The sequence below is a fragment of the Scyliorhinus canicula genome, chromosome 4 (assembly GCF_902713615.1).
Source record: "Scyliorhinus canicula chromosome 4, sScyCan1.1, whole genome shotgun sequence".
Taxonomy (NCBI): Eukaryota; Metazoa; Chordata; class Chondrichthyes; order Carcharhiniformes; family Scyliorhinidae; genus Scyliorhinus; species Scyliorhinus canicula.
Window position 1 is genome coordinate 80,643,417 of NC_052149.1, and position 115,799 is coordinate 80,759,215.

The 115,799-nt window shown below is 47.7% G+C and overlaps 2 protein-coding genes across 6 annotated transcripts; one reads left to right on the forward strand and one right to left on the reverse strand.

Moving 5' to 3' along the window:
• Positions 1 to 21,537: 21,537 nt before the first annotated feature.
• LOC119964714 (nmrA-like family domain-containing protein 1) lies at positions 21,538 to 50,011 on the reverse strand. Of its 5 annotated transcripts, none has more exons than XM_038794602.1 (6): positions 49,157 to 49,465; positions 38,254 to 38,520; positions 32,286 to 32,541; positions 30,372 to 30,565; positions 27,279 to 27,507; positions 21,538 to 21,724 (listed from the first exon to the last, which is right to left on the reverse strand). In XM_038794602.1, exons 1-5 carry the CDS (start codon positions 49,283 to 49,285, stop codon positions 27,313 to 27,315), a joined length of 1,041 nt encoding a protein of 346 aa, XP_038650530.1. In that variant the 5' UTR covers positions 49,286 to 49,465; the 3' UTR covers positions 21,538 to 21,724; positions 27,279 to 27,312. The 5 variants fall into 5 exon arrangements, with proteins under 5 accessions (XP_038650530.1, XP_038650531.1, XP_038650528.1 ...); XM_038794603.1 differs by lacking the exons at positions 21,538 to 21,724; positions 49,157 to 49,465 and adding exons at positions 24,460 to 24,970; positions 49,882 to 50,011 and having other exon boundaries at positions 27,276 to 27,507; XM_038794600.1 differs by lacking the exon at positions 21,538 to 21,724 and adding an exon at positions 24,460 to 24,795.
• A 373-nt stretch (positions 50,012 to 50,384) lies between these two features.
• On the forward strand, positions 50,385 to 114,968 carry ncf2 (neutrophil cytosolic factor 2). The gene is made up of 15 exons (XM_038794604.1): positions 50,385 to 50,670; positions 55,287 to 55,369; positions 55,861 to 55,969; positions 57,603 to 57,737; positions 58,768 to 58,872; positions 81,811 to 81,870; positions 86,096 to 86,139; positions 88,692 to 88,833; positions 90,874 to 90,921; positions 91,372 to 91,447; positions 93,479 to 93,537; positions 104,561 to 104,712; positions 111,302 to 111,416; positions 111,538 to 111,622; positions 114,381 to 114,968. Exons 1-15 carry the CDS (start codon positions 50,497 to 50,499, stop codon positions 114,485 to 114,487), a joined length of 1,494 nt encoding a protein of 497 aa, XP_038650532.1. The 5' UTR covers positions 50,385 to 50,496; the 3' UTR covers positions 114,488 to 114,968.
• The last annotated feature ends 831 nt before the right edge of the window (positions 114,969 to 115,799 follow it).

Consider the following 115,799-nt stretch of genomic DNA (forward strand, 5'->3'; position numbering starts at 1 on the left):
GAAAAGTGGCCCCAGTATAGAGCCCTGAGGTGCACCACTAGTCACCGGCTGCCAGACTGAAAAAGACCCCCTTTCTTCCCACTCTCTGCCTTCTGCCAGTGAGCCAATCCTCTGTCCATGCCAGGATCTTACCCTTAATACCATTGGCTCTTAACTTATTTAACAGTCTCCTATGCGGCACCTTGTCCGAGGCCTTCGGGAAATCTAAATAAATCACATCCACTGGTTCTTTGTCTAACTTCCTTGTTACCTCCTCAAAGAACACAGTGTTCTGAGCAGTACTGAGAGGGGATAGATCCGAGGCTTCACCCACTGAATCTAATGGGTAGAACTAAAAAATAAGAAAGGAGAGATCACTTTGATAGGGTTGTACTACAGGCCCCCAAACAGTGGGAAATTGAGGAGCAGATATGTAAGGAGAATTATCATATAGAATTTACAGTGCAGAAGGAGGCCACTCGGCCCATCGCGTATGCACCGGCTCTTGGAAAGAGCACCCTACCCAAGGTCAACACCTCCACCTTATCCCCATAACCCAGTAACCCCACCCAACACTAAGGGCAATGTTGGACACTACAGGCAATTTATCATGGCCAAACCACCTAACCTGCAGATCTTTGGACTGTGGGAGGAAACCGGAGCACCTGGAGGAAACCCACGCACACACGGGGAGAACATGCCGACTCCGCACAGACAGTGACCCAAGCCGGAATCGAACCTGGGACCCTGGGGCTGTGAAGCAATCGTCTTATCCACACTGCTACTGTGCTGAGAATACAGATGGCTGCAAGAAAAATGGGGATGGGACGTTTCGGCGTGGCCAATTCGCCATGGCCCATTCGGTGTGGCCACGGAGGAATTTTTCGGCGGAGGAATTTTTCGGCGGCGGGGGCGGGACAGGCTTCAGAAAGACAGGTTAGTGCAATGAGCAGACATTTAATATCGGTCTGGGTGAAACATACCAGACAGTAGAAGGAACATTTTTTACAACTTGCTCTTAGTCTGGGTGAAAAATACAAGACAGTAGAAGGAACATTTTTTACAACTTGCTCTTAGTTCTAGGATGTGCAGCATTTCTCTCCTGCTTTAGAGGCTGTCCCTGGTTTGCACATGAGCAGTGGGTGACTCCGGAAGGAGCCGGCGAGGTGGAGCGGACAGGCGGCCCAGTTCAGGGGGACAGCAGCCGGCGAGGTGAAGCGGACAGGCGGCCCAGTTCAGGGGGACAGCAGCCGGCGAGGTGAAGCGGACAGGCGACCTAGTTCAGGGGGACAGCAGCCGGCGAGGTGAAGCGGACAGGCGGCCCAGTTCAGGGGGACAGCAGCCGGCGAGGTGAAGCGGACAGGCGACCTGGTTCAGGGGGACAGCAGCCAGCGAGGTGAAGCGGACAGGCGGCCTGGTTCAGGGGGACAGCAGCCCCCCACCCCCAGGGTTTAAAAGGTTTATTCAAAACCTTGGAACCATTTCACCTTTGCTCCTGAGAGGGGAATGGGACATTTCGGCGTGGCCAATTCGGCGTTTTAATGAAGGTTTTTTAACTAGGTTTTTAAAATATTTTTAAAAGTGACGCCGAAATGTCCTGACGCCTAAACGGCCACGCCGAATCAGCCAATTATTTCCCTGATGCCGAATCGGCCACGCCGAATGGGCTACGCCGAAACGTACCAAACCCAAAATACGGTGGTAATACTTAGGGACTTTAACTGGGATAGCCGTAACATTAGGGGCTTGGATGGACAGAAATATGTTGAGGTATTCAGGATGAATTTCTCATTCAATATGTGGATGGCATGACTAGAGATGGGGCAAAACTTGACCTCCTCTTGGGAAATAAGGGCAGATGACAGAAGTGTTGATGGGGGATCACTTTGTGACCGTGACCATAATACCATTAGTTTTAAGATAGCTATGGAGAATGATAGATCTGGCCCAAAAGTTAAAATTCTAAATTGGGGCAAGACCAATGATGATATTAGACAGGAATTTTCAAAAGTTGATTTGGGGAGTCTGTTGGTCGGCAAAGGGACAGCTGGTCAGTGGGAAGCTTTCAAAAGTGTGTTAACCAGGGTTCAGTGTAAGCACATTCATTTCAGAGTGGAGGGCCAAGCTGGTAGAGGTAGTGAACTCTGCATGACTCGGGATATTGAGGCCCAAGTCAAAAAGAAGAAGGATGCACATGACATGCATCGGCAGCTGGGATCAAGTGGATCCCTTGAAGAGTATAGAGGTTGTCGGAGTGGAGTTAAAATCACGAGGGCAAAAAGGGGATATGTGATTGCTTTGGCAGATAGGGCAAAGGAGAATCCAAAAGAACTTCTACAAATCCATAAAGGGCAAAAGAGTAACGAGGGAGAGAGTAGGGCCTACAAGGTCATCTATGTGCAGACCCACAAGTGATGGGTGAGATCCTAAATAAATATTTCTCATCGGTATTTACTGTTGAGAAAGGCATGGATGTTAGGGAACTTGGGGAAATAAATAGTGATGTCTTGAGGAGTGTACATATTACACAGAAGGAGGCACTAGAAGTCTTAAAGCGCATCAAGGTAGATAAATCCCCAGGACCTGATCAAATGTATCCCAAGGCATTGTGGGAGGCGACGGAGGGAATTGTGGGTCCCCTAGCAGAGATATTTGAATCATCGACAGCCACATGTGAGATGCCTGAAGATTGGAGGAAAGCAAATGTTGTGCCTTTGTTTAAGAATGGCCACAGGTAAAAGCCTGGGAACTACAGACTGGTGAGCCTAACGTCTGTGGTGGGTAAGTTGTTATCCTGAGAGACATGATCTGCAGGCATTTAGAGAGGGAAGAACTGATTAGGGACAGTTAGCATAGCTTTGTGAGTAGAAAATCATGTCTCACAAATTTGAGTGAGTTTTTTGAAGGGGTAACTAAGAAGGTAGAGTGTGTGGAATGAGATGCCAGAGGCAGTAATCGAGGCGAGTACAATTTTGCCTTTTAAAAAGCATTTAGATAGATATATGGGAAGCTGGGTACAGAGGGTATAGGCCAAATGTGGCCAATTGGGACTAGCTTAGTGGGCGGCATGGACATGTTGGGCCAAAGGGCCTGTTTTCATGCTGTAAATTTCTATGACTCTATGACATCATAAAAAGTGCTACATTTACATGATTCTTTGTCACACAAAATCTCACTTTTCATCCCTTCTTCCCCCTTTACCCTCCTCCGTACCCAGCCTCTCAAATCTGGTACCTCACCAGCCCTGCCAGCCTAGACCCGGTGATAAACCAGACTTCTAAATCCGGGCTCCTCTTCATTGGGACTGCCAGTAGTCCCAGCTGCAGCCACTAATCCTTCCTGGCGCTGCTGGGACTACAGAGCTGCTAATCATTTGATTGGTTGGCAGCTATCTAGGCGAGTCTTCCTCCTGAGATAGGGGCAGAGGTCTCACTTGAAAGCAATTCGCTCGGCTTCCAGCATTAAATTGCTGAGGGCAACGGTCACTTGATTTCTTAGCCAGGTGGTCTGGGACCATCACACCCAGTAAAACGCAGTCCTCAGAGTGAATATTAAAACTACATTCCAACTTTCGTGGTATGGGAAGATAGGAACAAGAGTGGGCCTGCTCTGGGATTTATTTCTTTCATGACTGAACTGGTTGGTACTTCAACAATCCAATTCATTGTGTTATGCTAAATGAGTATGTCGTACTGAGGTTAAACTAATTTCACCACAAAGCACAATTAGTGTGCTTAAAATGTTTTGAAACTTGGGTTGCAAATACACTTAAAGACTTAAATCTCATTATTCTTGGGGCGCAAACATAAACAAAGCATATTAGGCAACGTTGCTTCTTTAGTTTTGGTGCATATTGTGAAATGGAGTGGGTTTTTTTTAAGCGTGACCGTGTCGTGGACGAAGGTGCCGGAGACGATTGTATCGCTGGATGTGGAGAAGATCTTTGATCGGGTAGAGTGTAATACTTGTTTGAGATTCTTGACCGGTTTGTGTTTGGGTCGACGTTCGGTGCATGGGTACGGTTACTATATGCATCCCCCACAGCAAGTGCGAGGACGAATGGGATGAATTTGGGGTATTTTAAGTTGCACAGTTGTGTCTGTTGCTGTTTGACCATTGAGCCTTTGGCGATCGCACTGCAGGCTTCGAATGATTGATTCACAGGGGATTGTGAGGGGAGAAGAGAGTGGGTGTCATTGTCCCTGAAGATCTATTGTATCGTGCAAATCCATTGATTAGTATGGAGAGAAGTATGAACCTGTTGGGGAAATTCAGGACATTTTCGGGGTATAAATTGAATTTGGGGAAGTGAGATTTTCCCAGTGAATGCCCAGGGGAGACATGTGGACCTTGCTGCCTTGCCGTTCAAGATGGCCAAAGTAAAGTTTCAGTATTTGGAGATTCAGGTGAATCACAACTGAGCAACTATGCATAAGCGGAATCTAACTGGTCTGGTAGAGGGGGGTCAAAGGGGATCCGAAGAGGTGGGTCGCCACACCACTATTGCTGCACGGAGGGTACAGACCATGAAAATGAATGTGCTGCCACAATTTTTATTTATTGTTTAGTCTCCCAATATTTCTTCGCAAGGCGTTTTTCCGGAGGGTGGATAAATTGTTTGGGATGGCAAGAAGTCGAGGATTAGTAAGGGCCTTTTTGTGGAGGGGAAGGTGTGTGTGTGTGGGGGGGGGGGGGGGGGGGGGGGGGGTTGGCACTCGCAAACCTGTTCCATTACAATTGGCCAGTAAATGCTGAGGGAGTGAAATGATGATGCGGAGAGGGGGGTCAGAATGGGTGCAGGTGGAGGAAGCCTCTTGCATGGGGATGGATTTGAGGGCCTTGGCGACTGCTCTGCTCCCGTTTTCTCCAGGGAAGTATTCTAGTAAGCTGGTGGTGGTGTCATCCATCAAAGTTTGGAACCAGTTAAGGGGGTTTTTTGGTTTTTTTAAAATAATTTTTATTGAAATTTTTTTACAAAATATATAACAACAAACATTAATAAACAACAATAAAACAACATAATAAGCATAACACCCCCAAGACCGTACCAACGCATATATCGAGCCCCCCCCCCCCCCCCACCCAACCTCCCCAAACCCGGTAAACAACAAATGAACTTGAAAATAAATTAAATTAAAGGTGGGACATGATGCCGCTATCGCTGGCGGGTAGAGTGCAGTCCGTCAAAATGACGGTTCTCCCAGGTTCTTGTTCCTTTTTCAGTGCCTGCCCATCCTTATCCCTAGGGCCTTTTTTAGGAGGGTGACTAGCAGCATCATGAGCTTTTTTGGGGCGCATGGGACCCCGAGGGTGAAGAGGGTCTTCTTGGAGCAGGGCAGAGATGGTGGGGGGCTGGCGTTAAGGGGGTATTTTAAGTGAGGGCACATATCAGTACTGGCCCCTATATGTGGGAATCATAGGTTCATACCTGGGGGGGGGGGGGGGGGGGGGGGGGATGGGGAAGCGATAGAGGCGGGTGAGGGACCTGTTCGCCAAGGGTAAGTCTGTACGGTTGGAGTAATTGCAAGAGAAGTTTGATTTGCTGAGGCGGGAGTAAGTTTAGGTATTAGCAGGTGTGGGACTTTGCACAAAAGGAGTTACCCTCATTTCCTCAGTTACTAGAGTATCCGCTTTTAGAAAAATTGTTCCAGATGAGTGGGGGCAAGGGAGGATCGGTGATATCTATGGGTGGTTGGGAGGGTGGACGTCGAAGATGTTAATGGAAGGGATTAAGCTGAAATGGGAAGAAGAGCTGGGGATTTGGGTGGGGTGGGGGTCTGGAGCGAGATAATGCATTGGATCAATTCGACCTCCCTTGTGCGAGGATGAGCCTTATACAATTCATGATGGTACACAGGGTTCATATGAGATGGAGTCGGATGAGTGGATTTTTCCCATGAGTGGAGGATGTGTGAGAGATGTGGGAGGTGGCCGGTGAACCACACTCATCTGTTTTGAGGGTGTGCAAAGCTGGAGGATTTCTGGGAGGCTGTGTTTGTCGAGGATCGTGGGGATCGTGGCATATGCCCTTTGGTGACGATTTTTGGGGTATCGGACTGATCAGAGTTGATGGAGGGGTAGGTGGCCGATGTCATGGCCCTTGCTTCTCTGCCCGGCAATGGATTCTATTAAGCTGGAGGTCGGCAGTGCCGCCGGGGTCGCAGAGTGGTTGGGGGATTCGTACAAATTTTTGAGTTTGGAAAAAAAATCAGGTTTGCCCTTCGGGGTTGGAAGAGGGGATCTACACGCTGTGGAGGCTGTCATGTTCGAGGGCTTTTTTGTCAGCAGTGGGGAGGGAGATTTACAGGTGAAAAATGGGGGGAGATTTACGAACTGTGTATAACATGTTTATTTTGCTGTTTGCATTTGACTGTGTTTGGAATAAAATCTATTTCTAAAAACAATGGATGTGGTTTTCAGGCCAAGATACAGCAGCTGGAGGATAATCAGTATAGTTAAGGTGCGGTTATTCTTTAACACCTTTAACACACTTGATGGTGTGTACGCAGAAGAGAGCAGAGAATCTAGCAGAAGCTAAAAAGTCGTAAACCAGCCAGCTCAAAATCACGTTGCAATTCTCCCAATTCTGGGTTAATGGGAGATCAGTCCTCCTGCTGGCTCGTGGCGTGAATGTCATTTAATGACATCTCAGGAATGCTATTTAAAATGGCTGCCCGCCGCATCCCGTCAGGCCTTCAATCTTGTGTCACACCGGCGTGAAATTACGTTGGACTGAAACCCGCTAAAGGGTGGCGTGCACAAGGTGCTCCTCAGTTCTCTAGAGACTTTGAGTTGAGGACTGTGGTGAATCACAATCTAATAATTCATACTGTGTTATATTGTATGTGTTGTGTTATTGTAAGCTTGGTAAAAGAGCAGTTGTGCAGCTCTGCCCATAGGGGGAGATGAGGAGTTTGTACTGGGCTCCACCCTTGGCTCCGCCCATGGTTCCGCCCATGGCTCCTCCCACTAACCGGAAGTATAAAGCTTTGCAGTCGTGAGCCTGCCTGCCAGTTCATCTCGTCGCAGGCAGGCTCTGTTGTAAGACTATTAAAACCACTGTTCACTTCCAACCACGTGCCTTGTGAATTGATGGTCACATCAAGGACAACAAAAGCTTTCTGTCATAGTGCTGCACTGCTCCTGATACACTGAACAGCATTCTACTGGGACAGACCGGTTCCTGCCCCTCATCTCCAGTCTGAGCTGGTCTTTATGGACAGCACCGTGTTGCTGGACCCTCATGTGTCAATGAGTTGGATCAGTACAGCACCTGGGGTGAAGAATACAGGGGTCTCCTACCCCCTCCCCACCCATGGTGCCACACACCAGTGTTTATTGGACAACACTGTGCTGCGGGACTCCCGCAGCCACCACAAAAGAGGTTGAAAGTTCGAGATGGAGATGGAGTGTGAGGTGAGGCCGGGTGCGGGAGGGGGGCTGGTGAGCTGACAAAGACAAGGGGGAGCACGTGGAAGGAGGGGATGGGGAAGGGAAAGCACTATGGGGTCAGTGTGGAACTGGGGGAAGGGTGAGGGCTCATGATGGCAGGCAGAGGTGTAAGAAGGTTGACGATGGGAATGAAAAATGGGAGGAAGAGGGAAGACAGAGAGGAGGGAGACTGGATCCCGTCAAGGCTGCAAGAAATGCAGACAAACAAGAGGCCCAAGGGATAGGACATGTATTACTGGAAGGGGATGCACACAGACTGGAGAGAGTGCCTATTTGTGTGGCACCTTAGGGATGGTTTACACAAATACTAAACAGGTTGGGTATTTTGTGAAGGTTATTGTTGTCCATTGTTCTCTATAGAAATAAGAACTATGTCAAGGCACCCGTTTAAATTGCAGGGCTGGTGGGAGTCAGAATGCAGACATTTCTGCTGTGCAATGGAAAGGAGGCACAGATGATGGGTAATCCAGCACTATGTGGATCTCACGGTCTGTAGTCAGAGATAGGAATCAGTGCAAATGAACAGCGGGTATGCAACTAAAGCAAGACCTGGAAGGTGTACCTCAGCTGCAAGGGCTGTGTGTCCCAAAGCTTGGTGCGCATTGCTGTTTTACAGTCAATGTCTCCGGGTTGATGGTCCCGTTGAGTTTTATAAGAGGTTTGCGCACCAGTGTCCCAGGAGCTACTTCACTAAAGTGCCCAACCGAGGTGAGTGTCTCTGGGAAGGTGGAGGGTGTTGGAGACGGCTCTGTGGGTGGGGGGGGTGATGGTATCGGCATGAGGGGGTGAGGGTGGTGGGGGTGATGTTGTGGGGGTGGGGGGGGGGGGGTTGACAAACGTGTAACATGGAACCGAAACTCGGCGTGGTCTCACTTCCTCGCCCACGGCTGAGCTCCACCTCGGCGAACTCCCGTTCCTCCGGACAGCTGGCCACGTCCAGAGATCTCTGCTCAGCCACGGCGAGGAGCCGCAGGTCTGGCAGTCCTCCTCCTGTCTCCTCCAGCTCCTGCCGTTCATGCGGCCTTCTCTGGTGGGGGGAATAACAGAAGGCGACAGTGTTAGACAGTCTGATACATGCCGCCCAAGGGGTGGGTAGCTGGTAGCCTTAGTGGCCAGGATGGCCGATTTGGGTACTGGCCTGTAGTACAGTGCGGGGGTTCAGCTGCCCTTCCGGTGTTGGGGTGAGGGGGGGTAGGATTACGGGTGTGTGGGATGCGGGTTACTGCTGAGTCCCAATGCTGCCTACTCACTCTGGGCGCTCTGCGGAGGTTGTGCAGTTTTTTGCGGTACTGCTGGCAGGTCCGGATGGTGTTTACCACGGCGCTCATAGTCTCTGCCACCTCCACCCAGGCACGGTGTAGGCCGGCAGCTGACAGCCTCCTTCCCAGGCCAGGGTCATCCACCGCTCCCTGGATAGCACAATTGCTTCACAGCTCCAGGGTCCCAGGTTCGAGTCCCGGCTTGGGTCACTGTCTGTGCGGAGTCTGCACATCCTCCCCGAGTATGCGTGGGTTTCCTCCGGGTGCTCCGGTTTCCTCCCACAGTCCAAAGATGTGCAGGTTAGGTGGATTGGCCATGCTAAATTACCCTTAGTGTCCAAAATTGCCCTTAGTGTTGGGTGGGGTTGCTGGGTTATGGGGATAGGGTGGGGGTGTGGACCTTGGGTAGGGTGCTCTTTCCAAGAGCCGGTGCAGACTTGATGGGCCGAATGGCCTCCTTCTGCACTGTAAATTCTATGATACATCTATGATACTGCGTCCAAGACGGTCTCCAGTTCAGCATCTGTAAACCTTAGGGCTGCTCTCCTTGCTGCCTTCTTGTTGGCTGGGGTGGTGTATGTGGTGAGTGCAGTGTGTATATGTGGCTGTAGCTTGTCAGCCTCCTGAGTGTCAACCACGTAACTGGTGAATGGCACTGTTTTTCATTGGAATTGATTGTGCCGGTGCTTGCCCCTTAGCAGTAGCGGAATCGGTCCAGGTATGGCACCAGTTTTCTGTCGTGAAAGTCGACGAATTCTGCCCCATGTCCCTGCAAATGTGGTCCATTTGTGACCTCCAGATAAAGCGGAAGATGGCTTGGACGATCGCCATAGCGCAGGAGTGTGGAATGTGCCAGATCTATGCCACGTACAGAAACACTGGGAGATGCCTCAAACCTTTTTAAAAAAAACTTAGATTACCCAATTATTTTTTCCAATTAAGGGGCAATTTAGCATGGCCAATCCATCTACTCTGCACATTTTTTTGGGTTGTGGGGGCGAAACCCACGCAGACACAGGGAGTATGTGCAAACTCCACACAGACAGTGACCCAGAGCCGGGATTCGAACCTGGGACCTCAGCGCCGTGAGGCAGCTGTGCTAACCACTAGGCCACCGTGCTGCCCCTGGAGTGCCTCATACCTGATGGCCAGGTTCTTACCCGCAATGGAGAAGGAGCATCACTCCCACTTGCCCACTTTATGTCTGACCATAACTACTCACTCTTTCCACTTTCTAGTTCATGCACCGCTCCCTTTGAACCACATCCTCAGCACGTTCAGGCAATCTGACTTGACGGTGAAGGAGAATGTGGTGAATGTGATTCACACCAGATTATAATCTGATATACATGTGTCTATATTGTAAGTGCAGTTGCACTACCTGACCACCAGGGGGAGTAGCTCTGGGAATACTCGAGTTGTACTGGGCTTCTCCCTTGACTCTGCCCAGGACTCCTCCCCCGGAAGCTGCTGTATAAAGATCAGTGCCACATGGTCAGCCGGCCAGTTCATTGAAAGTTCAATGGCTAATAGGCTGGCTCTGTCGTGAGTGTATTAAAACCACTATTCTAATCCTACAAGCACGTGTCCGTAGAATTGTTGGTTCCAACAATTTAATATACTCAGGAAACAGTCGAAGAAATCATGGAAGCAGCCCTCAAGCCCGGACGCCTAGAACTCGACCCACAGGATGCAGAGGCTAAGGAAATTTTTTCCCACTGGCTGAGATGTTTTAAAGCTGGGGTTGGCAAACTACGGCCCGCGGGCCGCATGCGGCCCGCCTAAGGTCTTTATGCCGCCCACCAAGTCATTTTAAAAAAAAAAAATTTTTTAAATTTGTTTCTTTTTTTTAAATTATTTTTTTAAGGTTAATGGGGGGGCTGTTGGGTTACTTACTGGTATAGGGTGGATACATTGACTTTAGTAGGGTGATCATTGCTCGGCACAACATCGAGGGCCGAAGGGCCTGTTCTGTGCTGTACTGTTCTATGTTCTACGTTCTATATGAGGCGCCCAGAATCATAACCGGGTGAAGTAATTATTTTACTTAATATACTATGCGGCCCTTTAAAATTGTGAATTTCTGAATGTGGCCCTTGCACGGAAAAGTTTGCCCACCCCTGTTTTAAAGCCTACCTGGCAGAAGCCAGCACCGCCGGAACAACGGAGGAAAAAAAAACTCAGCCTACTGCACGCGAGGGTAAGCCACAGAATCTCCGCACAGCTGAATCCGGCCGGTTCTTACACCGCAGCGCTGGCAATACTGGACAAAATGTACGTTAGGGCCATTAACGAGGTTTATGCCCGCCACGTGTTTAAGACTCGCTGTCAGCGGCCTACAGAAACACTAGCCGAGTTTGTAAGGGAATTGAACAATCTTTCTAATGACTGTAATTATCAAGCCGTTACCGCGGCTGAACATAGGGAGCTTGCTGTGCGGGACGTTTTCGTGGCGGGCCTTAGGTCTAACAATGTGCGCCAAAGACTGCTAGAAAAGGGGGGCCCAGGACTTAGACACTACTGTGGAGGCTGCTACCACTATGGACGTTTCCTTCCGCAGCCTCACCTTGTTCCCCGAGGACCCCGCGACCTCATCGCGGACCCCCGACCAACAGTCCCCCCAAGCCTGTGCCGCACGGGCCCCCCAGCTACCGCACTGCCAAAGCCAGTTACTCTGCTGCCCCACTCAGTCCAAATCCAAGGACGCACCGTTACTACGCTCACAATTCGAGGCGCTAGTTATTCTAAATTTAAACTTTATGTCCTGCCCGACCTCTGCGCGCCACTCTTATTAGGCCTGGACAGTGGAACCTCAAGAGCCTCACCCTCAGCTTCAGCGAGACCCCTGCCCCCACTCACTATCTGCAGCCTAACCACACTGCACATCTCCCCCCCCCCCCCCCCCCCCCCCCCCCCGCTCTTCGACAATCTCACTCCAGATTGCAAGCCAGTAGCTACTCGCAGCAGGCGATACAGCCTACAGGATAGGGTCTTTATCCGATCGGAGGTCCGACGGCTGCTCAGTGAGGGGATCATAGAGGCCAGTAATAGTCCCTGGAGAGCTCAGGTGGTGGTCGTCAAGACCGGGGAAAATTTTGCATGGTTGTCGACTATAGCCAGACCATAAATCGTTTTACGCCCCTAGACGCGTATCCCCGCCCCAGAATTGCAGACATGGTTAATCAGATCGCCCAATATCGGCTACTTTCCATGGTGGATCTGAAGTCTGCATACCACCAGCTCCCAATCCATCCGGAGGAACGCCACTACTCGGCATTCGAGGCCGATGGCTGCCTCTTCCATTTCCTCTGGGTCCCTTTCGGCGTCACTAACGGGGTTTCGGTGTTCCAACGAGCAATGGACCGAATGGTAGACCAGTACGGGCTGCGGGCCACGTTTCCGAATCTGGACAATGTTACCATCTGCGGCTATGACCAGCAGGACTACGACGCTAACCTCCACCGTTTTCTCCAAACGGCACAGAAATTAAATCTCACTTATAACAAGGAGAAATGCGTTTTCCGCACAAACAGACTGGCCATCCTCGGCTATGTCGTGGAGAACGGAGTCCTGGGCCCAGGCCCGGACCTCATGCCTCTTAGAACTCCCCCTCCCTCATTGCCCCAAGGCCCTCAAACGGTGCTTGGGGTTCTTCTCATACTACACCCAGTGGGTCCCTCAATATGCGGACAAAGCCCGCCCACTCTTTAAGGCCACACGATTTCCCCTGTCAGCTGAGGCGCGCCAGGCCTTCAGCTGCATCAAGGAGGACATCGCCAAGGTGGCCATGCGGGCGGTGGATGAATCCACTCCCTTTCAGGTTGAGAGCGACGCCTCAGAGGTAGCTCTAGCAGCCACTTTAAATCAGGCAGGGAGGCCCGTTGCATTTTTCTCCCGTACCCTATCCGCTTCAGAACTCCGAAACTCCTCAGTCGAGAAGGAAGCACAAGCCATCGTGGAGGCTGTTCGTCACTGGAGGCACTACCTCGCAGGTAGGAGGTTCACCCTCATCACCGACCAACGATCGGTTGCCTTTATGTTTGACAACTCGCAAAGGGGGAAAATAAAAAATGATAAAATCCTTCGGTGGAGGATCGAACTCTCCACCTATAGTTACGATATTAAATATCGACCGGGGAAGCTCAACGAGCCCTCGGATGCCCTATCCCGCGGGACATGCGCCAGCACGCGGATCAGCCGTCTGAAAGCCATCCACGTTGACCTCTGCCATCCAGGGGTCACCCGGCTCGCCCACTACATCAGAGCCCGAAACCTGCCTTTCTCCAACAAGGAGGTAAAAGCGGTCACCAGGGACTGCCCGATCTGTGACGAGTGAAAACTGCACTTCTATAGACCAGACAGGGCCCATCTGGTCAAGGCTTCTAGGCCCTTTGAACGCCTTGCGATCGATTTCAAAGGGCCACTCCCCTCCACTAACATTTATTTCCTCAACATCATCGACAAGTTCTCCCGATTCGCTTTTGCCATTCCATGCCCTGATATGACCTCCCACACAGTCATTAGGGCCCTGCATAGTGTCTTCACCCTGTTAGGTTTCCCCAGCTACGTGCACAGCGACCGGGGTTCGTCCTTTATGAGCGACGAGCTGTGTCAGTACCTGCTCGACAAGGGCATCGCCTCGGGCAGGACTACCAGCTACAACCCCAGGGGGAACGGACAGGTGGAGAGGGAGAACACGACAGTCTGATAGACCTTCCTACTGACCCTTCGGTCTAGAAAACTCCAAGTCTCCCAATGGCAAGAAGTCCTCCCAGACGCGCTGCACGCAATCAGATCCCTCCTCTGTACAGCTACAAATCAAACCCCTCACGAGCGACTCTTCATTTTCTCTAGGGGCACTACCACGGGAGTCTCACTTCCGGCGTGGCTGAGGACACCAGGCCTGGTTCTCCTGAGAAAGCACGTCAGGGGGCACAAAACTGACCCCCTTGTTGAAAAGGAGCGCCTCCTCCATTCCAACCCCCAGTACGCATTCGTGAAGTTCCCGGACGGTCGCCAGGACACAGTATCCCTTCGGGACCTAGCACCCGCTGGATCCAGCCCTCCCCCCTACCCCCGCTGAGGAACCCCTTACCCCGTTCCCTATGCTGCTGCCCCCTCGCGCCCCCGATTCCGCAAGCTCACCCAACCGGTTCCACGCGCCAGAACCAGCCCGCCCCCAGCGCCCCCAGTCTCCGGTCGAGCCAGAGGTGTATAAAGTTAGGTCGAGACCCGCCCCGGAGTCTGCCATCGTACCCCAGCTCTCAACACCCACCCAGCCACCGCAAGAGGCTGCAACCCCGGTACTCCGCAGATCGATAAGAACAATTCATCCACCGGACAGACTAACTCTGTGAGCAACCACCCCCGCTGGACTCTATTTTTTTCACAGGGGGTGAATGTGGTGAATGTGATTCACACCGGATTATAATCTGTATATACATGTGTCTATATTGTAAGTGCAGTTGCACTACCTGACCACCAGGGGGAGTAGCTCTGGGAATGCTCGAGTTGTACTGGGCTTCTCCCTTGGCTCTGCCCAGGACTCCTTCCCCGGGAGCTGCTGTATAAAGATCAGTGCCACATGGTCAGCCGTCCAGTTCACCGAAAGTTCAATGGCTAATAGGCTGGCTCTGGTGTGAGTATATTAAAATTGCTATTCTAATCCTACAAACTTGTGTCCGTAGAATTGTTGGTTCCAACACACATCCTCACCACGTTCAGGCAATCTGACTTGACGGTGAAGGAGACAAGGGATCGGACAGCCCAGTTTCTAAAGAACGGGCCCCTGACGCTAGTCTGAACTGGTTGCAGAGGTTCATCAGTCTGCTCACCAACAGCAGATTTGAGCTGAAGACAGCAACCCACCCACCATCCATGTACAGGGCCGCTTTGACCTGAGTGCATCCATTGCCTGGGATCATTACTCCTCTTTTCCATGCTCCCAGTTTTCTCTGTGACTAACCTCTAACGAGGCTGCTGAATGTGATAACACTCAGTCCTTCTACACGATAAATCTTTAAGTAAAGATTTTAGCAAACCAGTCTAATTTTAGGATGTAGTAAGACTCTGATAGTATGTAGTAAAGAAAATGCTCACTCATACCTTGACTGTTTGGTCACATCTACAATATTTGTGAAAATTACCTGAGGAAAAGATCTTACTAAGCATATTTCAAAAGTGGTTTGCTAATGACCATATATAGCTGCACACTTTAGTGTTATCTGCCTTATAGAGGGGAAGATCCACTTATAATAATGCTGTGTATTATTAGAAACCTAACTGCATTCATCACTGTCAGACCATTTATGTGAATATTTATTAAGTAACAGGCTGAATTTCCGCAGAGCTGAGCAAAAGCAGGATGTGGTCAAAGCAACTTGGCAGAAACTGAATAAACTTCAAACCATTTTCAAAGGCCTGTGTCGCCACTGTAATAAAGCTACTCAAAGTGCCCTCTGTGTCTGTGATGCTGCCGTCAGTATAACCAAAAAGGTTTTGGTTATATAAATGTGGAGAGTGAGGTCCATTATTTTGTATTTTAGTGGACTGTGTTATAGTAACAGAAACCAGAGCATGAGCCAGTTCCAGTGTGAAAATCATGATGGAGTTCTCAGACAACAACATTCTGCAACTGAAGCAGTGTCAGTGCATGTATAAAATCCATGTTTAAACCTGCATTGGAAAAAAAAAGTGGCTCCACTAAACTTGGCATTCATCCAGGTGTACACCACTTGTGATTGATAACTATAAAATAATCCTCAACCTTTCACTTTATTAAGCAGCACTCCATTTCAGAGACTAAGTGTTGACACCAGGGAATTCAATTATATAACACATTCCAGTTTGTCTCGGAGGACGACAGGAAAAGCTACGATAAAAAAATTGTGCGCTTCGATAACTACTTCCATCCAAAGAAAAATGTAACGTTTGAGCGATATGTCTTTCAGATGCGGTTACAAAAAGCGGCAGAAGCATTCGACTCTTTTGTATCAGATTTGCGTCTTAAAGCGCAATCCTGCAATTTTGCAGACCTGCAGGATTCATTAATCACAGACCAAAATTGTTTATGGACTTAAAAGCGACACGTTACGCTAACGATTGCTGCGGGAGTGTGATTTGACTTTATCCGTTGCGATATGGATATGCAAGGCCAGCGAAGTTGCTTTCAAACAAACCACTGAAATTCATGCACAGGGAAGTGGCGCGAAACGAGAAAGCGAGACCGACGCCACCTTCGCTGTGTCGCAGCAAAACTACCAACGTGGTCAGCATGGGGCCGGCCATTTTAGAAGACCATCGGACATGCTCATCTTGCCCACTCCGGATGGCATTTTGCAATGTAGGAGAGTATTTCTCATTTCATTTACGTAGTTGATGCTCCTCGATGTGTTCGCTCCAAGGACTGACATTGCTGGGCAAAATGGTTGCACTTTGAGCATCTGGCACACGTTTTGCCATATGCAGGGCACTTACGCGCTTTGCTGTTTGCCGCACCTCGGACACAAAGAGAATCAAACTAAGTCGGGTACTAAGCCGACGACCCATGAGCATCTCAGTGGGAGCCACCCAAGTTATTGCATGTGGAGCAGTCCTGTACGAAAATAAGAAATGTGCCAGCCTGGTGTCCATTGAGCTGGAAGTCTGCTATAGTCCCCTGTATAACCACAGACATTGGAGCAAAGGTGTGTCATAACCAAGGGTTGGAAGGGTGTTGCCCAGTTTAACATTGTCCTCTCCAACGCTTCACACCTGACGTCATGGTGTTCATTCATAACTTCACCGACAGTGCTAGCAGGCTCTCTGGGAGTGGCATCCGTCAAATAGGATCAGTTTCTTACCAAGTTTGGGTCCAGGGGCAACTGATGAGATTGCACTTGGGTCACATGGAGGTTGCCCCCTCATGAGGTTCCTCAGAAGAAACCTGTCCTGGGTCCTCCGACTCCATTGCTGAGCCAGCCTGCTGTGACACCTCCAGCCTATGTCGATGCCGACATGCTTAATGTTGTACCTTCAGATTCAGACATGGAGAAGCAAACGTCTGAGATCTCAGATGTAGATTCAATGGTCTGGCCGCCTCCTGCCAATCGTCCAGCACAGCATTCCTGCCGCAGACAACATTCCCTTGCGAGGTATACGGTGACTGATCCACCGCATCAGGTGCCCGATGATGTACCAAAGCCAAAGAGAGTCCGACCCCGCCGCCTGCTCCTGCTCCTCATCAGCCTTCGAGGGGGTCTTCGGACTTTGCGGGAGGGAGGAATGTAATATCCCGCATGGGACTTACGGAGTGGGAATGATTATCTCCCCTGATGTTCTTGCGGTATACGAGCTCTCTCGCTGAGGGGAGCTGGAATTCCATTCAGCTATGTATGAAAGGTCATCCCGCCAGGCACTGACCAAGGATCCCGGTAGTGATCTACCAGGGGTTCTATATAACGTAACTCAATAAACCAAAGTTCTTTATTTTACACGGTGCGGACTCTCTGTGTCCTTATTAAAATCTCTTTCCTCCCAAAGTTCTTTTTAAAATTTAGAGTACCCAATTAATTTTTTTGCAATTAAGGGGCAAATTAGCGTGGCCAATCGACCTATTCTGCACATCTTTGGGTTGTGGGAGTGAAACCCATGCAAACATGGGGAGAATGTGCAAACTCCCACACGGACAGTGACCCAGGGCCGGGATCGAACCTTGGACCTTGGTGCCGTGAGGCAGCAGTGCTAACCACTATGCCACCGTGCTGCCCTTTTTCCTCCCAAAGTTAGCCACTCCACCTCACTACCAAGGACAAACTGATCGACAGAGCTTTGCTGCAGCTTTGAGAAATTATATGTGTAACCATTTTGGTGGGTGGTCGGATGGTACAATGGGCCAGAAGCTGTGGATTCAAGTCCCACTTCAGGACTTGATGGCCATGGAAGCTCTGTTCATAACGTGGTCAGCCAGATTGATTATCAGCCTGTAAATCCTTTCAATATGGCAGATTACCAGGTGGTAAGATTGAGATTTGGTCAGAAATGCTGCCAATGGCAATAACAAACCACAGCAAGCAAATTGATGGACCAATCTAATGGAAGTCCATGGTCATTAATGGCCTCTTGGAGCCTGGTATCTGAAGGAGGAACAGTTTTGATATTTGGACAGATTCTAGTGTCTTTTTGACATAACCATACCAGATCACTACTGTATCTAGAAATTTCAGTTAGCCCTCAGCCAAATATGTATAATCCATCAGTTCGAATAGTTCATATCAAGTAGAGTTGATGCTGAGCCCCTCGAGGCACCTCTACCATTCAGGATGCTCGTGGCTGATCTTATCATAGCCTCAACTCTACTTTGCTGCCTGCCTGCTATTATCATAAATTCCTTTGAAGTTTAAAAATCTGTCTAACTCAGCCTTGAATATAATCAATAACCCAAACTCTACTGCTCTGTGTAGCAGAGATTAGCGAACCTCTGAGAGGGGAAATATTGCTTGGGGTCTGATGACTGAGGATTTTACATCCCATTTTCATTGGGTGGGAATAGAAGAGGAAGCGGAGAATTCAGCGGGAGTACAAAATGGTGTTTACGCAGGTGGGATGTCCCCACTGAATTGTCCCCGCCCCTTGCCAATTACTTCTGTTTAAGTATGCAGATCGGGTGTTTATGCCTGATGGTCACCCCGACGTTGAATTGTCCATTCATGGCAGCCCTCACGCTGACATGAATTACGACAGGTCCCCCTCAAAGTGTATCTGGTGCGTAGAACCTGACAGGGGTGCACAGGTGAGTACAACCCCCCGGGGGAGAGAGGGTCATGTATCCTGACAGTGCACAGACATTGCCCCCTGGTACTGGCCCTTGGCACTGCCAGGTGGCAGAAGCAGGGGCAGTGCCTGGTGTTTAGGGTTGGCGTCTTGGGGGGGGGGGGGGTGGGGCTGTGGTGTGTGGCAGCGTTGGATTCCATGATGGGGGGGGGGGGTATTTTGTGGTGTTGTGGCGTGGTGGGAGGGGTTTCCTTTATTTTGCCTTGATCTCTCAGGAGCCATAGTTGGTGGTAGGGTGTGATAATCATAGCCCACCCCATCAGCGTAACATTGTGGAGCCTGCCTCTTTCATTTCTTTTGATTAAGCATCAAAATATATGGCGGGGAAAGGCGTCAGTGCAGCTGGTGGGCTACATCCTGCTTTTCCTGCCTGAGTTGACACTTAGTCAACAGATTCCACCCTACCGTTTGTAAGGCCCCAAGTGATTAAGCTGTGTGTGTGTATGTTATAATGATATGTATAATCTAAGGAGAGTAAAGGGCTAACAAGCTGATGTTCATGTCTATCAACACTAGATGGCATCATTGAGTAGTCTTGTAAAAGGCTGCGTCTCTAAGCATTCTGGGAGAAACTGATGAAGAAGCTGTTGGAGAAGAAGGATAGTGTGAGGTTAGAGTGTTGGTTGTATTAGAGAGAGATGATTAATTACTGTAACATAGATTCAATACTATTATTTTGTTAGCTGTTACTCAGTCGAGTGTGCGAACCATATTAAGTAGTGTAAAATAAACTAGCTTTGGTTTAAGCACATAGCTTTATGTTCTTTGTAAACACTACGACTTTGGTTATCTTGGAGAACAATACAAGGAACATAACATGGTACCAGGTTATTACTGAAGTAATTTAGCTAAAATTAGATAGAAGCTAAGAAGAAAGAAAACCAGCACGTGCTGAGACTTCAATGGCAAGACTGCTTCCAGACCTGTTACATCGACACACATAGACAAGTCCAAACCTCATGGAGAAACTGCAAACCCTGAAACAGTTCCGGACTTCTGGTAAAATTGATGTAAATTGGAAAATAATAAAGCAGCAATTTCAACTATACCTCTCTGCCTCAGATTTAGATAATGCTAGTGATAACAGAAAACTTGTTATTTTTAACAATGGCTGGACCACAGGTTATTGAACTATATAACTCTTTTCAATTCTCCATGGAAGATGATAAAAATAAATTTGATATAGTCATTGAAAAATTAGATCTGATCTCCAGACTGCAAATTAATGAAATGTAAACGAGAGTGCAGAAAGATGGAGAATCCATAGATTGCTTCATTGCAGATTTAAGATTAAAGTCACAAATCTGTAATTTCTCGATTTTGTCAGACTCAATGATCAGAGATCAAATTGTTTTTGGCATCAAAGATGAGAAACTCAGAGAACGTTTATTAAGGCAAAAAGAATTAAAATTGGAAGATGCAATTGAAATGTATAGAGCGAATGAAATGTCCAAAAATCAGTATTCAGAAATACTGATTCAGAGAAAGGGCGCGAAAACGCACCTCGGGGCCAACTGCATTGGATCTGTGGCTCAGTTGAGAAAAAAACGCGTTTCAGATGGCAACCGTATTGCCCATGCGCATAGTCGATCTGCACATGTGCACTTCAACAAACTACGCGATTTGGACGAAACCATTCTGTGCATGCACGCAACCAATTTGTGCATGACGAAAGCAACGTCATGGCGTGTGGACATTGTGGACACGCCCACCCACATACAAAATGCCCAGCAAATGGAAACATTTGCTCCAAATGTGGCAAACAGAATCACTTTGCTGTCCAGTGCAGATCTGCATTAAAAGGGACACTTTAGAACTTCAAATTTAATGAACAAACATATGAATGTTCAGATTGTTAATCCAAGTGCAGAAACCTCCACAATGGATAACCCCAATGTTAATATAGATGCTTATTGGCTTGAAGATTGTATATTTGTGGGAATTGTAGAGAAGTTTCAGACAACTGTAAAGAACACTTTCTATCCACAGATACTGCATCCCATACAATCGATTAACACGGAATCTGAATGGAACACACCATTACAAGTTAATGGTTCTGAGATTGTGTTCAAACTGGACACTGGAGCATCTGCAAAGTTAATCAATACTCTTGATTTATCGCAGTCATAAGATTCAAAAACTGTCTGCCAATTACGTGACTACAATGGTAACACAATTGTTTCTTTATGCTATCTCTTAGTGACAAACAACGACACTGATATCCTTGCGGTTCGAGATTGTTGTAGTCAAACGATCTTCGCTATTAGATGCACAAACCTGTCAGGATTTACACCTTGTGAAAAGAATCTACAGCACCAGCAAAGCTCTTCCACCTGTGCAGGAAGATATTTAAAGAATCCTCACTAGATTTCCTCAGGTATTTGAAGGTATGGGTACTCTTCCTTTTTAATACAAAATTCAACTGAAAGCGAATGCTAAACCAGTAGTTAACACTCCAAGAAGAGTTCCTGCCCCTTTACATGACCGTCTCAAACAAGAACTGGAACGCATGCAGCACCTTGGAATCATTTCCAAGTTCACAGAACCGACAGATTGGGTCAGCTCGATGGTGTGCGTTAAGAAACCAAATGGTAACCTCAGGATTTGTATTGATCTGAAGGATCTGAATATGAACATCAGATGTGAACACTATCCAATCCCGAAAGGTGAAGAATTAACGAGTGAGATGGCTAATGCCAAGATAGTTTCTAAATCAGATGCTTCCAAAGGTTTTTGGCAAATGCAACTGGATGACACAAGCAAAAAATTGTGTACATCCAACACACCGTTTGGTCATTGCTGTTTTAACAGAATGCTGTTAACAGCATCTGAGATATTCCATCGTGCCATGGAACAAATGTCAGAAGGCACAGGTGGAGTTTGGGTGTATGTTGATGACATTATAATATGGTCAGCTACTCGTGATTAACACAATGCAAGTGTTGCAGAGAATACACAAATACGGATTGAAGCTCAATCCGGCTAAGTGCAACTTTGGCATCTCAGTGTGAAAATTTCTGGGTGACCAAATTTCGGAACAAGGTGTGCAAGCAGATACAATGATAAGATTGCTGCTATCCAGAAGATGTCAATCCCAGAAGACCAAAAAACAGTTCTGAGATTCCTTGGTGCAGTGAATTTCTTCGGAAAATTCATCCCCGGTCTTGCTTCACAAACAACTGCCGAGCGTAACCTCGTTAAGAACAACACATTCTTCTCGTGGACTGCAGAGCACAAAAAGGAATGGTTAGATTTCAAGTCAGCTTTGACTACCGCAACTGTCCTTTCCTTCTTCGACCCTGGGCGAGAAACAAAGATTTCCACAGATGCGAATCAGAATGAGATTGGGGCAGTCCTCCTTCAAAAGAACGATGATGCTTTTTGGAGATACATTGCATATGCATCCAGATCTATGACAACCACAGAGCAACGGTACGCTCAGATCGAGAACAAGTGTTTAGGTTTGCTTACAGAAATACAGAGATTCCATGATTATGTATATAGACGTCCGATGTCCACGGTTGAAACAGATCACCGAGCATTAGTTCATATCATCACGAAAGATTTGAATGATATGACTTCAAGACTGAAAGAATAATCATGAAACTAAGAAGGTATGACTTTCAACTGGTCTACACTCCAGGTAAAGAACTTATCATTGCCGACACATTATCTCGTGCTACAGAAACAGATGAACAGCAACCAGAGATCGTTCAACTAATAGAAACTCAAGCGGAACTTCCAGCTGAAACTCTTCCTGTCTCTGATGAAAAACTCAAGCTCATCAGAGCAGGGACTGAAAAAGATGCAATGTTACGAGTAATCAGCCATATGAAAACGGTTGACTGAAAGGACACTGTTCGAATTTCAGAAACATTCAATCTGATCTCTCTGTTGTAGATGGATTTCTACTTCGTCTCTATCGTCTTGTTATTCCTACGACTCGAAGGCACCTGATCCTCCAGAAGGTTCATGAAGACCATTTAGGAACAGAAAAGTGTAAACGCCGGAGCATCGGTTTGGACCCCGATTTATAATAATCACCGGTTTGTACCGGGTAGGCTAGATGGTGGGTTCCGGAGATGGCAAAGGGCAGGAATTAGGAGGATGGGGAATCTATTTATAGATGGGAGCTTTCCCCAGCTTGAAAGCCTTGGAGGATGAATTTGAATTGCCAGCAGGGAATGGGTTTCGGTATTTGCAGGTGCAAGACTTTTTGAGAAAGCAGGTTCCGGCCTTCCCGCTACTGCCGCCACGGGGGATACAGGACAGAGTAGTCTCCAGTACCTGGGTGGGAGAGGGGAAGGTATCAGATATTTATCAGGAACTTTTGGATGCAGAGGAAACTCTGGTGGAAGAGATTAAGGGCAATGGGAAGACGAGCTAGGAGGGGAGACAGAGGCGGGTCTATGGGCGGATGCCCTAAGCAGGGTTAATACCTCCTCATCATGTGCCAGGCTTAGCCTGATACAATTCAAAGTAGTCCATCGGGCACACATGACTGTGACCCAGATCAGCAAGTGCGACGTGTGCGGGAAGCCAAGCAAATCACGACAACAGGGGCAGCACGGTAGCATTGTGGATAGTACAATTGATTCACAGCTCCAGGGTCCCAGGTTCGATTCCGGCTTGGGTCACTGTCTGTGCGGAGTCTGCACAACCTCCCCGTGTGTGCGTGGGTTTCCTCCAGGTGCTCCAGTTTCCTCCCACAGTCCAAAGATGTGCAGGTTAGGTGGATTGGTCATGATAAATTGCCCTTCGTGTCCAAAATTGCCCCTAGTGTCCAAAATTGCCCTTAGTGTTGGGTGGGGTTACTGGGTTAAGGGGATAGGGTGGAGGTGTTGACCTTGGGTAGGGTGCGCTTTCCAAGAGCCGGTGCAGACTCGATAGGCTGAATGGCCTCCTTCTGCACTGTAAATTCTAAATTCTATGACTTGTTTTGGGCATGCCCGAAGCTTAGAGGGTTCTGGCAGGGTTTCGCTAAGGCATGGTCCACTCAAAACATGGGTGGTGCCGAGTCCGGAGGGGGTGCCCTTCGGAGTGCCGGAAGAGCCGGGATTGCAGGGGGCGAAAGAGGCCGACGTCTTGGCATTTACCTCCCTGGTAGCCCGGAGACGGATCTTATTAATGTGGAGGGATTTGAAGCCACCGAGTGTAGAGACCTGGCTTAGTGACATGGCTGGGTTTCTCGGTCACGAGAAAATAAGGTTCGCCTTAAGAGGGTCAATGGTAGGGTTCACCCGGAGGTGGCAGCTGTTCGTCGACTTTCTCGGGGAAAATTAAAATGTCAGCAGAAGCAGAATTCCAAAGGGGGGAGGGGGAAGAGGGCCGGACTGTTGTTTTATGGTTGGGGTGTGTGAAGATTGTGATGGGGTGGAAATGTTTATTGTGCCATGTTTATGTCGCTGTTATTGTTATTATTATAAAAACTTGCAAATACCCTAATAAAAATATTTTAAAAAAAAGAAAAGTGTAAACGCTGAGCGAGACAGGCAGTCTATTGGCCTGGAATAAATACTGACACAGCCAATTTTGTGGTAGAATGTGAGACATGCCAGCGAAATCAATCGACACAGAGTAAAGGGAAACTCACAACTCACAATCTCGAGAAGACTCCGTGGTCGAAAGTCGGTATTGATTTTTTAATTTTCATGGTCGTGATTGTGCCTTGATCATTGACTATTTATCAATCTACCCGAATGTGATGAAATTGTCTGATTCTACTTCGAAATCCGTGATCAAAGCGACTATAATAAATTTGCTCGTCATGGTATACCTTACAGAGTCAGGGCAAACAATGGACCTTGCTTTGATAGTAATGATTGGACAGAAATTGATCGTAACTGTAATTTTACTCATATCACGTCTAGTCCTCTTTATTCCAATCTAATGACAAGGTTGAAAAAGGCGTTTACATTGTGAAACAACTTTTCAAGAAAAGATTTGACTCTGACTCAGATATGTTCTTAGCTTTATTGAATTACAGAGTTACTCCTCTCTCAACTGGTTTATCTCCTGCTCAGTTGTTAATGAACAGAACGTTGCGTGCAGCTCTTCCATGTTTACAACTAGCTGATCTTCGGCAAGCCACAAATAAAATGCAGCATCAAAAGCATCTTCAAGAGAAATACTACAATGAACATGCAAAGTCATTGGAACCACTTAATTCAGATGATCCGGTGAGAATTCAGATTCCCCCTGGAGGATGGTCTGGTCTAGCTAAGGTCATACGCCAAGCTCGTATATTGTTAAAGCGACTGATGGTTCTGCTCTTAGAAGAAATCGACGTGCTCTTCTGAAAATCAAATCTTCTCGAATGTTATTTCCATGTCTTCAGTTTGATGATAATTTATTACATACTACAACATCATCTGATAAGCACAGGTGACTTCCAGAAACCGTTGGACAAATCTAGCACTCAATTGACTGGATTGAGGAGATCACCCAGAATCAGAAAGTAACCTGACAGACTGAATTTGTAAAGAAACACAAATGAACTGTTTAACAAACTTTGACTCACTTGTTAACTTTTGGCATACACATCAATGTATCATGTAATAATGTTACTTATATTTTCCTGTTTAAGGGGGATTTCATTTTTCATGTAATGATATGTATAATCTAAGGAGAGTAAAGGGTTAACAAGATGATGGTCATTTATATCAATACTAGATGGCATCACTGAATAGTCTTATAAAAGGCTGCGTCTCTAAGCATTCTGTGAGAAGCTGGTGGAGAGGTTGTCAGAGAAGAAGGATAATGTGAGGTTGAGTTAGAGTGTAGGTTGTATTAGAGAGAGGTAATTAATTACTGTAACATAGATTCAATACTATTATTTTGTTAGCTGTTACTCAGTAGAGTGTGCAAACCATTTTAAGTGGTGTAAAATAAACTAACTTTGGTTTAAGCATATAGCTTTATGTTCTTTGTAAACACTACAACTTTGGCTATATTGGAGAACAATACAAGGAACATAACATATGTGTGTGCTGATGGTTGAGAGAGGGGATCACTCAACCTTTGCTGTCTTAGATTAATCCTGTAGTTCTCATATAATAACCCACTCATACTAGTCATCTTGCACTTGAGGCCTGCAGCAGGCTAGATGAGCCACCTGCCCTGAACTCCCTTTAAAATCCTTCCCAACTTTGGAATACAGACAGTTATAAAATGTTACCTATCTTATCTATCCCAGCATCCATGGAGCAAGTGAGGGCTCTATCGAAACTATTCCTCCTATAATGTTCTTCACCCCATTTATCGGAAGTCCTTGGTTTCCATTTGGCAATCATTTACACTGACAGTGCTGAAATTAGTAGCAGGATACAAGGGGAGTTCTGATTACAGCCTGCATTTAATGGTTTAGCAAGTTAGTCCGTTCAGGAGCTGAAGATACTACCCAACAAAAATGAGCATGTAATACTAATTAAGAACCGATGGAGTCAACAGCAGGCTTCATACACACTCTCAAGCATTGAGGATTCTACATCTTAAAAATATCAGACCATAAGAAATTGCAGCAGGAGTAGGCCACTCGGCCCATCCAGCCTGCTCCACCATTCAATAAAATCAGTTCCACTTTCCTTCCTACCTCCTATAAACTTTGACTCCCTTAATTATAGATCAAAAATCTGTCTTCCTCAGCCTTGAATATATGCAACGATCCAGCCCCCATTGCTCTGTAATATAGAGATTAACAATCCTCTTGAGAGGGAAAATCCTCATCTCCACCTTGAATGAGATGGTGCCTCTTAGTTCTAGATCTTCTGTCGAATAGAGCTTGTAAAATTAATTCCAATTGTACCAACACAATGATTTTTTTCAGAATTGTTGCAATTCTGAGACAAGTACACAACACTAAGAATACCAACCAATTCATATGAAGTACTCTTTTATACAGAATTGAAAACTTCATCCTGTAGGGTAGTAATGAGGGATGGGTTTTTAAATCATTGAGGAAAGAGTGATTTCCGTTCAAGTATGGGATAGTGGCAGTGTTAGCTGGAGTTTCTAGGCTGTAACCAGGAGCAAGTAGGTTAAAGGGTTAAACTTGGGGAAAAGAAAATGTCGTCTTGACTTGTTCTCAAATCAACTTTGTCAAATCAAAGCTTTGACAAAGGGTCATTTGGACTTGAAACGTTAGCTCTTTCCTCTCCTTACTGATGCTGTCAGGCCTGCTGAGATTTTCCAGCATTTTCTCTTTCGCTCTTAAGTTCTCTTGTTTTACTGTTGCAGATGGCCAACATTATTACTGTAAACTAACTTTATTAATAAAAAACATGAACACACATTTGCAAGACATCTGAAGCCTTGTTACAATCTCCCTTTAACTGTGCTATCTGACCTTCAACTCCCAGATCAGGTGACCTCATGAAGTACAGATTGTACTGTATTTTATCTAATACTGGAGTCCACTACCATAATCACCCTATTATCATGACACAATTGGCACACAGTGTGGGTGAACTTACAAACATTGAATTGAAATGTTAATTCGGAAACCTTGAAATGGGAGAAGATTTTAGAGGAGTGCCACTTCTGGGCTATTCGCTTCTTCAGAATGACACTGCAGAGGCCTGCAAGCAAATTGCCATGTAAGCTTCAGGTAGAGTTTGCCTCAGTGGGTGAAATGTTATCCACATAAACCCAAAAGTATAAATATTACTCCCGAGGACCAACTTTAACTAAACATGGTCAATGGTGTAGTCTCCAGTGACCTCCCCTGTCCAGTCGCTTTACCTCCCTGTAAAAGATTTTAAAATGGGTATTACTCACCACCTATATGTCCTCAGATACCTATCAGTGCTGTCTGTTAATTATCCAGAGCAGTTCTGAGTATGGTGCTGTTCGCTGAAACCCACTCTTGGAATTGTTGTAACTCTGGATACAGTTCCAGAGTCAAAGCACAGTTCATTTTCTGTCCACCTCGCTTCCAAAATTCAAACATATTCCCAAGGTCCTGAGCTCCCGGTCCTCCAAAACACTCCACAAACTCGCGGAGTGAAACCTGTCACAAAGAAAAATAAATGGGAAAGTGTCATTCAGATTATTGCGGCAACTGTATAAAATATCTCGAGGATCAGAGTGGGGTGTTCTTTCACAAGTTATTGTTTGTGATAGATTTGGTTTGGAATATGTAACCGCTGCAGAGGGTCTGTGTAGGGTTACGAGCAGGAAGAGTTGTCTGTGCGCTTTCTTTCCAGCTGCATGTTACACAGTATTCCGAGGATTGAAGAAGAACAGGTGATGAGCTAATTAAAGAGATTATCCTGGTGATACCAAGTCTAGGCTTCAAAAGGATGAAGGAAATCTGGAAGGAAATGAGATGTTTAACAACATTGAGCCCTTGAAGTGATGTGATGAGTTTTGTTTTAAACAGAGGGTGCAGAGGAATAACTCGAGCTCAGAAAGATTAAGGGAGGATATTTTCAAAGCACAATGACCACTGTATAAATAATAAGAAAAAAAGACGAGAATAGGGACCTTAACAAGAAAACATTGAGGGAAGAATCACACATCAGACAATAAATTTTTCTTATTCAGTGTAGGAGTACAAAACAGATGCTAGAAGTATTTTCCAGATATGGGAACAGTGATCAAGCCTTGGAGAGAATGGCAATATCTGCTTTATGCAGACATTTTACAATTGCACTCTCAATCTTTTGCCCAGAGCTGCAAGGACAGCTTTCTCGGGTCAGGGAGTTTGTTCTACGTACAGACTTTAGAAAGTCCCACTTGGTGCCCGTGGCTCACAAAAAAGCATTTTAGAAGCTTTTTTTTTGTGCTTGTTCAGTGCCTCACTCTTGGAGAAAGGAGTCTTTCTTCAACCCCTATCATCAGCAGCATTTTCAGAAACGGTTAAACTGTGCAGAATTAAACTCTGGGTCAACCCCAGAGGTGCATCCCTGCTGCACCCTGTGTGATGTTTCCAGTTTCCCCACCAGTCCTCCTTGTGATCTGAATGATGCTCCTTATTTAGGGGCTTCTCTTTGCCAAAGATTTACATCCATAATAGATTGGTTGTAAAAATCCAAAGTGAAATGCATTTAGACATTGTGGAGGACACATTCATCCATGTTGTCTACCTTTCTTTTTTTAAATAAATTTAGAGTACCCAATTATTTTTTCCAATTAAGGGGCAATTTAGTGTGGCCAATCCACCTATCCTGCACATCTTTGGGTTGTGGGGGTGAAACCCACGCAGACACGGGGAGAATGTGCAAACTCCACACGGACAGTGACCCAGGGCCGGGATTCGAACCCGGGTCCTCAGCGCCGTAGGCAGCAATGCTAACCACTGCGCCACCGTGCTGCCCGTTGTCTACCTTTCTAACCTAAGTCCCTGAAGTGAAAAGACAGTGGCCAGGATTCTCCCTTGCCCGGCGGGGCGGGGGGCCCCGACGGGACAGAGTGGCGTGAACCACTATGGCGTCGGGCCTCCCCAAAGGTTCAGAATTCTCCGCACCTTTAGGGGCTAGGCCCGCGCCGGAGTGGTTTCCGCTCCACCGGCCGGCGAGAACGGCCTTTGGCGCCCCACCAGACGGGACGAAAGGCCTTCACCGGCCGGCGAAAGTCCGCGCATGTGCCAGAGCGTGAGCGGGTGCTGACGTCATACCGGCGCATGCGCAGGGGAGGGGGTCTCTTCCGCCCCCGCCATGGTGAAGGCCGTGGCGGGGGTGGAAGAATAAGAGTGCCCCCACGGCACAGGCCCGCCCGCCGATCGGTGGGCCCCGATTGCGGGCCAGGCCACCGTGGGGGCACCCCCCCGGGGTCAGATCGCCATGCGCCCCCCCCAGGACCCTGGAGCCCGCCCGCGCCGCCAATCCTGCCGGTATCAGAGGTGGTTTAAACCACGCTGGCGGGAAAGGCCTGTCAGCGGCAGGACTTCGGCCCATCGCGGGCCAGAGAATCGCCGTGAGTGGCCCGCCGAACGGCGCGAATCCCATGCCCGCCGAATCTCAGGGGGCTGAGAATTCTGGACACGGCAGGGGCGGGATTGACGCGGGCCCTGGGCGATTCTCCGACACCCTGGGGGGTCGGATTGGGCGGAATTCTGACCTCCCCCGGGAGGTCGGAGAATCGCCCGGGGCCGGCGTAAATCCCGCCCCCGCCGTTTCCCGAATTCTCCACCCCCCGAGATTTGGCGGGGGCGGGAATCATGCCGCGCCGGTCGGCGGGCCACTCACAGCGATTCTCCGGCCCGCGATGGGCTGAAGTCCCGCCGCTGACAGACCTTTCCCGCCGGCGGGATTGGCGGCGCAGGTGGGCTCCGGGGTCTTGGGGTGGGGGGGGCGCGGGGCGGTCTGACCCTGGGGGGTGCCCCCACTGTGGCCTGGACCGCGGTCCGGATCGTGGGCCAGGCCACCGTGGGGGCACCCCCCCGGCGTCAGATCGCCCCGCTCTCCCCCGCCCCCAGGACCCCGGAGCCCGCCCGTGCCATGGGGCACTCTTTTTCTTCCGCCCCCACGGCGACCTTCACCATGGCGGGGGCGGAAGAGACCCGCTCCCCTGCGCATGTGCCGGTATGACGTCAGCAGCCGCTGACGCTCCGGCGCATGCGCGGACTTCCGCCGGCTGGCGAAGGCCTTTCGGCCCCGGCTGGCGGGGCGCCAAAGGCCGTTCACGCCGACCGGCGGAGTGGAAACCACTCCGGCGTGATCCTAGCCCCTAAAGGTGCAGAGAATACCGCACTTTGGGGTAGGCCCGACACCGGAGTGGTTCACGCCACTCCGTCCCGCCGGGACCCCCCACCCCACCGGGTAGGGGAGAAATCCGGCCTGTGTGCTCAACAGCAACTGTTTTGTTTTCACCCACACAACGCTTGTGTGAATGATCTAATTTAATAGCAGTGCTTTCTTAAGATAGTCATACCCGGGAATCTTTAAACTGTTTGGGATACAGTTGATTTGTGAGGATTTGAGCATATTCCCGGATCCTTAGACTGCCTGCTGATAGAAAGCAGCTCTTTCCTATCCAGCGCCGTGGGTTTTTAAACAAGGTTGTTACAATCGGACCGATCTGTTTGATACTTATTCCGTCCATGGCCGCTTCTCCCATTGGAATGGCTGAAAAAAACAACACAAAAGTTCTAAAAAGTAAACCAACAGCATCTGGAATTGTTCCATCCGCTAAAAATATTGAACACTCATTATACAGTTCATGAAACTTTTATACACTTTACATGGAGCCCGTTTAGACTTTAACAATTCCTTTTCTTTAATCATGTGCCAAGAAAAGGAAGGAACAGTGTGTATTTATATGCCATATTTCACATCATAAAACATGCCAAAGCACTTCACAGTCAAGAAATTATTTTTGAAGCATAATCACTGTTGGTATGTAGGCAAACACAGCAGTCAATTTGCTCATGGCAAGAACCCACAATCTACAAAGGACCAGTTAATCTTGTTTTGTTAGTTGAGGGATAAATGTTGGCCAGGACACTGGCAGAACTTCACCCTTCTTCATCAGATCCTGTACCTCCTGAAGAGCGGTCTAATTCTAAAGTGTCATCCAAAAGATGGCACTGCCAATAATGCAAAACTACCTTGGTGCTACACTTAATGGTCACCTTCAGATTGTTGAATGAAGTTCTGGAGGGGAACTTGTCCTCTCTATCTTTTGTCATTTTGATCAACAGTATGTGTCAGAGCTGCCGTCCAACTGAATCACAGGATTGTTAAAGCACAGGAGGAGGCCATTCAGTCTACCATGTCTGCACACAGTTCTCCAAATGAGCAATTCACCTGGTGCCATTCTCCTGACTTCGCCCTGGAATCCTGCACATTCTTTCTTTTTAATAACAGTCTAATTCCTTATTGAATGCTTCAAATGCATCTACATCCACCACACTCTCAGGCTGTGTACTCTTGACTATAACCGCAAATTGCATGAAAAGGGTTTTCCTCATCACTCTTGCTTCTTTTAGCAACTACTTAAAATCTGCGCCCTCTCATTCTCGATCCTTTCATTCCTTATCTGCTCTGTCCAAATCCCTCATAATTTTGAACATCTCTACAAATCTCCTCTCAGCGTTCTCGTCTCCCAAGGAAAACAGTCCTAACTCCTCCAATCTATTTTCAGAACTGAAGTTCCTCATCCCTCGAACCATTCTCATGAATCTTTTCAAAGTGGGACCACAGTGTGATGATAGATAGACTATCATCTGTATATAATATGAGTAGATCATCATCATCTGTATTTGTATTATAAATTATATGTTTTACTGTTGTAGTTCTAGTACCCAACCAGCAGGTGGTGTGAGTATGCAGCCATGTGCTCCAGAAGAAGGTGTTAGTAAGAAGTTGATAGCAGTCGCATATTAGATTTGCTCTATTGTAACTTAGTGTAAGTTAACGTTAGACCATTATTTCCAACTGTATTAATCTTAGACATTACAGTAATCCTTTAGAGTAGTGTTAGTAATAAATAGTTGAGTTGTAAAACAAAGTCTAATGTTATTTTTTAACACTACCACATCAAGATTCAACATCAGCATAATCAAAGAACATTACACACAGGATATGCAAATGTGAGGCTAGTGACTCCTCTCTGCCTTCACCCTTTCCAATGGGAAATGCAAGAATTCTTAGTATAGCTGATGTGTGAGCAATTGTCTAAGCACAATGCTACGTCCAGCCATTCAGTGGGGCTTCAACTCACTGAGCCACTGTTATTAATAATCTTTGGGGGATACATTGTGGATTCTTTGGAACATTCCCCCTTCAGATGATAGGATGTAGAAGGTATATTTGTAATTCACCAAAACTGAAATGCTAACCTTACCGATCTTGTAAGTATTATTTCCAGCTGGGCTTGGTTTGAATGTTGTCAGAAAACTTTCAAAGTAAAATGGAACTATAATTTCAGTCTTGGGCAAAGAAATTTCATTCATATAATCGTTAATGCAGGCCTTTGCATCCATGTGCCTCGCTGGGAGGCTATATTTCCTGTGAACATGATGAGCTCCACTAAGCACAACTTGTTTGATATTGTGCTGTTTACATAAGTCTGCTATTTTGTAACCCTGCTGAATTTCAGTCTGTAAAAGATGCAAAGGTTTTTGATCAGAAAAGGCAACTGTTTCTAAGTGATAAAGCCTCATGCAATCTTCATATTTCTTTCAATGACTGGGTGTTTCATTCCATCAACTGCATTGGGCCAGCAGTTATACTCCTAATACAGCCTGGGTAGATGTGGCTGCTGAACAGCTGCTGGTAGACATGATGGTAACCTCATTGCATTCATAGACTTTCACGATACTTGGCTACAGTAAACTGTCCACTATTTTCTAAGCCATTGAACACACTCTATTCAGACTGAATTGGATGGCAAATGTTTCTCTAGTCACTAATTGGCCAATTTTTAAAAATTCAGTGCCGGGTGACTGCATCCGACATAGTGCAGGAGCCCCACCTGACTTCACATTAGGATCCCAACCCAAAACACAACTCCTCCCCAGGGGCTAGCGGCAGTTCTGTTCTCTGCACTGTGAGTTGGTGATGTATGCCTCAATCAACTTTTGCCAAACAGCTCCCCCATTGATTTGATTTTGATTTGATTTATTGTCCCATGTACCGAAGTACAGTGAAAAATATTTTTCTGCGGCCGAGGAAAGTACACAGTACGTACATAGTAGACAAAAAGAATAATCAACAGAGTACATTGATAAATGGTACATTGACAAACAGTGATTGGTTACAGTGCGGAACAAGGGGCCAAACAAAGCAAGTACATGAGCAAGAGCAGCATAGGGCGTTGTGAATAGTGTTCTTACAGGGAATAGATCAGTCCGAGAGGGAGTCATTGAGGAGTCTTGTAGCTGTGGGGAAGAAGCTGTTCCTATGTCTGGATGTGCGGGTCTTCAGACTTCTGTACCTTCTGCCTGATGTAAGGGTCTGAAAGAAGGCAATGCCTGGGTGGGAGGGGTCTCTGATAATGCTGTCTGCCTTCCTGAGCCAGCAGGAGGTGTATACAGAATCAATGTGTGGGTGGCAAGCTTGTGTGATGCGTTGGGCTGAGTTCACCACACTCTGCAGTTTCTTGCAATCTTGGACTGAGCAGTTACCATACCAAGCTGTGATGCAGCCGGATAGGATGCTCTCTATTGCACATCTGTAGAAGTTTGTGAGAGTCGATGCAGACAGGCCAAATTTCTTTAGCCAAATTTCATTACCAGTTGAAGTACTAATCCATTATTTCCTTTTGCGGTGCGGTAACAATGTTGGGGCTGTACTACAGACCTCCCAACAGCGAGCGTGAGTTAGAGGTACAAATATGTAAACAGATTATGGAAAGATGTAGGAGCAACAGGGTGGTGGTGATAGGAGATTTTAATTTTCCCAACATTGACTGGGATACACTTAGTGTCAGAGGTCTAGATGGAGCAGAATTTGTAAGGAGCATCCAGGAGGGTTTTCTAGAGCTGTATGTAAATAGTACAACTCGGGAAGGGGCCATACTGGACCTGATGTTGGGGAATGAGCCCGGCCAGGTGGTTGAAGTTTCAGTCAGGGATTACTTTGGGAATAGCGATCACAATTCCGTAAGTTTTAGAATACTCATGGACAAAGACGAGAGTGGTCCTAAAGGAAGAGTGCAAAATTGGGGGAAGGCCAACTATACCAAAATTCAGCAGGAGCTGGAGAATGTGGATTGGGAGCAGCTGTTTGAAGGTAAATCCACATTTGATATGTGGGAGGCTTTTAAAGAGAGGTTGATTAGAGTGCTGGACAGACATGTCCCTGTGAAAATGAGGGATAGAAATGGCATGATTAGGGAACCATGGATGACAGGTGAAATTGTGAGACTAGCTAAGAGGAAAAAGGAAGCATACATAAGTTCTAGGCGACTAAAGACAGACGAAGCTTTGGAAGGATAGTGGGAATGTAGGACCAATCTGAAAGGGGTCATGAAATATCTTTAGCAAACAGGGTTAAGGAAAATCCCAAAGCCTTTCATTCATATATAAGGAGCAAGAGGGTAACTAGAGAAAGGGTTGGCCCACTCAAGGACAAAGGAGGAAAGTTATGCGTGGAGTCAGAGAAAATGGGTGAGATTCTTAACAAGTACTTTGCATCAGTATTCACCGAGGAGAGGGATATGATGGATGCTGAGGTTAGGGATAGATGTTTGATTACTCTAGGTGAAGTCAGCATAAGGAGGGAGGATTGTTGGGTATTCTAAAAGGCATTAAGGTGGACAAGTCCCCAGGTCCGGATGGGATCTATCCCAGGTTACTGAGGGAAGTGAGAGAGGAAATAGCTGGGGCCTTAACAGATATTTTTGCAGCATCCTTGAACACGGGTGAGGTCCCGGAGGACTGGCAAATTGCTAATGTTGTCACCTTGTTTAAGAAAGGAAGCAGGGATAATCCAGGTAATTATAGACCGGTGAGCCTGACATCAGTGGTAGGGAAGCTGCTGGAGAAGATACTGAGGGATAGGATCTATTCCCATTTGGAAGAAAATGGGGTTTACAGTCATAGGCAACATGGTTTTGTGCAGGGAAGGTCATGTCTTACCAATTTAATAGAATTCTTTGAGGAAGTGACAAAGTTGATTGATGAGGGAAGGGCTGTAGATGTCATATACATGGACTTCAGTAAGGCATTCGACAAGGTTCCCCATGGTAGGCTGATGGAGAAGGTGAAGTCTCATGTGGTCCAGGGTGTACTAGCTAGATGGATAAGCAACTGGCTGGACAACAGGAGATAGAGAGTAGTAGTGGAAGGGAGTTTCTCAAAATGGAGAACTGTAACCAGTGGTGTTCCACAGGGATCCGTGCTCGGACCACTGTTGTTTGTGATATACATAAATGATATGGAGGAAGGTATAGGTGGTCTGATTAGCAAGTTTGCAGATGACACTAAGATTGGGGCCTCACGGTAGCATGGTGGTTAGCATCAATGCTTCACAGCTCCAGTGGTCCCAGGTTCGATTCCCGGCTGGGTCACTGTCTGTGTGGAGTCTGCACGTCCTCCCCGTTTGTGCGTGGGTTTCCTCCGGGTGCTCCGGTTTCCTCCCACAGTCCAAAGATGTGCGGGTTAGGTGGATTGGCCATGATAAATTGCCCGTAGTGTAAGGTTAATGGGGGGATTGTTGGGTTACCGGGTATACGGGTTACGTGGGTTTAAGTAGGGTGATCATTGCTCGGCACAACATCGAGGGCCGAAGGGCCTGTTCTGTGCTGTACTATGTTCTATGTTCTATTGGTGGAGTAGCAGATAGTGAAGGGGACTGTCAGAGAATGCAGCAGAATATAGATAGATTGAAGAGTTGGGAGGACAAATGGCAGATGGAGTTCAATCCGGGCAAATGCGAGGTGATGTATTTTGGAAGATCCAATTCAAGAGCGAACTACACGGTTAATGAAAAAGCCCTGGGGAAAATTGATGTACAGAGAGATCTGGGTGTTCAGGCCCATTGTACCCTGAAGATGGCTGTGCAGGTCGATAGAGTGGTCAAAAAGGCATACGGCATGCTTTCCTTCATCGGACGGGGTATTGAGTACAAGAGTTGGCAGGTCATGTTACAGTTGTACAGGACTTTGGTTCGGCCACATTTGGAATACTGCGTACAGTTCTGCTCGCCACATTACCAAAAGGATGTGGATGCTTTGGAGAAGGTGCAGAGGAGGTTCACCAGGATGTTGCCTGATATGGAGGGCACTAGCTATGAAGAGAGGTTGAGTAGATTAGGATTACTTTCATTAGAAAGACGGAGGTTGAGGGAGGACCTCACTGAGGTCCACAAAATCATGAGAGGTATAGACAGGGTGGATAGCAAGAAGCTTTTCCCCAAGAGTGGGGGACTCAATTACTAGGGGTCACGAGTTCAAGGTGAGAGGGGAAAAGTTTAAGGGAGATATGCGTGGAAGGTTCTTTACACAGAGGGTGGTGGGTGCCTGGAACACATTGCCGGCGGAGGTGGTAGAGGCGGGCACGATAGCATCATTTAAGATGTATCTAGGCAGATACATGAATGGGCAGGAAGCAGAGGGATACAGATCCTTAGAAAATAGGTGACAGTTTTAGATAGAGGATCTGGATCGCACAGGCTTGTAGGGCCGAAGGGCCTGTTCCTGTGCTGTAATTTTTCTTTGTTCTTTTTCAATACGTTTACTTAATGGGCAGGATTCTCTATTCAAGAGACACAGTGCTCCTACTAGTGGAGAATTGGGACTGTGACCCGCTGGTACCAAGAGTGTCGCGGAGGTGGAATTCTCAGACGTTTGCTAAACAAATGAATGCACAGCAACATACCGGTTTCCCAGCACTTCCTGGGGTCGGACCGCCATTTCAAATGGCCGCTCCAATCCCAGCATTCAGATACAGACCCCCCACAGTGCAAATATTGACCTCACTGCTGACAAGGGGAGCACCCCCAATGCCTCATCAAGGAGAGGCATCCTCTCTTTCCTGTCCCCCCCCCCCCCCCCCGCCACTACAGGAATAATGGGTCACCCCCCCTCCTCACCCCCACACCACGCATGCATTAGAGTGACCCACAATTGTTAGAATCCATTATTATGAAGGTAATAGCAGGACATTTAGAAAGTCAAAACGCACTCCATCAGAGTCAGCATGGTTTTATGAAGAGTAAATTGTGTTTGATTAATTGCTCGAGTTCTTCGAAGATGTAACAAATCAAATAGATAATGGACATTCTGTAGATGTAGTATATCTGGACTTCCAGGAGACATTTGAAAAGGTGCCACATAACAGGTTAACACACACAGAGCCGGCCCAAGGTACCGGCAACTCGGGCAGTCGCCCGGGGCGCCATGTGCTAGGGGGCGCCAGAGACTCGGGTCCCGCACATGCGCAGTTGGGCCGGTGCCAACCCTTCTGCCCCCCCCCCTCCGACCCCCCCCGACTCCCCTCCTCCGTCCGCCGCCCCTCCGTCCGCCGCCCCCCCCGTCGCCCCCCCCCCCTCCGTCCCCCTCCGTCCGCCCCGTCCGCCCCCGGCCCCCCCTCAGCCCCGCCCTCCCCTCGGCCTCGGCCCCCCCTCGCCCCCCCTCGGCCCCGCCCCCCCTCGGCCCTGCCCCCGGCCCAAAGGGCGCCGAAGTTCAGCTTGCCCGGGGCGCCAGCAACCCTAGGGCCGGCGCTGAACACACAAGGTAAGATCACACAGAATTCGGGGTAATTTATCGACTTGGATAGAAGACTGGCTAACCAAGAGAAGGCACAGAATAGAAATGAGTCTTTTTCTGGTTGGCAAGATGTAACTAGTGGGGTGTCACAGGGTTCAGTTAATGACTTGGATGCAGGAATAGAGGTATCGGAGCCAAATTTGTGGATAACACTAAAATAGGTGGGGTAGTAAGTTGCCATGAGGAAATAAAAAAATTACAAATGGATATAGATAGGTTAGGTGAGTGGGCCAAAATTTGGCAGATGGAGTTGAATGTGGATAAGTGCGAGGTTATCATCTTTGGTCGGAAAAATGGAACAGCAACTTATTATCTAAAAGGAGGGAAACTTCAGAGTGCTTCAGTGCAGAGCGATCCGGATGTCCTCGTGCATGAATCTCAGAAAACTAGTATGCCGGTACAGCAGGCAATAAAGAAGGCAAATGGAATTTTGGCCTACTGTAGACCCTGGGATTCTCCACCCAATTGGGATTCCAGATCTTAGTAGTGGGGGACGGATAATCCCGCCCAATAGCTTCAGTAAATAGCCTCAGTAAACACCATCTAAAACAAAAGCGTCTCCTACATTTAGAGTTTGATTGTAAATTGTGATGTTACTAACCCTCAGAGGATCGTTGTGGTTGAAATCTGTGTGAGTGATGACAAAACACTTGTGTGCCCCACACAAAGCCGAGCCGATACTCGCAGGGTTGTTATAGTCTGCCAGGAAGCTGTGTGCCCCACTTGTCTGTAACTGCTGAGTGCTCAGAGAGGTTAACTCTTGCACTACAGCACGCACTGTGAAATGACCATCCTGGAGCAAGGCTGTGGCCACTGCATTCCCTTGACACTGGTCAGCACCAAAAACAGTCACAGTCTCGGACATTTTCTGGAAAGAAAGGAAAATTGAGGATTAACCGGGAAGATTGGGAATCAAGTTCTTCCTCATAATTGATAAGAAAAAATAGAAAAGCTCTTCTGAAATTACATAAAATTTGTTCACTGAAACTAGGTAAATGTAAAGTTACCATAGTCTGCTTTGAGGGGGAGAGCTGACTGGTGGTGATTTTACCCGAGGGTCACCACACCTCAGGAGAAAGGTTGAGAAAGCAGGCCTTCCTGAATAACCTCAGCCACTACGGGAATTGAACCCACACAGCTGGCCTTGCTCTGCATCACAAACCAGTTGTCTAGCCAACCGAGCTAAACCGACCCACAAGACCCTACCCTTATGATGGACTTCCTCCCCATCAGCATATTAGTCAGGTGATGACAAATTGAGTTCATGCCAGTTATAATGAGCAAGAAAGCTACTAGTTGAGGTTTGGTTGCTTTAGATGTAAGCAAGCTTTTTCACTTGTTGGTGACAGAACTGAAGGACATGGGGTACAATTAACAAATCTGATTACGACTGAAGATCAGGAGAAAAGGCTCTTTCATCAGAGCAAACAGTAATATCCAGTCAAATCTCAGACGCTCAATCTTGTCAGGAACTGAATAAATCTTTGGGATTAGAGCTGAGAGGAATAGAAGTCTGAGATGCACTCCCATGGTACATGCATTGTGGGTTGAGGATTGTAAATCAGCAATGAAAAATGAAGATTGCAGTATAGTTTGGTGTCTCGGTTTTTAATTGTATTTAAGAATTAGCATTAATTTCAAATGGATGAACAGCACAGATGATGCTATCTGCATTAAAACTAATAGTTAAATCGTCTGTCTTCCATGTTTCTATGTATTAAACCAAAATGTAAAGTACTTAAACAGAGGATAAGACAACAGTGGTCAGGAAGCAGAGATTGAGATCGGGGACTACAGTGTAACCAGGGCGGAGAGATTGAGACCAGCGACTAGTGTAACCAGGGAGGAGAGATTGAGACCAGGGTCTACAATGTAACCAGGGAGGAGAGATTGAGACCAGGGTCTACAATGTAACCAGGGAGACGGGATTGAAACCAGGGACTACAGTGTAACCAGGGAGGAATGATTTAGATCAGGGACTACAGTGTAACCAGGGAGGAATGATTGAGATCAGGGACTACAGTGTAACCAGGGAGGAATGATTTAGATCAGGGACTACAGTGTAACCAGGGAGGAATGATTGAGATCTGGGACAGCCGTGTAACTAGGGAGGAATGATTGAGATCAGGGACTACAGTGTAACCAGGGAGGAGTGCTTGAGATCAGGGACTACAGTGTAACCAGGGAGGAATGATTGAGATCGGGGACTACAGTGTAACCAGGGAGGAGTGATTTAAATCAGGGTCTACAATGTAACCAGGGAGGAGTGATTGAGACCAGGGACATCAGTGTAACCAGGAAGGAGAGATTGAGACCAGGGACTACAGTGTAACCAGGGAGGAGTCATTGAGACCAGGGACTACAGTGTAACCGGGAAGGAGAGATTGAGACCAGGGACTACAGTGTAATATGGAAAGAGAGATTGAGACCAGGGTCTCCAATGTAACCAGGGAGATGGGATTGAAACCAGGGACTACAGTGTAACCAGGAAGGAGGGATTGAGACCAGGGTCTACAGTGAAACCGGGGAGGAGAAATTGAAACCAGCGACTACAGTGTAACGATGGAGGAGGGATTGAGACCAGGGACTATAGTGTAACCAGGGCGGAGGGATTGAGACCAGTGGCTGCGATGTAACTGGGAATGAGAGATTGAGACCAGGGTCTACAGTGGAATAAGGAAGGAGAGATTGAAACCATGGTCGATAGTGTAACCAGGAAGTAGAGATTGAGACAAGTGACTACAGTTAACCAGGAAGGAGAGATTGGGACCAGGGTCAACACTAACCAGGGAGGAGAGATTGAGACCAGAGACTACAGTGTAACCAGGAAGTAGAGATTGAGACCAGTGACTACAGTTAACCAGGAAGGAGAGTTTGGGGCCAGGGTCTACACTAACCAGGGAGGAGAGATTGAGACCAGAGACTACAGTGTAACCAGGGAGGAATGATTGAGATCAGGGACTACAGTTTAACCAGGGAGGAGTCATTGAGACCAGGTACAACAGTGTCACCAGGGAGGAATGATTGAGACCATGGACTACAGTTTAACCAGGGAGGAGAGATTGAAACCTGGGACTGCAGTGTAACCAGGGACGAGTGATTGAGACCAGGGACTACAGTGTAACCAGGGACGAGTGATTGAGACCAGGGACTACAGTGTAACCAGGAAGGAGAGATTGAGACCAGGGACTACAGTTTAACCAGGGAGGAATGATTGAGACCAGGGACTATAGTGTAACCAGGGAGGAGGGACCGCAACCAGAGACTACAGTGTATCCAGGGAGTAGTGATTGACACAAGGGACTACAGTGAAACCAGGGAAGAGTCGTTGAGACCAGGGTCCAAATTGTAGCCAAGGAGGTGAAATTGAGATCAGGAACTACAGTTTAACCATGGAGGAATGATTGAGATCAGGGACTACAGTGTAACCAGGGAGGAGAGATTGAGACAAGGGACCACAGTGTAACCAGGGAGGAGGGATCTTGGCCAGGGACTACAGTGTAACCAGGGAGGAGAGATTGAGACAAGGGACCACAGTGTAACGAGGGAGTGGAGATTGACACCAGGGACAACAGCGTAACCAGGGAGAAGAGATTGAGACCAGGGTCTACAGTGTAACCAGGGAGAAGAGATTGAGACCAGGGTCTACAGTGTAACCAGGGAGGAATGATTGAGATCGGGGACTACAGTGTAACCAGGGAGGAGGGATTGAGACCAGAAACTACAGTGTAACCAGGGAGGAGGGATTGTGACCAGGAACTACAGTGTAACCAGGAAGGAGAGATTGAGACCAGGGTCTACAGTGTAACCTGGGAGGAGGGATTGAGACCAGGGACTACAGTGTAACCTGGGAGGAGGGATTGAGACCAGCGACTACAGTGTAACCAGGGAGGAGGGATTGAGACCAGGGACTACAGTGTAACCAGGGAGGAGGGATTGAGACCAGGGACTATAACGTTACCAGGGAGGAGAGATTGCGACCAGGGATTACAGTGTAACCAGTGAGTTCTGATTGACACAAGGGGTACAATGTAACCAGGGAGAGGCGATTGAAACCAGGGTCTACAGTGTAACCAGGAAGGAAATGAAAATGAAATGAAAATTGCTTATTGTCACGAGTAGGCTTCAAATGAAGTTACTATGAAAAGCCCCAGTCGCCACATTCCGGCGCCTGTTCGGGGAGGCTGATACGGGAATTGAACCGTGCTGCTGGCCTGCTTGGTGTGATTTCAAAGCCAGCAAAGATTGAGGCCAGGGACTACAGTGTAACCAGGGAGAAAGGATCTAGACCAGGGCCTACAGTGTATCGAGTGAGTTCTGATTGACACAAGGGGCTACAGTGTACCAAGGGAGGAGAGATTGAGACCAGGGACTACAGTGTACCAAGGGAGGAGAGATTGAGACCAGGGACTACAGTGTAACCAGGGAGGAGGGACCGCGACCAGGGACTACAGTGTGACCAGAGAGAAGAGATTGATACCAGGATCTACACTGTAATCAGTGAAGAGAGATTGAGACCAGTGACTGCAGTGTAACCAGGGAGCAGGAATCCAGACCAGGGACTACAGTGTAACCAGGGAGGAGGAATCCAGACCAGGGACTACAGTGTGACCAGAGAGGAGTGTTTGACACCTGGGACTACAGTGTAACCAGGGAGGAGGGATTGAGACCAGCGACTACAGTGTAACCAGACAGGAGAGATTGAGACCAGGGTCTACAGTGTAACCAGGGAGGAGGGACCTCGACCAGAGACTACAGTGTATCCAGGGAGTAGTGATTGACACAAGGGACTACAGTGAAACCAGGGTAGAGTGTTTGAGACCAGGGTCCAGAGTGTGGCCAAGGAGGAGAGATTGAGAGCAGTGACTACAGTGTAACCAGGGAGGGGAGATTAAGACCAGGGTCTACAATGAAATCACAGAGGACAGATTGAGACCAGGGTCGACAGTGGTCAGAGTGGACGGATTGAGACCAGGGAATACATGCAATTGTTCCCAGAGAGTAGAGATTGAGACCAGGGTCTACAGTGCAACCAGCGAGAAGATATTGAGACCAGGGACTACACTGTAACCGGGAAGGAGAGATTAAGATCAGTGACTACAGTGTAATATTGAAAAAGAGACTTAGACCAGGGTCTACAATGTAACCGGGGAGACGGGATTGAAACCAGGGACTACAGTGTAACCAGGGACAAGGGATAGAGACCAGGGACAGCCGTGTAACCAGGGAGGAGAGATTGAGACCAGGGACTACAGTGTAACCAGGGAGGAGAGATTGAGACCAGGGACTACAGTGTAATCAGGGAGGAGGGACCGCGACCAGAGACTACAATGTATCCAGGGAGTAGTGATTGACACAAGGGACTACAGTGTAACCAGGGACGAGGGATTGAGACCAGGGACTGCCGTGTAACTAGGGAGGAGAGATTGAGACCAGGGACTACAGTGTAACCAGGGAGGAGAGATTGAGACAAGAGACCACAGTGTAACCACGGAGGTGGGACCTCAGCCAGGGACTACAATGTATTCAGGGAGGAGAGATTGAGACAAGGGACCACAGTGTAATGAGGAAGTGGAGATTGAGACCAGGGACTACAGTGTAACCAGGGAGGAGGGACCGCGACCAGAGACTACAGTGTATCCAGGGAGTAGTGATTGACACAAGGGACTACAGTGAAACCAGGGAAGAGTGGTTAAGACAAGGGACCACAGTGTAACCAGGGAGTAGGGATCTCAGCCAGGGACTACAGTGTAACCAGGGAGGAGAGATTGACACAAGGGACCACAGTGTAACCAGGGGAGGAGGGATCTCGGCCAGGGACTACAGTGTAACCAGGGAGGAGAGATTGAGACAAGGGACCACAGTGTAACGAGGGAGTGGAGATTGAGACCAGGGTCTACAGTGTGACCAGGGAAGAGGGATTGAGACCAGGAACTACAGTGTAACCAGGGAGGAGGGATTGAGACCAGGGACTATAATGTTACCAGGGAGGAGAGATTGAGACCAGGGTCTACAGTGTAACCAGGAAGGAGAGATTGAGACCAGGGTCTACAGTGTAACCAGGGAGGAGGGATTGAGACCAGGGACTACAGTGTAACCAGGAAGGAGAGATTGAGACCAGCGACTACAGTGTAACCAGGGAGGAGGGATTGAGACCAGGGTCTACAGTGTAACCAGGAAGGAGAGATTGAGACCAGGGTCTACAGTGTAACCAGGGAGGAGGGATTGAGACCAGAGACTACAGTGTAACCAGACAGGAGGGATTGAGACCAGGGTCTACAGTGTAACCAGGAAGGAGAGATTGAGACCAGGGTCTACAGTGTAACCAGGGAGGAGGGACCTCGACCAGAGACTACAGTGTATCCAGGGAGTAGTGATTGACACAAGGGACTACAGTGTAACCAGGGTAGAGTGTTTGAGACCAGGGTCCAGAGTGTGGCCAAGGAGGAGAGATTGAGAGCAGTGACTACAGTGTAACCAGGGAGGGGAGATTAAGACCAGGGTCTACAATGAAATCACAGAGGACAGATTGAGACCAGGGTCGACAGTGGTCAGAGTGGACGGATTGAGACCAGGGAATACATGCAATTGTTCCCAGAGAGTAGAGATTGAGACCAGGGTCTACAGTGCAACCAGCGAGAAGATATTGAGACCAGGGACTACACTGTAACCGGGAAGGAGAGATTAAGATCAGTGACTACAGTGTAATATTGAAAAAGAGACTTAGACCAGGGTCTACAATGTAACCGGGGAGACGGGATTGAAACCAGGGACTACAGTGTAACCAGGGACAAGGGATAGAGACCAGGGACAGCCGTGTAACCAGGGAGGAGAGATTGAGACCAGGGACAGCCGTGTAACCAGTGAGGAGAGATTGAGACAAGGGACCACAGTGTAACGAGGGAGTGGAGATTGAGACCAGGGACTACAGTGTAACCAGGGAGGAGAGATTGAGACCAGGGACTACAGTGTAACCAGGGAGGAGAGATTGAGACCAGGGACTACAGTGTAATCAGGGAGGAGGGACCGCGACCAGAGACTACAGTGTATCCAGGGAGTAGTGATTGACACAAGGGACTACAGTGTAACCAGGGACGAGGGATTGAGACCAGGGACAGCCGTGTAACCAGGGAGGAGAGATTGAGACCAGGGACTACAGTGTAACCAGGGAGGAGAGATTGAGACAAGAGACCACAGTGTAACCACGGAGGTGGGACCTCAGCCAGGGACTACAATGTATTCAGGAAGGAGAGATTGAGACAAGGGACCACAGTGTAATGAGGAAGTGGAGATTGAGACCAGGGACTACAGTGTAACCAGGGAGGAGGGACCGCGACCAGAGACTACAGTGTATCCAGGGAGTAGTGATTGACACAAGGGACTACAGTGAAATCAGGGAAGAGTGGTTGAGACAAGGGACCACAGTGTAACCAGGGAGTAGGGATCTCAGCCAGGGACTACAGTGTAACCAGGGAGGAGAGATTGACACAAGGGACCACAGTGTAACCAGGGGAGGAGGGATCTCGGCCAGGGACTACAGTGTAACCAGGGAGGAGAGATTGAGACAAGGGACCACAGTGTAACCAGGGGAGGAGGGATCTCGGCCAGGGACTACAGTGTAACCAGGGAGGAGAGATTGAGACAAGGGACCACAGTGTAACGAGGGAGTGGAGATTGACACCAGAGACAACAGTGTAACCAGGGAGAAGAGATTGAGACCAGGGTCTACAGTGTGACCAGGGAAGAGGGATTGAGACCAGGAACTACAGTGTAACCAGGGAGGAATGATTGAGACCAGGGACTACAGTGTAACCAGGGAGGAGGGATTGAGACCAGGGTCTACAGTGTAACCAGGGAGGAGGGATTGAGACCAGGGACTACAGTGTAACCAGGAAGGAGAGATTGAGACCAGCGACTACAGTGTAACCAGGAAGGAGAGATTGAGACCAGGGTCTACAGTGTAACCAGGGAGGAGGGATTGAGACCAGGGACTACAGTGTAACCAGGGAGGAGGGATTGAGACCAGGGACTATAACGTTACCAGGGAGGAGAGATTGCGACCAAGGATTACAGTGTAACCAGTGAGTTCTGATTGACACAAGGGGTACAATGTAACCAGGGAGAGGAGATTGAAACCAGGGTCTACAGTGTAACCAGGAAGGAAATGAAAATGAAATGAAAATTGCTTATTGTCACGAGTAGGCTTCAAATGAAGTTACTATGAAAAGCCCCTAGTCGCCACATTCCGGCGCCTGTTCGGGGAGGCTGATACGGGAATCGAACCGTGCTGCTGGCCTGCTTGGTGTGATTTCAAAGCCAGCAAAGATTGAGGCCAGGGACTACAGTGTAACCAGGGAGGAGGAATCCAGACCAGGGACTACAGTGTGACCAGAGAGGAGTGTTTGACACCTGGGACTACAGTGTAACCAGGAAGGAGAGATTGAGACCAGCGACTACAGTGTAACCGGGAAGGAGAGATTGAGACCAGCGACTACAGTGTAACCAGGAAGGAGAGATTGAGACCATGGACTACAGTGTAACCAGAGAGGAAAGATTGATACCAGGATCTACACTGTAATCAGTGAAGAGAGATTGAAACCAGTGACTGAAGTGTAACCAGGGAGCAGGAATCCAGACCAGGGACTACAGTGTAACCAGGGAGGGGAGATTGAGACCAGAGACTACAGTGTAACCAGACAGGAGGGATTGAGACCAGGGTCTACAGTGTAACCAGGGAGGAGGGACCTCGACCAGAGACTACAGTGTATCCAGGGAGTAGTGATTGACACAAGGGACTACAGTGAAACCAGGGTAGAGTGTTTGAGACCAGGGTCCAGAGTGTGGCCAAGGAGGAGAGATTGAGAGCAGTGACTACAGTGTAACCAGGGAGGGGAGATTAAGACCAGGGTCTACAATGAAATCACAGAGGACAGATTGAGACCAGGGTCGACAGTGGTCAGAGTGGACGGATTGAGACCAGGGAATACATGCAATTGTTCCCAGAGAGTAGAGATTGAGACCAGGGTCTACAGTGCAACCAGCGAGAAGATATTGAGACCAGGGACTACACTGTAACCGGGAAGGAGAGATTAAGATCAGTGACTACAGTGTAATATTGAAAAAGAGACTTAGACCAGGGTCTACAATGTAACCGGGGAGACGGGATTGAAACCAGGGACTACAGTGTAACCAGGGACAAGGGATAGAGACCAGGGACAGCCGTGTAACCAGGGAGGAGGGATTGAGACCAGGGACTACAGTGTAACCAGGGAGGAGGGATTGAGACCAGGGACTACAGTGTAACCTGGGAGGAGGGATTGAGACCAGGGACTACAGTGTAACCAGGGAGGAGGGATTGAGACCAGGGACTATAACGTTACCAGGGAGGAGATATTGCGACCAGGGATTACAGTGTAACCAGTGAGTTCTGATTGACACAAGGGGTACAATGTAACCAGGGAGAGGCGATTGAAACCAGGGTCTACAGTGTAACCAGGAAGGAAATGAAAATGAAATGAAAATTGCTTATTGTCACGAGTAGGCTTCAAATGAAGTTACTATGAAAAGCCCCAGTCGCCACATTCCGGCGCCTGTTCGGGGAGGCTGATACGGGAATTGAACCGTGCTGCTGGCCTGCTTGGTGTGATTTCAAAGCCAGCAAAGATTGAGGCCAGGGACTACAGTGTAACCAGGGAGAAAGGATCTAGACCAGGGCCTACAGTGTATCGAGTGAGTTCTGATTGACACAAGGGGCTACAGTGTACCAAGGGAGGAGAGATTGAGACCAGGGACTACAGTGTAACCAGGGAGGAGGGACCGCGACCAGGGACTACAGTGTGACCAGAGAGAAGAGATTGATACCAGGATCTACACTGTAATCAGTGAAGAGAGATTGAGACCAGTGACTGCAGTGTAACCAGGGAGCAGGAATCCAGACCAGGGACTACAGTGTAACCAGGGAGGAGGAATCCAGACCAGGGACTACAGTGTGACCAGAGAGGAGTGTTTGACACCTGGGACTACAGTGTAACCAGGGAGGGGAGATTGAGACCAGCGACTACAGTGTAACCAGACAGGAGGGATTGAGACCAGGGTCTACAGTGTAACCAGGGAGGAGGGACCTCGACCAGAGACTACAGTGTATCCAGGGAGTAGTGATTGACACAAGGGACTACAGTGAAACCAGGGTAGAGTGTTTGAGACCAGGGTCCAGAGTGTAGCCAAGGAGGAGAGATTGAGAGCAGTGACTACAGTGTAACCAGGGAGGGGAGATTAAGACCAGGGTCTACAATGAAATCACAGAGGACAGATTGAGACCAGGGTCGACAGTGGTCAGAGTGGACGGATTGAGACCAGGGAATACATGCAATTGTTCCCAGAGAGTAGAGATTGAGACCAGGGTCTACAGTGCAACCAGCGAGAAGATATTGAGACCAGGGACTACACTGTAACCGGGAAGGAGAGATTAAGATCAGTGACTACAGTGTAATATTGAAAAAGAGACTTAGACCAGGGTCTACAATGTAACCGGGGAGACGGGATTGAAACCAGGGACTACAGTGTAACCAGGGACAAGGGATAGAGACCAGGGACAGCCGTGTAACCAGGGACAAGGGATAGAGACCAGGGACTACAGTGTAACCAGGGAGGAGAGATTGAGACAAGAGACCACAGTGTAACCACGGAGGTGGGACCTCAGCCAGGGACTACAATGTATTCAGGGAGGAGAGATTGAGACAAGGGACCACAGTGTAACGAGGGAGTGGAGATTGACACTAGGGACTACAGTGTAACCAGGGAGGAGAGATTGAGACCAGGGACTACAGTGTAACGAGGGAGGAGAGATTGAGACCAGCGACTACAGTGTAACCAGGGTGGAGAGATTGAGACAAGAGACCACAGTGTAACCACGGAGGTGGGACCTCAGCCAGGGACTACAATGTATTCAGGGAGGAGAGATTGAGACAAGGGACCACAGTGTAACGAGGAAGTGGAGATTGAGACGAGGGACTACAGTGTAACCAGGGAGGAGAGATTGAGACCAGGGACTACAGTGTAACCAGGGAGGAGAGATTGAGACCAGGGACTACAGTGTAACCAGGGAGGAGGGACCGCGACCAGAGACTACAGTGTATCCAGGGAGTAGTGATTGACACCAGGGACTACAGTGTAACCAGGGAGGAGGGACCGCGACCAGAGACTACAGTGTATCCAGGGAGTAGTGATTGACATAAGGGACTACAGTGAAACCAGGGTAGAGTGTTTGAGACCAGGGTCCAGAGTGTAGCTAAAGAGGAGAGATTGAGACCAGGGATTACAGTGAAACCAGGGAGGAGTGATTGAGACCAGGGACTACAGTGAAATCAGGGACGAGAGATTGAGACCAGAGTCTGCAGTGAAGCCAGGGCTAACTGAGAACACCACACTGCCTGCATTCTCAGCACACTCCTCCATAATGGTGGGCGATATAATCTAGGTAGGAGAAATGTCTGAAGCGTTCCTACCTTCACCGATTCAGATGGATTGCCAGCACCTCTTGGCAGGACGAGGTCGTCAACCCTGAAGGGGGCTAATTCCATCAACATACACCCATTCTTAACCAGTGACGACTTCACTGGCTTGGTCACGTTCATCAGATGAAAGATGTCGATGTACCCAAAGAGCTGCTGTATGGTGACATGGCCTCATAGTCATGGCCTCCTGAGCATCCATATCTCGACTACAAGGGCAGCTTTTAGCGAGATATGAAGACAGCAGACATTGACACTGTCACCCTGGAGACAGTCACTGATAGCCCATGTTCTCTAGCTGGAGGCTGACTGTCCGGAAGGATATAGGAAGAGTGAGGAGAAACGGAAAGCACGGAAAGAGGCTGAGAAGGAGGTCCAGAGAGAACAGGGGCAGTCTATTGTGTCACCTGCTGCAACTGTGGCAGAGACTGCCTTGTCAGACAAGAGCTCCCGAGCCACACCAGGCAGAGTTAAGCAACACAGCGCAAACTACCACCTCGTGAGATGGAGGCTGCCAAAGATTATTGAGGGATAAAGTAGAGAATAATACAAACAAAAATGTAATTCTTAACTGTTGTGGAAAAGAACAATATCCTGTCTTCCACAATAGCTGCTACCAGAGTGGCAATGAAGTGGAACACCTTCATTCAATTGAATCATTCAGCTGGTAATAAACATAATTCATAATACAGTGAAGTAAAATCCACCAAATTACTCACCAAGTTTTAATGGGGTTTTAAAAAATTTCTTTATTGGAAAAGATAGCTATTCAGCAGTTAGTTGGTCTCCGTGAGGTGGATGGCTGAACTGTTTGTTGATCATTCCCTTGTTGCCAAAGAAACAGCAAGGCGGAGCAGTTTCAGCAAGACAGCAATTGGCCTCTAGACTGCCCACAGTGCCCAGAGCTGGATTCTTTATTACATTTAGTGAATTAATTCCAGTATTGGATGTACTGGATTTGTAAGTTTAAACAGAAAACTTAAAGAAAAAAAAATACAAAGGAGTTTGTTAATGGGATGGGGTTCGGTAAATAAAATACTTTTCTAATCCTTCTTAACAGCTTCAGTATAAGGATCGGATTTTTCAGTCTATTTACATTTCTACACGATTCCCAGCAAGTGAATCAAATGGCACTGTCACTGCATTAACTTCCTGTGAAACGGGTCCAGTCAGAGCTGGAGTTAGTCACTTGGTCACATTTCTTGAAGTATTTTTGTAGCCTACAGTCCCTACTCGGTTAGTGAAGGAAGCAGATGGTAAGTGTCTGGAACTAGTTCATTAGTTGGACCAGTGCACATAACACACAGCCCACATACCAAACGGCAGGACGCAGCATGTCTTTGACAGATACGATTAGACAGTGGGATGAAGGAATAAGTGCAGCAGACCGGCAAGAATGGGTAACGGCGCTGGACTGGTTTACTGCTATTTTAGAGCCCACCTCCAAAATCTGGTACAACATTGGCTGCCTGCGCCTCTTACTGGGAGAATTAAACCAGGCTGAAAAGGTAAGTAAGTGACTGGTAATATGATTTCACCCTTTGAAGGAGCAAACAGATACTTCTGTGTCCATTCTAGGACGTATTGAAAGAGCAAACAAAAGGATTTATAATTAACAGATTAACATTGTATATCCTTGATACATCTTTGAGCAGGTTAAAAAAATAATAGATATATTTCATTGGAGAAAGTTCAGTTCATTAAGAATTGTAGGCACATTTTTTGTAGTTTAGGGAAGGGAAACATGAATTTATTGTTCTATGGATGTATGCAATTTAATTTTAGAAAGTGGAAATGAAACTGCTCATGACACAAGAAATAAATCCGTTTCAAAATACGCCGGATATTCGTCTAACTGCTGAGAACTACATTGGGGAAGTTGTGGAGTTTAGTTGTAATAGCAATTAAATAAAAACAAAGGTTACCACAAACTTTTTTGGACATTACAAATAGCAACTTTGGGCTAATAAGCAACAGATATCAACGATTGTCAGCACCAAAAAGCTTCAGCGCCTCCCCCTAATTCTCAACATCAACACAATAGAGGCTACTATTAAACCATCACCTCCAAGTCACACTCTAACTTGACTTCTAGCATTGACACTGGTTCAATATCCTACAATTTCCTAACCAACTCCACCATAGCAGCACCATCATCTCAGCTATTTTTACCCCATTATAAGGCTCAGCTAAGAGATCAGACATCTATTAGACCGCTGAAACTCCTGTGTGCAAAGAAAACATTGCTTGATTGTCAGCTTTTTCTGCTCTCCCAAGATCCTCTTTTGTCAACATTGAAGTGAAGTACTTGTTATCTATCTCCATTAATTTCTGCTTATCCTCTACTAACTCTCTGTCTTCTCTCAAGATCCACCTCACATTTAACAATTACCTCCTGAGATTTGTACAATACTTTGATGTTCTTTATATAAACAAAAATTGAGATTCCCTTCTCATACTTCCTCCTTACTCGCCTTATCCCTCTTATAACCTTGTCTCTCTTATTTTTGGAATATATATTCCATGATCAATATAGGCCTCATCTGCCCTCCTCTTTAATTTGAGTTTATTTCTAATCTCTTTATTCATTCACAGATTCCACGAACTTGAGGTAGTTTTGATTTTTAATGGTATGCATTTATCCTGCAACTATTTGTATAAATAATCATGGAACCTAATCAGACAAAATGATTGGGCCAGGAGCAGAGCACCATTGCAATCTGACTTTGAGTCTGATTTGAATAAGTGTGAAGAAAGATCATGGGCTAGATTCACCGTTTTTGAGCCTAAGTACGGAGGATCTGTGGTGTTTTACGTCAAAATGGTTGTCGATGCCCCCTCATCAATCCTGCGACCGGTGAAGAGCTAGCAGCTGTGCTGCGTAAAACTCCTGGCTTCCACAATAAAAACGGCTAGAAAATGGCCAGGTCTGTGGCCGCGCATGTGCACAGGCGAAGATCTGCAGCGGTCATGCCACAAAACATGGCGCCAGCCATGCACAGACCCAATGTACCAGATAGTGTCCCCCTGGCAACCCCCAGGCCAACCCTTGGCCACCCCCACCAGTCACTCCAGCCCTCCCGGAAGCCCCCCCCCCTCCCAGTTGACTGTGGCAGGGCTGAACACAGTCTGCAGCTGCCACATCGGGTTCCTGACCGCTGACACCACAAGTCATCCGTGCGGTCGTGAACTCGGCCCATCAGGGGCAGAGCATCGGAGGAGGGCCTTCAGGTGACATGCTACGACCATCCCAATGGCATGTGTTCGGTAATAGGGCATGTTGACAAAGTGTTTAATGAGGCATACTGGATCCTGGGATTTGGAAATAGAAGCATACAGTAAAAAGGCAATGATGATGGCGAACCTTCAAAACATTGCTCAGCCTGAACTGAAGCATTGAGCTTAATTCTGGGTATGGCACTTCAGGAAGAATGTGAAGATTATTATTGAGGATGCAGAAAAGATTTATGAGAATGATTCCAAGCACGCGCAACTTCAGTTCCATGAATAGTTTGGAAAAAGTGGGGGCTGTTCTCCTTTGATTAGAGAAGGTTGAGAGGAGATTTGATAAAGGTGTTCAGAATCTGCTGATCTGTTGAGCTGCTTGCAGAAAAATACTTTTCACTGTACCTCGGTACACGTGACAATAAACAAATCCAATCCAATCCAGAATCTTGAGGAGTTTGGAAAGAGTAGATAGTCAGAAACTGTTCCCAGGAGGGTTGAGGGCACCAATTTATGGTGAGTGACAAAGAACCAAAGGCACCCTTTTTCTTTCATGTTTTTATGGCAGTAAGTGTTTAGGATCTGGAATGTGTGTCTGAGAGTGTACTGAATACAGATTCAGTTGTGGTTTTGAAAAGGGAATTGGAGAATTACTTGGGGAAAAAATATTTCTAGGACCATGGAGAAAGGGTGAGGAAGCAGGCCTGGGGGAGTAACTCTTGCTGAGATGACATGGACACATTGACCAGATGGAAGTCCCTGCTGTAACAATTCCATGAATATATTCAACATTTTTCCAATCCAATTTTTAAAAACAAAAAAATCAACTTATTGATCGAAAGGGTTTGTCACTTACTCTTACTACCTCACTACACTTTTTTGAAAGTATGTTCTATTTCAATCTGGTCACCTTTGTTTTTGTATTAACTCTTCCCCCTTCGATGGATGTAATGGAGCTGCTCACCTATGTTCAATTCAACTACTTGATCAACTTTGTTACACATAACTAGAACTAACAATGCCTTACCCCATGTAAAGACCAAAACATATTGCTGAAGAAGGAACTACTCCTTAGGAATTCCATTTCCATTTCTCTGTGAACATCACTCACACCCCGAGCCCCAATTAATGTGTGTGTGTTTTTAAATCTCCCAGAACAATCATTTTGTTATTCCCTAACCATTTTGCTGATCTGTCTACATGTGACTTGCAGACACATTTCTCTAATTTCTATAATTACAAGCTCTTTGGTACAATACTGCTAATTTAACAATCCCTCATTGTGCAATTGTAGATATTGTACACACACTAAATGCTTACAGAAATGTGTAATAGCTGACTAATATAACAATTTTCTTTATCCAATTCTGGCAATTACTTTCTACAAGTCAGCTTTTTCTCATCTGCAAAATGATCGCTCATGTTCCACAGAAATTTAAACCAGCTCTGACTACAATCTCCAATCCTGGTCTAAACGGTTCCCTCCAAACTTTAAAACAAGGTAATTAAAATGAAAATTACTCATGGTGAGATTCTAGTCTTCACATCAACTATTGTGAGTAAGGGGATTTCTTTTATCTCTGGTTTAGTTTGAAGTTTATTAATTTTGAATCCATAGCCTCTAATTGGTGGCACGATAGCACAGTGGTTAGCACTGTTGTTCCACAGCTCCAGGGTCCCAGGTTCGATTCCTGGCTTGGGTCGCTGTCTGTGCAGATCTGCCCGTTCTTCCTGTGTCTGTGTTGGATTCCTCCGGGTGCTCTGGTTTCCTCCCACAAGCCCTGAAAGACGTGCTGTTAGGTGAATTGGACATTCTGAATTCTCCCTCTGTGTACCCGAACAGGTGCCGGAATGGGGTGACTAATGGCGTTTCACAGTAACATCATTGCAGTGTTAATGTAAGCCTACTTGTGACAATAAAGATTATCATTAATTCTTTTTAATGGAGTCTCTGCATCAAATAAAAGCACATTCGCATTTAGCGCTTACGAATTTTAGATTATAGGTGACCAAGTTTCCTACAAGAGCCCTCTGCATTAACATTGTACATTCGGGGTCTCCAATTCTGCTTTCACATTAATTTCTGCTTTAGGGAGCTGTGTTTAGCAGCATAACAATGAGAAGACCAGCACAAGGGTGCAAGGATCCAAATTCCACAAGTTGTAACTGGACAAACCTGTGTGAAGAGGAAGAATTTATAATCGAACAGCACCTTTCACCTCCTGCGAATGTTCCAAACTGGTTCACAGCTAATGAAATATAGTCACACTCCTAATGGAACCAAATCCAACAACTCATATGCTCACAAGACCCCACAAATGGTGTAAGATAAATGAAAACTCTTTTAGAATTTAGAGATAATTGTTAGCTGGGCACCAGGAGAACCCTCCTTTTCATCAAATAGAGTCTGAAAATGGCAGGTTTAATATCTCACCTGAAAAATTACCTCAAAAATTGCAGCACTCCACTGGAGTCTCAACTTTCTGAGGTGAATATGTTACAATGGAGCCAAGACAGACCCTGATGGGACTTCTCAAACCAAACTACACCAGTTCCAGTCAGAGCATTTGGCAGCTTTTGCTTCTGGGTAAGATTCTCTTTTTAATTATGAGCAGGAGAATGGTCAGCATTTCTGCTCTAATTTTTTTAACAACGCTTTCAGCATCATTTTATTTTGTTCCCACAATTTGGCCTGTAAGTTGAACACAGGCATATTCTTGTTTTGTGGTGAGAGATGAACATCGCCCCACAGAACCGCTATTATCCAGGTATCCTCATCCAGGTAAGTGGAGGGTATTTCATCACACTCCTGACTTGTCTTGTAGATGGTGGACAGGCTTTGGGGAATCAAGGGAGTTTGATTGAGAAGAAAGATTAATATGTACACTTTGTTCTCTAGGCATTTGATAAAAGCATCTGCAGGGATGAGCACTTGGCGGTCGCTTTCTTTCAACGTGGAATAACGTTGCATAAAAATGAAAAGTAAGTTGCTTTCCTATGTTGTTTTGCAGTCAAATGCGCTTACTGTAACTAACTAGACCAGATTAGCTCTGAGCCACATGTAGAAGGTGCTAACTGATATATACACCCTGACTGTCATTGCAGTTGTCACCAGTGGAAAGAGGCAGAGTGTTGATGCCTCATGTGTTTTATAGTGGGAGACCACCTTCTAGTGTTTTGCCTGGTGATTGGTTGTGTTCTGTCCTGTGTGTTGATTGGCTGTACTGGGTGTCTGTCACTGCCTGTCTGTATCTCATTGTGTGCATGAGTGCATATCATGACAGTGAGAATGACTGACTGGTATAGCACTGCTTTTATTAAGGTTGCTTTTGAGCACAGTTCTATATACATTCTAGATTCTGCAATTCAATAATTCTTGATGAAAATATTCATTTAATTTGAACATTTACTTGTGTGATGTATTTTTGGAATTTAGTTTTTCTTTGTGATCTTGCTCCACATTCTGTGCACAGGTATGAAGAAGCCTTGAGGGACTTCATTGAAGCCTTTAACCGTATGAGAGGGAATCAGTTGATTGACTACAACCAGTTGGGCCTGAGGTACAAACTGTGCACTTGCCAAGTAAGTATATTTAACAGGACGATGCGTCGGGCAGGGTGGGGGGCGAACTGTCCTGTCCCAGCTCACCAGGAAAAGTGCAGTTGTGGTGGTGACAGAAAAGATCAAGTGTTCACAAGCCTGCAGTAGAAACAAGTAGGAAACACTGATGATCTTACTGAGAGAGGTGACAAAAAGGGAGGTGACCCTCTCTGAAGATGAGCACCATCCTTTGGTAAAAGTATTTCTATCATCTGGATAGATTGCCGACGGCATAGCTAACTCCAAAAGAGGAAGCAATGCAGCTGCCAGAGGGTAATGGTGAAATGAACTGCTGAACATTGCAGAGATTTCATGTGGGGTCCATCGAGTGTGGCAAAAAGCTGAGTTATGAAAAGCTGCACCTTGTGGATTGTGCACATTCTTTCATTGTGCTAAAGCTTTTCTTGATGGTGGAGGTGGTGGTCACAGATTTACAAACAAATGCTGAGATGGGATGTTTTCAAGTTTGACTGGCAGACTGGCAGACATATGGAAGAGAGTATTGTTCACTTAAATCTACCCAGTGTTTCACTTCCTCCAAATAATGTGGGAACCACCTATTGCTGCACATTGTTGCTCCCTGGATAATGTGCAGGAGGATTTTCTACAGTGGTTACAACCTGATTATGAATTAATTGAAAAGCTTTTCATTTCATGAAAAGATGGGTAATGTGAAGAACGTTATCTCAACATTATTAGATAAGTACATGTGTGATCTTTTGTAGATGAGAAAAACATCTACCTGGCAAAATATATTGTGTTGAACTAATGCCCCATCCACAGGAAAAATGATGAACATGTTCCCCTGTCCAAATGAATGTTCATCACTTGCTGACAGAGCTGTGTACTGTGGATTGCCTGCCCTGATGTGGCAGATGTTCCTTGGAATGGGTTGGAAGGATGCTAATACTATAGCAGCCTGTCCCACACAGCGAAGGTGACAAGCAGGTGTGCTCTAAACTGTCTCAGAACAGCTCCTGCACTATCAATGGTCGTGGTCAAAATATGCTCATTGGTTCATCTCAATTACGTGTTAAGAACCATTCCAGGAATGCCCATTCTGATCTATTGTAAAGTGCCGTGGCAAAACCAGCAGCATGCAAGAATAGTGAAGAAAAGTAATCTTGGATTTAAAAACATTCAATTGCAGAGACCTTGAGATAAAAACAATGACCACGTGCAGCAACATTTAGCTGCGAACACATGAATATGTAAATTCACAGCTCCCCAAAAATAATTATTTAAAAAGTCTCCCGTTTAAGAGGGTGACCTGAGGAGCCAAGCTCCCAAACATTCTGGTAATCTTCTCGGATAAGACGAATTGTGGTGGAGTTGAAAACAAGGTGTAATATGTAACAGTCAGACTGCTCATTTAAGTAGGTAGCAGAGTCCAGGTATGCCAGTGCCTTCACCAGCTTGATTTTGCCAAAACATTGGTTGTAAAATCAAACATGTTGGAAACTGGGCACATGAAGTCTCGTGTCCAATTCCTGAAGATGCAAGGTTAGTAAAGTCACGGAATATTTACTCGGTCATGTATCAACGATTGTTTTAAACTTACAGGTGGAAGAAGTGCCATTACTCTGTACTTAAAAATTTTGATTGACCCATCTAGGTACTTCACAATGTAGCACTGGCATATGCTACTCTAAAGAAATGGAATGAAGCTGAAGAGGCTTTAAAGAAAGCCTTAACTTTTAAAACTGAGGCCAAGTCCAACTTTGTGGATCAAGCTCTGGAAGCAGTTCTGGTATTGGCTTTATTCAGATATTCACAGGCCTCCTCTCACTGTACCTTTTCCACTTCTCTACTGTGCCCACTGAATCTTCCTGTCTACTCATCTTGCTGATTTGGGTATTATTTTCTAAGAATGCTTGTGTAGTTTTGCCTGGAAGAAGATATAATTGCTTAAGTATCATTAATTCCCTGGCCCTGTTAAATGTGCGCAGTAAGAATCAATTGTAAGTAGCACAGGGAGTAACCACAGTTCAGAAGTTTTATTCAGCTGATAGATTAAGCAGCTGATCTCTGCTTCAGGCTGATTGAGTAGAGGTTGAATCAACTTGGTTTGTTCTCACTGGAACGAAGGAGGTTGAGGGGCGACCTGATAGAGGTCTACAAAATTATGAGGGGCATAGAGAGAGTGGATAGTCAGAGACTTTTTCCCAGGGTAGCGGGATCAATTACTAGGGGGCATAGGTTTAAGGTGTGATGGGAAAGGTTTAGAGGAGATGTACGAGGCAAGTTTTTTTTACAGAGGGTAGTGGATGCCTGGAACCCGCTGCCGGAGGAGGTGGTGGAAGCAGGGACGATAGTGACGTTTAAGGGACATCTTGACAAATACATGAATAGGATGGGATAGAGGGATACGGACCCCGGAAGTATAGAAGAATTTAGTTTAGACGGGCAGCATGGTCGGCACAGACTTGGACGGCCGAAGGGCCTGTTCCTGTGCTGTACTTTTCATTGTACTTTGTTTTCATGGGTCTCATTAACATGCAGGAATTGTGAGGATAGAAATCATCTTTCCTTCAGTGGAGCCATTTACTCATTGGGTTTGTGACTGATGTCAGTTAGACATCAGTCAGAGGTGTCACATCTTGTATTGAATCAGGACAAGGTTTGATGATGGAACTATAGTGAAAATAAACTTAAAGAGCTGAAAGCAATTGCTCCCACGTTAAAGTGCCGTATTCTAAAGATAGTTCCTGCAGGGTTGGGAGGTATGGTGTGTTTTTGTCACGTGTCGACTGGATCTAATCCGTGATTCCTCTTCACAGAAGCAAGAGTTGTTTCAACTCTTACAACTGCCAACGGAACTCTTCAGACCAAAGAGAAAAATAGTAGCTCAGCTGGAAAAGCAGGACTTCCTGGGAGAGGCCAAGGTACCGAATTATCCCTAACATATTCCCACTTCATCAAACAATACAGAATGATTCTGAATTTTAGATCTGTGAACTTGATTATCAAGTGATTTGTTCAGCAGTGCTTCAGCACACTGCTGTGACCATCGAGTGGGTGGCTGCTGTACAAAGAGCTGTAACTCACCATCACAGATACAATCAGAAACTCTGTGATTCAAAACGTTTGGACTTGTCGATCAAATAAGTGCGGTTTGAGAACCCTTTCCAAAGTTTATAACTAGGGATACCATCCCTAGGTAAAGTGTGCCAAGGGCAAACCCAGACCAGAGTTTGGGATGGGGACGGTAAGTGGATGGCATTATTGGGTCAGTTCTTGGGCTTGGGCTGCCAGTTTGATAAAATCTATATAACCTCAATAATTAATGTATCTACATCACCGGATACACAATTATGTGCAAAATATTGTCTTTGAAAATATAGATTTGTTTTTGTTTATGGAATTGAAAGCAATTGCAATTCATAGAATCATAGAATTTACAGTGCAGAAGGAGGCCATTTGGCCCATCGAGTCTGCACCGGCACTTGGAAAGAGTACCCAACTTCAGCCCGCACCTCCACCCTAACCCCGTAACCCAGTTAGACAGCTGTTAAAAACTGGAGGAATGACAACACAAAATTGAATTAATAGGATTCATTCTAATAGGATCTTAATAATCTTTATTAGTTTTGCAAGTAAGCTTACATTAACACTGCAATGAAGTTACTGTGAAAATAGCCTAGTTGCCACCCTCTGGCGCCTGTTCGGGTACACTGAGGGAGAATTCAGAATATCCAATTCACCTAACAGCACGGATTGGATTCTGCATTATTGGGACTAGGTTCCCACGCCGGCGTCAGAACGGTAAGAGTTTTATGCCAGAAAAACTCGCATCAAAGGGACACGAATTCCCAACCCTGCAGGGAGCTAGCAGGGACCTGGCGTATATCTCACAGCTTTTGCTGCAGATACGGGCCCCTGCACTTCTGGGTTGGAGGCTGCGCATGCGCACGGCTGCGGCCTTCAGTGGCCACGACGTGCTCCATGGCAGATTTGGACTGCGGAACTGGAGCCAAAAGAGAAACCCTCCCATCGGCTGCGCGCACGACCCTCAATGCCCACACAAGCATTTACTGTCTGCTTATAACGACCTCGCCCGGCCACTGATCGGCCTGCCCCCAACCAGGGCGGCCGCAGACTGAGTCCGCAACCGCAACGCAAGTATCCCAACCGGCTGGAGCACATTAGTTCCACGCCGTCGGGACTTCGGCCGGTCAGGGGCGGAGGATGTCGGAGCGGACCTCTGGTAATGGCCCCAGGTAGGTCCCAGGCGCTGCGGTGTACCCCGAGTATGCTGCTTTTCGGGGCCCACAGAATTGGGAAACTGGCGCTGGTCCCGATTTCTTGCAGGGGAAATGGATTCTCCGCCCCTGCGCCGGCCAATGTTTCGCCGTTGGGGTACGGAGAATCCAGCCCCACGTCTTTCGGGACTTATGGGAGGAAACCGGAATACCCGGAGGAAACCCACGCAGACACTGGGAGAACATGCAGACTCCGCACAGACAGTGACCCAAGCCGGGAATCGAACCCGGGTCACTGGCTCTGTGAAGCAATAGTGCTAATCTGGAGAGCACCAAACAGTTGCTAATGCATATTAGGTGGAGGCAGGAATCCCCAGGTGACAGCAGTAGGAGGTCTGCTGGATCCCAGGACCCAGCTGGGTCCCAGCCTGATGCTGAGCCTTTGGAACACGTTTACCCGGAGCTGATGGAGACAATAGGGAGTGGCCAGGAACAGAGGGAGATGTCAGCGACACTCCAGCTGGTCAATAGCCATTTGGATGAGTCCCAGAGGCGTCAAAACCATGGTGCAGATATTGGGTAACCGCCAGGGCTGGCAGAGCCAGATGACGCAGGGGCAGCCGGGGCTTGAATCAGCTGCCCCACCATTTCCGAGATGAACTCCAGGGCCCTATGCGCACCGGCCGGAAGGAGGGGGCGCTGGGTGGCAACCCGGACCCATCCTATGGACTGGCGACGATGGCCACCAGCTCCCCCGCATTCCACCGCTCTGATGAGGCCACGTCACGCAGTCAGCACCTGGACCAGCACGGCACGGCTGTTCATGTGCCGCGTCAAGTGCGCCGGGGCCTTCTGGCCCCCAAGCTCCCAGAGGATGCCTGCCAGGGGAATTGAAGGCCAGGGGATGTGGTAAGCAGCTGGCTGCCTCCACCTCTGATGTGCATCCTGGGGATACACCTAGATGTAGCGATGGAGCGAGGAGGGCTAAGCAAATTGGATCACCAAGTGGACTTGGGGGCGGTCGGGGGGTGGGGGGGGGGGGGGGGGAAAGCAAGGGTTAGTGGGGGGTGAGGAGTTGAATATGTGTTGGGCCAGGGAGGGGAGGGGGCCTTGTCGGGTGTTTGCAGGGGGAGAAATTATGGGGATAGTGGGTTGGCACCATCGGGATAGTGCGACAGAGGTTTACATTTGTACAAGGAAATTAAAATACGCTGAACACAATCAGTATGACACCTCTGGCTCTTTTTCCGCGATGCAGGGAAACCGGCAGCTCTATACCCCATCCCCCCAACATACCCTAACCTCCACTCAACACTCCCTGCCCATGCACAGCTAGCCGAGGACATGTGCCCAGGGCTGGGACCCATCACTTGAGTGTTCGGATGTTGGCTGCTGTGTGTATGTGCTGCCTTCCGCAGCGTTCAAGCACAGTGTCCATGCATCAAGGTGTGATTAGGATGCTCGGTAATGAACCTCCCATGCTACATGGCCCGCCCACCCTCAGGAATCCACCTGGGATGTGTGACGTGCTCAGTTAACCACGATTGGCAATTCCCTATTAGCCTTCAGCTGCACAGCCAGAGGCCTCCGTGGTCAGTGCGAGTTATGGGTGGTCGGTGGGGCAGACAGGCAGGGGATAGCATTGTCCCCAGTAGGGGAACACAGGGTTCAGGGGTGGCATTGCGGACCCACACATGTCCGCTCCCCCACCGCCCTGCAGGGTCCCTCCCCAACTCCGATGCACCCATCCCACCATGGCGGCCCACCCCCAACCAAGGCTGCACCCCCCCCCCAATGGACAGGGGTAGTGTGCCCCTGGCTCATTACCTGTGAGCGAAGATGGTTTCTCATCGCCTCGTCTCACCGCAGCAACCCATTTACCAGGTTCACGTTTTTCACAAGGAGTACTGATCGGTGCCAGAGTGATCACTTGCTGGGGAGGCCATAATTGCTTTCTCACCACGCTACAACAAGATCCCGATTTCGCCTACGGGAGCGGGCCGGTTCCGTCGCAAATGGTTTGCCCTCCTGCCCGGTTCTTGTTTTCGCCCCTCACGCTATTCACCGGCCTCATCTCGCTCAAGTGAGAGCGCAATGAGGCCGGAGAATCGTGCTGCTTGTCTTCATGTAATAGTGTAAAATGGGTGGTAGTGACTCAGCAACTGTTTCATGTCACTTACTATTTTTATTTCTGTTGCAATAAAAAATCCAGAGAGATGTAAAACAAGCTGCTGAGTCACTCTCACATTCAGTTAAAATGGCCTCTGTTGCGTGGAGCTTGCAGACCTCTGTTACTATGGGGAGGTGGTGGTGTGATGGTCTTGTCACTGCTCTGGTAATCCAGAGGCCCAGGTTAATGCTCCGGGAACCTGGGTTCAAATCCCATCCGTGGCAGATGGTGAAAGTTTAATGATGACCATGAAACCATTGTTGATTCCTGCAAAAACCCATCCTTTCCCAGACTGGCCTACATGACGACTCCAGATCCACAACAGTGTGGTTGACTCTCAAATGACCAGTTCAAGGGCAATTATGAATTGCCTCAGTCAACGATGCCCACATTCCATAAAGGGAGTTTTAAAAATCTATGTGGCACAATTCTCCAATTCTCCGTTCCTTTTTTAAAAAATTTAAAGTGCCCAATTATTTTTTTCCAATTAAGGGGCAATTTAGCATGGCCAATCCACCTAACCCGCACATCTTTGGGTTGTGGGGGTGAAACCCACGCAGACACGGGGAGCATGTGCAAACTCCACATGGTCAGTGACCCAGGGCCGGGATTCGAACCCGGGTCCTCAGTGCTGCAGTCCCAGTGCTTACCACTGCATCACATGCCGCCCGAAAATTCTCTGTTCCTGAGACTAAGGGCGCGATTCTCCCAAAACGGGAGAAATCGTAAGGCTGGCGTCAAACCCGGGCGGGTTTGACGCCAGCGCGCCCCTTCCCGACCGGGAACCGATTCTGGTCCCCGGTCGGGGCTAGCAGCCCGACGCCGCAAGCTCCGGCATCACGGGCTTAATGAATGTCGTTAAGCCCGCTTGCCGGAGTTAGCGCCGGCTGACGCGTCATATGACGTCAGCCGCGCATGCGCAGATTGGAAGACTCCAACCCGCGCATGCGCGGATGACGTCATCGCGTATCTGCGCGAAACCCGCGCATGCGCGGGCCGGGATGCCCCTCAGCCGCCCCGCGAATGGATACTGCGGGGCGGCGGAAGGACAAATAGTGCGCGGGCATCGGGCCCGCTGCCCGCGATCGGTACCCACCGATCGCTGGCCCATGGCACCCTTGGCACGGCCGTGGTACTGCCGTGCCAATCGGTGCCATGGTTATAAAAAGCGAGTTGTTCCCGCCGTTTTTACGAACGGCCAGACCAGGTGTGTTTGCCGTTCGTAAAAACAGCGTAAAGGGCTGGGACTTCGGCCCATCGAACAGCTGTGAATCGCTGCCGGCCGTAAAAAAATGGCGGCAGCGATTCGTGTCGGGAGTTGGGCGGGGGGGGGGGGGAGAATAGCGGGAGGGCAGGAAAAATGTCGGGAAGGCCCTCCCGCTATTCTCCGACCCGTCGTGGGGGGCGGAGAATCGGGCCCTAAGTGTTGATGCCGGGACAGGACTTGTGGACTTCCACAACAACAAAACTGGTGTCGGACCTGGACTGAGTCAGTGACTGTTGAGGGTCTAGCCTTGGCACCACGTGGAACACAATTGACTCCAATGAGAAACGGTGTGGGATTTGCCGGTTTTGCGATTGACACTCAGGAGGCTGACAAGCTACAGCCACATATACACACTGCACTCCCCACACACACCATCCCAGCCAACAAGATGGCAGCAAGGAGAGCGGCCCCGAGATTCATGGACGCCGAGCTTGGTGCTCTCCTGGTAGCAGTGGAGAAGAGTATGAGACCCTGTAACCTGGCCCGGAAAGGAGGATGCCAGCCACCAAGGGCCGGCCCAAGGTACCGGCAACTCGGGCAGTCGCCCGGGGCGCCATGTGCGAGGGGGCGCCAGAGACTCGGGTCCCGCGCATGCGCAATTGGGCCGGTGCCAACCAGCGCATGCGCGGCGGCCGCCCTCCCTCCTTCCCGTCCCCCCCCCCTCCATCCTGTCCCCCCCCCCTCCGTCCCGTCCCCCCCCCTCCGTGTCGTCCCCCCCCTCCGTCCCATCCCCCCCCTCCGTCCCGTCCCGTCCCCCCCCTCCGTCCCGTCCCCCCCTCCGTCCCGTCCCCCCCCTCCGTGCCGTCCCCCCCCCCCCTCTGTCCCGTCCCCCCCCCTCCGTCCCGTCCCCCCCCTCAATCCCGTTCCCCCCCGCTCCGTCCCGTCCCCGCTCCGTCCCGTCCCCGCTCCGTCCCGTCCCCGCTCCGTCCCGTCCCCCTCCGTCCCCCCCCCTCCGTCCATCCGTCCCAACCCCCCCCCGCCTCGGCCCCGCCCCCACACCTCGGCCCCCCCGCCCCTCCCCCCTCCGCCCCTCCCCCCCCCTCGGCCCCGCCCCGCCCCTCGGCCCCCCCCCGCCCCCCCCCCGCCCCCCCCCCCCCCCCGAAAGGCGCCGAAGTTCAGCTTGCCCGGGGCGCCAGCAACCCTAGGGCCGGCGCTGCAGCCACCGCCGTTTGCCGTGCCTGGGTGCAGGTGACAGAGGCCGTCAGCGCCACCAGCAACACCGTCTGGACCAGCCAGCAGTGCCGGAACAAACTACAAAACCTCCTCAGGGCGGCCAGGGTGAGTAGGCAGCACTGTGGCCCTGGCACCAATTTCCGCCCCACACACCCATTACCCTGCACCCCCCTCACCAGGACGGCCGAAGTCCCAACCTGAACCACATGCCTGCACCCATACCAGCCACCTTGGCCACTGAAGCCAGCAGGTACCCGCTCCTTGGCTGGATGCGTCAGACTAACACCGTGTTTCGTCCCCCCCCCCCCAGGAGTAGGGTGCCAATAACTGCCAGGAGTGGGAGAAGAGGGGGACCGCCGGTCCTGCGTCCCCTCACTGTGGCAGAACAGCGGGCCCTGGACGTGGTCGGCGGACCCAAGGAAAGGGCAGTCACTGGGGTGGAGATTGGCCTTGAACGAGGAAGTGTGACCCCACTGTGTTGGTGTTCCCGAGGCACGTGTGCCACCCACCCCAACACCACCCTCACATCACCCTCAACCCCACACCTCCCCACACACTCCCGCCACTCCCACTCCCTCCCAGCCCACTGTGTGTCTTGTTACTCTGGAATGGACAGACCCATCGATCGTGAAGATGCAGTCACAGCCAGGAACTACGTGAGGAGTGCAGATGGAGGAGTCCAACCACGTGCAGGAACAGGAGGTGGTGCTGGCCATGCATGTCACTCAGGCCAACACCACAGGGGCGGCGTCCGTGGTGGAGGCCTTTGGGGCGAGGATTTTGGCCGTGGATAAGCATGTCCAAGGCCTGGGGCAATCTGTGCAGGCGGTGGACAAGGCTTTGGCACTCCTGAGCATGGCCTACACACAGTGGGCCATGGTTGAGAATGTTGGCAACATTGCCCGGGTGCTGGCCGACTTGACACAGATGCAGAGGGAGATCCCAGTCCCAGAGGGAAATGGCACAGTCAGTGGCTGATGTGGCGCAGTCCCAGATGGAGATGGTCCACTCCAGGTGCTCCATGGTCACGAGCATGCAGATCCTGTTTGAGGCCAGAGTGGGCCACCAGGACTGGTGGTGCCAGGTGGCAGGGGAGCCTCAAGGGTTAGCTTCATTCACACCCATGTCCCACGGTGTAGTCCACGGACATCCAGCACCCTGAGGGAGGAGGAGGTGATGGGGCCCATGGCGGTGATTCCCACAGGGAGCAGCTGGTGATGCACCCAATATAGCTGCTGGTAATGCACTCACTCTAGCTGCTGGGAGCGCACTCACTATAGCTGCTGGTGATGCACCCGCTATAGCTGCTGGTAATGCACCCACTATAGCTGCTGGCAGTGCACTCACTATAGCTGCTGGCAGTGCACTCACTATAGCTGCTGGTAGTGCACTCACTATAGCTGCTGGCAGTGCACTCACTATAGCTGCTGGCAGTGCACTCACTAGCTGCTGGTGGTGCACTCACTATAGCTGCTGGTAATGCACTCTCTACAGCTGCTGGGAGCGCACTCACTATAGCTTCTGGTAATGCACTCTCTACAGCTGCTGGTAGCGCACTCACTATAGCTGCTGGTAATGCACTCTCTACAGCTGCTGGTAGTGCACCCACTATAGCTGCTGGTAATGCACTTTCTACAGCTGCTGGTAGTGCACCCACTATAGCTGCTGGTAATGCACTCACACTAGCTGCTGGGAGCACGCTCACTGTAGCTGCTGGTGGTGCACTCACTATAGCTGCTGGTAGTGCACTCACGATAGCTGCTGGCAGTGCACTCACTATAGCTGCTGGCAGTGCACTCACTATAGCTGCTGGCAGTGCACTCACTATAGCTGCTAGTAGTGCACTCACTATAGCTGGTGGTAGCGCACTCACTATAGCTGCTAGTAGTGCACTCACTATAGCTGCTGGTAGTGCACTCACTATAGCTGCTGCAAGTGCACTCACTATAGCTGCTGGCAGTGCACTCACTATAGCTGCTGGCAGTGCACTCACTCTAGCTGCTGGGAGCGCACTCACTATAGCTGCTGGTGATGCACCCGCTATAGCTGCTGGTAATGCACCCACTATAGCTGCTGGTAATGCACTCACTATAGCTGCTGGTAGCACACTCACTATAGCTGCTGATGGTGCACTCACTATAGCTGCTAGTGATGCACCCACTATAGCTGCTGGTAATGCACACACTATAGCTGCTGGTAGTGCACTCACTATAGCTGCTGGTGATGCACTCACTATAGCTGCTGGTAGCACAATCACTATAGCTGCTGATGGTGCACTCACTATAGCTGCTAGTGATGCACCCACTATAGCTGCTGGTAATGCACACACTATAGCTGCTGGCAGTGCACTCACTAGCTGCTGGTGGTGCACTCACTATAGCTGCTGGTAATGCACGCGCTATAGCTGCTGGTGGTGCACTCACTATAGCTGCTGGTAATGCACTCTCTACAGCTGCTGGGAGCGCACTCACTATAGCTTCTGGTAATGCACTCTCTACAGCTGCTGGTAGCGCACTCACTATAGCTGCTGGTAATGCACTCTCTACAGCTGCTGGTAGTGCACCCACTATAGCTGCTGGTAATGCACTCTCTACAGCTGCTGGTAGTGCACCCACTATAGCTGCTGGTAATGCACTCACACTAGCTGCTGGGAGCACGCTCACTGTAGCTGCTGGTGGTGCACTCACTATAGCTGCTGGTAGTGCACTCACTATAGCTGCTGGCAGTGCACTCACTATAGCTGCTGGCAGTGCACTCACTATAGCTGCTGGCAGTGCACTCACTATAGCTGCTAGTAGTGCACTCACTATAGCTGGTGGTAGCGCACTCACTATAGCTGCTAGTAGTGCACTCACTATAGCTGCTGGCAGTGCACTCACTATAGCTGTTGGTAGTGCACCCACTATAGCTGCTGGTAATGCACTTGCTATAGCTGCTAGTGATGCACTCACTATAGCTGCTGGTAATGCACCCACTATAGCTGCTGGTAGGGCACTCACTATAGCTGCTGGTAGCGCACTCACTATAGCTGCTGGTAATGCACCCACTATAGCTGCTGGCAGTGCACTCGCTATAGCTGCTGGCAGTGCACTCACTATAGCTGCTGGTGATGCACTCGCTATAGCCGCTGGTAGCACACTCACTATAGCTGCTGGTGATGCACTCACTATAGCTGCTGGTAGTGCACTCGCTATAGCCGCTGGAGATGCACTCACTATAGCTGCTGGTGATGCACTCACTATAGCTGCTGGTAGCGCACTCACAATAGCTGCTGGTAGTGCACTCACTATAGCTGCTGGCAATGCACTCACTATAGCTGCTGGTAGCGCACTCACTATAGCTGCTGGTAGCGCATTCACTATAGCTGCTGGCAGTGCACTCACTATAGCTGCTGGTAGTGCACTCACTATAGCTGCTGGTAGTGCACTCGCTATAGCTGCTGGTAGTGCACTCGCTATAGCTGCTGGTAGTGCACTCGCCATAGCTGCTGGTAGTGCACTCAGTATAGCTGTCGGTAGAGCACTCATTATAGCTGCTGGTAGTGCACTCACTTTAGCTGCTGGTAGTGCACTCATTATAGCTGTTGGTAGAGCACTCACTATAGCTGCTGGCAGTGCACTCACTATAGCTGCTGGCTGTGCACTCACTATAGTTGCTGGTAGCGCACTCACTAAAGCTGCTGGCAGTGCACTCACTATAGCTGCTGGCAGTGCACTCACTATAGCTGCTGGCAGTGCACTCACTATAGCTGCTGGCAGTGCACTCACTATAGCTGCTGGTAGCGCACTCACTAATGCTGCTGGCAGCACACTCACTATAGCTGCTGGCAGTGCACTCACTATAGCTGCTGGTAGCACACTCACAATAGCTGCTGGTAGTGCACTCAGTATAGCTGCTGGTAGTGCACTCACTATAGCTGCTGGTAATGCACTCACTATAGCTGCTGGTAGGGCACTCACTATAGCTGCTGGTAGCGCACTCACTATAGCTGCTGGTAATGCACCCACTATAGCTGCTGGTAATGCGCTCTCTATAGCTGCTGGCAGTTCACTCACTATAGCTGCTGGTAGCGCACTCACTATAGCTGCTGGTAATGCACTCACTATGGCTGCTGTTAGTGCACTCTCTATAGCTGCTGGCAGTGCACTCACCATAGCTGCTGGCAGTGCACTCACTATAGCTGCTGATAGCGCACTCACTAATGCTGCTGGCAGCACACTCACTATAGCTGCTGGCAGTGCACTCACTATAGCTGCTGGTAGCACACTCACAATAGCTGCTGGTAGTGCACTCAGTATAGCTGCTGGTAGTGCACTCACTATAGCTGCTGGTAATGCACTCACTATAGCTGCTGGTAGGGCACTCACTATAGCTGCTGGTAGCGCACTCACTATAGCTGCTGGTAATGCACCCACTATAGCTGCAGGTAGTGCACTCACTATAGCTGCTGGTGATGCACTACTATAGCTGCTGGTGATGCACTCACTATCGCTGCTGGTAGTGCACTCACTATAGCTGCTGGTAGTGCACTCACAATAGCTGCTGGTGATGCACTCACTATAGCTGCTGGTGAGCACTCGCTATATCCAGCAGGGGGCAGCAGAGCAGAGCTTCTGATTGGCTGTTCCGGGGAGATTTGCATACGTGCAGTGCGGTCAGCCTAAGCTGAAGGTGCACCTGAATCAGTGACCCGAGGAGTTCGACGCAAGTCAAGCATCCAGCAGGGGGCAGCAGAGCAGAGCTTCTGATTGGCTGTTCCGGGGAGATTTGCATACGTGCAGTGCGGTCAGCGTAAGTTGAAGGTGGTTTGTGAAGGGGCTGTTCTCGAGTGACAGCTTTACCCGAAACATTACTTACGTAGTGTCTCCCACCCATCCTCCTCCTCTAACCAAAAAAAAAGTTCTGTCCGTTGGATTGCTAAACTAACAAGTTTTTTATTTTTACTTTTCAGCAGTTGGGAAGTTAGTTCAGTAGGAATGGAGGCTAGGGCAGTTGAATGTTCCTCCTGCAGAATGTGGGAGGAAAGGGTCACCTCTAGTGTCCCTTCTGACTACATCTGCGGGAAGTGCACCCAACTCCAGCTCCTCGAGAGCCGCGTTAGGGAGCTGGAGCTGGATGAACTTCGGATCATTCGGGAGGCGGAGGAGGTTATTGAGAGGAGTTATAGGGAGGTAGTCACACCTCAGGTAAAAGAAGAAGGTAGATGGGTTACCATCAGGGGAGGGAGAGGGAACCGGCAGGCAGTGCAGGGATCCCCTGTGGTCGTTCCCCTCTATAACAAGTATACCGTTTTGGATACTGTTGCGGGGGACGACTTAATAGGGCACAGGTCTCTGGCACAGAGTCTGTCCCTGTTGCTCAGAAGGGAAGGGAGAAGAGGAACAGAGCACTTGTCATTGGGGACTCCATAGTTAGAGGAACAGACAGGAGGTTCTGTGGGAACGAAAGAGACTCACGGTTGGTGTGTTGCCTCCCAGGTGCCAGGGTTCGTGATGTCTCTGATCGTGTTTTTGGGATCCTTAAGGGGGAGGGGGAGCAGCCCCAAGTCGTGGTCCACATAGGTACCAACGACATAGGTAGGAAGAGAGATGGGGATTTGAGACAGAAATTCAGGGAGCTAGGGTGGAAGCTGAGAGCTAGAACAAACAGAGTTGTTATCTCTGGGTTGTTACCCGTGCCACGTGCTAGTGAAGTGAGAAATAAGGAGAGGGAGGAGTTGAACACGTGGCTACAGGGATGGTGCAGGAGGGAGGGTTTTGGTTTCCTGGATAATTGGGGCTCATTCTGGGGTAGGTGGGACCTCTACAAACAGGATGGTCTTCACCTGAACCAGAGGGGTACCAATATCCTGGGGGGGAGATTTGCTAGTGCTCTTCGGGGGGGTTTAAACTAATTCAGCAGGGGGATGGGAACCTAAATTGTAGTCCCAGTGTACAGGATGTTGAGAGTAGTGAGGTCAGGGATAGGGTTAAAAGTTCGAAAGAGGGCACCGGCAAGCAGGACGCTGGTTTGAAGTGTGTCTACTTCAACGCCAGGAGCATCCAGAATAAGGTGGGTGAGCTTGCAGCATGGGTTGGTACCTGGGATCCCGATGTTGTGGCGATTTCGGAGACATGGGTAGAGCAGGAATGGTTGTTGTAGGTTCCAGGATTTAGATGTTTCTGTAAGAACAGAGAAGATGGTAAAAGAGGGGGGGGTGTGTCATTGTTAATCAAGGAAAGTATTACAGCGGTAGAAAGGACGCTTGAGGACTCGTCTACTGAGGTAGTATGGGCCGAGGTTAGGAACAGTAGAGGAGAGGTCACCCTGTTGGGAGTTGTCTATAGACCTCCGAATAGTTCCAGAGATGTAGAGGAAAGGATTGCAAAGATGATTCTCGACAGGAACGAGAGTAACACGGTAGTTGTTATGGGGGACTTTAACTTTCCAAATATTGACTGGAAATACTATAGTTCGAGTACTATAGATGGGTCAGTTTTTGTGCAGTGTGTGCAGGAGGGTTTTCTGACACAGTATGTAGACAGGCCAACAAGGGGCGAGGCCACATTGGATTTGGTACTGGGTAATGAACCCGGCCAGGTGTTAGATTTAGATGTAGGTGAGCACTTTGGTGATAGTGATCACAACTCGGTTATGTTTACTTTAGCAATGGGCAGGGATAGGTATATACTGCAAGGCAAGAATTATAGCTGGGGGAAAGGCAATTATGATGCTATTCGGCAAGATTTAGGATGTATAGGATGGGGAAGGAAACTGCAGGGGATGGGTACAATCGAAATGTGGAGCTTTTTCAAGGAACAGCTACTGCGTGTCCTTGATAAGTATGTACCTGTCAGGCAGGGAGGAAGTTGTCGAGCAAGGGAACCGTGGTTTACTAAGGAAGTTGAAGCACTTGTCAAGAGGAAGAAGAAGGCTTATGTTAGGATGAGACATGAAGGCTCAGTTAGGGCACTTGAGAGTTACAAGTTAGCCAGGAAGGACCTAAAGGGAGAGTTAAGAAGAGCGAGGAGAGGACACGAAAAGTCGTTGGCGGATAGGATCAAGGAAAACCCTAAGGCTTTCCATAGGTATATCAGGAACAAAAGAATGACTAGAGTAAGATTAGGGCCAATCAAGGATAGTAGTGGAAAGTTGTGTGTGGAATCAGAGGAGATAGGGGAAGCGTTAAATGGATATTTTTCATCAGTGTTTACACTGGAGAAAGACAATGTTGTCGAGGAGAACACTCAGGTTCAGTCGACCAGGCTAGATGGAATTGAGGTTCAAATGGAGGAGGTGTTAGCAATTTTGGAAAATGTCAAAATAGATAAGTCCCCTGGGCCAGATGGGATTTATCCTAGGATTCTCTGGGAAGCCAGGGAGGAGATTGCAGAGTCTTTGTCCTTGATCTTTATGTCATCTTTGTCGACAAGAATAGTGCCGGAAGACTGGAGGATAGCAAATGTTGTCCCCTTGTTCAAGAAGGGGAGTAGAGACAACCCTGGTAATTATAGACCTGTGAGCCTTACTTCGGTTGTGGGTAAAATGTTGGAAAAGGTTATAAGAGATAGGGTTTATAATCATCTTGAAAAGAACAAGTTGATTAGCGATAGTCAACACGGTTTTGTGAAGGGTAGGTCATGTCTCACAAACCTTATTGAGTTTTTTGAGAAGGTGACCAAACAGGTGGATCAGGGTAAAGCTGTTGATGTGGTGTATATGGATTTCAGTAAGGCGTTTGATAAGGTTCCCCACGGTAGGCTATTGCAGAAAATAAGGAAGTATGGAATTGAAGGTGATTTAGTGGTTTGGATAAGTAATTGGCTAGCTGAAAGAAGACAGAGGGTGGTGGTTGATGGCAAATGTTCATCCTGGAGTTCAGTTACTAGTGGTGTACCGCAAGGATCTGTTTTGGGGCCACTGCTGTTTGTCATTTTTATAAATGACCTGGAAGAGGGTGTAGAAGGCTGGGTTAGTAAATTTGCAGATGACACGAAAGTCGGTGGAGTTGTGGATAGTGCTGAAGGATGTTATAGGATACAGAGGGACATAGATAAGCTGCAGAGCTGGGCTGAGAGGTGGCAGATGGAGTTTAATGTGGAAAAGTGTGAGGTGGTTCACTTTGGAAGGAGTAACAGGAATGCAGAGTACTGGGCTAATGGCAAGATTCTTGGTAGTGTAGATGAACAGAGAGATCTCGGCATCCAGGCACATAAATCCCTGAAAGTTGCCACCCAGGTTAATAGGGCTGTTAAGAAGGCATATGGTGTGCTAGCCTTTATAAGCAGGGGGATTGAGTTTCGGAACCACAAGGTCATGCTGCAACTGTACATAACTCTGGTGCGGCCGCACCTGGAGTACTGCGTGCAGTTCTGGTCACCACATTATAGGAAGGATGTGGAAGCTTTGGAAAGGGTTCAGAGGAGATTTACTAGGATGTTGCCTGGTATGGAGGGAAGGTCTTACGAGGAAAGGCTCAGGGAATTGAGGTTGTTTTCGTTAGAGAGGAGAAGGCTGAGAGGTGACTTAATAGAGACATATAAGATAGTCAGAGGGTTAGATAGGGTGGACAGTGAGAGTCTTTTTCCTCGGATGGTGATGACCAACACGAGGGGACATAGCTTTAAATTGAGGGGTGATAGATATAGGACAGATGTCAGAGGCAGTTTCTTTACTCAGAGAGTAGTAGGGGCGTGGAACGCCCTGCCTGCAACAGTAGTAGACTCGCCAACTTTAAGGGCATTTAAGTGGTCACTGGATAGACATATGGATGAAAATGGAATAGTGTAGGTCAGATAGGCTTCAGATGGTTTCACAGGTCGGCGCAACATCGAGGGCCGAAGGACCCGTACTGCGCTGTAGTGTTCTATGTTCTATGAGATGCACTCACTATAGCTGCTGGCAGTGCACTCACTATAACTGCTGGTAGCGCATTCACTATAGCTGCTGGCAGTGCACTCACTATAGCTGCTGGTAGTGCACTCAGTATAGCTGCTGGCAGTGCACTCACTATAGCTGCTGGTAGTGCACTCACTATAGCTGCTGGTAGTGCACGCGCTATAGCTGCTGGTAATGCACCCACTATAGCTGCTGGTAATGCACTCTCTATAGCTGCTGGCAGTGCACTTGCTATAGCTGCTGGCAGTGCACTTGCTATAGCTGCTGGTAGTACACTCGCTATAGCTGCTGGTAGTGCACTCACAATAGCTGCTGGTAGTGCACTCACTATAGCTGCTGGTAGTGCACTCACTATAGCTGCTGGTAGTGCACTCACTTTAGCTGCTGGTAGTGCACTCACTATAGCTGTTGGTAGAGCACTCACTATAGCTGCTGGCTGTGCACTCACTATAGTTGCTGGTAGCGCACTCACTAAAGCTGCTGGCAGTGCACTCACTATAGCTGCTGGCAGTGCACTCATTATAGCTGCTGGTAGTGCACTCACTATAGCTGTTGGTAGAGCACTCACTATAGCTGCTGGCAGTGCACTCACTATAGCTGCTGGCAGTGCACTCACTATAGCTGCTGGTAGCATACTCACAATAGCTGCTGGTAGTGCACTCACTATAGCTGCTGGTAGTGCACTCACTATAGCTTCTGGCGGTGCACTCACTATAGCTGCTGGTAATGCACTCACAATAGCTGCTGGTGATGCACGCACTATCACTGGTGGTGATGCACCCAATATAGCTGCTGGTAGTGCACTCACTATAGCTGCTGGTGATGCACTCACTATAGCTGCTGGTGATGCACTCACTATAGCTGCTGGTGATGCACCAACTATAGCTGCAGGTAGTGCACTCACTATAACTGCTGATGATGCACTACTATAGCTGCTGGTGATGCACTCACTATAGCTGCTGGTAGTGCACTCACTATAGCTGCTGGTAGTGCACTCACTATAGCTGTTGGTAGCGCACTCACTATAGCTGCTGGTGATGCACTCACTATAGCTGCTGGTAGTGCACTCACTATAGCTGTTGGTAGCGCACTCTCTATAGCTGCTGGTGATGCACTCACTATAGCTGCTGGTGATGCACTCACTATAGCTGCTGGTGATGCACTCACTACAGCTGCTGGTGATGCACTCACTATAGCTGCTGGTGATGCACTTACTATAGCTGCTGGTAGCGCACTCAGTAAAGCTGCTGGTAGCGCACTCACTATAGCTGCTGGTAGTGCACTCACTATAGCTGCTGGTGGTGCACTCACTATAGCTGCTGGTAATGCACTCACAATAGCTGCCGGTGATGCACGCACTATCACTGGTGGTGATGTACCCATTATCACTGCTGGTGATGCACCCAATATAGCTGCTGGTGATGCACTCACTATAGCTGCTGGTGATGCACTCACTATAGCTGCTGGTGATGCACCCACTATAGCTGCAGGTAGTGCACTCACTATAGCTGCTGGTGATGCACTACTATAGCTGCTGGTGATACACACACTATAGCTGCTGGTAGTGCACTCAGTATAGCTGCTGGTGATGCACTCACTATAGCTGCTGGTGATGCACTCACTATAGCTGCTGGTAGTGTATTCACTATAGCTGCTGGTAGCGCACTCACTATAGCTGCTGGTAGTGCACTCACTATAGCTGCTGGTGATGCACTCACTATAGCTGCTGGTGATGCACTCACTATAGCTGCTGGTGATGCACTCACTATAGCTGCTGGTGATGCACTCACTATAGCTGCTGGTGATGCACTCACTACAGCTGCTGGTGATGCACTCACTACAGCTGCTGGTGATGCTCTCACTAAAGGCTCAGGATCACCAAGAAACCCTGGCCACAGTGCGTGAGGGTGGGATGCAGGTCAGGGTAGGGAATAAAAAATGAGAGAAAACCCAAAACCCGTGAAGACAAAGGAAATAAAGTGATTGATCTCAATGTTGAGTCCAGAAGGTTGTAATGTGCCAAACTGAAAGATGGTTGCTGCTCTTCGAGCTTGCGTTGAACTTTATTGGAACTCTGCAGTAAACTGATGTCAGAGTGAGAGCAAGGTAGAGGTTTAAAATGACAGATGACCAGCAGCTCAGTCACATTTATGGACTTTCATTTTTTTTAAAAAATAATTTTTATTGAAAATTTTTTTTACATGAAGATATTTACCCCAACTAACTATAGAATATTACAAAACATTCCCTCTTAACAAATATCCCCCCCCCGCCCGAACTCGCGCGCGCGTTGTCCCTCCCCCCCTCCCCCCTCCCCCAAAAACAAGCAAAGCAACAATCAACATCAAACATGAACTGCGAGCAAATTTGCCCGCATTTCAACCGTAAATAACCCACCACAACCGTTGTTGCCACCCCCCCCTCCCCTCCCCCCCGGGTTGCTGCTGCTGCGACCTCTGTACCCTATCTCTGAGCCAAAAAGTCGAGGAAAGGCTGCCACCGCCTGAAGAACCCTTGTACCGACCCTCTCAGGGCGAATTTGACCCTTTCCAACTGAATAAAGCTTGCCATGTCATTAATCCAAGTTTCCACGCTTGGAGGCCTCGCGTCCTTCCACTGTATTAGTATCCTTCTTCGAGCAACTAGGGACGTAAAGGCCAGTACTCCGGCCTCTCTCGCCTCCTGTACCCCCGGCTCCACCCCAACCCCAAAGATCGCAAGTCCCCATCCTGGTTTGACCCTGGATCCCACCACCCTCGACACCGTCCTTGCCACCCCCTTCCAGAACTCCTCCAGTGCCGGACATGCCCAAAACATATGGACATGGTTCGCTGGACTTCCCGAACACCTGACACATCTGTCCTCACCCCCAAAGAACCGACTCATCCTTGTCCCCGTCATATGGGCTCTATGTAGCACCTTAAATTGAATGAGGCTAAGCCTCGCACACGAGGAGGAAGAATTAACCCTCTCCAGGGCATCAGCCCATGTCCCATCCTCTATCTGTTCTCCCAGCTCCCCCTCCCACTTGGCTTTCAGCTCCTCTACTGATGCCTCCTCCGCCTCCTGCATTACTTTGTAGATGTCCGATATCCTCCCCCCTCCGACCCAGACCCCCGAGAGCACCCTATCACTCGCCCCCCTGCTGGGGAGCAAGGGAAACCCTTCCACCTGGCGACTAGCAAATGTCTTCACCTGCAAATGTCTAAACATGTTTCCCGGGGGGAGCCCGAATTTCTCCTCCAGCTCTCTCAGGCTCGCAAACCTCCCATCTACAAACAGATCCTTCAGCTGCCTGATGCCCACCCTGTGCCAGCTCTGAAATCCCCCGTCCATGTTCCCCAGGATGAATCTATGGTTCCCTCTTAACGGTGCCTCCATCAGACCTCCCACTTCCCCCCTGTGTCGCCTCCACTGCCCCCAGATCTTGAGGGTGGCCGCCACCACCGGGCTCGTGGTATACCTCGTGGGAGGGAGCGGCCATGGCGCCGTTACTAGGGCCCCCAGGCTTATGTTGCCACAGGACGCCCTCTCCATTCGTTTCCAAGCTGCCCCCTCCCCTTCCATCATCCACTTGCGCACCATCGATACATTTGCCGCCCAGTAATACCCCGAAAGATTGGGTAATGCCAGCCCTCCACTATCCCTACTCCGCTCCAAGAAGACCCTCCTCACCCTTGGGGTGCCGTGCGCCCACACGTAGCTCATGATGCTACTCGTCACCTTTTTGAAGAAGGCCCTAGGGAGGAAGATGGGCAAGCACTGAAATAAAAACAAAAACCTCGGGAGGACCGTCATTTTAACGGACTGCACTCTGCCCGCCAGCGACAGCGGCACCATGTCCCACCTTTTAAATTCCTCCTCCATCTGTTCCACCAGCCTGGAGAAGTTCAGCTTGTGGAGAGTCCCCCAGTTCCTTGCCACCTGCACCCCTAAATATCTAAAACTCTTTCCTGCTCTCTTCAACGGGAGTCTCCCGATTCCCTCTTCCTGGTCCCCTGGGTGTATCACAAATACCTCACTCTTGCCCAAGTTTAGCTTGTACCCCGAAAAGTCCCCAAATTCTGCTAGCAGTTCCATCACCTCCGGCATTCCCCTTCTGGGTCTGCCACGTATAGCAGCAGGTCGTCCGCGTATAGCGATACCCGGTGCTCCTCCCCGCCCCTTGTCAGCCCTCTCCACCCCCCTGAGCCCCTCAGTGCCATCGCCAACGGTTCAATTGCCAGTGCGAAGAGCAGAGGGGGCAAGGGGCACCCCTGTCTGGTCCCCCGGTGGAGCCCAAAATACTCCGATCTCCTACCATTCGCCGTCGGGGCCGAATAGAGCAGCTTCACCCATTTAATAAATCCCTCCCCAAATCCAAACCGTTCCAGCGTCTCCCACAGGTACTTCCACTCCACCCTATCAAATGCTTTCTCCGCGTCCAATGCCACCACTATCTCCGCCTCACCCTCCACTGCCGGCATCATGATGACGTTTAGCAGTCTCCGCACGTTCGTATTAAGCTGCCGCCCTTTCACAAAACCCGTCTGGTCCTCGTGTATCACCCCAGGCACACAATCCTCTATCCTGGTAGCCAGGATCTTTGCCAGCAACTTGGCGTCCACATTCAGGAGCGAGATAGGCCTATATGACCCACACTGCACGGGGTCCTTGTCCCGCTTCAAGATCAGAGAGATCAGTGCCTGCGACATTGTCGGGGGCAGAGCCCCCCCCTCCCATGCCTCGTTGAAGGCTCGTACCAGCACAGGGCCCACCAAATCCGCATATTTTTTGTAAAATTCCACCGGGAACCCGTCTGGCCCCGGCGCCTTCCCCGTCTGCATATGCCCAATCCCCTTGACTAGCTCCTCTAACCCTATCGGCGCCCCCAGCCCCTCTACCAGCTCCTCTTGGACCTTGGGGAACCTCAATTTGTTCAAGAAGCCCTCCATCCCCCCTCCCCTCGTCGGCGGCTCTGACCGATACAGCTCCTTATAGAAGTCTCTGAAGACCCCATTTACTTCTGGCCCCTTCTGCACTACGTTCCCACCCCTCTCCCTCACTCCCCCAATTTCTCTAGCCGCATCCCGCTTGCGGAGCTGATGTGCCAACATCCTACTCGCCTTCTCCCCATATTCATAAATCGCGCCCTGCGCCCTTCTCCACTGTGTCTCTGCCTTTCTGGTGGTCAACAGGTCGAACTTTGCCTGCAAACTGCGCCGTTCCCCCAACAGCCCCTCCTCTGGTGCCTCCGCATATCTCCTATCCACGTCCAAAAGCTCCCCCACCAGCCTCTCCCTCTCCCGTCTCTCCCCCCTTTCCCTATGTGCCCGTATGGAGATCAGCTCCCCCCGGATCACCGCCTTCAGGGCCTCCCAGACCATCCCCACCTGCACCTCCCCCGTGTCATTAGTGTCCAGATATCTTTCAATGCTCTTCCGGACCCTCTTACACACCTCCTCATCCGCCAGCAACCTCACATCCAGGCGTCACAGCGGACGCTGGTCTCGCGCCTCCCCCATTTCCAAATCTACCCAGTGTGGCGCATGGTCTGAGACCGCTATGGCCGAGTACTCCACTTCCCGTACTTTCGGGATCAGTCCCCTGCTCAATACAAAAAAGTCAATTCTAGAATAGACTCTGTGGACATGGGAGAAAAAGGAATACTCCCTCGCCCTCGGCCTCCCAAACCTCCAGGGATCGACCCCTCCCATCTGCTCCATAAACCCCTTTAACACTTCTGCCGCTGCCGGCCTCCTACTCGTCCTTGAACTCGATCTGTCCAGCACGGGGTCCAGCACTGTGTTGAAGTCCCCCCCCATGATCAGGCCCCCTGCCTCCAGGTCCGGAATGAGGCCCAGTAGGCGCCTCATGAAGCCAGCGTCATCCCAATTCGGGGCATACACATTAACCATCACCACTTTCTCCCCCTGTAGCCTACCCTTCACCATGACATATCTACCCTCTTTATCCGCCACCACCTCCGCCGCCACGAACGACACCCTCTTCCCTACCAGGATCACCACCCCCCGGTTCTTTGCGTCCAGCCCTGAGTGGAACACCTGTCCCACCCACCCCCTTCTCAGGCGGACCTGGTCCGCCACCTTCAAATGGGTCTCTTGTAGCATTGCTACATCCGCCTTCAGTCCCTTCAAATGCGAGATTACTCTCGTTCTCTTGACCGGCCCATTCAGCCCCCTCACATTCCAAGTGATCAGCCGGGTCGAAGGGCAGCCCGCCCCTCTCCCCTGCCGACTAGCCATATACTGTCATCTGCTCGCCCCGAGTCAGCCCTCCCCTTCTGACCCGCTCCCCATGGCGATGGCGCCCTCCCCCCACCCCTCCGGTCCTCAACTTCTCCTCCCTGGCCTTTTCAGCAGCAACCCGGTAGCCCCCCCTTCCCCCCTCCCCCTCCCCCCCCCCCCCACCCACCTCCCCCCCCAGGCTAGGACCCTTCCTAGCCGCGATGCACCCTCCATAGTACTTCCGTAAGTCAGCTGGTTTACGCTGACCCGGCTGCCCCTGCCACAATCCGACTCCTCCCGGCATGGGGGACATCCCCCCCCTTACCACCCCTCCTTGACCCCACTCCAGCGCGGGAAAGGGAGCCATTGCTGACCACGCCCCTTCCTCCCACCAACCTCCCTCCTCTGCCCCGTGCGCGGGAAACCAGAGGAAAGCCCGCGCTTTCGCCCTGCCACTCCCCACCCCTCCATCTTCAGTTCCACCCCCGTCCCCGATCCCACACCGATAGAAAAAAAACCCCCACAAGAAACACATACCCCCGGCACTCCCCCCCCACCCCGCCCCCCCAACATAACATTATAAATAACAGAAAAAAGAAAAAAACTGGTAGAGAGAAAAAAAAAGGGTCCAAAAATACAGCCAAGTGAAAATCCAACCAAAAGAAAGCCATGTGTCCAGCTTAAAGTACCAGAGCGGCAACGACCGCCAAGTATCCCCTGGTTCTAGTTCGAGTCCAGCTTTTCTTCCTGGACAAAGGCCCACGCCTCCTCCGGGGACTCGAAATAGTGGTGCTGGTCCTTATAGGTCACCCACAAGCGCGCCGGCTGCAGCATCCCGAATCTGATTCTCTTGGCATGCAGCACCGCCTTCGTCCGGTTGAACCGGGCCCGCCGCTTTGCCACCTCCGCACTCCAGTCCTGGTAGATCCTCACCGTCGAGTTCTCCCATTTGCTGCTCCTCTCTCTCTTGGCCCACCTCAGCACCCTCTCCCGGTCACTGAATCGCTGGAACCGAACCAGCACCGCCCTCGGGGGTTCGTTTGCTCTTGGCTTCCTGGCCATTACTCTGTAGGCCTCCTCCAGTTCCAGGGGCGAAGGGACGGCCCCTGCCCCCATCAGTGAGCCCAGCATTTCTGCCACATACCTCGGGAGGTCCGACCCCTCCAGCCCTTCTGCCAGGCCCAGGATCCTCAGGTTTTTCCACCTCATGCGGGTATCCATCTCCTCCAGTCGGTTTTGCCATTTCAGGTGGAGTGCCTCGTGCACCTCCACCTTTCCCACGAGGACCGTGGCCTCCTCCTCCCTCACAGCCATCTCCTGCTGCAGCTCCCGAATTGACGACTCTTGGGTCGCCTGGGCTCCCATCAGCCTGGTGGTCGTCGCGTTCATCGACTCCAGCAGCTCCACTTTCAGCTCCGTGAAGAAGCGCAGGAGAACGGCCTGCTGCTCCTCCGCCCATTTCCTCCAGTCCTCGGGTGCGCCGCCGGCCGCCATTTTGGGTTTCTTCCCCCGCTTTTTTCGGGGAGCTGCTGCCGCTTTTTTTCCTGCCCCACTTCGGGTAACGACCATAAATTTTGCAGGGTTCTCCTCTGGGAACCTTCCCCCACCGAGAATCGTCGTTCCAGCGCCGTTAGGGGCCCTCCAATCGGCCCGAAAACACCTTCCCCGCAGGAGCAGCCAAACGTGCGACTTAGCTGGTCATAGCCGCAACCGGAAGTCCCCCATTTATGGACTTTCATGAATGAACTTGTGCTTGTTGTGTGTTTTCATATAAATAGTTTATATTAAAAGTAGGGGTTTGTGGTTATTAACCAAGTCAGCATTGTGCAAACTGCTGACCTGACAGAACATTTACCAACGTGAAAAGATTACAGACTGATTCCAGCTGCTTTTTTCTTGGATTCTAGGTGGTAGCATCAATCATTGACAAAGATGCGTTCTCTGGCTTCGCTCCCCTGCAGCCTCAGGTACATTTTACTATGTAAAATTGGTTAAACAAAAAGTTATGAACATATGGCTTAGACCACAGGTATTAATTACACCAATTAATCTGGTTTCTATCCAGTAGACCTTTTGCAAAAGTTACTTCTTTTTTGGAAAGAAATGCCCTGAAATATCTTTGTTCTGGTGCCATCAGTCTATGTAGATAGGGAATGAATTTTGAGTTGGACCTGGTTCCCATTTTGCCAATGTCAGAAATTATCTTAGTCTTAGGGCCTGATGTATAATAAACAAAACTGGCTTACTATTACCTAACTCTCAAACACCTCAAATCGAATCATGCTCTGTATTTTGCTGGAGAATTGAACATAACTGCCTGTGCCTTTAATTAGATTTGTTTGTGAACATTTAGATTTTTAACATGGCAGGTTGCTGACAGTGCAATCCGATAACATCAAAGTGAGGGAAGGGGATCTGAGATCTGACTGAGGAGGACAATGTCCTTAATCAGATTGAAGGATTGAGAAATGATCAGAGCAAGGACTGAGAAGGAAGTAAAAGAGTGAATACATTCAATGCCAAAACAGATATACAAAGAGAAATAAATGACGGGGGTGGGGGGGGGGGAAGAAACGGGATTGAATTAATAGAAAGAGTAAGAAAATAATGAGCCAGAATTAAAATATAACATTCTTTTTATATTTTTTTAATTTCCGACAATTAACCCCTGAAAGAATGATATTCAGATGCAGATCCAGGTACCTTTTAAACGAGTTGAGTGTTTCAGCCTCAACTACCAACTTATGCAGTGAATTCCATATGCCCACCTCCTTGTGGGCGGAAAAGGTTTTCCTCATGTCCCCTAGAACATAGAACAGTACAGCACAGAACAGGCCCTTCGGCCCTCGATGTTGTGCCGAGCAATGATCACCCTACTCAAACCCACGTATCTACCCTATACCCGTAACCCAACAAAACTCCCCCCCCCCCCCCCCCCCCCCCCCTTAACCTTACTATTAGGACACTACGGGCAATTTAGCATGGCCAATCCACCTAACCCGCACATCTTTGGACTGTGGGAGGAAACCGGAGCACCCGGAGGAAACCCACGCACACACGGGGAGGACGTGCAGACTCCGCACAGACAGTGACCCAGCCGGGAATCGAACCTGGGACCCTGGAGCTGTGAAGCATTTATGCTAACCACCATGCTACCGTGCCGCCCTCTAATCCTTCTACCAATAACCTTAAATCTATGCCCACTGGTATTGACCCCTCAGCTGAAACAAATCTTTTCTGTTTACCATGTCTAGGCCCCTCATATAGGTTTGTACATCTCAATTAGGTCACCTCTCATCCTCTTCTGTTTAAAGGAAAACAACCCTCGCCTATCCAATCTTTCCTCATAGCTGCAATTTTCAAGCCCTGGCAACTTTCTTATAAATCTCTCTGTACTCTCTCCACATCAACATCATCCTTCCAGAAATGTGGCAAATGGAACTGTTCACAGAATTCCAGCTGTGGCCTAACCAGTGTTTTGTACAATTCCATCATTACATCCCTGCTTTTGCATCGAATTCCTCGCCCATTAAAGGAAAGCATTCCATATGCTTTCTCCACCATCTGTGCTGCCACCTTCAGGGACCTATGGACATGTCTTCCATGGTGTCCCACTTCCTCAACCCCTCTCAAAATCTCCCGTTTAGTGAGTATTCCCTTGCTTTGTTGGCGCTCCCCAAATACATTATTTCATACTATTCCAGATTGAATTCCATTTGCCACATTTCTGTCCACTCAATCAAACCATTGATATCATTCTGGAGTCGACAGCAACTATCTTCACTATCAACTATACGGCAATTTTTGTCGCAGGCACATTTCCTTATTATATCTCCCCCATGAAGTTCAAAATGCCTCTCCATAGCCATTAGCCCCTCAATAATATCAATGAGAAAATTTGAGCTGAAACTACAGAAAGTGCTCATGCTTAAATTTAATTCTGCTGTTTCTACTTTGTTTGGGCTATATTGTCATTTGGAAGCTCTTTTGTTCGACATATCCATTGTGTAACTGTATTAAGAACGTATCAGTGCTTTAAAAAAATCGTAATTACTGTACCATTTTATTGGTCAAGATAAAATTATAATTTTCTGGAGCTATTTATCAACTTATGCTTCTACTACAATTGCCTATTCTTGGATTTCTAACATTCCATTTTTCCTGCTACATTTATTCTGCATTGCTGATTCACTTTCATTTCTCACTCTCTCACTTTCTCTACTTTATTGGCTCTGTGAAAACCCAATCCTCTGTGCCAACCTACATCTGCTGATTTCTAATGTATATTATTTTGAATTTTTCCTTCACAGCCCATTTGGGCATGTTCAGAGACCCACACCCCAAAGAAACTGCACCAACTATATGTTAGATCCCACATTGTCCAACCTTCAAAAGGATAACTTTCAAAAGAATACAAGCAAGTTATCTGGTTTCAGATCACCAGGAAAGTCAGGGGCTGTGAAAATTTACAAACTTTTATCCCTCCTTCCCCTGATGGTAACAGTTCAACATGTAGCAGTGGTGCAAGCTGATCATTCTTTCTTTGTGAATCTGGTTTGTGAGTGCTAGTAGTTGATTCATTCCAGGGATCCATGGCGACCAAACCTTATCAAATAGCCTTACATGTGGATTTTTCTTTTTTTTAAATAAATTTAGAGTACCCAATTAATTTTTTTCTTTACAATTAAGGGGCAATTTAGTGTGGCCAATCCACCTACCCTACACATCTTTGGGTTATGGGGGTGTGACACACGCAGATACAGGGAGAATGTGCAAACTCCACACGGACAGTGACCCTTGGCCAGGATCGAACTCAGGTCCTCTCTGCCGTGAGGCAGCAATGTTAACCACTGCGATGCCTTGCCGCCCTACATGTGGACTTTTTGTTAATGCTCAATCAATAGTAATCATAAATGGAGACCCCTAATGATTATTGTTGCCCTCTCTCCATCTCTAACTTTGGGACAGCGATGTCATTCCACTCCGAGGTGAGATCATTTAGGCCCGTTATGATATTGCTGCCCATACTTTCTTAGTCTGGTTTAGTCAGTCCTCCACAATAAGATGCAGCAAACCATTGAAACCTTGGAGGTTAAAAGTATGTATTTTACTCCTGTGTCCTGTGAGTTACACAGGACATATATATCATAAGACCATATAGGAGCAGAATTAGGCCACTCTGCCCATCGAGTCTGCTCCGCCATTCAACCATGGCTGATATTTTTCTCATCCCCATTCTCCTGCCTTCTTCCCATAACCCCTGATCCCTTTAATGATCAAGAACCTATCTATCTCTTTCTTAAAGACACTCAGTGATTTGGCCTCCACAGCCTTCTGCGGCAAAGAATTCCATAGATTCACAGCCCTCTGGTTGAAGAAATTTCTCCTCATCTCTGTTTTAAAGGATTGTCCCCTTCGTCTGAGATTGTGTCCTCTGCTTCTAGTTTTTCCTACAAGTGGAAACATCCTCTCCACATCCATTCAATTCAGGCCTTGCAGTATCCTGTAAGTTTCAATAAGATCCCCCCTCATCCTTCTAAACTCCAACCAGTACAGACCCAGAGTCCTCCACCATTCCTCATACGACAAGCTGTTCATTCCAGGGATCATTCTTGTGAACCTTCTCTGGACCCTTTCCAAGGCCAGTACATCTTTCCTTAGATACGGGGCCCAAAACTGCTCACAATACTCCAAATGGGGTCTGACCAGAACCTTGTACAGCCTCAAAAGTACATCCTTGGTCTTGTATTCTAGCCCTCTCGACATGCATGCTAACATTGCATTTGCCTTCCTAACTGCTGACTGAACCTGCATGTTAACCTTAAGAGAATCGTGAACAAGGACTCCCAAGTCCCTTTGTGCTTCTGCTTTCCGAAGCATTTCCCCATTTGGAAAATAGTCTATGCCTAAATTCCTCCCTCCAAAGTGCACATTATACCTAACACTTTTCCACATTGTATTTCATTTGCCACTTCTTTGCCCACTCTCCTAGCTTGTTCAAATCCTTCTGCAGCCCACCTGCTTCCTCAATACTACCGTCCCTCTACAGATCTTTGTATCACCTGCAAATTTAGCAACAGTGCCTTCCATTCCACTGGATTATCTTCAGTAATTAAGGCACATCCTATGTATCTTTCAGTGCAGTTTGGTGTTTTTCAACACTTTAATGAGCTATTCTAATTTAATTAACAGGCACCGGAACCTGTTGCTCAAAAGAAAGCTCCAGAAAAATTCAAGTAAGTGAATCTTACTCAATGCTTTGTTCTACTTTGAGCTCCGGCCAGCATTTAGGCTTGTCTGCTGGTTGGTACACGGCGTTGAGAGTGGTGCAAGAATACCTGTATATTCTGTATGATGTGTGGCTGCAGTGAGTTATGGAACAAATCATGACTATTTCTGATAGGAATGCATACTACAGGAATGACGATCCACAGAATGGGCAGTATTTCCAGCACTACTGAGCAGAGGCTAAATTGTTAGCTCTTTGTCACTGTTATTCTTCATGGATTTGGTTCTGTTCTACTCCAGAAAGTCTGGTGGTGAAAGATAGAATGGGAGTGTAATCTTTATGCACTTGTAAGCTTTTAATTAGAGGCACACATTACAAACATGCACCTCCAATAATTGCAGTTTCAAGTTTCTCCTTTCTGTAGGAACACAAGTGAATTCCAGTTAATGGCCACCACCTAAATACAATTAAACACTCAATGACTTTACAATTAACACTGCTTGTGGCGTTACATTCTTTGTATCTCCAAAAAGGTCATTCCTGTACTGCAGCGTCCACAGATCATGTGTAATCTGCCTCTTTTGTGAACTCCACCTCATTCATTTAATCTCCCCAGAGAAAGGTCTGTAAAATACTCCATGATCTTGAAAGGCAGTAAAATCATAATCCAGAATAGTCATCTGTTCTTACATCTCGACTGTGGGTTCTCCTTGCCTCCATCTAATAATAATAATCTTTATTATTATTCGGGCAGCACGGTAGCACAAGTGGCTAGCACTGTGGCTTCACAGCACCAGGGTCCCAGGTTCGATTCCCCGCTGGGACATTGTCTGTGCGGAGTCTGCACGTTCTCCCCGTGTCTGCGTGGGTTTCCTCCGGTTTCCTCCCACAGTCCAAAAACGTGCAGGTTAGGTGGATTGGCCATGCTAAATTGGCCTTAGTGTCCAAAAAGTTTAGGAGGGGTTATTGGGTTACGGGGATGGGGTGGAAGTGAGGGTTCAAGTGGGTCGCTGCAGACTCGATGGCCTCCTTCTGCACTGTATGTTCTATTAGTGTCACAAGTAGGCTTACATTAACACTGCAATGAACTTACTGTGAAAATTCTCTCGTTGCCACATTCCGGCGCCTGTTCGTGTACACAGAGGGAAAATTCAGAACGTCCAATTCACCTAACAAGCACATATTTGGGACTTATGAAATGAAAATCGCTTATTGTCACAAGTAGGCTTCAATTAAGTTACTGTTAAAAGCCCCTAGTCGCCACATTCCAGCACCTGTTCGGGGAGGCTGTTATGGGAATCGAACTATGCTGCTGGCCTATCTTGGTCTACTTTCAAAGCCAGCGATTTAGCCCAGTGTGCTAAACAGCCCCTGGAACCAAAGCAGCCGGAGGAAACCCACGCAGCCAAGGGGAGAATGCGCAGACTGCGTACAGACAGTGACCCAAACCGGGAATTGAACTCGAGTGCCTGGGGCTGTGAAGCTCCAGTGCGAACCACTGTGCTACATCGCCAACAGCTGAGAGAAATGTGTTCTGTGGAGAAATTTGAATACTGCAGTTCCGTTCTATTGCCATTCAAAAACCATCTCCTAACTAAGCAGTTGTGGTAACACTTGGATCTCTGAGTCACAAGGTTCCAGGTTCAAAGCCCACTTCAGGGCTTGAACACAAAAATCAAGCTTAATATTCCAGTGCAGTACTGAGGGAATTTTGCACTGTCCAAGGGCCACCTTGCAGAGGAGAAGAGGTTTCATCTGCCTCTTGTAAAAGATTGACGAAAAGCAGGCTTGGTGTATGTATCCTTCAATCCGCATCACAAAAACAGATTCACTGATCATTATCACATTGTTGTCTGTGGGAGCCTACTGTGTACACATTAGCTGCTGTGTTGCCTACATTACAACAGTGACTATACTTCAAAATTACTTGATTAGTTGTAAAGCACTTTGAGATTCATTTTAGTCATCATTCTTTTTGGAAGAGTGAGTCACTTTAACCCCTAGCTGGAGGCCTCTCTGTTTATAGTCTTACAGTTTATTAAACTTTATAAGAAAAGGTATCGGAAATTTGACAATCCCACAGATAGCCCTTGTGGGAGAGACTAGAACTAGGGGACGCAGTTTAAAAATAAGGGGTCTCGCAGTTAAGGCAGAGGTGAGATGAGAAGTATTTGTTTCGCTTGTGGATTGTGAGTCTGTGGAACTCTCTTCTCCAGAGAGTGGTGGAGGCAGGGTTGTGTTTAAAGTTGAATTAGATAGGTTCTTTGACAAGGAAATCAAAGAGTATAGGGGGTAGGAAGATAAGTGTTGAGGCCACAATTGAGTCAGCCATGATATTGCTGAAAGGTAAAGCAGGCTCAAGGGCCTGAGTGACCTACTCCTGCTCCTAATTCATATGTAGCACTGCAAGAATCAGTTCTAAAGACTTTAAAAGGAGTGCATCTAGATAAACTAATCACAAAATGGACTACTGTTGTGATATTCTATTTTTAAAAAGGACATAAAGACCGTATAAAGAGGTTTGATTTGACATTTTTCTAAATTACTTCTTCCTTGCAGGACACTGGAGGGTGCACCTCACCGGGTGTTGTTTAACTTCATCCCAAATAATGAATGGGAGCTGGAAGTACAGTCAGGAAACATAGTCTTCCTGCTGAAGAAAGGACAGGACAACTGGGCCACAGTCACATTTAATAATGAGGCAAGTTCTAACTGAGGAGCGTTCAACGTCCAGAGCAAACCAATGAGTGACTGAATAAAACCACAGGCACAGGGGGTTGGCCAACCGTCCCAGAATCATAATTCCAGATTCTCTTACTGCATTTTTCATGATGGAATCATGGACAGAGATCCGAGTGCATTCAAAGCAACCTTCTGGTAAAATGCTTTTATTATGAATTAACAAAGTGAGATGATCAGAAAAAAAGAACAAAAGTTGACTCAAAATGCTCAACAATGTAAAAGTTGTTTTTGCTGTTCTGTTGATGGGAGATTGAGATATCTCAGAGTCCAGCATTAACCAACATGGGTTACCCCTCCGCTCAGAGAGATGGCCGTTTCTTCCCCAATGTGGGCAATGTGTACAATGAGTTCAAAACAAAATTGTTAGGTTGGCCGTTTCAGTGTCCAGCACTGGCAAGATACAAAGGATAAACACCAGATTGACCAGCTAACCCTCCAAATCCAGGTTAAAGGAAAAAAAAAACGAAATTACCCCCCCCCCCCAAAAAAAAGTGCTACATTTCGATTTAACTCCTGATTGCTACATTATGGCCAGGAATTTCCCAAATTTCAACCATTTAAATTCACCCCCTGGCCTGCTGCCCCGCACCCTTCATCGTGGTGTCCCTGGCTGTGGAAGTGGAAGCCTTTGGCACAGTGACATTGCCAGCAGAGTGGTGAGCCACTATAGAGGAGGCTGGAAGGTTGCTATGATGTGAAGATGCCGGCGTTGGAATGGGGTGAGCACAGTAAGAAGTCTTACAACACCAGGTTAAAGTCCAACAGGTTTGTTTCAAACACGAGCTTTCGGAGCACTGCTCCTTCCTCAGGTCGGAAGGCTGGAAGGTTGCTGTATTCGGAGGGGTATCAGCATTTGGAAATTCTCGGCTGTTGGAAAATGTCAATAATAGCTAATAAGCAAAAAGTACTCAAATACAGAAGATAAAAACCTAGATAAATGCAGTAACACAGTAGAAGTCATGTGAACACGTGGTGATTAAATGTTGCAGATCCAGCATTAATGTGGTCAGGATGTCACGTATTGAAACATTTAATGTCTTTATGCAGTTAGCACCTGTATCTGTCCTGTGGCTAAAAATGCTCCTGTAAGAGGAAAGGGTGAAGGACTAGTTGCAATGGACCTCCACTGTGAAGCTTTACAGGAAGACAGTTTATCTATACAGTTGTTGTGCTTTCTGTTCCTCTTCCTGACCTCTGTACCCTGCACCATCTAGTGGCCTGGCTGAAAATTACAAGAACTCACCAAAATTGAGGCTGGTTTAGCTGCAATCCCTTTACCCTCAATCTCATTTTTGGTTTGACATAAGGTGGCGTCCCTATTTTGGGTCATGGCATTGTGAAGCTAGAGTTCCAGGACTATTTAAAAAAAAACAATTTAGAGTACTCCATTCATTTTTTCCAATTAAGGGGCAATTTAGTGTAGCCAATCCACCTACCCTGCACATCTTTTGGGTTGTGGGGGCAAAACCCACGCAAACACGGGGAGAATGTGCAAACTCCACACGGACAGTGACCCAGAACTGGGATCGAACCTGGGTCCTCGGCGCTGTGAGGCAGCAGTGCGACCCACTATACCACCGCATTGCCGGCCGAGTTCCGGGACTGTTGATTGGCTAATGTCAGTCTACATTGTGCCGAACATTGTGACTGAATGATGCAGGGCACAGGAAAGTTATTGATCATTTCAACAAGAAGTGTTTGTGAACACAATAGTTTCAATAAAACCATAACTCAGCCAACACTACCCGACCCCTTCCTTGAGCCCTCAAACTTTAACACTTTACTTCGATCTGTATGGAATGATTGTCCAATAAAACATGGCAGTTCTATTCCTTGGATTTGTCATGGTATTTTTTCTGCTTTACATTTGACCTAAAATGTCATTTTAAAACCTTGTTCTACTGTTATTGTGAGTAAATCCATGTTGCTTTAGTTTGGCCTCTATGTGATGTACACTGGTTATAGATATTTCCTAACTATGTTTTCTCTTGTTTGTCAGACTGGGTTAGTTCCCTACAACTACTTGGAGCCACTGAAACCTGAAAAGGTAAAGCTGTGAGTAGCATGGGTAAGGGAATTGTGCTATTCTGCTTGACGCAGAAAGTAACATTTTTTTTTTGATCTTGAGAAGCTCCCCCGCTGGCCATGTAGATTCGGAAAACACCATATTCAATCCCAGCTTCCCACTGATCAGAGCTCAGGCAGTGATAGAGACTCTACAAGTGGATTCAGTGTACCTGGGTTGGGTAAAGGATCACCATCCTGGTTGCTATCCAATGACCCTTGTTGGCACGGCATGTGTGTTGCTGTGTTAGCATTCTGGTCAGCCTCCTTGTGACGATAAGGAAAATTCAGGATTTTATGCTTTAAATTTAGTTTAAAAATGCATTGTGCTATTGTTATTGTAATTTATTTTCCCAAAAAGTCCTATTTCAGCTCATGTATAAAGAACATGAACCCATAAAGATATCATGTATTCTATGTGTTTCTTGATTAGGGTGAAAGATCTTCCCCACCCGATATCCCAGCACCACCCACGACAACAGCTCCTGAAAAACCAGCCGGTGTGAAAGGTGAGGAGGTTCAGAATCTTGCGAAACAGTGCGACAGTAACTGCACCAGCTAGTAATGTAGAGACATTGGCCTGAATCTTCCATCAGACCCAGGCATGCAGCGGGCCCAGAAGCAAGCACAAAACATCCTCGGAGGATCATTTCACACTGGCTGGCCAATTAATGGGCAGCCAACACAAAAGGCACATTTGGAAAGGCGGGCAGGAAGAGGGCGGGCACAGGCTGGCACTTCTAATGTGCCCCCTCAGGGGTACAGCTGCTGTGGAACTGTCTCAGCAAGCTGCAGACCTCTTTCTAAATAAATTACAATAGAGAAATGCTGCAAAGTGTGTCAAGGCAGCATATTCAGGCACACACCTCAGTATCCAGACACCTTTTAAAATTTTATCTCAGCCCAGACAGTTCGCCTGCCCTGGATCGAGGTTGCAGTTAAAACATAAAGGCTGCCAGGGAATCATTCCACCCGCCAACTGTAAAAGCCAAGAGGCCATACAATCTAGTTCAATTAGCCCCTTTGATGGACTAAATTGTCTGCTTGGTTGTCGGCGGATGTATTTCCAAATACATCAAATTTGTATGGACAAAATACTTTGTGTTTTGTAGCTTAAGGTGTAGTTTGAAATCCTTGTGAACCTTTAAATCTATGTGTATTTGTAAAGATAAGAAGGGGGTAAAGGAGTATTGTATAATAATCTAACTTTTCATGTTTGAGAAATGTTCTTTTCATGTTGCTAAAACTAATTTGTGGTCCTAGCACTCTGTTCATCCACGTTTTATCAACAAAAAATAAAAGTTCCGGTCTTAAGAGCCAGGGTTCCATTCTGGGATCTTCCTGTCCAGTTATAACATCAACTGGGATTGTAACATGGCCCCTTTGCAACCTGAGCTCATACACAGCAATGACCGAGACATTATAATAGAAGTCTGTCCAGTGTCTGGTTGTGGGACTGAAAGTCCTCTGTGAAACTGAAGAGAAATAGTTTTTCCAAGTGATTATGATGCTTCCCTTCAATCTTCCTCTGACAAAGGCCTTGGCTTATACACTCATACAGTTAGTATCAGTAGCACTCTGGGTTCTCGGGTAGAAAATTTCAATTGCTAAATTGATTTTGGAAGCAATTTTATGCATGCAGGTTTCCATATGGACTCATTGTAAAATGAGTTTTGGATTTCGAACATCTGCAGAACTGTGGCATTTTCATTTTTGTACTGGAATTGGAGCTGGATAGAAAGCATGGGAATCTGTCACTCATTTTAGAATGATTCAGGGTAATGGATGCCAGCTGTTCAGTTGTCTTATGATGAAGCAGAACTGACCATGGCCATTGATGAGTAAGGCCCAGAGAGCTATCAAGTCTGAGCAACATGGGCGGCTCTCTGGGAGGATGCTCTGAGTAGAGTCAACATGTCCTCATCAAGTGCCAGACTCAGCCTGATACAATTCAAGGTGGTTCACCAGGCACACATGACGATGGCCTGGATGAGCAAGTTTTTTGGGACAGAGGACAAGTGTGTGAGGTGAGCAGGAGGGCCAGCAAACCATGTCCATATGTTTTGGGCATGCCCGAAGCTTGGGGGATACTGGCGCAGATGTCATGACCACGGTACTAAAAACAAGGGTGGTGTTGTGTCCAGAGGTGGCGATGTTTGGAGTGTCGGAAGATCCGGGAGTCCAGTGGGCAAGAGGGGCTGATGTTTTTGCCTTTGCCTTCTTGGTAGCCCGGAGACGGATCTTATTAGTGTGGAGGGTCTCAAAGCCCCCAAAATCAGGGGTTTGGGTTAGTGACATGGATGGGTTTCTCAGACTTGAGAAAATTAAGTTCGCCGAGAGGATCAATGTTAGGGTTCGTCCGGAGGTGGCAGCCGTTTATCAACTTCCTTGGAGAAAACCAACTTCCCTGGAGAAAACCAAACTGTCAGCAGATTTCATCGGGGGGGGGGGGGGGGGGGGGGGGGGGTAGGGGGAGTAAGGCTATTTTGTGTACACTGTTGAGAGTTAAATACACAGAAATGCATTTGCTCATTTTTCAGATGAGAATTCGCTCATCAATACAAGCCAACGACCGATAGAACCATCAAAAAAGATTCTGGTAAGGGACCTTATCTTAAGTATCAAGGAAAATAGAAAATAAGCTGTGCATTTATTTCATATCTTAGATTAAAAAAAACAATTTTGATTGAAGTTTTTCATTTAACATAGGTAAATCTTATCATAGTTCAATTATACAGTGGTGTCAATTATAACGGAGGTTATAAATAATTTATATAATTTTACTATACATGTGGTTGAAATTTACATTAGCGTTATCAAACAAAACAGAGCAGAAGAAAGAAATGCGACGAGATAAGTGGTCCATTTACATTGCAGTGACCAGTGTCATATCGATATAGTGCGAGCTGCCCCTTTTGTAGCCCGAGGTGGCAGATATCCAAGGTGTACCGCACCACAGGAAGGAGCAAAACAGAGGAGCTCTGGCAAAGCGGTTACGCCCTCCGTATGGCAGCATTGCGGTTTGTCGTATGTGGGCACCTTCTGTGTTGTGCAGATTTCACCTTCTCCTTGCTGTGGTGTGGGTGTTCCCTCCCCCACCCCATGTCCCCTACTTCCCTTCTCTGGCTGTTCATCTGTCTACATATTGCCCCTGCTCGCTCTAGCTGCTGGTTATGAACAGATCTTCAAAGAGGCTGGTGAATTATTTCCACATGTGGTGGAACCCTTCTTCTGATAACCCGATCAAATAACAGAATTTCGGTTTTCCAGTTTTAGAATCTCCACGAGGTCAGATAACCAGTAAGAGGCCCTGGGTGGCTCTGCCAACCTCCATCCAAGCAGAAATATCCATCAGACAATAAAGGTGGTGAATGCCCCTCTTCCCACAAAAAGATCTGGGTGCTCTGATATCCTGAAAACTGCCATTAAAGGACATGGCTCTATCTTTACTCCCACCACTTTGAACATGGCCTCAAAGAAGGCAGTCCAGAACCCGATGAGTTTGGGGCAGGAACAGAACATGTCGGTGTGGTTGGCCAGAGCCCCCTGCTATCCTCTATCTCCAGGAAGAACCCGTTCATCCGAGTCCTGGTTACGTGCTCTCTATGCACCACCTTTAGCTGTGTTAGACTCAGTCCTGCACATGAGGAGGTGGAGTTTACCCTGTACAGAGCTTCGATCCAGAGTCCTATCCTATCTCCATGTCCAGTTCCTCCCCCATCTTTCTTGTGTCTTGTCCAGTGGGCCTTAACCTCTTCTAACAATTGTCCGTATATATCGCCACATTTACCGTCCCCTAGCAAGTCCGGCACTTGTAACCTGTCCACTATGGTGAGTTTGGGTATTTGGAGGAATGTCGTGGTTTCCTTGTGGAGGAAGTGCTACAGTTGAATGTACTGGAGCTCATTCCCTTTTCAGTTTATTTACCCTGGTGAAGAAGGATTTGGGGATGAAGATTGGGAGTGATTGAATTAAGAGGAACCTTGGCAGCACGTTAATTTTTATCGTCTGCACTCTTCCCACCAGGGAAAGTGGATTTGAATTTGATTTATTGTCACGTGTACCGAGGTACAGTGAAAGGTATTGTTCTGTGTACAGTCCAGACAATTGTTCCACATATATAGACACAGGCATCAGGTGAGCACACGGAGTGAAGTGCTACTCAGTAGAGCAGATGTGTGGAGAGATCAGTTCAGTCCATAAGACGGTCATTCAGCAGTCCGGTAACAGTGGGGAAGAAGCTGTTTTTGAATCTGTTAACGCATGTTCTCAGACTTTTATATCTCCTATCCGATGGAAGAAGTTGGATGAGAGAATAACCGGGTGGGAGGGTATTTGATTATGCTCCCCGCTTTCCCAAAGCAGCGAGGTGGATAGGGTGGAGTAGGGTGTGGGTGTGTGTGGGGGGGGAAAGAGGTTGGACCATACATGGCTTCCCGAAGTCAATGACCAGCTCCTTATTTTTGCTGACATTGAGGGAGAGATTGTTGTCGATACACCGTGCCACTAGGTTCTCTCCCTCCCTCCTGTATTCTGACTCATTCTGTATCGAGGGCGTCACGGTAGCTCAGTGGTTAGCACTGTTGCTTCACAGCTCCAGGGTCCCAGGTTTGATTCCCGGCTTGGGTCACTGTCTGTGCGGAGTCTGCACGTTCTCCCCGTGTCTGCGTGGGCTTCCTCCGGGTGCTCCGGTTTCCTCCCACAGTCCAAAGATGTGCAGGTTAGGTGGTTTGGCCAAGATCAATTGTCCTTAGTGTCCAAAAAAAGGTTATGTGGGGTTACTGGAATAGGGTGGAGGTGTGGGCTCGAGTAGGGTGTTCTTTCCAAGGGTCGGTGCAGACTCGATGGGCCGAATGGCGTCCTTTTGCACTGTAAATTCTATGATTCATCGTTATTTGTGATCCGACCCGCTACGGTCGTGTCATCAGCAAACTTGTAGATGGAGTTGCAGCCACATTTTGCCACACAGCCCCCTACTATACTTCCTATGCACACACGTCTAAGTAGGCAGCCTTGTGATATTGAGGACGACCGTGGAGGTGGGTGTTTTTGTTGTTTATCCTTACTGATTGTGGTCTTTTGGTCAGGAAGTCGAGAATTTGGTTGCAGAGAGAGGAGCCAAGTCCTAGGTTTGGTGTTTTGATACGAGCTTGGCTGGGATTATGGTGTTGAAGGCGCAGCTGTAATCAATGAACGGGAGTCTGACGTAGGAGTCCTTGTTGTTGGGATGCTCCAGAGAGGAGTGTAGGGCCAGAGAAATGCCGTCCACTGTGGACCAGTTGTGGCGGTACGCGATTGCAGTGGATCAAGACACTCTGGGGAGTATGGAATTGATGTATCATGACCAACCTCTCGAAGCACTTCAGAATGATAAATGGCAAGGCCACTGGATGGTAGTCATTGAGGCAAGGTTTCTGGTTCTTCTTTGGCACTGGTATGATGGTGGTCTTATTGAAGGAGGTGGAAACCTCGGAACGGAGTAGGGAGAGGTTGAGATGTCCGCGAACTTCCCTGCCAGTTGGTTGTGCAGGATCTGAGTGCACGACCAGGAACTCCGTCAGGACATGTCACTTTCCGAAGTATAGTTGTGTTGAGACTGCTGGGGCAGTTGACAACAGTTTGATGGTTTCCTGCTCAAACGGAGCATAGAATGCATTGAGGAGGGGCTCGCTCCTGCCTGTGATTCTACTTGGTTTTGCTTTGTAGCCCGTTATGTTGTTTAAGCTTCGCCACAATCAATGAGTCCATGTCGTTAGCCTGTGACTTCGCTTAACCTGGTATTGTTTCTTGGCACCCCTGATGGCTTTTCGGAAGTCGTACCTGATCATCTTGTATAGGTCAGGATCGCCTGTCTTGAATGCCCCAGGCCTTCAGTAGGGAATGAATCTCCCAATTAAACCATGAACCATGATGGTAGGAATAGGTGTGTCCAAGGCTGCTGGGGTGTTGACAACGGTTTGATGGTTTCCTGCTCGAACCGAGGATAGAATGCATTGTTCATCGGGGAGAGGTGCGCTGCTGCCAGAGATTCTACTCAGTTTTGCTTTGTAGCCCGTTATGTTGTTTAAGCCTCACCACAACTTACGAGAGTCAGTGTCATTAATCTGTGCTCTAGCTTAGTATGATAATTGTATCTTGGCATCGAAGAGCAAATCCAATCTCCATAAGTCCCTCTTCACCTCCTCCACCAGGCTGGACAGGTGCCACTTATAGAGCGTGGACAATGGGCACCTGCCTCGTAGCTCTGTGCAGCCGGAAATATTCAGAGCCATGGGAGCGCTGAACAGTAGTTTCACCCACGAGGTGAACACTGTCCAAATCCAAACCGTTCAAGCACCTCCATTCTACTCAATCAAAGGCTTTCTCAACGTCCATATAGATGATTATTCTAGTGTGCCCTCTCCAGGTGGGGTCATAATCACATCCAGTGGGCATTTGATATTCACCACTAGTTGTCTGCCCTTGACAAACCCGGTCTGATCTTCCGCACTTACTTCTGGCAAACAGCTCTCCAGTCACCTCGCCAGAATTTTAGCGTCAGTGTTCAGCAGCAAGATGGGTCTCTATGACCCGCTGTCCATTGGTCTGTGTCTTTTTTGGGCATCAGTGACATCGAGCTCTATGCCAGCATAGGCGGTAGGACCCCGCTTGACAGCGAGTCAATGAACGTCTCCCGCAGGTGCTGGGCCAGTGCTTCCGCAAACTTCCACCATCCAGACCTGGTACCTTCCCCGACTGCATGGAATTATTACATTCCATGATCGCTTCCAGTCCATCTCCTTTCCTCCCCCACCACTGGTATGTTCAGCCTGTCGAGGAACTGCTTCATATTCAAGTCTCTTGGAGGTGTACAGTCCCTGGTAAAAGGTTGCGAAGACTCCGTTGATCTTGTCTGGAGCTGTGACCATCCTACAGTTCACGTGCCTTACCTATGCTATCTCTATGAGGCAGCCTGCTTCCTCAGCTGATGTGCCAATAGGCGGCTGGCCTCATCTCCATGCTCACAACAGGTCTCCCGTATCTGGTGGAGCTGGTTGACTGCTTTGCGCGTAAGAACAGGTCAAATTCCATTTGTAGCTTTTTCTTCTCCGCCAGCAGTTCCACGTTCGGGCCCTGGATACCACCAATCCACTTCCAACATGGATCGATCATTTGCTGCCTAGCTGTCCTTTCCTTTCTGTCTCCAAGAGCCCTATACGCTATTATTTCCCCCCTGATTGCCACCTTCCTTGCCTCCCAGAACGTGGAGGGGGAGACCTCCCGGTTTTCGTTGCAGATACATACCCGTCGATGGCTTGTAACATTTTTTCGCAAAACGTCTTGTTGTTGAGGGGGGACAGTGTCCAGCCTCCTTGGGGGGCGGGGGAGGGGGCAGGGCCTGGCCAGTTTCCCACCTCACATCCATATAGCGTGGAGCGTGATCTTAGATTATGATGGCGAGGTATTCCGCCCCACCGCCCCGGAAGCACCAACTTCCCCAGAATGAAAAAGTCTCGGCGGGAATAGGCTTTGTGTACATGAGAGAAGAATGTGAATGCCTTCTCCTTCAGGTGGTTGAACCTCCACAGGTCCACCTCCCACGTCTGCTCCATGAAGGGGGTTATTTCTTTCCATCCCTGATTTGGTTCCCATTCTAGGGCTGGGTTTGACTGTATTTGGGTCCTACACACAGTTGAAGTCTCCCCCCATGATGAGTTGGTAGGAGTCAAGGTCGGGGATTTCAGCCATTGTTTTTTTTAAAAAACAAATTCTGCGTTATATGGGGTGTATATATTTACAAGGACCACCTTTTCTAATTCTCCTTTTCTAATTCTGTTAACCATCAGGTATTGTCCCACTGGGTGCATCACCGTGTTTGTCGCTGTATATGCTACTCTTTTGTTAAGCAGTATGGACACCCACTTGCAAGTCTGTCGCACCCAGCTTTTCCTTACCCTCAGTCAGTCCTTCTCTCTTAAATGTGTCCCCTGCAGAAAGACTACTTCCATCTGACCATCAGGCTTTTAAGATGGGCGAAGAAATTGGACCTTTTCACTGGTCCATTAAGTCCCCTCACTTTCCAGGCCACTATTCTGATTGGGATGGGGAGGGGTTCTGAACCATTCCCCCCCTCCCCTCCTGTGGGGGTCACCCATACGTAACTTGTGGACTTGTCCCTGCACGCCGGGGTTTCCCTTTGTTTATGGGCCACCAAAGATGGCCATCACCTTCTTCCTCTTTCCAGCCATCTCCATGTGCGACCTGTTGTAACCATCAGTATGGGACTTATTGTACTAGAGTAGCCCAGATTATGTGCTCAAGCTCCAGTATAGGACTTAAACTCCCAACTATGCTAAATTTCTACCAGTTAAAACAATTTGACAGTATGGAAACAGACTCTTCGGCCCATCGTGTCCACTTCGGCCATCAAGTACCTGACTATTCCAAATTGCATCTCATCCGGTGATCAGTACAAAAGTTGATTCTTTACTTCAGTAGTAGAACAATGTGGTAATTTATTTTTAAATTAATTTTATCTCAACCTACTAGAGCAGGAGGAGGTTTGTGAATGGTTGCTATGATGTTTGTGAAGAGGATTATGCATGTAGGAAAGAGTTTTCTACTGCAATGAAACGTGGTTTTGTTTTCACATGAATTTTAAATTCTTTAAAATGATTTTTTTTCTTGGAATGTGGGTGTGGTGAGCAAGGCCAGCCTAATTTCTCTCGCAAATGTGTTGGTGAGATACCTTCTGGAAGCACTGCTGTCCCAGTTGTGAATGTGCTGTTAGGTGAGGAGAACCAGGCTTTTGAGCCAGAGATTGAGAAATGTAAAAGCAAAATGCTGCAGATGTTGGAAATCTGTAATTAAAACCAAAATGCTGGAAATACTCAGCAGGTCAGGTAACATCTGTGCAGAGAAATGGAGTTAACGTTTCAAGTCATAAGAGGTTTACAGCTCGGGCAACTTGTCCATGTCACCCAGTGTCTATCACTAAGCTAGTCTCAATTGCCTGCATTTGGCCCATATCCCTCTATACCCATCTTACCTATATAAATGCCTAAATGCTTTTTAAAACACAAAATTGTACCCGCCTCTGGCAGCTCGTTCCAGACACTCACCACCCTGTGAAAAAATTGCCTCTCTGGACCCTTTTGTATCTCTCCCCCCTTACCTTAAATCTATGCCCTCTCATTGTAGGCCCCTCCTACCTTTGGGAGAAGATATTTACTATCTACCTTATCTATGCCCTTCATTCTTTTATAGGCCTCTATAAGATCACCCCTGAGCCTCCTACGCTCCAAGGAAAAAGTCCCAGACTATCCAGCCTCTCCTTATAACTCAAACCATCAAGTCCCGGGAGCATCCCAGTAAATCTTTTCTGTACTCTTTCTAGTTTAACAATATCCTTTCTATAATAGGATGACCAGAACTGTACACCGTATTCCAAGTGTGGCCGTACTAATGTCTTGTACAATGTCAGCAAGACTTCCCAACTTCTGTATTCAATGTTCTGACCAATGAAACCAAGCATGCAAAATGCCTTCTTCACCACCCTGTCCACCTGAGGCGACTCCACCTTCAAGGATCTATGAACCTGTACTCTTAGATCTCTTTGTTCTATAACTCTCCCTTACTCCCTACCATTAACTGGGTAGTAGGTCCTGCCTGATTTGATCTACCAAAATGCATCTTCTCACATTTATCTAAATTAAACTCCATCTGCCATTCATCGGCCCAATTGATCAAGATCCTGTTACAATCACAGATAACCTTCTTCACTCTCCACTATGCTGCCACCGATCTTTGTGTCATCTGAAAATGTACTAACCATGCCTCCTAAATTCTCATCCAAATCATTAAAATAAACAAATAACAGTGGATCCAGCACTGATCCCTGCGGCACACCGCTGGTCACAGGCCTCCAGTTTGAAAAATAACCCTCCAAAATCACTTCTGTCGTCAAACCAATCTTGTATCCAATTGGCTACCTTACCCTGGAACCCGTGAGATTTAACGTTACGCAACAATCTACCATGCGGTACCTTGTCAAAGACTTTGCTAAAGTCCATGTAGACAACATCAACTGTACTGCCCTCATCTACCTTCTTGGTAACCCCTTCAAAAAACTGAATCAAATTCGTGAGACATGATTTTCCACTCACAAAGCCACGCTGACTGTCCCTAATCAGTTCTTGCCTCTCTAAATTCCTGTAGATCCAGTCTCTTAGAATACCTTCGAACAACTTACCCACCACAGACGTTAAGCTCACCAGTCTGTAGTTCCCAGGCTTTTCCCTGCAGCCCTTCTTAAACAAAGGCACAACATTTGCTCCCCTCTAATCTTCAGGCATCTCATCTGTGGCTGTCGACGTTCCAATATCTCTGCTAAGGGACCCACAATTCCCTCCGTCGCCTCCCACAAGGTCCTGGAATACACTTCGTCAGGTCCCGGGGATTTATCTATCTTGATGCGCTTTAAGACTTCCAGCACCTCCTTCTCTGTAATATGTACACTTCCAAAACATAACTATTTATTTCCCCAAGTTCTCTAACATCCATGCCTTTCTCAACAGTAAATACTGATGAGAAATATTCATTTAGGATCTCACCTATTTCTTGTAGATGACCTTGTAGATCCTTAAGATGCCCTACTCTCTCCCTAATCACTATTTTGCCCTTTATGAATTTGTAGTAGTTCGTTGGATTCTCCTTTGCCTTATCTGCTAAAGCAACCTCATGACACCTTTTTGCCCACCTGATTTCTCTCTTAACTATTCCGACAACCTCTATACTCAAGGGATCCACTTGAACCAAGCTGCTTATGCATGTCATACGTCTCCTCCTTTTTGACTAGTGCCTCATCCATGGCTCACTACTTCTGCCAGCCTTGCCCTTCACTCGAAAAGGAATGTGCTTACCCTGAACTTTGGTTAATACACTTTTGAAAGCCCCCCACTTACCAGCCGTCCCTTTGCTGGCCAATAGAGTCCCCCAATCAACTTTTGATAGCTCCCGTATAATACCATCAAAATTGGCCTTGCCCCAATTTAGAATTTTAACTTTTGGGCCAGACCTATCATTCTCCAGAGTTATCTTTAAACAAATGGAATTATGGTCACGGTCTCAAAAGTGATCCCTCACTAGCATTTCTGTCACCTGCCCTTCCTTATTTCCCAAGAGGAGGTCATGTTTTGCCCCCTCTCTAGTCAGGTCATCCACATACTGAATGATAAATTCCTCCTGAATACACTCAGCAAATGTCTCCCCATCCAAGCCCCTGATGCTATGTCTGCCCCAGTCAATGTTGGGAAAGCTAAAGTCCCCAACCATTACCACCCTATTTTTCTTGCAACAACTGTAATCGCCTTACATATCTGCTCCTCAGTTTCCTGCTGACTATTTGGGGGCCTGTAGTGCAATCCTATCAAAGTAATCTCTCCCTTCTTATTTTTCAGTTCTACCTATATTGACTCAGTGGGCAAATCTTCGGATATATCTCCTCTCAGTACTGCTGTGATATTCTCCCTATTCAAAAACGCAACTCCCTTTCTCTCTTACCTCCTGTTCTATTGTCCCTCTAGCATGTGTACCCTGGAACAGTGAGCTGCCAGTACTGCCCCTCCCTCAGCCATGTTTCAGTAATAGCTATAATATCCCAGTCCCATGTATCCATCCATGCCCCAAGCTCATATGCCTTGTCCGTCAGGTCTCTTGCTTTGAAATAAATGCAATTTAATCTAGAATTCCCTTGCTCTCTACCCTGCTTTCTCAGGCCATCTGTCCGGTCATGTTTTGTACACTCTCCGTGTTTTATTTCTCTTAGCCTTACTGGATCCATTCACTGAGTTCTCCACAATCTCTGTACTCTGTACTGGAGACTTTTTTGATTTTGACTTTGGTTTCTCTGTCTTCCACTTTTCCCCTTACAGCCTTTTGTTTCTGTCCCCACTTTACTTCCCTCCGACTACCTGCATCGGTTCCCACCCCCTGCCACAGTATATTTCTCTCTGACTTCCAGCATAGGTTACCACCCCCGCCACATTAGTTTAAACCGTCCTCAACAGCACTAGCAAACACTCCCCCTAGGACATTGGTTCCAGTCTAGTCCTGCCCAGGTGCAGACTGTCTAGTTTGTACTGGTCCCACCTCCCCAGAACCTGTTCCAATGTCCCAGGAATTTGAATCCTTCCCTCTTGCACCATCTCTCAAGTCACGTATTCATCTTATCTATCCTGACATTCCTACTCTGACTAGCATGTGGCACTGGTAGCAATCATGAGATTACTATCTTTGAGGTCCTACTTTTTAGTTTAACTCCTAACTCCCTAAAGTCAGCTTGTAGGACCTCATCATGTTTTTTTAAACCTATATCATTGGTTCCTTTATGCACCATGACAGCTTGCTGTTCACCTTCCCCTTCACAATGTTTTGCAGCCGCTCCGAGACATCCTTGACCCTTGCAACATACCATCCTGGAGTCTTGTTTGCATTTGCAGAAATGCCTGTCTATCCCACTTACCATCGAGTCCCTTATCATCATTGTTTTCCCACTCTTTTTCCTGCCCTTCTGCGCAGCAGAGCCAACCATGATGTCATGAACCTGGCTGCTGCCACCTTCCCCTGGTGAGCCATCTTCCCCAACAGTTACAAAACAGTATATCTGTTTTGGAGGGAAATGACTGCAGGGGACCTCTGCACTGCCTTCGTACTCTTCCTAGGTCTGGTGGTCACCCATTTCCTATCTCCCTCAGTTAACTGCTGTGTGATCAACTCACTGAACGTGCTATCCATGACTTCCTCAGCATTGTGGATGCTCCAAAGTGAATCCATCCGCAGCTCCTGAACCATCGTGGTCGAACAGGAGTGCCGTTGGACACACTTATTGCACTAAGGAGCCAGGGACACCCATGAATTCCCACATTGCACAAGAGGAGCATGTCACAGGTCTGGGATCTCCTGCAATGACCTAACTCTTCAGTTAACTTACAACAACTACAATGTCAAAAGAAAGAAGAAAAGATAAAACTGCTTACCTGCTGGCTGTGACGTCATGGTTCGATTTCTTTCTATTTCTCATTTGCCCTCTCAAGTCTCCCTCATGTGTCCACCTCTCCACTCCTCCCGATGAGCACCTCTTTCCCCTCAGCAGCAAAATCCCATCAAATTCTCAATACCCTCACTCTGGCTGAAATCTCACTCCGGCTGACTGATCGTGTGCAAGCTCTCTGGTCGTGAGCTTGCTTAACCTACTGCCTTATGCACAGCTGAGGTGAGCAGGATGTGCCTTGGTCATTTTCAGTGCCAAGGCCAATACCAGGCTTTTTTATACTTTTCTTTGGCAGTTTCATATAACTGAGTGACTTTCCAAGTTAGTTCAGGGGACAGTTAAGAGTCAACCACATTGAGGTGAGTTAGGAGTTGCATGTAGGAATGGATGGTTAAAGACAGTCTTCCTTACCGTATCTCTGTTGTGCAATAGCACAAAATGATGAAATGCAATTATTAAGTGTGCAAGGTCATATGTTTGTTACCACTTTTACTTTCTGAAATAAGCCAATAATTTGACCAACATAATCCACGAGTTCCTGACTGTATACTATAAAATGTCATCAATCTTCAATTTTCTTCCTTGTGGAAAGAGCAAAGGTCACCTTATGCCTGTACCTTCCATCGTTAAAGTGCACTTCAAGTACACAGTAGCTATACGCGTGAAACCAGGGCTGGCACATAATGAACTGTTGGCTGTCATCGGTAAGAAGCTTCATGTTCCTGACAAAAGATTGGAGTTGAGGTACGAGTGAAACTTTTAAAGTATATTTAACACTGTCACAAAAATATTTAATTTTACATGTTTACTTTTCATAGAGTTTTTGCACAGATCAGATGAAGAATTATCATGGCTGGGAAATCTTTTTTTAAAAAAAAAATATTTTATTCCAAACATATTCAACATGATAACACCATTTTGACAGCCAGAGTATATAATTTGTACATTTTCTCTCTCTTCCGCACCCCCCACCCCACCCAAGTCAAACAGTTCCTCAAATATAGCCATGAACAGCATCCACAATACCTCACAGCCCTCCTCTGACCCCCTGAGAGAAAATTAGATTTTCTCCTAACTTGAGAAACTCGTACAGGCCTCCCAACCATGCCGCAATCCCAGCAGCGTGACCGACCTCCAATTCAAAAGTATCTGTCGCCAGGCAATCAGAGAGGAAAAGACCACAACATCGGCCCCTTCCCCTCCAGCAGCTCTGGCACCTCCAATACCCCAAAGATCACCACCACAGGCTCTGGCTTCACCTCAACCCTTATAATCCTCGATAAGTTCCCAAACACCGCATCCCAAAAGTTCTCCAACTCCTCACACCCCCAGAACATATTGGCATGGTTTGTCGGCCTCCTCTCTCACCCATTCACGACCCCCAGAAAAACTCACTCATCCAGGCCCAAGTCATAAGGATCCTGTGCGTGCATCACCTTAAATTGTATAAGACTCATCCTTGCGCAGGAGGAGGTTGAGTTCACTTGCCACATTATTTTGCACCAATGCCCCCAATCCCATCTCCCTTTCCAACTCCTCCTCCCATTTCCGCTTGATCTTTTTCACTAAGACCATGCCCTGCTCACTAGACCACCCATATATATCCCCAATCCTACCATCCCACCTCTCCCCCCGGGAGCAACATTTTCTTCAAAAGTGAATATTCCAGCACCTGAGAGAATGAAGGCAGCTCCTTGCCCTGCAGCTGCCAATATCTAAATTCACTCCCCCTCGGTAGCTCGAACCTCTCCCACAGCTCCTCTAGCCCAATAAAGTTCTCCTCCGCAAACATGTGCCTGACCCGTTCTAATCCTTCCTCCCTCCATCTTCTAAATATCCCATCCATCCCCCTCCCGGAGTAAACCTATGATATGCCCACAGTGGAGTCATCACTGCTATGTGACCCAGTTTAAAGTGCCTCCTCAGCTGGTTGCATATTTCGTCAGGGTGAACGGCAGCGGGGTTGTCACCAGAGCCCTCAGGCTCATATCCTTGCAAGAGTCCTCCTCTAACCTGACAAAATCTGACCCTCCCCCTCCCACCATCTCCACATTTTCCACCCAGTAGTAATGCAACAAATTTGGGAATGCTAGCCCCACCGTCCCGCCTCTGCCTTTGCAACAGAACCCTGTTCACCCTCTGCACCTTCCCTGCCCACGCAAATTCCGAGATTAACGCATCTACCTTCAGAAAAAGACCTTGGGGAGGAAAATTGGGAGGGACTGAAACACAAACGGGAATTTTGGCAGTATGTTCATCTTCGCCACCTGCATCCCGCCAACGTCAGTTACAGCGCATCCACCTTAACCTCCTCCACCAACCCCGTCAATACATCGTGGCCCACTCATGCATTACCTGAAACCCCAGATACCGGAACCTCTCCCTTGCTACATTAAATGGTAGTGCTCCCAGATTCGCTCCCTGCCCCATAGCATTCACATTCAATTTGTAGCGCGAAAAGTCCCCAAACCTCTCCAACAAGCCCATAATTCCGACCATGCTTTCTAACGGGTCTGTCATGAACAGAGACAGGTCATCAGCATACAACGACACCCGGTGATTCCTGCCCCACCACCTCAGCCCCCCGCCACTCAGCCGAGGCCTAAAGTTCATCGACAAGGGCTCAATCAGCAACACAAACAATAAGGGGGGGGGGGGGGGGGGGGGGGAAAACAGTGGACACCCCTGCCTCATACCATTGTGCAACCCAAAATACCCCGAGTTCCTCTCATTTGTTCGCACGCTTGCCATGGGGGACGCATGCCCATGTAACTTCTTTCTTTCCGCCAACAACTCCTTTGTGGGGTCCACAGCCCCGTACCAGCCTCCCCGAACAGGTGCTGGAATGTGGCGACTCGGGGCTTTTCACAGTAACTTCATTTGAAGCCTACTTGTGACGAGCAGCGTTTTTAGGGGCTGGTTTAGCACACTGGGCTAAATCGCTGGCTTTTAAAGCAGACCAAGGCAGGCCAGCAGCACGGTTCAATTCCCGTACCAGCCTTCCCGAACAGGCGCCGGAATGTGGCGTCTAGGGGCTTTTCACAGTAACTTAATTGAAGCCTACTTGTGACAATAAGTGATTTTCATTTCATTTTCAGAGTACCGCCTATCCCACCTCAACAATCTCGTCCAACAGTCGCCGATTCTCCTTCCTCCCCATCCTATCCTTATGGGCCTTGAAATAAATAATTCCCCCCTGGACCGCTGCCTTTAGGGCCTCCCAAAATGTGACTGCCGATACCTCCCCATTCTGATTGAGCACACCATAATTCCATTTTTAGAAGATATTTTATTGAGGTGAATTGAATTTTCTCGAGTCTGAGAAAACCGCCATGTCACTGACCCATACCCCGACATCAGGGGTTCCGAGTCCCTGCATCTGAGTAGTATCCGTCTCCGGGCCACCAGGATGGCAAAGGTCAGTGTCATAATATCCACTCATGTATATAATGAGATGCAGACAGGCAGCGATTGACACACAGGATGACCAATGAACACACAACACAGAACAACCAATCACCAGACAGGACACCACCACTATAAAGCCCACAGGGCATCAAGACTCTCCCTCTCTCAGGACCCAGCTACTGAGACAGTCAGAGTGCACAAGTTAGTGAGCACTATTACCATGCGGTAGCTAGTAAGTCTGGTCAAGCCAGTAAGAGGTCATCAGTTGGATTAGTAGAATGTCGACCCACAGCTGAACATGTAGAGCAGTCCATAGTTAAATAAAAGAGTGTTGGATCATCTCCTATGTCAGACGTTTGTTTCTAGCTTCCCTACATCCAGTTGCAGTCAACGTCGAACCAATCTGCCCAACACATCAGTCAGGACATCGGCCTCTCACCCCCTGGGTTCCCGGTTCTTCCGACACACCAAAAATGCCCACCTCTGAACTCGGCACCACACTCACCTTTAAAACCTCTGACATGACGTCTGCAAACCCCTGCCAGAAACCCCTCGACCTCGGACACACCTAAAACATATGGCCATGTTTAACCCACCATAATTTCAATCACTGCTGCCACCTTCCCACAGAACTCCTCGTCATACAAAAGCCCCGAATCCAACCTCCACCCTGGCCTCTGGACCTGACCCAAACAAAGTCTCACATCTAGATAGTGGGGGGTCGTGAGCCAAAATTACTATTCCCACAAATTCCGCACCTTCCACCCCCATCAGCACCGCCCAGCTCACCACAAAAAAGTCAATCCGGGAATAAACCCTACACACATGCCAGAAGAAGTACTCCGTCTCTCCCAGGTGCCCAAACCCCCACGGATCCACCATTCCCATCCTCTCCAAAAACCCTTCCAGTTCCTGCACCATTCTCAAGCTCCCCATCGACTTAGGGCTCAATTTATCCATCAATGCAAAATTAAAATTCCCTCCCCACGCCATAATCAGCTGGTGAGTCTCCAAATCCGAGATCACCCCTATTAGCCTCTTGGTGAATCCGGCATCGTCCCAATTATGTGCGTACAATTTCATCAACACCACCGGAGTCCCCACTAGCACCCCACTCACCATCACAAACTGGGTCCCTCACCTCCCTAACCCGCATAAACCCCATTTTCTTGTTCAACAGTATGGCAATCCTCCTCGATTTCAAGTCAAATTCAGAGTGGAACACTTAACCGACATACTCCTTCCTCAGCCTAATCTAATCTTTCACCCAGAAATGCGTCCCCTGCAGGAAAATCACCTGTTCTCAAATTCTTCAAGTGCGCGAACCCCCAGGACTGCTTAGCCAATGCATTTAACTCTCAAACATTCCATGCTGCACCAGCGTCCTGATAAATCCAATTTTGGTTTTCTTCCCAATCGCAATCCTGCTGTGCCTTGGCCCACCTCAATCTTTTCCTTGTCCTGGAACTTGTGCATACGGACAATCCCCCCCACTTGATGGCTCCCCTGCTCTTGGCCTCTGCCTCAGGAACCAATGGGCCCTATCCAGCTCTGGGCCCTATGTCCAGTACACCTTCATGTCCACCAACCTGGCTAGCATCCTTGCGACATAGCCCGTTGCACTTGTTCCCTTCACTCAACTCCTTAGCCAGGGCTCTCACTGTCTTCTGTCGAGTTTGGTACCCACTGACATATCCACCTGGGGGAGAATTAATCCCCTCCACTCAACTTCTCGGTGAAATTAATTCCCCAAAGTTCGGATACAAGGTGCCAAAACCAACGCCTTCAAGCAGGAGCCACCCTGTGTGCGACCACTCATTCCATGGCCGCCACCGGAAGTCACTGCTGGGAAATCTTATATTCAAAGTTGTCCTCGGTTACTTGGATCAGGTAAAACACAACTTAGATGCAACGTAAACTTTTTCTACCCTACTGTCAACTCTAATTTTCAATTGCACCAACATCACTCTAAACCACCTTGGTAATCTGAGGAGCCCTGTCAATTTACATTCAGAATGGGGTCTAGTTGTATTGTGGGTGCTACAGCTACATGAAATGGAGCTGAGCATGTCCAAACACATTTCAACTGAGCTATTATGGTTAGTGGAGAAAGATTGGAGAGGCAAGAGGACAATGTACTCACTTACTGCATCACCTCCTAAGCCAATTAATTTCACTTGCACCTAAACTTATTAAGTTAAACGTTCTCCACCACAAAGACATATCTACCCATTCAGAACTTACTTGGAAGAGGTCTAGAGTTGTTTGGATCCAAAGATGAATTGTCATGAGTTTCTATTTTCTTTCACAAATAATTTGAACTTGCCATTTGCAGGTAATTTTCTGTGGGCTGCTTCTATTTTACCACTGTTATTGCACAAAGTGTGGCAGGAGTACCTACTCATCTAAATGGAGTTGTTGATCATGCACGGTGTGGTGGTATGAATGTGAGCACTGCCATTGGTGCAAAGCATGGGTTTCCTATTGGCTCAGGCTGGTCATGTGCCTCTCGTCCGATTGGCTGGGACTAGTCATGTGACTGCTCACCAATTGGTCGAGAGGCAAGTAGACCCCGCCTCTGAGGTCGGCCTTACTCTGTAGTCGACCACCGGGCTAACAACTAGCTGATTAAAGCCACAGTTCGGATCCTAATCGTGTCTTGAATCCAATTGATGGTACATCACAAGGTTTAGTAAGAAGATCAGTGAACAGTGCAAAGAGTTTGTGATGAGGAGTTTCACTGGCATTTGAATTTTCACTTGCCTTTCTTTTAGATTCTTTTCAATTATCAATTTCTTTACCAACCTTACCTTGCATGTGGTTCTGTACTTTGAGAAGACAAATGAATTAAATGGGATTTTAGGGTGTATGGAGTAGAAATTCAAGATTTGGGTTTACTCTACACGGGTACGGAGTATGAAATAAATCTGAAATAACAAATTATTGGGAATGTCTAGCAAGTCAGGCAGCATGTGTGGAAAATATTAACATTTCAGGTCATGTGACCCTTCTCATTGTGAAAATATGCTTCACACTAACAAAGTAAATGTTAGAGTCTATGAATTTTCTCAAAATGGCCCATCACATTTCTACTGGATGATGATTAAAGACATGCACTGAAGACAAGATGGTGCTGCTATTGACTATGTAATGAAGATTGTAAAATACTAATCCATCACAGAAAATAAGTTTCATAAATGGAATGGTTTATTTTTATTCCAGATTAATTTTAGAAACTTACAAAACATAAGAATGTCAAAGTAAGTGATTCAAATGATTTTACTTGCTCATATTTAGTACCCATAGTTTTCATTTCTTCATAATGCATTTACATTTCTGTCCAGTGAAGCCAAATCATTTTTGAAAGGCATTTTCACTTTTATTTATTAGATATTTGTGATTCTGCATGAAAAACTACAAAAATTCGTTAAAAGGCATCTTTGTCATTTTGACAATGATTGTGCTCCTACCTCTATTGTTCACGAAGCACTGGTTTGGCTTTTGCAGCAACCTGGTGATTTAGAGCGAACACTCCCACCAGCTATTGAGATTTTTAAATGCTGTTCATAAATTAAACATGCCAGTCATTTGCATGTCATTCTCCCATACCACTGAGCCCCAGTCTTTACTTGTTGTTCACCTCTTGACCCTAATATTTCTAATACCATTAGAAAATTTTACCCTTTGACATGAAAATTACCAACATCTGTAGAAGTCTAAGAGCATGAAAATAGCTTTGGGATTAGGTTCTCTTTATAACAATATCTTCGATTCAGGGGAAGAGACATACAATAGTGATTTAAGCATATCTGAAGTGCTGGAAATTGGGGGACATAAGATCACAAATGTGCAATCTGTCTGCTCAAAGCAGTCCAAAGTAAATCCCAAAAAATTGCTTACCATCTCCAATGATTCTTTCTTTCAGTTACAAGTCACGGGAGAGTGGTGAGCTCACTTCCATTACTAATGAAACCAAGATGAAAAACGTGTGGACCGAGGTGGGAAATCAACGTTTGACCATTTGGTGCAAGTTTCTGGAGGTAAGTTGTGTTTATTCATGTGGTAAATTTTCAGACTTCTAATATTTACTGATGTTATTTTTCTTATGCCTAGAGATATTTAAATATGAGATTTTTAAATTAATTAATCTTCCCACAACAGGTAGTAGCACTGTTTGATTATGAGGCCTCTGCCCCTGCTGATCTAGGCTTTCATGAAGGAGATCTCATCCACGTCTTAGCACAAGGTGAGAACCATAAGGAGTCACTCCAAATTACTCGAGGTTCTGAAGTATTAAATATTTAGCACTACCTTTTTCTTGCGGATCCCTGCAACACAATTTTTTGGCTAGCCATTTTGTTAGTTGTTTGTAGAAAGTAGCATCTGATAAAATACCTTAAGTACCACTTTTGTATATTTGCATCGACTCTTCAACGCCACAAAAGCTATATTTTTCTGCTTATGCTGGAAAAAAAGAAAAGTTAAAACCAGTCAACTATTACTTTCAGAAAAAATAATCAATACATAGAAACACAAATAAGCTGCAACACAGAAACAGATTATTTAGTATATATTACCATTTATTGCCAGAAACCGGAGCACCCGGAGGAAACCCACGCAGACACAGGGAGAATGCGCAGACCATGCACAGGCAGTGACCCATGCCAGGAATCGAACCTGGGACCCTGGCGCTGTGAAGCAACAGTGCTAACCACTGTGCTACTGTGCGCCGCTGCAACACCTCATGCAATGTTTAAATTAATTTGCCAATTAGATTACATTCCACAAGTTTGGGTTCAGAAACAATTTCTCAATTACAAGATGACAAAGTCTAAATTGTGAACAGTGAAGTGCATGAAAGAAATTCCACTGCTTTCTGTTCTGTTATATTTAATTGTGTATCTATGGCCTCAGATGGTCTTAACATCTAAACCACTAGAAGCTGTCTATGTCTATCCTTTTATAATTTTAAATACCCATGTCATTTTAATGAAAGGATGTGATTTTGCATGCTTTTCATATGTTTCTTGTTCGTACTAGGCAGCAATCTAGTAAAATCTAGCTGCAACCTCCAAATATCCCTTCTATACTGCAAAAAGACTTACATTACCACTGACATCTCAAAGTGCTTTGCAGCCAACGAGGTACTTCTTGAAGTGGAGTCACTGCTGTAATGTAGGAAATGCGGCAACAAATTTGCATTCTGCAAGCTCCCACAATTAGCAATTTGATAACCATTATTTTTATTGATGTTGAATGAGTGATAAATATTGGCCAGGTAACTGAGGCTAACTTCCCTGCTCTTCTTCAAAATAGTGCCAGATTTTATACATCAGCAGGCAGATGGACCTAGGTTTAATGTCTTATCTAAAAGGTGGCAGCTCAGTGTAATGGTCCTTCAGTACTGCACTGGATTTTCATGCTCAAGTGGGATTATACCAAGAACCTTTGAATTCAGAGACAAGCGTGCTACCTACTGAGCCACAGTTGACAATGCACACAGAGGTCTCAATATTTTATTAAAAAATTATGACCTACATTTCTTGCATAAACTTAGCTACTTTTCAAATATAACATTAACTAAAGTTGCTGTCTCGAATGCCAAAATCCCTCTGTTATTTCAGAGCACAATCACTGCTGAATTGAAAACTTAAATTCCACCCGTCATCTTTATTCTTTGCAGGTTTGGGTTTGGTCTTGGGCAAGTGCCACGCATACATCTGCCAGTTTCAACAATACACCATCCCTCCAGGTTCACATCAAAATTATTGATGTGCACAGTAATCAAAAGTGGTCCCAGAACTGAATCCTATGGAACATGAATATCCACGCTGGGAAAACTGCCCTAAACTCCTCCTCTCTCCCTCTTCCAAACAACTTTACTATTCTCCCTCATGATCCCAAGATGTATCCTGTCAGGCCATAGCATGTCATCTTCATTGAGCTTAAGTTATCTAAAATGTCCATCATAATAGTACTCCTTCAGGGGCAACACAGTGGCTAGCATTGCTGCCTCACGCCGCTGAGGTCCCAGGTTCGATCCCAGCTCTGGGTCGCTGTCCACGTGGAGTTTGCACATTCTCCCCGTGTTTGCTTGGGTTTTGCCCCCACAACCCAAAGATGTGCAGGATAGGTGGATTGGCCACGCTAAATTGCCCCTTAATTGGAAAAACTGAATTGGGTACTCTAAATTTATTTTTAAAAATAATAATAGTACTCCCAACATTTGGCCACTTCTGAATGAATCTCTTCAGATATTCTTTTTGGTAAAGGCAAAATATTTCTTAAATACCACTGTCGTTTATTGTTTTTTTCAAATGGACAATTTTCTCCTATTAAGGGTCCTCACTTGTTTTTAATTTTATTTACTGATATTCCTTTAAAAATATTTACCCATACATCTTAGCTTTCCTTATCCTGATCTATTTATGCATGAATGGTGGCATTTTTGAAAAGGAACATGGGCAGCACGGTAGCACAGTGGTTAGCACAGTTGCTTTACAGTTCCAGGATCCCAGGTGCGATTCGCGGCTTGGGTCACTGTGTGGAGTTTGCATGTTCTCCCAATGTCTGCGTGTGTTTCCTCCAGGTGCTCCGGTTTCCTCCCACACTCCAAAGATGTGCAGGTTAGGTGGATTGGTCATGCTAAATTGCCCAGTGTCCAAAAATTGGTTTGGTAGGGTTACTGGGATACAGGGAAAAGGTGGAGGTGTGGGCTTGGGTAGGGTGCTCTTTCTAAGGGCTGGTGCAGACTCAATGGGCCGAATGCCCTCCTTCTGCACTTTAAATTCTATGGTTCTATGGACAATGGTTAATGTATCCATACCTACTTTGTGAAAGTTAGCAAAAATAGGAGAAATTAATTATGAATCTATGAAGTAAATTCAATCATTGTAGTCACAAATCTACTTTTCTTCGAAGTCATTAAATTTGGAAATCTCTCTAGTATCTTATCTCAGATGTGTTGTTTAAACATACTTTCACTACTTTGCTTTCTTTTGCAGTGAACAATAATTGGCTGGAAGGACAATGCAAAGGAAATACTGGTATCTTCCCAGCAACGTTTGTCAAAGAATTAAACATGGTTGAAATTATGAATTCAGGAATGTAAAGCTCATGCAAGTGTGCGCAGATTTTGATGTGGTCTCTTTCTCCTAGGGTTATACTTGAATGATTATCCACAGAAAAGGTGTTTTAGTGATTTTAACTTTTAAAGTTGATTAATCCAAACGTTCTTGAACTTAGGTTTGTGACTGCTGAATTTCCATTGCATACTGTGTTGCAAGGCAATGTAATTTGCACCACTCAAATGTACTGTATGAAGTCAGAGCATATTGTACAACTACAATGTGATCTTCTTGGACATCCAACCAACATCTTGGCTTTTCCAAAAATGTTTGTTTTGAATGCCCTTTGGTTTCTTCCTCTGAAGTTATGACTGCAACTAAGTCAAATTGTTTGGCTGCTCCACTGAATCTGTTCTCAGATTACCAAAAACAAAATATAACTTTTACTTTGGAGGAATGAGTGGATTCCAATACATATTACTTCTGCAGTAACAAGGACAGAAAATAAATCTATAATGGATCAGATTGTTTTTCCTCTCATTCGTCAGTTGTTGATTAGTAAGTGATTGATTAGTGAATATTTTTCTCACTGCAAAAGCAAAATGAAACAGGTTTACAGCATCCAACATCGCCTACCTGAGCTCGTCAATGACTGGGGTTACAGTGGTCATCTTCTTTGTTTCAACCTAAGTGACTGAAATTTATTTGGACAATCTTATAATTCCATTTTAAAAAAAATCTTAGCAAGAGGTTAAAGCATAGAAAGTAAGCTATAGATCCTTGTATGAGATGGTGTTCGCAAAATGTTGAAGTCCAGGATATCCAAATTTATTGGCAGCAAGTTTCTTCGACACTGGATTAAATAAAAATTGGGAGGCTAAAAAAACTTTTGAAAGGGCTTGTTTCAGAGGCAGCAACAGGTTTTTTCACCAACAATCTTAGCTAATGTCTTCCCTTTATGTGTGGTTATAGGGGCAATGCCTTTTTTCCCCCCCAAAAGCCATGTCTATAAAACGCACAACCAAATTGTTGCACATACGTTTCTCAACTTTATCTGAACTTCATCCGTCTCCCTATCAACTGTCTTGAAGTTGAACCACTGTTCACAGTCATGGTGTCAGATTTGGCCCTGGGGCAAGCCTACAACCTCATCTTCACACCAAAATTGTCTGTTTACACCTCCCTAACATTACTTGCCTCAACTCGTCTGCTGCTGAAATTCCCATCTGTGCCTTTGTTATCCGTAGAATCGACAACTCCAACACAGTCCTGAACAGACTCCCATCTTCCACCCTGAGAGTTTTGTTATTCCAAACTCTACTGCCTGTGTCCTAACTTGCATCAAGTCCCATCAAC

Coding starts and splice junctions, on each gene's coding strand:
- LOC119964714 (XM_038794602.1), bottom strand. CDS start 49,285: ATGAACGTGACCAAGCCAGTGAAGTCGTCACTGGTTAAGAATGGGTGT. Junction 38,521..49,156: donor ATCCATCTGAATCGGTGAAG/GTAGGAACGCTT, acceptor CTTTCTTTCCAG/AAAATGTCCGAGACTGTGAC. Junction 32,542..38,253: donor ACCACAACGATCCTCTGAGG/GTTAGTAACATC, acceptor CATCTTTTACAG/ACTGAAATTCAGCAGGGTTA.
- ncf2 (XM_038794604.1), top strand. CDS start 50,497: ATGTCTTTGACAGATACGATTAGACAGTGGGATGAAGGAATAAGTGCA. Junction 50,671..55,286: donor AATTAAACCAGGCTGAAAAG/GTAAGTAAGTGA, acceptor TTTGTTCTCTAG/GCATTTGATAAAAGCATCTG. Junction 93,538..104,560: donor AACCATCAAAAAAGATTCTG/GTAAGGGACCTT, acceptor CCTTGTGGAAAG/AGCAAAGGTCACCTTATGCC.